Raw genomic sequence first — 105,302 nt, 5'->3', positions numbered from 1 at the left:
TATCGCATCACCACACTCCAAGTCATTATTTACATTGCAGGATGCTGATACATTTTTCCTATCCCTTTGGCACCACAGTGAGTTTTATCCAGCATATCTTTTATAAGAACTGTGGTTGGAACACAGGCTCCTGAGGTGGATACAAACACCAGCAGTGGCACAAACAGCTTAGAAGCTCTACAAAGCTTGGCACAGAACAGGGTCCTGCTGTCCTTAGCAGTGTTGGGACACGCCCCTACCTGAGACCTACAGATCACTAGAAAAGCTCTAACACTAGTTTTCAAATCAATCACACACAGGATATACACGTTATATATATATATATATATATATATATATGCTATACAAATTTATGTATACATACAACATTTGCAAAAATTATATATATATATATATTTATATATATATATATATAAAAGTATATACATCTATATAAATGTTATTATTATCCAGACACTTCTATTTTTGCTAAATGCTATTATAAAACCTTCTTGTTCGGCCAAAAGAATTCCTTTCAGGATCTGGTTCATAGTGTACTGGGTTTAGCTGGGAAAGAGTTTGTTTTGTGCACAGCAGCTGGTACAGTGCTATGCTCAGGCTGGTGAGGAGAACAGTGCTGGTCACACAGCCACACTTTCTTTAGCTGACCAGAGACGCCCCATGCCATCTGGCATCATGTTCCGCAAGTAAGCTGAGGAGGAGGTTTTTCCAAGGTAACCATGGTGATCATTGCCTGGGTCGACATCAGTCTGTTGATGGTTAGTGATTGCTTGTGCATTACTTGGTGGGATTTTTCCCTTCATTTTTGTTCCCTTTCACTTATTTATATGTCTGTATCTCAACCTATAACGCTTTGTGGGTTTTTTCCTCACTTTTGCCCTATTGCCCTTCCAATGCTCTTCCCCATCATACTGGGGGAAGTGAGTGAACAGGTGGGTGGGGGCTCACCTGCTCACAGTCTGCCCAGCACAGCTGGGTAAGGACATGGGTTGGCAGCATGAAGCATCCTCCTCACATAAGGCAATAACACTATTTCAGCATCCTCCACACCGGCAGTCCAAGGAAGGGCGAAGTCATAGGGCAGGGCAAAATAAAAACTTCTACATGGCAGCATAAGTGATGTCTAAAGCAACAGCATTTATAAATACAGACTTTGAGGATACCTTGTAGACTGACTTTTCATAAGTCAGATGCTCCTAAAATTATTCTTGAACTATTTTCAGTAGACTTGTTGTTGAAAAACTTTTGTTTAACATCACATTCCTACATTCCCAATGAATCTTTGATCCACTGACACAGGAATGGGAAGAAACTCCTGAGTTCCCAAATCCTGCTGCCAGCCGTGAAGCACAGACTGCCATGTCACAATCTTGCTCATGTATTTCCCAAGTTCTGTTTAAGACCAGGTAATGCACGGGCCTGCACAGGTGCCATTGAGGGGTTTGCCTTATTGATGGCTCTTTATGCCTCATTTGGCTAGGAAATACTCTTCAAATGGAAAGAGAAATATACTTACCCTTTCAATGATACATGGGCTTGGGGTGTTGGGTGTGTTGTTTTTCCTTGTCATTGGCCAAGACCCTGCTCCTGTGATAATGAGGAACCTCTAACACTTGGCTGGTTTCTATCAATCCGTTCATGCAATGCTCCCTCCTCCCTTCAGAGACTGCTCTTCCCCGTGTTTTATATAAGACACTTCCAGTAACACACCTCTAGAGATGCCTTTTCCCCCCAGAACATTGTATTTTGGACTCCTGACCAGTTTATGATGTATTACAAACCAGTTTCTTCTGTACTGTTCCTTTCATGTGGACAGTCTCATTCTTGTTATGAAATTCCCCCTCTCTGACCGAGGTCAGTTCCTCCAATTTATCTCGCTGTTTTGGCTTCTTTCTCCTCAGCGTCCCCCCAGCCCCTTCCTGCTGTGGCTCAGCCCTGGGGGAGGCCTCGCCCAGGCTCCTAGAGTGGGGTGGGCTAGGGCAGCGGTTCAGCCATGGCAGCAGCGGAGTGGGGCAAGCATGGAGGGTGGTGGGAGGCTCTGGGTCAGGCTGGGCCCCCCACACCCAAGGCCCAGCTGGGGCTTGGCAGGACCTGTGGGATGGCTGTGATGGGAGGGTGAGGAGGGTCCGCTCTGCCTCAGCCTCTTACAGGTTCATCACGCTGCTCTTCAGTTGCCTTCGCACCTTCAGCTCCTACTTCTGCTTCGACATCCCCAGCATCCTGCAGCAGCAGTTCCAGGGTGTGAGTGCTGGGGATCGGAGCCAGGGGTACCAGCTGGGCCCCTGTCCAGGCCATGCAAAAAGGGGCTGAACCAGCAAGACTGTTATATATCAATTATTGAGAGCTGGCTTTCGCCGTATGTTGCATGAATTATGGGTTATGAGTTATATTATGAGTTGTGATGTTGGATATTATGATATTTTCCCAGGGGAAATATCAAGGTGATAGGATATGTTGAAATGTTTAATGTTGCTGGGGTGGTTTGGTTGTTAGGGTTGGTTTTACGGGGCTGTATGATCTGTATGTTGTAATACCAGTTCCGTGGGGTTTGCAAAGGGCCGGGCTGTTGCCAGCCAGACTTAAAAGGCACCACCATAAAAGGAATAACCAAGGAAAAAGGACTCCAACCAATGAGGACCCTAAAGGCCACAGCAACAGAAAAGAGCGGGCTCCCAAAAGATTGACAAGGGGGCGGGGCTATGCAAAACTAAATAAATATGCATTAGGCTGATGCAATCACAGGGGTCTAAAAGGCAGGGTCGCCATTTTGTGGGCAAGCCTCTGGCATCCAGCCATGTTCCCAGGGATGTCCTCTTTTGCTTTGGCATTTTTATTGAGTTCTCAATAAATTTTAATAACTCATTTCCATATCAGATCTGGGTCGTTTATAACAAGATGGAGGTGTTGGTCACCAGTGGAGTTCCCAAACCTTTTCCTGTGGTGTCGCTACCAGAGTCATGCTCCAGGGTCTTGCCTCCCAGATGCTGGGGGTGAGCGGTTGTTACTGGCATATCCACTGTGGAGATGCAGAAGCTGGGGCAAGCCGTGAAGGGTTTGGACTTTCTCTTGAATCAGAGGAGGAGGGGGAAGCAGAGGTTAAATGATTTGCTAAGAAGCTGTTTGTTAAAAACAACACATACAGCTTGCTCAACACTTATTGTGCCTACCAAAGCAGGATGAGAAGATAGAAGAGTATTGATAAAGGGAAGGAATCTTGACCAAAGATCCTGTTTTCAACCTAAAACTAACTTAAACCAGCCTTGAAGTTTGGACTTGGGCCAGGGACATAAAGAGCATGTGCAGGGAAGCAAGGTGAAAAGTTCAGAAGGAGGAAGACCCTTTACTTCATCTCAGCGCCCCCTGCCCACGACCACCAGATGACACTGAGCAAGCTCAACGCGGATGTAAATGACTTTTGGGCTCATTGTAATACGAGGCAAGGCTAGGCAGGCCTAGGTAATGAATATGCATAGGTGTATTGGGAAACTTAATGAATATGGAACTTGAAACCCAATATACACCAAGCTGAATGGAGCTGTCAGCACGCATGACCTTGGAGGAATTATCCCCCATGCATCCCAGTGCTGGAATAAACATACCTACTTTACTACTTATTCCAGTAGTGGAGTCTTTTCCACATGTTACTCTGCTGCCGGGATAACTGGGAATGTAACGCTTGCCCTTGCTTGATGGTGTTGGCTCCCTGTCACCGCACTAATGAAGGCCGGTCAGGACTTCACACCCCTGCACGTAGGAGATCCATAGCACTGACCATCAGTTCCGGCCCTGGGCTGGGAGACAGCGGAAGTAGGGCACGAGGAAAGTTTTTCTCAGTCTCCAGATCCAAACCTTCTGGCACTGCAGGCATCACTTCACATGTTTGCTGGGCCAAAGACGGAACCGTGCAGGGGGGTCAGAGGAGGACTCTCTCTTCTAAAAACTAGTCACAGTCTCAGATTATGGAAAATGCTATTGTTCGGGGTTCAGACTGACATCCCAGCATATTGCTGGGATTTCTCCAGAGATGCCAGAGTGCCAAAGCTTAATTTCTGAACGCTTGACAAATTCTTACTTGACTCATTTTCCTGTCATGTCTGCATTTATTTCCATGTCTCCTGAGAGGATTTGCCTCGCATGTGCTGTCTGCTGGCAGGTCAGTGCGTGTACATGGAGAGTCACCGCCCTGTTCTCTGTGTGCCTCAGTAGCCAGGGAGGAATAACTAGAGCTTGCAAGTTGGTTGTTTTTTTTGGTTTTTTTAATTTGAATGCAGTCAGTCCCTAACATTCAGACAGTGAACTCTGGGCTAAATTGGGTGCAGTTTGTTATTGCAAACACGAGCATGCCCACCCCCAAAAAATAGGTCAGTATTATGTCACATTTTGTAACCTAGGTAAGTTTGTAAGGTAGTGAAAGTAAACCATATTTTTCTGTTATTTGTACTATGCAGAGTTTCTATCTGTTGACACTTTTGATATATTTTTACTCTAGTGAATTTAGCCTCTCCCTGTCTCACACCAGTGATACCAAAGTAGTTGGAGCAGCTGAGATGAGGGCTCGCAGTGAAACACTTCATTCTAGAGAGCTGCTTCCCTGCATCATCAGATATTTCTGCTGCAGCAGGTCTGAGGGGTTGTGACACTGTACAATGGCCATATAAAAATCATGTGATTAAAATCACATTTCTCTTGTGGTTATTCGAGGTGTTTAGCTTGTACCTGCTGATGTGAAGACCCAGGACTCATTTTCTAATGCAGATGGATTTTCAGAAGCTGGAAGATCCTAGCGGGGGTTTCCTGATCATATGGTGTTGAGGAGATGTTGCTTTTCAGTAGCTGTGCTGGTTTTGCATGGCTGGTTTTTGGTAGCGGGGGGGCCACAGAGGTGGCTTCTGTGAGAAGCTGCTGGAAGCTTCCACCATGTCCAGCAGTCAGTCCCTGATGGCTCTGAAGATGGACATGGCACTGGCCAAGGCTGGGCCGGGTAGAGATGATGGTAACGCCTCTGTGCTAACGAAGGAGGGGGAGGAGGTGCTCCAGCTGCTGAAGCTGAGATTCCTCTGCAGGCCGTGGTGAAGAACATGGGGAAGCAGCTGTGCCCCTGCAGCCCCTGGGGATCCCCGGGGGATGCAGAGATCCACCCGCAGCCCCTGGGGATCCACGGGGGATGCAGAGATCCACCCGCAGCCCCTGGGGATCCCCGGGGGATGCAGAGATCCACCCGCAGCCCCTGGGGATCCATGGGGGATGCAGAGATCCACCCGCAGCCCCTGGGGATGCAGAGATCCACCCGCAGCCCCTGGGGATCCATGGGGGATGCAGAGATCCACCCGCAGCCCCTGGGGATCCCCGGGGGATGCAGAGATCCACCCGCAGCCCCTGGGGACCCCCGGGGGATGCAGAGATCCACCCACAGCCCCTGGGGATCCCCGGGGGATGCAGAGATCCACCCGCAGCCACTAGGGATCCATGGGGGATGCAGAGATCCACCCGCAGCCCCTGGGGATTCCCGGGGGATGCAGAGATCCACCCGCAGCCCCTGGGGACCCCCGGGGGATGCAGAGATCCACCCGCAGCCCCTGGGGGAGGTGCCCACGCCGGAGCGGGTGGATGCCTGCAGGAGGCTGGGATCCAGGGGCAGAGCCGGTGCAGAGAGAGGGCCCTGCTCCCAGGCTGGAGCAGCCTGGCCTCGGAGGACTGCACCCCGTGGAAGAGTGACCCACCCACGGTGCAGCACTTCTGGAGGACTGTTTGCCCGTGGGAGGGACTCACGGTGCAGCAGGTCGCAGGGAGCTGCTGCTCGTGAGATGGCAACTCTCACGTTGGAGTTCACGGAGAACTGTCTCCCGTGGGAAGGGACCCCACGGTGCAGCAGGGGGAGGACTCCTCTCCCTGAGCAGCGGAACAAACCCTCGGGTGACGAACTGACCAAACCTCCCACCCGCTGTCAGTGGGAAGGAGGGAGGGGTTGGAGGGGGAAAAGGTGTTTTAAGGGCTTATTTCACTTCTCATTATCCTCCTCTGATTTTGTTAGTAATAAATATACTTTGTACCTCTAAGTTGAGCCTGTTTTGCCTTTGGAGTGTTCTTTCCCAGTCCTTATCTCAACTCATGAAGCCTTCGTTAAATTTTTCTCACCTCTGCCCAGCTGTGGCAGGGGAGGGCAACTGAGCAACTTTCATGGGTGCCTGGTATTTGGTCAGTGTCAAACCACGACAGTAGCAATGTTATTCAATCATGCCAGGTCTATCAGTTTTCTACTCTTCAACAAATGCCTTAGAACTATGAATTAATACAGACTAACACTAAGTTTCGTATTTACATGTTGCATAAGACTTCAGACTATGGAATGAGGAGTCAGATCAAGGTGAACTATAGCCAAGAAACTAAGGGATCAGATAAAGCTGATGGTGCAGTCTCCTGGCTTTTCTTCTGGACTGAAATGTGTATAAATGTGCTGAGCTCTTGCTGCTACTGCCACAGGAAGGGAAAGGGAAGCCGTGCTGTGCCAGTGGCCAGTCATTTCCCATTTGACAAGGGCTGTCTGTCTGGGAGAAGACATAAGTCCCCTAATGGCTGGCTGGTCATGGAATTGGGAACTGAGCAGAAGAAATAGAAACCATTTTTAAAGGCATGCATGAGTTTTTGTCTGTATCTGCACCTCACAAAGGCTCTGTGACTTGTACAGAACTTGACCTGCCCCAATGGAACTCACCATAACAGCACCAGGCATAACAGCACACCAGAGTGTGGGGAAGGCTTGGGAATGACTCCAGCTCAGTACAACCTGCTGTACGCAATCTATGCTTGGACGTGAGTCACTTTGCTCTAGCTTTGGGGATGGGGTGTTTTGGTAGTTGCTTCCAGGCAGTGAGACGCACATTTCTGTTCTAGTTTTCTCCCAGAAATGCAGTAGTGGTTATTCTGGCTAGATTCCTGATTGATAAACTGGGAAATTGCTGTAAGTTCTGGGGTTCAAAGAATTTATTCCTGTACTGAAGTGGAATTTCAGGCTGCGCTTTCAATGCAAAGGGATGATTAAAGGTCCCACTGTACTAACACCACAGAGTGGTGGAGAGTAGGGACAGCTCTGTGTGTGGGTGTGTGATGGTCAGCTGAGCAACTGAGACATTCATGCTTTGACCACTGACTTAACCTGAATTGACACAGCGCAGCAGTAAACACACTTTTCTCTGACATAGACATGACAGAGAATAGTATTACATGTTTTTGATGGGACAAAGTGATAAAGCAGGGTTCTGTTCCCAGCTCTGGCATTTGCTCTGGTGTGTGCTGAAAGCAGTCCTAGCAAATGCAGTCATGCTCTGTATCACAGAGGTAAATGTCTTAGAGAGGGGAGAGAGGCACAGAGAAGATCATGTCCTCTAGGTCATAGTCTGCAATGGAGCTCAGGGCAAGGTCAGAGATTATAGAGTTCAGAGTCCTCTTCAGAGTCCCCTGCCACTTGCTTTGCCTCTCTAACCTCCCACCATGATAATATCATAATTTTTTTGAGGATTGCCAAGTCATTTTATAGAGACCAGTCTTTACAAAATTGAAAATGGAGAGTAAACTGATAACATTTACTGGTGTGTTTTGAGGTTGTTCTTTAGCTTTTTGACACAGAATGCTTTTGTCCTGATTTCAGCATGTCTGTTGAGGTTTGTGCACTTTTTCTGTTTCTCCCTAGTTGGTGTTTTTGTTTTCTTTCTTCTCACTGTGCTGGGATCATCCATCTTTGCTTTAGGCTCACACTACAATGGCTCGCCATACCTCCTCCCAAAGATGACAGGAAGACTGCTCTTTGGTTCTGGGAATGGGTCACTGACTAATTCACATTTACATCTTTTCATATTCTCATATTTACATCTCACCAAAGGGTCATGATACATTTTTGCTGCCTAGACCCTTTTCCTACCAGTCAGCTTCACCTGCTCTTCCCCAGGGACTTGTGTTGCCAGCAGAACACTGTTCCTTGATTTAATGTGTGATGAAGTGTTTAAGAAGTCTTCCCCTCTAAAACACTGTCCTTCTCTCAAGGGTGGGGATTGACATGTGATTTCTCTGCTTTTGGAGTTGTTTTTCCTTGCCTTATAGGAGCGATAAGTTCACCTCCCATGCCCCTGCATGATTTAGTACATTCTAAAATGGACTATGAGGCTGGCACATACCTCCTCTGGCACAGGTATCCTCTTGGCTTGCGTAGAGCATCCCCCAGCCTGAGCTCTCTAGCTTGAGAGAGCTGTGGCTTCTGTGCCATGCTTTTGGTCAAGCCTGTCTGTTCAAGAGAGGATTTTTCTCTTCTCCAAGTTGTGCAGACTTGTATCACAGCCTTCAGGTTCAAGGGGAAGGAGCTGGCACTGGCATTTGGACTGACTCTTTCTCCCATCTTGGGAGTGTCCTCAATTTTTTCTTCACCCAATAGTTTGAGACAAAGTTTGGAATGCAGTGGACATTCTGGGGAGGTGAGTTTCTTTGGTGTTTTCTAGACCCAGGCCAGCCTGTTTTGTCCAATGATTAAAAGAATGTGAAAGAGGTAGTGAGGTAGCAAGAAGTGGCACATGATTTTCCAGTTTTTCCTGTTGCTTTCTGTGTGCAATGAGTGCTTCTGCACTGATGCCAAAAAACCCTCTCTAACTCCCTAGTGTCAGCCTGACAGTTTTGTTTTCTGGACATATTTTAACATCTGCAATCACAGTCAGTCAGTACTTCATATAGACATACTCCCATGGAATAGAAACTTCAGAGTGAAAGAGACAGGAATGAAAAGTGTTTGTTATTCTGTACTTTGGCCAGCAGAACATGCTGATTCTGCAGCAGTGTCTGTACTGGTCCCAGCAGAAGATGCCTTGCACGTGGCTGATTGAAAACATGGTTAAATTACTGTGAGAAGCAGAACCTGAACTGCACTTTTCTTAGTGTGAATCTATTCCAGGGCTTGTATTTTTAGAAGATTTGAGCTTCTCTCCTCTTTTTGGTGCAGTGAGATGAGATCTCTCTCTAGTGGAAGGAGGGGCTTAAATGGCACATGGGTACTCTGCTGGAATGGTGAGGTTAGGGAGACTTGCTTCAGAGCCCTCTGTGTACAAAGACTCAGTGATTATAGAAAAGTGTTATTTACCAAACAACAAGGCAGTATGGGCCATCACCCACTGAAAAGAGGATGCATGTGTGTGATAAATCTCTTGCAGAAATTGAAACCCACTAGTGTCCTCTGATTCCAGCTCTCAGAGAGAAAGCTGTGGTGGGCATGGGGTGTCACATCCTGTCTGACATTTAGTTTTGTGCTCAGGCAGCATTTGCAAGCACAGTACAGTGACTTGTGTAGCCCATGAAGGGGTCAATGCATCAGACAAAGTGTGCATGCATCTCAGAAGCTGTTTTGGCTCTTTGGAAAAACAAAATGGGTACAGAACTCTTTCTGAGAAGGATGTCTGCAGCAGATGTCCATTGCCAAACTTGCTTTGGCGTATGCAGCATAACCAGTCTCACTGCTCTGGAGCTGCCTGTGCTCACAGGTCAGATTGCTGTGGTAACTGGAGCAGGTCACACCAATGAAGTGGTACAGCCTCTTCATTGTTCAGCCCTGAAATGCCACCCCTGTTCTGGGGACCAGGGAAGTTTCCCAGTGTCTGCCTTGCTTTTACCTTGGGTGTATTGCAGAGGACTGCTGCAGGTCAGGAGCATTCTAGCCACAGGCCAGCTGAGCTCTGCCTGAGAGACTGAAGTGGCTTTAGCCTCACCGGCCTCAGGCAGTCCTGCAGCCATGGGAGCTCAGTGGGCAGAGCTCAGGGATTGTGACAGGGTGGTGCAAGGTGAAGGGTACTACTCTATGTTTTAAGAGAAGCCACACTTAGGAGTCATGGAGAATTAAGCATTTTACATGCAGTGGGTTTTGTCATTCAGTGCTCTCCACTCTAACACCTCTTGTTTTTCCCAGGGAGCCTGCTCTGTGTGCTGGGGTTTGTTTCAACCCTCACAGTCAGTGTACTTGATAAAGTGGGCACGAGGCAGCTGGGCTTGGATGGTATTATCCAGCAAGAATCAAAAAAAGTGGTACGTGGTGCTTGTCCATCCTGGAAATCCCAGGTGCAGGAACACTGTCTTCGGAGCGCAGGGAAGGCTGCAGCAACAGGAGCCAGTCCTGGCCAGGAGAGGGCATTCCCACCCCTCGGTTCAACACTGCAGAGCAGTGCTGAGCAGATCACATCTGTGAGCCACCAGCCCAGAGTTCCCTGCCTAGAGCCTTCCAGAGAGCCGAGGTAGCACTTGGAATAGCAGTAGCTTTCTGAGCCAGTTACTTCCTGACTGTAGGTGGCTCAGAGGAGCATTCTGTGCACAAAACTAGCTGGTAGACTCCCTCTGAACTGCTTTCAGGATCCAGGATAGCAAATAGCTTATCTGGGCAGTACTGAACTCTCTCTTGCCAGCCCTTATCTTCAATTCCTGCTTGCATTCTGCTGTCCAGGAACAAGCATTACAAGCAACTTTGGTCTGCAGTTTTTATGTCACTTTGATTAGATGGCTTCCTTCTCATGACAGTACTCTCAACCGGTTTCTGCAGCTGTGTTGTGACTCCTGTTTATAGTGTACCTTTCCGTTGTGTTTCACTTAAGGATGTGCAGTGGACTCTTAACAGAGCCTGCTCAAAACAATCTCTTGCAGCCAGAACCTTTATAAAAATAAGAAAGTTTTTTTTGTTTTCTTTACTGGATAGTGTTAAAGAAGGAATGTTTTAGAGTCAGCACATCCCATATTTCACTTAGAGGTGCATGAGCTGCCTTTCAGTTCCCTTTTACTTGCCATTACTTCTTAAATCTCTTGTGCCCTTCAGTGGCTTGCAGAAAGTGACTCTGGTGTGAAGCTGGGCTGTTTTCCTCAGGAGTGAGGGCACATCTTGTCTTTGCAGCAGATTCAGGACATCCAGCACCCTCCCCTTCGCTGCTGGCTCCTGGTCCTCACCATCATGTTCTTCTACAACGGAGTCTTCCCCTTTGTGGTAGACGCCAGGTGTTCTATGGCTGTGGCCTCCTGACCGACATGAGCCGACAAAGCCTTGCAGGCCTTGATTTTGGGCAGACTGGGAAATACAGGGGTAATGGGCTTGCTCCTTCCACTCATGAAATGTGGAGAAACATGCCTTTAACACCTAAAGGTTTGAGAGTTCTTTGACCTTTCTTTCCCTTCAAAGATGAGAGAAGCTTCTGGAAGACAGCAAAAATACCTTAAAGGAAAATGATTCATCCAATATTTAAAGCTTCAAACACTGCCAAAGTAGGATCAGAAGGATTTGGGAGAATGGGAAGAAATACTCCATTTAAAAAACAGCCCATAGACATTTCACCTTGTGATAGACCAGCAAAGTGGGTGTCTCCTGAGCTGGGTGGGGTGTCAGCTTCACAAGCCTGGGGCAGCTCTGTCCTGCAGCTGCTGCACTCTGCTGTGTCTGGAACATAACTAGGCTTACTCAGCCTGGGTTTGTATCTGGTGAAAGCCTTTGTATCTGGTGAAGGCTTCACACTTTTTAATGCCTGCCTTTGCTTAAAAGAAAGCAACCTAGCCATCTAATTTGAGACTCCTGCTTCTGTCTTGGGGCTCTACCACAGACTTGTTTTGCTGCTTTGTTCCCGTTTGTGGATGATGTGGCTTCTGTCACATAATGAGCATGAACTTTTATATTAGGTACGGCCTGCAGTAAAAGAAATAAAATTATTTTGGTAGTATTTCATTAGTGATGCGTAGGAAGCCACTGTGAAATCAGGAGGGAAGAAATGTCATCAACATGACAACTGATGGGAAGTAGCCATACATGTAGCCAAATCTAAGTAGCTACAAGATCTCTAAAAAAACCTTTGTGAAAGCTGTTACACTGAATGACTGTAAATTCTATAAAGAATTAGAGGAAGTTTAATGAAATTTCTGCATGTCCCTAACAAAGGTGAAAGGCTGGTTTTGACAATGGGTGTTTTTTGCTATAACCAGGTCTCCTTAAAAGAATTTCCCTGGGACAATTCCTAGTATTTCTCAAATGTAGATATTCAACATAAATGCTGATCTTTGCTGCTGGATTATTTTTAGACCATTGTCCTGCCCCTCAGCATTCACTCCCTTGAACTGATAAGGCTTTTTGCTTCTTAAAAGAGGATGTCAAAACTTCACCCATGTGGTTTGGACAGGTGACAGCACATTGCTGCTGTGAGCTATGTTGACGGAAGGAAACACATGTTCCACTTGAATCTGCAGTTTCACTCTGCACTTGCAAAAGTGTCTCGAAAGTGTCTGAAAATATCAGCTCCTCTGTGGTGTGCACCAATTAAAAAGAAAATAAACCACCAAAGGCTTGGCACTACAAACCAGATGGAATCAAGCTTGTTTACAAGTCCTCTCATTCAAACCCTTCCTGCCCATATGCTTGTGCTCAAACTTACTTTCTATCAAAATAACCAGATCAAGAATACTAATTATGGTTTTTTCTTGGCTTCATTTTATTTTTAGCAAGTTTATCCAGGATAAATATTCTGGTTACAATCAGCAGGCAGCCACTCATATTTCTGGGGCAGTGTACGACAACTCCCTCATTCTCTCCACAGCAGTTGGCATATTAATTGTGAATACCCAAAACACGGAAGCACTCTTGTTCCATAACTTGTTCCGAATTTTTTGAAATGTCTGCTACAGCCCCCTCAAACAGAATTTCACCTGTTGCGGCTGAATGAGGAGTCCTTCATATCCTTGCAAAGGTGAGATGCGCCTTACCCTGACTTAAATTACAAGAAGTAACATTCCCCCGTTTTTACCTCTGTCCTGTAATTGTGCTATGGTAGCATCAACCCATGGTACATGGCTGTGTGTTTTGGGAAGTCTGAGACTGGAACAGAAAGAACTGGGATAAGCTTTGCAAGTAGATGGGAAAGGACAATCTGCATGCAATCAGGCCCTGTTTTGTCTAACAGCTTCCATTCCTTATTTCCATAATTGTTGCGATACAATGATGTTTTCCCTCCTGTTTTGTAAAAGCCTGGGGTTTTGCCTGAGTACCAGACACCTAGTAACATTTCAGTCTCAGTTCAGAGTATGCAAGAGGTAGAACAGCTGGTCTGCTACACTGCCAACAGCCAGGAAATGCCATGTCACTGCCACTCCTGCCAGCCCACTTTGTGCAGCCCCATGTGCCACTAGGACCCATGGGAAGCAGGATACCCTGGAAGAGCCTTTCTGTTTGTTCCCTTCACCTGGACTACGCTGGACTGAGAGGTGTCCTTGCTGTTGGCTGTGCCATGCTGACTCTGCCAGTCTTCGCTCTCCTGGCATTCACATCTGTGCCTCCACTGGTCTCTACCATCTGGCTGGGGATCACTTACTCCTTCGCTGCTGTGAGTTCTCAATGGTAGCTGGGGGTATTGTGGCTACACTCCTACATCTAGATGGCGTATTACTGCTGCTCTGCTGAGCAGGTTTCACAGCCACAGGTTGAAGTCATTGGCTCTGCAAACCTGTAGTCTTTGCTTAGTAACAAATAACCCTAAAGAATCAACATGGAGCAGAAGGCAGAGCACAGCGAGGAAGCACTCAATACAGTGCAAAGCATTAACCTTGCTATGCTTGCTTGGTGCTCTTTTACCTTGATGGTAACACCTGGATCTCCTATGAGTCTCATCAGTTAAATCATCAGGTCTGACTCCCATTCTGAAATATGAATCAGGTTATTTCAGTTTCAGATAACCTGTGCTGTCTGTGCTGTCTGAAGCTGCTTGGAAAGGATGTCTAGAATCAGCCAATAGGCTGGAGGGACAGACACCAGATTTCTTGATGAGCAAGTATAAAGGTTTACTTAGTGGGAATAATTCCTTTTTGAATGAATGTCCATCTAGCATCTTTAAATAGGCTCTGAGTTTCTGTTCTCATTGCTCTCCCCAGGCTAGTATGTGGCCATCTATACCGCTTGTGGTCCCCCAAGTAACTTTAGGGACAGCGATGGGGCTGGCAACTTCTGTACAGATGGCTGGTGCTGGCCTTTCAAATCTGACTGTTGGACACATTCTGGGAACAAAGTCCAGGTAAGAATTCTTTATCTTTTTTTTTTTAAATAAGCAGAGAAGTCACCAGTGCTTTAGTGGAGCAGTGTGAACAGGAATCAGGGGGTTTGCAACCTGATGCTGCAGGCAACTAGAGAAATGCCTTAAGTATCTTTAAGTGACTGGTTGTTCTCTCCTGTTTTGGCTTTCTAGTGAATTAAAGATCCCTCTGTGGTGCCAGCAACAGATAATGATCTTTACGCTGGCTAATGCTGTCGCATGCATCATTGCCTCGGTTAGCCTCAGTGTTGTGGACAAGTATCAGGTATGTGTGATAAAAGGTGAAGAATAACTCTGTATCACTGAGCTCCTTTTAACAAAGTAATAGCTGTTGGGTGTGTATGTGAATGACTCTCAAAAAGGGACTGCATAAAAGGAGAACCCTCTGCTCTGTACCGATACATCACAGTTTTTCCTGCTACCAAGCCATTGGTGGCTGTATGTTTTCTGCAAGACAGTGAGGGCAAGGGCCAGGACCCAACTGTGGCAATGTGTATGTACAGGAAAAACAGTGTCCTTTTGTCACCAATTGCTGCCTTGATTTTCCAGGATGGGATCCTGGACAGAACCAGAAAGGGAGCACCTGTGGGGCAGGACAGAGACCCTGCAGATGCAGCACAGCTCCTTGATGATGACACAGGAACTGAAGACTCTGTCAGCTGAACCTTGGCAGGGAGAGAACGATTGCACTGCCAGACACACCACTGATCACTTCTGCCTGAAAGTGTTTTAGTCTGTGTACTTTAAACATCTTTAAAGGGAATCTTGAAGGCAATTGTCTGCAGACTGGGAATCTTTCTGCTTTCTTAGGCGTGGCACAGGGGTCTCCTCTGTGGTTCTTGGGCATTGTCCAACACCCACACACCTGCATGGGGCACTTTAAGGTCTGCACTGCAGTCAGTGAAGCTCACCTAGCTACCCTTGTTCATGAGCCGTTAGACAGCTGCTTGTCAACCTTGCAGCACAACTGCCTGTGAAGGTGTGCCTGGCCACTCTGCCACCAGAATCCTGCACAACAGCACTTGCTAGCACCCAGCAGGCCTGCTGTTTCACTCAGTGCTCTAGATAAGCCTCTTCCACAGATCTTGTGCCCATGCAAGTGACATCATCATTATTCTTTAGGCAGGAGTCTGAAACTGATGACCTTTTGCACACAAGCTAGCTTAACTGCTTATTACTTTACTAGAAATGCTTCTGTAAGCTGTGCATATTCATTGCCCTTCAAAAGCATAAAAGGTTTTGATCTGGAATTCTGTCCTTTATACCCCAGTGCTCTTAGTCAGGAAGGCTAGAGGCTTATTTTACTCAGCCAGATGCCCTCTGCACTGGGCAAATGTTCACAGGGTTTTCAAAAGCACAAAGGAGGCTTTAAGAATGAAGTAAACTCGAACAGCCAAGTATGAGAAATGCTGAAGTGAATGACACATGTAAATTACTACAGATTCTTAAGAGAAAGAGCAGTTGTGCTCAAGTTGCATTTAATACAAACAGTTCCAGATTGAACATGAGTTAGGCACTGATAGCATCCAGTAAAGTCATATTTTAAGACAAATCCACTCATCAATTCAAAGCTTGGCTGAACTGATTTACTGAAGATGATGAGCAGCTCAGACAGCAAGGTCTTCAAGTTTTAAGTTAAACAGTGAATTCATTTCAGACCATAATCTAAGAATTTCCCTTTTGGAGTTTGGTGCAGCAGAAATTTAAGGGGGGAGGTAAGTCACAAAACTACAAAAATCACAAACTCCTCTAGTTTAGCAATGACCTCCCAAGACTGAGTCCCACCCTTGTTCAGTCAAGGGCAGCTGGAGCAGGTTATCCAGGACCTGCTTAGAGTTTGAATATCTCCATGGATGGAGACTCTGCAGTCTCTCTGGCCCACCTGTCCCAGTGTCTGACCCCTTGCAGGAAAAACGCGCATCCTTGTGTTCAGATGGAATTCCATGTGGTTTCCCTTGTGCCCATTGCCTCTTGTCCAGAGCAGAATCTGACCCCCTCATCCTTGCTCCCTCCCAGCAGGTACTTGAGCACGCTGGTCAGATCTCCCAGAGCCTTCCTGAGCAGCCCCAGCTCTCTCAGCCCCTCCTCTCTTCTGCAAGATGATCCAGTCCCTTTACCACCTTTCTGGTCCATCACTGCACTCCCTAAATCACATCTCTCTTGTACTAGGGAGCCCAAAACTGCACATGGTGCTCCATGTGAGGCCTCATCAGTATTTTAACCCAGCTGGCAAATCAGATTCCTGCTAGACTGGCTTCAAAATACCCTTTGGCCTCCACTTGCTGCACTACTCCTCAGTGCTGAAATCCTGCACTTATATTTTTTCAGAGGAAAAATCCCATGATGAATTTCCAGCTGTCATTATGAAAAACCACATACTGCAGGGCTGTAAACTAACGTTGGAGACTTGCGTACAGAAGAAAATATGTGTTCAGAGCTGACTGGTGTGTTTATACCCTGGCTTAAAAGCAATGACTTCAGCCTGGTTTGCTGAAGCCATCAGCTTTCTTAGTTTATGCCATGTGATGCAGTAGCTAAACTCAAAGGGGGTTGGTGCTGTAACGAGTGCTGGGATAACCACTCGAAGTCCTGTAATTGCTCCTTCATAGAAGAAGCTCACTCAAAAACCAGCCATTCCTGTTTGACATCCCATAATCTACCTCCAAATTACTAGAAAAGAAACTTCACTCTTCTGTTTTGAAGAAGAGTTGTGACATACTTTCCTTAAAGTCTGCCAACAGTTAACAAGGTTCGCGTTGGTGTAGCACCAAAGCCTCACTGCCTGCTCTGCTGGGGGTCACTAGGAAGCATTCCTGCCCCTCTCCTGTGCTCACTGCCTATATGGAGAATTTCTGTTGGCTAGAGAGGGTTTTACAGAAACCATCGTACAAAGATCCTTGCACTTGCTTATAAAAGTCCTGTCATAGAATCTGAAGATGTGAGGACATTCTGATGACCTTTGGGTCTCTTGCACAAAGACCATCTTCAGGGTGGGAGGACTCTACTGGAGCCTCTCACAGGCAGAGTTCTTCTGAACAGGCTGCTCCTGTCTTTCAGCTCAGATGGATAAAAAAGCTCAAAGCTGACGTAACAGTAAGGAGGCAGATGATGTCCCTTCCTGGAACGGTACCTGCTCTCCTCCACTGGGCACATTGATAGCTTACTCTTACTCAGCATTTTCCAGTAATGACTCCCTGATGAACTTCGCTTTGCCTGTCTTCCCCATTCTTGCTGGACACCCACAGCTGGGATACCAGAGCTCAGCTCTGAGCTTTCAAAAAGGCAATTGCATGGCTCTCATACTATGGTTGAGGTTGTCATGAAAATGAAAGGGTGGCATTCACAGAGGTCAACATGCTGCAAGAAATGGAAGGAAACAATCAGGGTTTTTTTTTGTTTAACTTTTCTAGTGTCACACTGATCATGATAATGGGTAACTGAAATCCCCACCCCTCACCCTGTCCCCAGCCTCAGACAGCCTGGGCCTTAACATTTAAGCTGCAAAATATTCTCTGGCAGAACATTCCTCTTGCCAAAGACACAGTGGATTGAAACTCGTAAAATACAGATTGTGAAGCCTTAAAGTGGACATTAGTTCAGGCAGTTCACACTGAGGTGGACTTGTGTTGCTCTTCATGCCCCAGTGCATGCTCCCAGCAGCCAGAATGTTAAACACTGACACAGTAGAGCACACATTTATGTAAGCCTGTGGGAGGAGACAGTGGAGAAAAAGCCATCATCTTTATGATCTTTATGAAGGACCTGGCATAACCTTAAGTTCCCGTTACTTCAACAGGCCCCTGTGCTTCTGATCCACCTGGACACAGAGCACTCTGTGGTTTTGGCTTAAGTGGCACATAGCACACACCCAAGCAGCAGCAGAGGAGGGGTCATGGAGAGCCAAAGGCAGCACAGCTACTATTTAAAATATCTGTGTATGTAGGAGGGAGGAAAAAGCAGTGGGTAAGACACCACAATTAGAAGGCAGCTGGACCTAGAGAGGTTGATGTAAGTAAAGTGATGTGAATAAAGCAAATTCCCGCATTCTTGCTGGCTATGGCCAATACTTTGACCTGCTTGAGGAGGAAGAGGTTGTCCTGTTCGCAATATAAGGAGCTTGAAAGAAAGGCAAAGCCAATTCAAGATAAGACTGTCTTCATTCCCAGAAGATAACACCATAAAAATAATCAGGGCTGCTAATTTAGCCCAATAATTTAAATCTGCCTCTTCCTGCTCACTGACTGTGTTCAAAGGGAGGAGTGGTGAGTGGGCCCAGCTTGGGCAGCCAGTTTAGCCTGCTGGGAGACTTCTGGGCATCAGCTCTTGGCCAGCAATGAATTGTTACCCAGTGGTTCTTACATAGCTGATAACCAGTAATGACAGAAACAGCTTACATGTGACCAAGTCTCCCCACAGTCAGGATGCTGTGACCCAATTTTGTTCCTTAAGAAACAATGGAAAATTCCAGCCTCAATGACATTTAATCCATCACCTTTTCCAAAGGGAAGCGATACACGGTTTCAGCAGAGCTTCAAGCTGAAATTCAACAAGAGACACATCAGAGGGCTTGGACATATTGCTGGGTGGCCAGGCCACCACACAATCACCCAGGTAGCCAAGAGACTTGGACACCCACACACCAATGTGATCATATTGTACATAAGCAACTCTGAGAACCTTCCAGGGAACATACTACAGCAGTTACTCATTTAATACTTAAATAATTGTCTCCACACGACTACTTTACACATCTTCTCTCACTAGACAAGCCCCAAGAATGTACTTTGGATATTCCAAGTCTAATTAGCTTGTATAAATCATTCAAAAACCTCACAGTAATGCTGCTTAAAACACCAACAGAGAGGACATTAATCTTCCTCATTGAGAGTGCAGTGCGGGGTATTATGCAGTCATGCAACAGATGGACAGTATCAGACAGTGCTTGCTTAAAAGGTTTTGCACAGCAGCCAGCAGTCTTCACAGGGGTTGTGCATGATCTGGGTTATGGGAATCAGAAGGGATGACACACTGCAGCTGGGCTGTTCACTAGAGCAGTGAGGTCGTGTACAGGACAGACATGGTGACATGTTTAGGGACTAAGCAGCAGATATGCCTAGAACCACACACAACTCATGAAAGCATGCAAGTCCTCCTTTAACCACTTCCTTGGCTAAGCTCACTATGGACTATGGATACTATCATTTTCCTGCCCAGACTGAAACAGCAACCCAGATAACATTCTATCTGAAGTGTTTAGCTACAAACCGGCAGTTTTGGGGAAAGCAATGAGGTAACACACACAGTTGCAAAGTGGAGCTATACTGGCTGCAGCTCAAAGGAAAGACAATCCTTCATTGCTAATGTGCGATCTATCAAGGACATTGCCACATTCCCACACTACGCAGATCCCACCCAAAGCACTGTACATGCTTCAGAGGAGAGTTCTGAACTGTAAATGGCCAAACACAGAAGCCACTGTAGGAGTGAGGGCTGGCCAAGAGGCTCTGAGAGCATCACAGCCTGGAAGTTCAGGGATGAATGACACGGACACGCAACATCCTGGATGAGAGGCCACTGCATCCAGCTCACCCAGAACTGCAGTGTCAGTAGCTGCAGTTCCCTCCTCTGTCAGCCAAGGCAGTCTGGCACATGAAGGATGTTTTATGCACTCAACAGAAACACACAAGTGAGGGTATGACTTCTCCACATAAAGAATATCCCCTGCTCACAGGGAATTGCTACATTTTACTACAAATAGCCTTAAATATTTAAAATATTTGAATATTTAATTCTGTTTACAATATTGCTGAAGAACATAAAATCCCAGTGTGGTACAGAACATCATGGAATGTTGCCCACAAAAAGGCATTAAGCTGAGCTCTTGCTACCATCCTACCCCTAACCCAGGGATAAGAGGTGTCTGTCTTATGGGCAGCCTTGGGCAGGATGTCATAGCTTCTGAGTACAGTCCCCTGTACAGAAGGCCTGAAAATGTATGTGCAATTTTTTTCCCATTTCAGACAATAAAATTCACCAGTGTAGCTATAGTGAAATAAAGTACTGACCAATTTATAAAAGCAGGCATCTACAGCACACAATGAAGTAACAAAATACAGAGGTTTATTGATAACTGCATGTTCTGTCATTTGATTTCCAATCCCCTTCTGTCCCAGAGAAATGCTCAGATCAATCTTACTTGATGAGTTGAAAACATTGTTTAGATTCCAAAGAAAGAAATGCAAGAAAATTAACATAGTTTAACTAATTTAAGGCCTAGTTAGAAGTTTCTGCTTAAAAGACAGGCACTGAAGCCAATGCACATCAGGTACTAAAAGATGCCAAATGCTTGATATTGCAGATAGCACCAACTATATCAGAGCCTGCAGTGCAGGAAGCAGCCTCTGGTTGACTTTTCCACATGACAAGCTTCCTGTCAAGTACTGGAACAAGGAACTGAAACGGCTAATGTGTCTGAGACTCATCCAGAGGCTAGAGCACAGACTCAGGAAGAGCTGCTAGAAAATACATGTTTGGAAGTAACATAAGTTCATTCCAGGGTTGCAGTCTGAACTATTGCCTTGTTTTCCTGGGGGGGGAAAAATAACAGGCAGCTCCAAACCAATCTGAAAGGTACAAAGGCATTGAAATCCCTACTTTCCATGGCTGTTTCTATCCTAGCACTGCCCCATATATTTCACCATTTGAAAAGACAACTAAGTCTTAAAGCAGTCACCCACCGCTGCTGACACAAGGGAACTGCATGGCTTAGGAAGCATTACAATCACAGAGAGGTTTAGCACCTGGCCCAGCATCCCATCTCAATGGCAGCAGTTCCCAGGGAACATGGGCTAGAACAGCAGTGGATATACACAATAAGGCCACTTGGTCTTTGGCATACCTGACCAACTCCTGTTTTGATATGTCAGATTTAAAAGGTCAGTATTCAATATATTTAACAGTAAGCACCTAATGTTAACATTCATATACCAATGCTCTGGATATGATCATAAAATCCATTCAGAGAACAAACCCTCCCCCAAAAACATCTGTGCAAAACATGCACACCTTCCAAACATGATTTACAACAGACTTTAGCAATAGAAACCTTCTGTTTGTGCTGGCTTTGTTTTTCCAACTAAGGTAATCTACAGCAAAATCAACTACAGCTCTAGGTTGGGGAGAACTTACATAGTTCTCCCAACCTTACCAACAAAAATTTGAGACAGTCAAAGGCAAAGGTAAGGCTGATGAAAGACAAGAGACTTCACTAACAGGCTCGGCACAGGCAAAACCAACAGGAAATTCACTGTGGTGGAGACAGGAGAACAGTCCTGGTTTCCACAGGGAACCGAGTGAAAACATGGACTGAAGCTAAGCCCTTTCTACACAGGCTGGGTCAGAGTGACCTGGCTGACATCTCAGCATATTCCCCATGGTAACTGTAAACTTCCAAGTTGCCTCTGTTCAAAGAGTACCATAAAGCTATTGTTTGCACCCACATCTTTACCAGAAAACCTACAAGCACTCAACTAGAGGCACCTACATGAAACAGCATGTTGGACTGCCACACATGAAGAGCTAGTCACAGTAATCAGCAGATTACTAAAGGCATCCAAAAGACCTGAATATCTGGGCAGGGGCAGACCACAATCTTTACAAATATATGATGGTTTATGAGCATAAAAGAAACCTTCAGCATATTTTGTCCTTGTATCAGCAATCATGTGCTGCAAAGCAAGAAAGGAGAAAAAGAAGCAATGACTGAAGACACTCTTAACCTTGGCAGCACTACTTGTTCCAGTGGAACATATTTATATTCATGTGACTGCAAGTCAGCTCACACTGTGAAGCTGCATTCCATTGCCATGGGGAAAGCCCAGCCTACCTGCTGTGCTTCAGAATCTTCAGGTGTGACCTCCAGGCCCCCTCCCATTCACAATGTTTGACATGTTGACTGTGTGGATAAGCCTGACTCCACAAGAGTGTCCTGAGCCATGAGCTAGGTAAGAACCTAACAGTCTGAGGAACTCACCACTAAGTAGCACTGATTTTTCACAAAGTTACACTAATGTCCCACTCTGCCACCCACCCAGGCAGGCCAGTACTCACATCTTCCACAAGGCACCCATTCCCTCCCTAGCCCTCCCTCCCCAAATCACCAGGTTATCTTTCCTACACACTCTAACATAACCCTCATCCATCTGCCTAAGTACCTATTCACAAGCAATAGTGTATAAACTGACCTCGCCACCACAGACAAGAGTTTCTCCATTAGGGACAGTGACACAATGACCCTAATAGAATGCAATGCTGGATTTCCCCCCTGGCGGATTGAGGACTTTGTTGTGTGAGCGTGGCCTTGGCCCTAGTCGGGGTTCATGATTGTCTATCTTGGGTTCTGGCTCCTTGCATCGCTCCTCTTTGCCCAGAGCTTTTTTCTCGCCTCCATCTTCAGGTGTGGTTTGATATTTTCTGTAGCTGCATTAAAGAAAACAGATTAGATCATCAGATCAATTACTATTCTGTAGTACAGTAAGTGCCTCTTCTTCTGTGGGCCACATTATTTCCCACATCTCCCATCCACAGCACATCAAGGTTTCTCATTATCTGTTCATTTTTCCTGAAGCAAACAGGTGCTAAGAATTTCACTTTTCACAACAATTTCTCTCTTCCTTCAGCAATCTTTCTAAGAAGGATATAAAGACTGAGCAATACACCTTCAGAATTACTTTGGCAGTTGCAGGCAATTAAGAGATACAACATACCAATCAATCCTTTCACACTGAGCTTGAAAGCAGAGGTCCCATCATTCTTTAATAATTCTTTAATAATTAGCTGAGCAAGAATACATTTTGTCAGTCAGCTATTTATTATTTACAACTACAGAAGGCCAAAATTACCCATTTGAAGGAGATGGCAATATACAGATGCCATATATGGATTCCATACATATCTGTATGTAACACACATGGCATCAAGCAAAGTATAAATACACAGACACAGAGTATCATGACTCATGCCTGTGTTCACTTCAGTAAGAGGAAGAGAACCATTTCCCTGAGACAAGTGATTAGATTTCTGACTAAACTTTTCAGTCATATTATCCTAAAATCACAAGACTAAGGCTAGTGTTTAAGCAGAAGCACAAGAAACTTCCTCAGAGCTTATCTTTCCAAAGAGAACAGAGAAAATAATTTCTCTTGCTGACCTTCTAGCTTCTTTGGTGTTTCCTCTTCTTTCAAGACAATGTGATCCTGCAAAGAAATCAAAAACTATCTTAGTGTATTATTGCTCTCAAACAGCAAGTCTGTCACAAAGTCCTTCTGGAAGTTTTGCTTCATTTCTAATAGATCACTGATCAAGTAAAAGTAAGCAGTGTGCAGCCCTTCATCCCCTCCACTTCTACAGAAACCCAAAAGCAGGGGGACCAATCTTCTATGTTATGGCAAGGTGCACATCTCAGACAATTCACTGAAACATGGATGAAGAGGCTACTTTAGATCATCAAAACGGTAAGCACAGCAGTGGTGGGTTAATTGCCAGACTCGATTTTACAGGTCTTCTCCAACCTTAAGGATTCACTGATTTTAAGGTCAGGAATTACCATTCCTGTCAAGCACCTGCCATCACCCAGGAGAAGCTGGTGTACACAACTATAATACAACCAGCCCTTGAAGACCCTATTTGTATGCAGCAATTCCTGTCTTCAAGGACAGCAAGTATCCCAACAGTCAGGTAATAATCAAAACATTTTAAGACCGTTTTCCCAACAATCTCAATTGACTGTTGGAAAGACACAGCCACACTTCAGAGAAGTGTTTTCCCACCCATGAAACTCAACTTGCAGTAGTTTTTTGTAAATATCCTGTCTTCTTTCCATCCCAATATCTCCCACAATTTCAATGCTCTAATTAATGACATAAGAATTTCCAAAATGTTGTCCTCCATTTAGTCAGGAATTCATAGGAATTAAAGTTACATTTCTAAAAAAAGTAACTAAAAAGAAACAGCGACCATCCCAATAAAGGAGTACAGAGAAACAAAGCAAAACCCTCTCCTACACCAACAGCACTACTCCTGCCAAAACCTAGCTCCCAGTCTTATTTTTCCTCCTCCTTGCATATGGCCCCTACTCAGAATATGCATAAAAAGAAAGCACTCTACCAACACTTTAAATTTAAGGGGAAAATAAAGGCAAGAAAGTTAAATTGGACTGATCCTTTCTTCCTAAGCTTCCACAAAAAACTAGAGTCGTTTTCAGCACAATGACAATTTCTGTTCCAGTTCCAGCCACAACGGGGTTATTTTTGCAGTAGCCAGGGAGGGCATGGCCAGGACCTGGAGCTTATTCTTTACCACATCATGTGCACGGGGTGGGGGGAAGAGGTCCCTTCTGGCCTGCAGTGGTGGCTGAGTGGTTGGGGCAGTGCCTTGTTCACATGGTGAGCATTCAAGTGTGAATTGTTCATCTTTCTTGTACACTCCATTATAAATTTTGTGCTGTTACTGTTCTTTTCCTATCTCATTGCTGTTTCCAGTAAACTGTTGTTATTTCAACCCATGATTTTTACCTTTTGTGCCTCCAATTTCCCTCCCCAGCCACAGGGGGAAGGGGGAGGGGAGTGTGAGTGGTGCATGGTTTGGAGTGTTTTCAGTGGGAACACTAAACTAGGGAATACCATTCCTAAACCACATCAGTTTCATAGAATGTTAAATTTCTGTGCTATCTGACATGCCAAAGACATTATCAGCGTAATATCTACTCACTTATTAGTATTTACTTAGAGTAAGGCAGCAGGTTGTAAATCTGTATATAGGGCACTTAAATACAGTAACTGGTAATGTATCCTGCTTTTTCCAAACCCAGATGTGGTCATAACTACAAGCAACTATTACACATCCCAGCTTTAAGATCAAAAGTCAACTGTATAACCTATGTGTAACAACTGTAACACTATACCAAGAGACACTTTACACTTTTGTCTATCAGGAATCAAGTACCTGCTGGGCCTGACACCACTGATCCCAAGTGTAGAGGAATTCCTTGTGGAGTGGGGGCATAGGATACCCCAGGAGAGCTTGGGCAACCCAGGGCTGTTGCAGAAGTACCCCTGACGGGGCCTCAGGCTGAAGATAGGCTTGCAAGGCACCTGCTAGCCAGCAGCCTTGAACAGCCTTGGGTCAGCTCACCCACTGCTTAGAGGCTTTCTCATGGGAAAGGGGCGTGAACTTTGCAAAGTATAACTTGGAGAAGGTAAACAATAAAACTGGAGCACAATGCTCAAATCGTATCGGTGTTCGTGTCGTGACTCTGGCTGGTTCCCCTGCACCCGGGAACCTCCCCCTGCTAAACCTGGCGCCCGAACAGGGACCCGGTGAGTTTTGCTACATGCAGGTTCGCTTAAATGCAGTAAGACTGAATTTCATCGTATCGGTGCGGCGGAACCAGGGGAGCCAGAGCAGGTGGCCCCAAAGCCAAGTAAAGCCGGGGGCCCAGTCTCAAAGCTGAATAGAAAGCCGGAGGATAAGCCCCAAAGCCGAGTAAAGCAGGGGGCTAAACCTCAAAGCTGAGTGGCCAGAGACCGCAATTTCGCATGGCTAAGCGCGCACCTGCAGCAAAGCAGCTATGGATTATGAGGTGGGGACTCGACTCCTAGCCAGTATCCTCTCTAAGAGAGGCGATATCGTGAAAGACCGAGATCTCAATGCCCTCGTTACGTGGGCCCAGGAACACAGGTGTGTGAAACACACTTTGCTTTTGTTCTCAACCGAAGCGTGGGGGAAGTTGGAAACGAATTGTGGCTGTCCACGATTGAGGATGGAAAGGAAGCTAAAGAAGCTAAAGCTCTCGGCTTAACCTGGAGAGCAGTAACTGGCACTCTCGGAGAGATGAAAGCAGAGAGGACAGTGGCCGCAGCCGCCATGGAGGCTTTAGGGAGTGGCGGCTCCAGGAACAGAACAGACGGGGGTCTTATGAAGCAGGGGCCGGGGACCAGGGCGGAGTCCAGGGTTGCGCAGTTCTTCGGGCTGGCCGCGAAAAGACCGATTAAAGGCACAGCAGCACCCATCCGCTCACTGCGGGAGTTGCTGGACTCGGCAGGGAAGGAAGTTACCCCTCCGAAGTCTGAGGGAGAAACGGCTGCGAAGGTGGAAGCAGAGCCGCCCGACTCAGGGGGCGGGGCACAGGCGGACGAAGGAGAAACAGGCGGTCCTGGTGCCCGGCCGAAAGTGGCAGCGCAAACCAGCGGTCCTAATGCCCGGCTGAAAGCGGCGGCGCACAACCCCCCTCTGCCAGACAGCGGAGCAACGTCTGGCAGCGAAGCGGCTTCTGCGGTTTCGTTGCCTGCAGAGCCAGAGCCAGCCAGGGCTGCCGGGGGTAAGCCCCAAGAGGGGGAGAAGCACCGAGAGGTGATGCAAGAAGTAATCAAAAGGCTTGCTGAATTATCTACACGGCAGGACGCGCTGGAGTCCAAGACTTGTGATATTACACCATCAGCACTGTGGCGTCCCGTGGCCCCACCGGTCAAGTTACCACCCAGAGCTCCTACGTTCCCATCGTGAGAATCAGGCACAGTGCCTACAGCCCCTCCCTTCCCACAAGGGGAGGTGCAGCCATTGTTTCCATCAGCCCCGACAGGGAGGACTGACCCATTGCAAAGGAGATGGAATGGAGTTATCCATGATGCAATCATTAAGGATGATTGGCAAGCAGCGGATGCCCTCGCTTGCCCTGTACTGATACAAGGGGACACTGCAAAGTGGGAACCCCATGACTGGAAGATCTTGCAGCAAGCCAAGCAAACGGTCACCATACATGGCTCGTGGTCTGAAGCTGCACGAAGCATTCTGCAGTTTATCTTTACAGCAGATGTCCTGTGTCCTAATGATTGCATCAACATCGCACAATTGTTGTTAACCCCTTCACAGTTCCTGCTTTGGGAGCGAACATGGAAGCAGCTAGCACAAGAAGAAGCTAGCAAGCACCAAGGTGATACACAAGACCCACTTTATGCGCTCCAAGCTGACATGCTAACTGGGAGTGGGGCTTATGGAGTGACAGTGACACAGCTGACTATGCCCGTAGTCATTCATCAGTTGTCACAGACTCTTGCCCACAAAGCCTTGTTGTCAGTACCTGAAAAGAAGAAGTCCCCCCGTATGCAGGAGTCCGACAGGGGCTGTCAGAGCCATATGGTCAGTTCATCGACTGTTTGTCAGCAGCCTTAAAGGATGCAACTGAGTTCTCTGAAGAGCTCCAAGAGCAAATGTTCCGAACACTTGCCTTTGAAAATGCTAATAGCAGACTAAGACAATTCTTGCTACGCTGCCCCAGGGAGCAGGAGTAGACAAGATGCTCGTGCGCGCTAGCCGTGTGGAGCAGTCATCTCAAACAGCTGCTTTTACTGCAACGCTGCAGAATGTCCTGCAACAACAGGGACAAGTCATCGCCGCAGCACTGACCAGAGGGGTGCCCAGCAAGTGGTGCCGTGCTACAGGACCCTGAAGCGAGAAGGCACAGTCAGCATCAGCTCCTGAAGAAAGTGACGCCACTACCATAACAGCTGGAACTCTGGGACCTCCGTCCCGAGAAGCCTTGGGAGAGGCTGCACATGTGGCTGAGCGAGGGGGCTGAGAACTTGCCAGATCCACCACTCTCCGTAGCAGGAGAAGTAGCAAGACTCTGTGGCGAACGTAACAGCTGCCTTAGGTGGTTGCTACTGACTTGTGGTGGGTGTCGGGTAACCCTCTCCAAAGGCGAAACCAAGAGGGGGAGTTGCGTAAATTCTTGCACATAGCACCAGACACAGAGATAGAGTGGGGAATTGTTTTGACTGTCTTGAGACAAGGGCATTGGCAGACATCTTCGATCAGCTGTCTGCCCATTTAGATCAAGTGAAGGCAGTTAATTTGGCTAGCATCTATGTTTTTACCTGGTGCTTCAGCAGCCAGGGCTCACGCTACTTGGCATAAACTTGCTTGCTGGGTGAGGGATGAGTTAAACGTAACTTCGCAGATGCTTGACGAGCTAAGCACAGATGTTGCTAGTGTTAGACATGCAGTATTATAAAATAGGACAGCCATTGATTTTCTGCTACTAGCTCACGGCCACAGCTGTGAAGAGTTCCAGGTTATGTGCTGTATGAATCTTTCTGACCACTCTGTCTCAATTCACAAGCACCTCTCTGACCTCCAGAGGGGCCTACACAACCTTCGGGAGACAGACGACCCTATTGGAGATTGGCTTAAGGGTCTGGGTATCACCAGATGGCTGCGTACCTTGGTAGTAGAAGGCTGCTGATTGCTATTTGTAGTTATATTAAGCTTAATAATACTTGGGTGTATTTTTTCTTGCCTTAAAGCGGGGCTGCAGAAAATCATCAACCAGACCTGGGTTGCCCAAAAAGAAAACAGGGGATATGTAGAGGAATTCCTTGTGGACCGGGGGCATAGGATGCCCCAGGAGAGCTTGGGCATCCCAGGGCTGTTGCAGAAGTACCCCTGACGGGGCCTCAGGCTGAAGATAGGCTTGCAAGGCACCTGCTAGCCAGCAGCCTTGAACAGCCTTGGGAAAAGGTATACACTGGTCAGCTCACCCGCTGCTTAGAGGCTTTCTCATGGGAAAGGGGCGTGAACTTTGCGAAGTATAACTTGGTGAAGGTAAACAATAAAACTGGAGCCTGATGCTCAAATCGTATCGGTGTTCGTGTCGTGACTCCGGCTGGCTCTCCTGCACCTGGGACCACCCCCCCCCCGCTAAACCCAAGTTCACTTTTTCACTGTTGATCACTTAAGCCTAACCTCCTGCTGAAGTGCTTTCAAGGTGACTGTAGATACATGTATTTAAGAGAGGAGAGGTGAAGTGTGCAGCCAGTCCTCACAAAGGTTTATGACTTTAGCTCACCAACTCCCAAGTTTGCATCAAAATCACACCTGCCAAACTGCAGAATAAGGAGAAGTATCTCCTCCCTATCCAGTTTAAATGCCTCTTAGCTCTGTCAAGAACTCCAGCTGTACCTCACTCACAAGAAAGATCAAAAGCTTTTTTCTCTTCATTTTTTTTTTTTTTGAACGCACATCCACAGTCTAATTAATGCTTTTACAACAAACTGCAGAGATCTGATACACCCAAAATAGCAAGCTATCAAAGAGACTTTGGGAATAACTGTCTAACTCAAAGTCACTCCATGCACATTCAGTTCTGTTCTTAAGGAGAGCACAGGCACGTGACAGAGTGTGACAGGACCCCAGAGCTGCTGGCTTCTTGGTCTGACAGCAACAGAAGTACAAATACCTTGGGCTTGTTCGGGTGTGCTCGCACAATGCTGGGAGAGACAGGAGACCCAAAGATATCGCTTGTCTTCCCACCAGGTGGATTCATGCGTGGACGAGGCTGAGCAGAACTAGAGTCCTCAAAAATGCCACTTTCTTTTCCTCCTGCAAGGCAGTTGTTAAGACTTTTTTTCTAGATTAGTTTTATCACACTATAGTAAAAAAAAATCAAAACCAATATAATTCAAAGACTTCTACAACCCTGCTACCTAGGGTTGTAGAAGGGACTTCCTTTTATTTGCCTAGTTGAAATCCTTTGTTACAATTCACCTGTGGATCTCAAATTGAGCCAACTGCTCATACAGCTTTACAATAGAAGCTGTTTCCTTTCATCATTTCTTAGAACCTCAATTTGGAAAGAATTAAGACCTGGATGATGTGCTAAGAAGTCTGTGAACATGCAGATCACTGAAATATTCATATATTCAGAAGTCTGAAGAGATACATTGTTCAAACCCACTCAGTATATAAAAATGCAACAGAAGAAGACAGAACCCAATGTTCCAGTTTAGGAACACAAAACCATACTATGCTGCAATCCAGGGCCCAGTCACACGGAAAGAGGGAGCAGCTTTTACCTGGAGGGTTTGTTCTTTTTGGAATGTTCTGAGGTTGTTCTGATGCTCCAAAGATATTGGATGCCATCCGATGTGGTCTGCTTGAAGAAGACACCTCCTCTGTACTCCCAAAGAGATTACTAGAATCTCCTCCTGGGGGCTTCAATACCCTATATCACAGAATGAGGAACAAGATACAAAAACTCTTTTAAAATTTATAGCATTCAACATATCTGGTGTCCCCTTCCCATTCTCTCCTTGTATGTAACTATTCTGATTTTAATTTACATTAAGTAATTCTGCTATATCCATGAAGTATCTACTTTTCAAGAGCTGTTTTAATATTCTTAAGTTCAGCACAAATATTGCCAACGTCCTAGTTAGTCAACTTGATCATAAGCTATCTATGATTACTTGGAATGATCCTAACACTGCCACCTACACAAATGGCTACGCTATCTGCGGTGTTCCAGAAACAACAGAGATTAAGGGAAGCCATGACTGGTTAGGGTTTTAAAAATAACCATTACAGAATCAGACTTTCTGCTAAACTGCACATACCAACTTTGAATCTGTCATACAATTCAAACCCTTTTAAATAAAGGCAGACATTTCATAACTACTAAAAATTTTACTAGTCTCAATCATCAGTTATCACACTACCTGCTGTAGTTAAGAATGGAGAGAGAATACCAAAAAGCCAATTTTTTAGTGGTCGAGCTGCAAATCCATTAAAACTAAAGCTTTGCAACAGAGGATAGCAAATGATCTCCAGAAAAATTGGAGCTTAAAACAGAAATGATCTAACTTCTTGAAAACTTACCAAAAGTCATGCTTGTCCTTCAGTAGTAATTCCATAGTTAATGCCTATGTCTTGTTCAACAGACTACGAGTCCTGCCCCAAAAAGGAACCAGACCACTATGTGGGAGTAGAGTCAGTGGAATTAATTGGAAAATTAACAGAAAAAGCACAGGAAAGAGATGAATACCTAAATATGGCTGTAAAGAAGCTCAGCAAAGAAAAGGACCTGAGAGTGCTGGTTGACAGTGGCTGAACACGAGCTGGGTGTGCCCAGGTGGGCAAGAAGGCCAATGACATCCTGGCCTGTACCAGGACCAGTGTGGCCACCCAGACCAGGACAGAAACCTGTGCTGGACACTGGTGAGGCACCTCAAATTGTGGGGGCAGTTTTGGGCACCTCACAACAAGAAAGACTAAGGGGCTGGAGCATATCCAGTAAAGAGAATGGAGCAGGGCAAGGGTCTGGAGCACCAGGAGCAGCTGAAGGAGCTGGGGGGGCTAGGCTTGGAGAAAAGGAGGCTCAGGGGGCACCTTCTGGCTCTCCACAACTCCCTGACAGGACAGGGCTGCGGATAGGGCTCTGCTCCCAGGGAACAGGGACAAGACAAGAGGAAACAGCCTCAAGTTGTGGCAGGGGAGGGCAGACTGGACATCAGAAGGAATTTCGTCACAGGAAAGGTTGTTAAACATTGGAATGGGCTGCCCAGGGCAGTGGTGGAGTCACCATCCCTGGAGGTATTCACGAAATGACTGAATGTGGCACTTAATGCTCTGGTCTAGTTGACAAGCAGTCAAAGGTTGAACTCTGCCACCTCAGAGGGCTTTTCCAACCTTAATGATTCTGGGATTCTGTATCAAAAATAATCTTTACAGTTACATCTACCAATTTTCCACAGTCTCAGCAGCTGAACAAAGGTAGTAGCTCATTTATACTACTTCTAATCTGAACCCTTGATCTGGAACCTAAGGTAACCTTTACTTTTAAACCAAGAGAACAGTTACAAATTGCAAGACCTTGATCCCATGTACCTGAACACAATTCAAATGTCAGTGAATTATTACAACCTCTTCTCTCCCTAGCCCTGTGACAGCAGCATGCCATTCCAGGTGAGCTATGCCGAGCATAAAATGAGGTTCCTCTTGGTGCCAAGATCTACTCCAGTTTAAGATTTAATTTCACAAAAGTAGAGATATTTGGCTGCTCTGTCAGAAAATTAGCTTTGTGCACATTTCAGATCTCAAGATGCAGAAAGCAGTTTTACACTCTGGGAAGAAGGAGAAAAAAGTCCTCTTTTAGTCTGGGAATAGTTTATATAGATAGTACTAGACTCAGAGGGACTGTCTTTGCTGGCCAATTTCAATATTTTAATCCTTACTATGACTATGGATTTAATAAATGCCTTTAGCTTGAGGAGTAACTAGAATTTCAGCAGACAGGACAACTTCTTGTGCACAGATCATACAAAGCTTATTTATTTACAATTTAGTGTCCAACAGACTACAGATCCAACTAGCCTCTGTGCTCTCTATATATCTTAGAAGATTTAAACCCACTATTAAAGCAGACATTGTATAGGTAAATTATGAATTTCAATCATTCACAATGGTCCAGAAACTGAGGCAGTTTAAGTATTTGAAGTGGGGAGACTTAAGGAAAAGGGAACTCTACAAAAAAGTAGTTTGGGAAGGGGGTCTCTGTTAAAATGGAGTCCTCTCACTTAATTTAAATGATTTTTGACTTTACCTGTTCTTTTCAGCTATTTTTTTTTAACTGCATCTAGTCTTTCTTGCGTTCCAACTACACTAAGTATACCAGCAAAAAGACTAAAAGGAAGTAAAAAGCTGTTTATACAGCTGGAGTCTCTTACACCCCAGATTCACTCCATTTACCATGCTGTTTGCTTAACACATGCATACAAGCATAGGAGGGAATAATAAAATAACTACACTCAGAATTCTTTTTTGGTTTAAGAAAAATAGCCAGTCATAAGAATCAAATTACTTCTCATTCCTGCAATGGGTTTTAAGAGCTATTGCAGAAAAATTCTGGAGAAAACTCATTTTAAGATTAAAAGTCTTGATAATTCAGTAAAGAAACTTAGAAATAAATCCAACACTGATTAATCTTATACTGTCCTCCTATTTTCAGCTTAGTATCCACACTAAGAAAACCCTACTGTTCAACAAATTAGCCAGAGGGATCACTGGTGGTGTTTACAAGGTGGAAATCAGCAAAAGTACCTTTTCTGCCAGCATCACACAAAATAATCTTGACTACATACGCAAAGTGGATTTACCACCTCAATTTCAGGAACTTCTAAATGCTGGGAACCTTCCAAGCATTACATAAATGTTCAAATGGTGGTAATACCAGGTTAATAAAATTCAAACTAATACAAAGTCAGATAACTAAGTCATTCACAGGAATTACCAAAATAACCTTGAAGTACAGCAACGAAGTCTGTCAGCTGATGTCAGCAAAGAGGACAGGGCTTTGCACTCGCTCCCTCCAACCAAATATGTGGGAGACTACAAAGCTATTTTCTTTCTGTGTAGCCTCTAGAGCACTGCTGGCCTGCCTCCCTGTACTACCACGTACTCAGTTCTGGAGCAGAGCGAGACGTGCAGGTTCCCCCAGACCAAGTAAGAAAATCAGGTTTCACCTGTAAATCCTAACAAAGGAAAACAGCATGCTAAACTCAGTAAGTCAAGATGAGCTGCTTCAACAGAGTACACAGAAATTTAACATATACTGTATAGCAACTTTATATAGTCATTTTAGTTTACATCAGTATTATGTCAGTTTACACAGAGACATTTTTGTGTCTTGTAGCCAGGTATGTTTGATCTTTCTTCCTTTGGGAAGGTGTTTTATTCTTTCAAATCATGAAAAAAACACCCTTTGTCTTCTACAAAATCTAAATCTGCCTTTCTCTCCCTCCCCTCCAGACCAGAAGTTTGTGAATGCCTCTAAAACAGCTAAATCAAGAGCCCTATTCTGCAAGTTTAAAAGCCTCTACTAATTGCTTTGTTCTCTTCTGGCAGATTTGAAGAATTTTAATTAGCTCTTCTGATCTTCCCCCCCCCCATTCTAACACACGTGAATTTGAGTGCGCTTTCCTCATTAAGCCTTTCAGACAACCAATGGAAGGGGTGACAAGGCTTATCCATTACTTCAAGACACCCTCTACATAATTTTTTTTTTAATCCTGCCTAAAAGTTAAACACTGAAATTTTATCAGTTTTCAGACTGTTCTAATACAGTAGACAGAGCTGCATTATACATAAGAGACTCACTAAGGTGAGAGAAACTCGCAGGAAGCAGGTGTTGAGGTTTGGAACCGCAGGCTCTAAGGCAAGACCAGAGGTCCTGGGGTGCTCCTGCTGTGGGATCAATAGACTCATGGCTCATTAAACAGCTCACTCACATACAAACAGCAAGCTGTGTTATGCAGCCATGCTCTTGATCTGAAAGCTCCAAGATACTCTGCAGTGGCCCCGATGGGAGTAGAGGAATATAAGCATTCCGTTTCCAAGATGGTTAAATTTACCATTGTCAGCTCTTTGCAGAAGCTGTGAAACTGCTCGTACACAGGATGAATTGAGAGTATGTTAATACAATGCATCTTTATAGCGCAGAATAGCAGAATGATACAACTCTGTCCTGCTTTGCTTTTAGAAGCTCTTAGACATGCAATCCCATGTTTTATTTTGGAAAAGCAAAACTTCCTTAAAAATACAAAGTGTCATTGTTAAAGTTTAATAAAATAAAACTAGGCAGTTAATTCGATTCAGCCAACTAGTTGCTTGCCCTATCACTGTACATATTAACAGGGTCACTAGAAACACATTTCCCTGGACAATTAAGTGAAAGCTTTCACTTAAAATCTTCTTAGCATCATTTATTTCTAACTGTAATACACCTGTATTATGAAGTTCTCAAAATGCAGACACTTGTTTATCATTTCCTCGCAAAGATTTTCACTTTAGGAAGACTTATTTTTTCCTGCTTCCACAGCTGGTGGTGGTTGCTGCAGGGATTTGGAATTAGGCTCAGTTTAAATTACAGCAACTTCTACATACCAAGAACTGCAAAAAGGTTTGCATTCTCACTAAACAAAGTTTTGTTTAGGGAATGAACAGAATAAGCTGTGTCTTTAAACCAGGTACTTTTGCTCTTGATGGCACAGGCCATGAGTCAATAGTCAACGCCTCAGAGACCACGTTGCAAATCCACTGAAGGACGTGCCTGCGGTGCTGCCCCGGGCTCCGGTACAGAGCTGTGAGTGGCTCTAGCCTGCTCTCAGGCACCACAAACACACTCCGACACGGCAACGGGGAGCAAGCTGTAAGACCACCTTTGCTCGCTGTTAACTAACACGTTACAACGGTCTGCCCAGGAACCCAATTTATGCGTTAAACGTGGTTTCAAAATTACTATGAGAACAGACACTTCTGAGAGACTACACCAAGGACAGAGCATCCTCAAAAGTCTTCTAAAACCAGGTCACAGCTTGGAGCGACTGGAATGCAGGCAAACTTAAAGCATTCCTAGACAATTTCGAAACCCTTCCTCCTTCCTGCACGGGACAGCCTCGCAGATGGATTAATCACTGCACTCACGCCATGCGGTATTCAGGGTGTCTGCCCTCCTCCAAACAAAGCAATATATTTCAACTTCGCAGGGCGAAAACATGCAGACATCTGCTTCTGCAGGCGTTTGTGCTGAATCCTCCCCCTCACAGCTCCACAGAGAGTAGCCGGGGCCCCTCGCTCCCCGTGAGTAGAAACACGGCGGGAGAAGGTGCTCCCCGGCGCTGGGCCCCTGTCCCCAAGGGGGACTCCCTGCAGGAGTTCGGGGGTCGGGCCCCCGTGTGCCCCGAGCGTGGCCTCAGCCCGAGGCAGCACCGACGGGAGCGCAACGCGGCCACTCCCCGACCTGTAAACTGAGGCACGGCGAAGACACCGACCACGCGCTGGCGTCTACCCAGCGGTACGGGAGGGATGGGCCTGCGCTCCCGCCCGCCGCGGCGAAGAGGCCCCTCAGGCTGGACCCGATCTCCTCGGCCAGAGGCTACAACCCCGCCCTGCCCCGCCCCCCCCACCCCCCCGGCCCTCAGCCGGAGCTCGCACCTCCCGCGCCCGAACAAAGCCCCGCCGACGACCCCGCGCCACCACACGCCTCTTTCCCCCCATCCCGCCGAGCGTCCCCCACCGCCCCACCTGGAGCTAGGCTTGGCCGGCTCGGCCTCGGTGCCCTGGAACATGGTGGCGCTCAGCAGCTCCGCTCCACAGCCCCACTCCACCCGCGCTGCGGGGAGAGCCGGCCGCCCCGCCCCGCCATTGGCCGGCTTAGCTGCCCATCATAACGAGCAACCTATCGAACGCAGCTCACGCGCTCGAGATCCCACCTGTCCGGCCAGCCTCGCAGAGGGAGGGAAGCTTAAAACGACCCGCGTCGGCGCTCATCCTGGATGCCTTCCATTGGTTGCATTGCCCGTCCGTCGTAGGAAACTGCACAGCCATTGGCCAGAGGAAGGGCGGGGCGAGCAGCGGGAGGGCATTTAAAGGGACGGGACGGGGTGGGGTGTGTGGGCTAAGGGGTCTGAATATCAGTCTTACAGGTGGGATCTTGTGTGGGGGTTTTGGCTCGAAATGGCGATGCAAAGCAGTAATCAGGCGGAAGATCATCTTACAGAATAACCTAAGGGAGGGCTTCATAACCTGCTGCCCTCCACAGTGTTTCCGAGCTCGGGGATGTCCGAGCAGCAGCCCTGAGGCGCGGAGGGAGCGTTGCCCGGAGCAGCGCGGGAGATTTAAGCGGCTCCAGGGAGCGCGGGCGACCCGGGCGGGCGAACAGGGTGTGGAGAGGGAAGGGCGCTGCAGCACAGGCAGTTTGCTCAGTTTCTGGTCATTACAGTTGCTGAGGGAACTCAAATATATAATGTCCATTCAGCAGGGAACTGAGTCCTCTAAACTCACAAAAAAAGATGCGGCGAATCAGACTGAACTCCCAAAAAAACATGCAAAACATGCAAAAACCCCATGTAGCCACCCAGGCTTCGGGCTGTAGCTAATGCCTGAGCCTGTCAGTGGATTTTACCAGTGATGGGCAGCTGCATCAGATGTGACCAGGTAGATGACCTGCCCAGCCTGGCATCAGAGTTACAAGACAAACTAGAAAGGCTGAGAAGTGTTAGAAAATCAGAGGCTGGTGAGACTGTGCTCTGGCCTCCCTGAGACAGGAGCAGCCACCAGAAAGGAGATCCTCTATCCGTCCCCCAGCAAGGAGCAGGTACCAGCTGTGAAGTGAGAAGCAAGTGGAGGGGAGTCTATACTCGGGGAAGCAAGCATAATGCTTCTTTGCCCACCTTGCTTTTCCCTCACAATATCCTCATAGGCAAACTCAAGAAGTGTGGGTTGGATGAGTGGACGGTAGGATGGATTGAGAACTGCCTGAGTGGCAGATCCCAGGGGCTCGTGATCAGTAGTAGAGAGTAAGGTTGGAAACCTGTCACTAGTGATGTCTCCCAGGGTTCTCTATTGGGCTCAGTGTTGTATAACTTGTTCACCAATGATTGGATGAAAGAGCAGATGCCTCCTCAGCAAGTTCACTGCTGATACAAGACTGGGAGGAATGGCTGATACCTCAGAGGATTCAGAGGCACCTCAAAAGCTTGGGGAGATGGGCAGAGAAGAACCTTCTGAAATTCAACAAGGGGGAAATGCAGGTCCCGCACTTGTGGAGGAACAGCCCTGGGCACTGGTACAGGTTGGGAGCTGACCTCCTGGAGAGCAGTGCTGCAGAGTAGGACCTGGGTGTCCTGGTGTGTTGGGGTCCCTCCCCTGCCATGTTGTCCTGGGAGAGGGGCCCTGAGGGCACAGACACGGGGCTTCCCTGTCCCTGCTCAGCCTCGTTCCCATCGGTTGGTTTGTGTTCCCTGCGCGGGCAGAAGGACCCTTGGTCCTGTGACTGGAACAGTTCCGGGGCAGAGCTCCGGCCATGCGGCTGGAGAAATAAACATCTCTGAAACAGCTAGCAAGAATCTGTCTGTCCATATATATTTCCTTTCCACAGGACTCCTGGTTTGATATATGCGTGTTGCAGGATCCCCACTGCAACAAATGGTGGAGAATGCGGGCAGAACAATCCCTGATCCCTAAGCGACTGATTTGTGTGAGTAAACCCTGGAAACTTTGGATTCCTCTTCTTGGTTTTGCTTTGCTATTCCGTATCTAAACTATGGAGGAACGGTGGGAAGACTCTTGGCTCTCAGAGCCGCATATGGACATTTATCTTAAACTTAAAATGATTCTTGAACAACGATTTGTAAATTTTAGCTTGATTCAAGCTCAAAAAGAACTGAAACACTTCCTGGCATGGTTGTTTAAGAACTTTTTCTATGTTTCTTGGGATTTAATTCTTACCAAGGGCTTTTGGAAAACCGTTTGGACACAGTTAATACTGGAGTCAAAATATATGCCGATGGAAGAATATTTTCGTGAATATTATTTAGTTACCGAGACTGTTGAGCAATGTCAGCTGTGTCCTGGCGAAGGGAAGCCTGGCGCAGGGACCGTGCGGCCCAGGCCACGTGCACCGAGTGCTCTGCGAGCAGCAGTGAGGCAGTTCCCGCGTGCGGGAGGAGCCACGCGAGCCGCAGTGTCGGTGGCGGAGCGAGGAGCGGCGGGAGCGGCGGGACCCGGCGGTGCCCGCACGGCGCAGCACAGCGCGTGGTGGAGCGAGCCCCGTGAATGCCCGACCGAGAGGGGCGGCGCGCGGGCGGCGGCTGGCGGCAGCGGCGGTGGAATGGAGCCGCGCCCAGCCGAGACGCGCGCTGGAGCAGGGCACAGGGGGGTCATCGCTCGGGGGCCCGGCCGAGACGTGGGTGCAGCGCCTGGCATTGGCAGCGAAGGTGTGACCAGAGGAGGCGACGCACGGAGAACTGAGCGGCGCGGCCCGGCCCGGCCCGCGCAGCCCCAAACGCGACCCCGGGAAGAGCGCGCAGGCACGAGCAGCTCTGACAATTCCAACACGGGAGCGACCGAAAGAGAGAGCAAAGACGCAGCGAGACAGAAAACAGCAGCCACTCGGAAAAAGGAAAAGATCATAGTAACTAAGACTTTAGGGATAGTAAAATGGTATAATGTTAAGCAAAATTATGGTTTTATAACAAGGTGTGACAACCAGCAAGACATATTCGTGCATAGAACTGCTATTAAAAAGAATAACCCTGAAAAATGGATCCCAAGCTTGGGAGATGGACAGGTGGTGGAATTTAATATTGTACTAGGTAGAAAAGGGTTACAAGCATCGCAGGTCACTGGGCCTGATGGTGTTCCTGTAAAAGGCAGTATATATGCAAAAAATCGTAGTCATGTTAGACAATATCTCCATTGTAAGCCCCCCCTACAGTTTCCCTTTCCTAATCCCACCTTTCCCTTTTACCCTATGTCCTATTACCCCCAGTGTATTCCCAATCTGTTTTTTTCACCCATGGTTTCCCTCACAAAACCATGCCTTTGCCAATTGTTTCCCCAAAAATCCCTTTCCAATGCCGAGTGGGGGATGAAAAGGGGGAGGGAAGAAATTAAACCCTCTCCTGCCTCAGTTTCCCCACAAAGCATGCTCAGAGAGTTCTGTCTCCCTTCTGTCAGCCCTAAGATGTTCCACAGAATCTGTTTGGACATTTAAAGACTCAGGAGGGTGGCTTGTTTTGTCTTGAAACTGTTCTTGTTATGTTTATCCAGTTGTTTTCATTCTCCTTTTATTAAAATAAAACGGGTGAGGTGTTGGGGTCCCTCCCCCGCCGTGTAGCCCTGGGAGAGGGGCCCTGAGGGCACAGACACGGGGCTTCCCTGTCCCTGCTCAGCCTCGTTCCCATTGGTTGGTTTGTGTTCCCTGCGCGGGCAGAAGGACCCTTGGTCCCGTGACTGGAACAGTTCCGGGGCAGAGCTCCGGCCATGCGGCTGGAGAAATAAACATCTCTGAAACAGCTAGCAAGAATCTGTCTGTCCATATATATTTCCTTTCCACGGGACTCCTGGTTTGATATATGCGTGTTGCAGGATCCCCACTGCAACACTGGTGCACAGCTATCTGTCCCTGACCAGCTGCATGCCTTGGGGCCAATAAGGCCAATGTTGTCCTGGCCTTAGAAAGTATTGCCAGCAGGTCGAGGGAGATGACCCTGCCTCTCAACTCAGCCCTGGTGAAGCCACATTTGGAGCATTGTGTACAGATCTGGGCCCCAAGAGAGACATGGAGTTCCTGGAGCAGTTCTAGCAGACTGCTACTAAGTTGGGCAAGGGTCTGGGGAATCTCTCTTATGAGGAACGACTGAAGGAGCTGGACCTGTTCAACCTCAAGAAGAGACGGCTGAGAAGGGACCTCATTAATGTGTATAAATATCTAAAGGGTGGGTATCAAGAGAATGGACCAGGATATTCTTTCTGGTGTCAGCCAGTAGAACAAGGGGCAAAGGCAGAAACTGATGCCCAGGAAGTTCCACCCCAACATGAGGAAGAAATTCTTTACTGTGCAGTGACTGAGCACTGCCCAGAGAGGGTGTGGAGTCTCCCTCACTGGAGATACTCCAGAACCATGTAGACACAGTTCTGTACCATGTGCTCTGGAATGACCCTGCCTGGGGAGGGAAATGGGATCAGATAAGCCACTGTGGTGCCTTCCAACCTGATCGATTCTGTGATTGTTGTGTGTCAGGCCCCTATGCCTCACCTGGCCGTATTAGTGTGCAACAGGGGTTGGCCAGCGTGGTGTTGAGCAGTCTGTCTGCTGTGATCCACCCTGCTCCCTGGCATGTGTCCATGGTTTGCTCACAGTTCTGCAGCTGAAGCATGGGACAGCTGCCACATGAAAGCTGTTGGCTGCCTGGAGAACCTGCACTGAGAGGAGACGGTATAAGCTGCACCTGCAGACCCAGCATTTGCATGGCTTTTTAAACCATTTTTCATTGACTGTAACATTAGAAGGTAACATTTTCAGCTGAAGGTTTTACTTCACAGTGTTGGTGTGACCCAGCCCACTGCGGGGCTGGGGCTGTGTAATGCCAATCAATCCCAGCCCATCCCCTGGATCGAGTTTCCCAAAGAGGCAGACTCAGAGGGTGGGTCGACAGGCGGCTCAGAAGCCTAAGCCGCACCCCCTGGGCGGTGCCCGGGTACAAGCCACCTCCTCGGTTCGGGAAAGTTCTCGGTTACTCGGTTGTTCACTGGTTCTCTGTTATAACTCCCGCCTCTCGGTTTACCACAGTGGCTCTTGTTTCATTGTATCCTCCCCCTGGCTTGTAACTCATTGGTTGTTTTCCCCTTTCACCGGGGTTTTCAAATTCCCTATAAAACTGAGGAAAAAGCCTCAGGGGACCATCCCATCCCATCCCATCCCATCCCATCCCATCCCATCCCATCGGCTTCCAGCCTTCCGAGCTTGTTCAGGTTGTGAAACTTCTAACAATAAACCAAATAAGATAGATTAGAAGCCAGACCCGAACAGCCTCTCTCTTCCTATGTCTCCGAGCCAACGTGAGGCGACACCATCGGCTCCTGCTGTGTTCCCTCTGCTGAGGAGCCAGCTAGCTAGCCCAGCAAGCAGCTCTTTTCCTGATGCTGACGTTGCTTCAGCGACCCGCAAAAGTAGTGCAGCTGGACTGTCTCTGACCTGGGGCATGCCAGAGTTGGTGCCTTGAGCACCAAACACTGTGTTAGGTTGGCGCACCAAGCGTGGGGCTCACACGAGTGGATCCCTGCGATGTCGTCACTGCCGGTGGACAGCGAGAAAAAGCGACTTTGGACTGCCGACGCCTCTTGGAACAGTCTGCTCTGTTTTAGGAGCAGTGCCCTGAGAGAAGGCTGCTAACTCCCAGTGATTCTGCACTGAACTGACCTTGGAGAGCAGCTATGCCTAGGAGAACCCCACCTGTGCCTTTTACTTTGTGACCAGATGACTGTGTGCTGATTTCTGAAACTTGAGTTTCAGAAACGTGAGTATCCCCGGTCCCTTCTACTTTGTTTCTTTTTTCGTTTTGCAGGTGGCGGGTGGAAGAAGTGCTGAGAGAGAGATGGGATCAAAACTCTCTCAGCCCCAAAGAGAGGTTGTTCCCCAAGTTGTTGAAATCCCTTCAAGTTAGTGGTTTTAAATTTTCAAAAGTTTGTTCACTGGCTTTTCTTTTACCTTCCTCAAGTATCTCCCACAAATTTAAAATCTCCTGCCTTCTGGCAGGCTGTGGGGGATAAGATTGGTGATTTAAAGCGAAAGGGAGATTCCTCTGGAGAAAAATTTTTTCCCCTCATTCTAGTCCTTAGGGACTTGCATAAAATGGATCAGAAAGTAAAAGAAAAGCACAAATCCCCTCACAGTTCTTCCCATATCCCTCCTTCCTGCCCTCCTGCTCCTTATCCCACTTCCCGAATGGGGTGATATGCCAAGAGGCACAGAGTTGCTACCTTCTCTCTGACCGTTCTCGGTCTTTCCAGCCACCCTGTCGGGGTAGCCCTGGCCAGGCCACCTCAACCTCTTCCCAAACCCTGTATCCCTCGCCCTCTTCCCCAGCTGTAACTGTTCTAAATGCTGTTTGCCATTGTCCCCCCCCCCCCACTCCACGTGTCCGAACAATGGCGCCAACCGCATGGCACAGTTCACCCCTCCCCCCTCTTCTTCTTCCCACAATCCCTTTCGCCCTCCTGACCCCAACCCTTTCCTATCCCCGCCCCCAGATGTGACATCATTGGGCTCCTCCCACACATTGGGTACCGCCCCCTGCATCAGGAATCCCCGCCCATCCTGTGGCCGCTCCTCCTGGTCCTCCAACCCCGCCCCCTGTGGAGGACTTCCTGGTTCCCACACCGCCTCTTCTGGTTTCCATGGGGTAGAAACTGGAAGCGATGCCATCTTGAAATAGGGTCCGGGAGTTCCCTCAGCTCCCTCCTATCCCTTCGCTGCTCCTGTAACATATGATTGAACTGGCAATAATCCCACATAGAAACCTTTTGATTCTGCAGGGCTGAAAGAGCTTTGCAAAGCCCAGAAAGAATTTGGGAGGGAATCTGTCAGTATTTTAAGAACCTTCTTAAGATAACTCTCTCCAGTCCAGTTATTGTGCCACATGACCTCAAAAGCATTTCTTCTGCTTGCTTTCCCCATCCGAGTTTCAAATGTGGGAAGAAGGTTGGAGAAAGCAACTGGGAGAGGTCCTCCCGATTTTACTGCAGGATCCAAACAAGGTGGGGGTTTCTATTGATCACCTTACTGGTGAGGGGTTATGAGCCAAGCCTCAGAAACAGGCTCAAAATACACCAGAGCTGGTCCTGAATGCTGTAAAGCAAGCAGCTGAGCAAGTGTTCTTAATGATGCCCCCTAAATTAGCACCTCAATTGAATTACACTGAGATTCAGCAACTGCAAAATGAGCCATTTATTGATTTTTGTGGATAAACTGAGGCTCGTAGTAGAAAGACAAGTGGAAGATCCTAAAACAAGAGAGCATATTATAACGCAAATTGCAAAGACCAATGCCAATGATGCTTGTGAAAGACTGATTTTGGGTCTTCCATTCGAACCTTCACCAACCTTAAGTCAAATGATTCATGCTAGCACAACATTGGTGCCAATTAACAAGCCAAATTTATAAACGGGGGAAAACTTAATAGGAACGGTAGCCGCTGCAGATGCAACAGATTCTCAGGACAAAAGAAATGCTAACTGGGTCTGCCACAGGTGTGGCAAACCAGGGCACTTGGCCCGAAACTGCAGAGCTCCGGCTCCAATTAATCAGAGTTCCTGAGGTGTCTCGCCAGGGCAAATGTCATCGCCTGCCACTGATGGGATGCAGCCAAAAAACTGACAGGACCGCGTGGAGTGGCAGGGCCACACGGGGGAACAAATCAAGAAACTGCCACCAGGAAAATGGTTGCCACGACCTCTGCAACTCAAATGGACTTGGTGACACCCCAGAGAATCGTCGTGAGTTGTGAGAATCTGAGAGACTGTATATTATTTGTGTTAAAAGATGTTGTACATTCACCAGCTGACATCTGTGTTACACCAGAAATTGTTCAAGTGGGTCCACAAGGGTTCTTTACTGTCAATATCCAGTGTGTTAACCCTCCCTATTTTCTTGCTGCTAACCAGGTTGTGGCCCAAGCTATTCTCATGCCCAGTAGTCCACCACAGGACTACAACCCCTCTGTCTTCTGGGCTGAGGTAGTTGGGAACGACAAACCCATGCTTAATTGCAAACTGTCTTGCCAAGGCTCGGACATCAGCCTGGCAGAAATGATGGACACGGGAGCAGACATGACAGTCATTTCTTCCCACAATTGGCCATCACACTGGGAGCTGCAGCTGGCAGAAGGTATCGTGACGGGTGTGGGGGGATCTATATCTGCCCAGAGAAGCAAGGCAGTTGTCCCAATTGAGGGTCCAGAGGGACAGATAGCATCAGTCCATCCTTTTGTAATTGACTCTGGATTTACATTGTGGGGCAGGGATCTCATGTCCCAGTGGGGGGCTCGAGTCGAAATTCCATCTCAACCCCAAAATTTTTAGTAAAGGCCACTGCGGAGCACCCCTTCATGAAATTAAATTGGATCTCTGACGAACACATCTGGATTGATCAGTGGCCTTTGAAAAATGATAAATTAAAAGTGCTCACCGCACTCGTGGAGGAGCAATTGAAAAAAAGGAAATATCAAACCATCTAATAGTGCTTGGAATTCCCCGATATTTGTAATCAAAAAGCTGGGGAAAGACCAATGGCACCTCCTACAGGATTTACGGAAAATAAATGCAGTCATTGAGGACATGGGACCCCTGCAGCCCGGAATGCCTTCACCCTCCATGCTCCCCAGGCAGTGGAAGGTAGCAGTCATTGATATTAAAGACTGTTTCTTCCAGATCCCTCTGCACCCAGACGATGCACCCCGGTTTGCCTTCTCGGTCCCTTCCATCAACTGAAAGGCTCCCATGCAGCGCTACCAGTGGTGAGTTCTGCCACAAGGCATGAAAAGCTCATGCACCATCTACCAGTGGTATGTAGCTCGTATTCTGTCCCCCATCAGAAAGTTAGCAGCAAAGGCAATAGTGCTCCACTATATGGACAATGTTTTGGTGTGTGCTCCTAACCAATGCTATTTAGACTGGACATTGGGGAAGGTAATCGAGGCCTTAGAGGCAAATGGATTTGAAATCCAGGCTGAAGAGGTCCAGAAAACCTCTCAATTTAAATACCTTGGACTAAAAATCCATGAACAGACTGTGGTTCCCCAACAAGTGAAAATTAATGATAACCCTAAGACCTTGCAGGAACTCCACCAGCTCTGCGGGTCCATAAATTGGGTGAGGCCACTCCTAGGGCTGACGACAGAAGATCTCGCTCCTCTGTTCAAACTCCTGTGAGGGAAAGATGACCTCACATAACCCAGGCATCTGACAGAGGAGGCGAGACAGTCCATCTGTAAGGTACAGGAAGCGCTGTTGTCCCAGCAGGCACACCGCTGCGCCCCAGGTCTGCCTTTTCAATTTATTGTATTGGGGAAATGCCATACCTTCACGGGCTGATATTTCAATGGGACGAGGTGCAGAGTGATCCCCTGTTAATCATCGAGTGGGTTTTCCTCTTGCACCAGCCATCCAAAAGAGTCACAACGCCACAGGAGCTCATGGCTCAGTTGGTGATGAAAGCTAGATCCCGCCTCTGCACCCTTGTAGGGTGTGACTTTACATGCATCTACTTACCATTGGCAACCGATTCACTTGATAACCTCCTTCAAAACAATGAGCACCTCCAATTCACCCTAGACAGTTACACAGGCCAAATTTCTATATACCACCCACAACACAAACTGTTTATTTCAGTCTTCAAGCTGATTCCAAAAGAAATTCAAAGCAGAAAACCATTAAATGCCTTGACAATCTTTACAGATGGCTCTGGTCGTTCTCACAAATCTGTCATCACATGGAAGGATTCTCGCACTCAGAAGTGGGAGTCTGATGTGCAGGTAGTTGAAGGATCCCCACAAGTGGCAGAACTTGCAGCCGTGGTCAGAGCATTTGAGTGGGTCAGTGAACCATTTAATTTGATAACTGATTCGGCCTATGTAGCAGGTGTAGTTTCCAGGGTAGAGAGAGCCTTACTAAAGGAGATTGCAAACCCAAAAATTCATAACTTGCTTTCGAAATTGATTCAACTGATCTCCCACCGAAAGCACCCATTCTATGTCATGCATGTGAGATCACACACTGACCTGCCAGGATTTATTGCCGAAGGCAACAGGAGAGCAGATGCCCTAGCTATGCCTATCGAGTTAGCGAATCTGCCTAACAGATTCCAGCAAGCCCAGCTGAGCCATGCAATGTTCCATCAAAATGCTCCAGCTCTCGTCCGGATGTTCCACCTCACTAGAGACCAGGCGAAAGCCATTGTGGCGACTGCCAGAAACATCAGCTTCCATCATTAGGTCAAAGGGTTAACCCATGAGGCCTAGGCAGTTGTGAGGTATGGCAAACAGATGTCACCCATTTGCCCCAATTTGGCCACCAGAAATATATTCATGTTTCTGTGGATACCTTTTCTGGTGCAACCTTTGCCTCAGCCCACTGTGGGGAGAGGGCCAAAGATGTCATCAACCACCTAGTCCAGGCCTTTGCTGTGTTGGGGACACCAAATAAAATAAAAACTGACAATGGCCCAGCATACACCTCTGCAGAGTTAAACAGATTCATGAGTGAGTGGGGTGTGGATCACATCACTGGCATCCCTCACTCGCCCACAGGCCAAGCCATCGTGGAGAGGAAACATCAGACACTAAAAAGACTGCTAGAACAACAAAAGGGTGGCAATGAGATGGCTGCCCCCACCATAAGACTGTCCAAAGCGTTGTTCACTTTGAACTTTTTAAACTGTTCCTATGAGGAACCTGATCCTCCCATCTTGAGACACTTCACAAACTCTGCCAAACATAAACTGACTGAGAGACCTGAGGTCCTAATAAAAGACCCTGATACTTTACAAATACATGGCCCGTACCCCCTAGTCACCCAGGGTAGAGGATATGGATGTGTTTCCATCCCAGAGGGTCCAAGATGGATCCCTGGGAAGTGGATCAAACCTTTTTTGAGACCACCTGCGGATGCCAGGCAAAGGAAAGAAGCTGCCACAGCCTGGAAAAGAAGAAAAACCAAGCCACCTGGAAAAAAGACTCCTCTTCCAGGCCTGAAAAACAAACCCTCCACCTCCCAGTCTCCTTAAAATGTGTCTCCCTTCCCAAAATGACCCCTCAGTTTTGTTTTGAAAGAGGGGGAGTCGAAGGGAGCCAATTAAGTAATTGTATTTGTATTAATTTTATTTGTGTTACACTGTTCCTAAAGTTACCTGCCTTGACAGCGTGATGAAATCCTACCTGCTGCTGTCCCACTGCTGCTGCAGCTCCTCCTGTGCACCAGGAGCTCCAACGGCCGGATTCCTTCCATTATCAAGGACATTGTATGGGGTTTCTTTATAGTGTTGTTAATTTTATTAGCCCTTCCCATCGTTAAGTGTTTGGTTTTGAAATCCCTTAAGCCTTCCCCTCATTTCAAGGTAATAAAGAAGGGAGAGATGTTGGTGTGACCCAGCCCACTGCGGGTCTGGGGCTGCGTAATGCCAATCAATCCCAGCCCCTCCCCTGGATCGAGTTTCCCAAAGAGGCAGACTCAGAGGGTGGGTCGACAGGCAGCTCAGAAGCCTAAGCCGCACCCCCTGGGCGGTGCCCGGGTACAAGCCACCTCCTCGGTTCGGGAAAATTCTCGGTTACTCGGTCGTTCATTAGTTCTGTTATAATTCTCGCTTCTTGGTTTACCACAGTGGCTCTTGTTTCATTGTATCCTCCTCCTGGCTTGTAACTCATTGGTTGTTTTCCCCTTTCACCGGGGTTTTCAAATTCCCTTTAAAACTGAGGAAAAAGCCTCAGGGGACCATCCCATCCCATCCCATCCCATCCCATCCCATCCCATCGGATTCCAGCCCTCCGAGCTTGTTCAGGTTGTGAAACTTCTAACAATAAACCTGTTAGAAGCCAGACCCGAACAGCCTCTCTCTTCCTTTGTCTCTGAGCCAACGTGAGCCAATCCCATCGGCTCCTGCCGTGTTCCCTCTGCTGAGGAGCCAGCTAGCTAGCCCAGCAAGCAGCTCTTTTCCTGATGCCGAAGTCACTTCAGTGACCCGCAGAAGTAGTGCAGCTGGACTGTCTCTGACCTGGGGCATGCCAGAGTTGGTGCCTCAAGCACCAAACGCTGCGTTATCACAGCTCTACAGCTTTCCGTATGTCAAAAAGTAAATTTAGAGGCATAAATTTAGCAGCATACTGCTGCTTTTGTTTTGAAGGACTAAAAAAACCAAATCAAATAAAGCCAAAAAAACCCCACAAAAAATATGTACTATCACTGCAGTATCTTGTTTTGCTAATAATTTTTCAGACTCATTCCTTCTAGTTTTACTTAAATTTTGGTCTTAGTTTTGGTCATTAAGGGCAAAGTTAGCTAATTTGTGAGAGAAGATTCAGTACCAGCTTTGAATGAAGGTGGAAGAGATTTAAAGGTCTCTTATGCTGACAAAGGCTCGCAGCCAGTGGAGGGGAGAAGCTGCACAGAAGACCTCAAACTTGGTCATAGCCCAATTTTCTCAGTAAACAGGTGGGAGAGACAAGTACTCACTTTTTGGATGGGAAGGAAGTATCAAAATATTACTAATAAAACTTATGTTGAGCTTTTTGGAACAGTCTTCATTTCTTATCAAGTACACACTTGCACTTTCTCAGTGCAACATTAAAGTTGCCTTTTTGTATGCCATGGAGACCAAAATCCTAGAAGTGTACAAAAAGGAGTTAATTACTGACTGTAGTGGTTTTTGTTCGAAATATCCATTACTTACTTATTTTCCTTCTGTGAGATAAGGAGAAAGCAAAGCAGGCACAAAACTGAAAAGAATATAAAGAAGTTTATTAACAGAACTAAAAAAAAGTCAGAATCAGACTAAACCTTCAGAACACTTTCCTCCCCCCACCTTTCTCCCTTCTCCCACTGACAACGTAAAAAGACAACCCTTGAGATTTTTCAGTCAGTTTACCACCTCTATAATAATCTTTTTCAGTTCACTTAGAGAGAGGAGTCTCTTGCTCATGCTATGGAGACATCTCCACAAGAAACAGTTCTCTCGTGGCTTCAGTGTCACAGCGAGACAGCCGCTCGGGTTGGTTCTCTGCTCGCATGTGAGAGTCCCTTCCCTTGACTTACAGCTTTCCCCACAACTGCTTTTGAGGGTCCCATCTTTAGCTACTGGGGTACCATTTTAAGGATGAGCTGTTCAGAAGCAAAAGGTTCTCTTCATCTATCTCTGGGATCATTTTCATCTCTAGGAACAGAGTTCTTCTTCCCTGGGAGCAAGGGTCTTCATCACTTTCATCTCTCTCTGTTCAAGCTTCTCATCAAATCACAGCTACTTCAACATTTGCTTATTTCAGCACAAGTACTTTTGCTCATGATTGCAGTTTGAATACTCCATCCCCCATGCTTTCATGAAATTACAATGGGTACTCTTGAATCGCCCAAACCAGGCCAAGAGACACTTCAGAGACAGAGTTGGAGAAGCGAGTATTTGCTTTATTCGGTGCCGGGTGCGTAGGGGATTGCTCCTCCTAACACACACACACACACACGGCACTTCCTACAACACAATATTATGGGTAAAATTCATGAATAGTCATCACATTCCTTGGGATCGGAGTGGTTATACAAATTAGTTCTCGGAAGTCATTAATATCATTAGCATACGTGTCACACGTGTGGTGTGTCCTGGTGGTCTCACTGAGGAAGGCTCCTCTTCTTCCTCAGGGGTCTTTCTGATGAAGATCAGTAGTCTTCATCACAATGCACTTTTCACCTTTCTTTCTGGAGCATGTGCAGTCCTTTGTAGAATGATTCAGCAATCTCTGTGCTGGTTTCAAGTAAATTCTTGTTCCTCTTATCTTGACAAGATTAGGGTGAATCCTGCTTCTTAGGTTTTGTGATTAACATTTGCTGTCTCCCAATAGTTAACTGTGCTTGCATGAGTTAACTATTGATCAGTCTTATCACTCTGATGTATCATAGTTCATCACCATAGCTTTACAGCAGAATCTCAGCTTCTAGGTTTGAAGCATCTCCTCTTTCTCCTCTCTTGGGGTTTCAGCTCTTCCTTCTTCGCTGACTTTGGTGTCTTTATGGTGTTTTCTTCACGTACCTTCCCCTGACTCGGGAGAGGATTGATATTAGTAAGTTTCATCTGTTCTGAAGGCATCTTACAGCACTAAGAGAGTTAATCTCACCCGGACCTTGCAGCTGTAATTCGCTTATCACTGTTGGTAACATGGTCTTTGCCGGGCGGCGGCCTCAGATGAATTTTGGCCACACTAGGTGAGGGCCAGCCTGGCCTGGCCACGCCGTGGGGCCACCTGCACGGAGCAGGGCCGTGGATGGAACAGGGCTGTGTGGCTCTGGGGTGGCTGTCTCTGGCCAGCCCGGCCTGCACTGAGGGGCTGCGCCGGGTGTCCGGCGAGCAGAAGTGGCTGAGATCTCAGCCAAGATGTGCCAAGCAGGGCCTGGCCCGGCCTCGCTGGGCTGCGCCGCAGGCCCCCAGTTACCTGTGCAAAAGCCAGAAGCAAGAGAGCTTTCCCAGGCACTGTTCATTCTTGAATGTGGATCACAAAGGCGTGTCAAGCTTCTTAAGTGGCTTAAAAAAGTTGTCAACATTCAGACTAGCCAACTGATTGGTTCTGTCGGGTCTAGAGGAAGCTGTAAGCACCTCTTTGCAAGAGAATCATTTCCGTGGCTGATGGAGCCCTCTTTAACTAAAAACCTAAACTATGCTAAACCATGACACTGACCTAGATCACAGGAATTTCAGGCCTTGAGTCTAACTTGCCCAAAGCAGGGTGTGCTGTGTCAGCCCACCTTTCTCTGGGCGTTAGTTTTATCTTGGAAAGCTCTGAAGACAGATACCATGCAACCCTATCAGGGCTTCCTGTTCCCGAGTGTCCTGGGGTGAAAAGTTGTTTCTGGTAGTGGCTATATAAAACATGATGGCCTGAATACAACCTCCACAGCTGAGTTTCTGCTTATCTGAAGCTGTGAATGGGAAAAAACCCCACAAACTCCTAAGATATACACTACCATCTTTATCGTACCTTCTTTTTGGTGGTGGTTGGGATTTTTTTGGTGGTTCTCTTGTTTTTCTTTCTTTCTCCTGGTGCCCACAGCCCCAGACAGGCCATTCACAATAGCCAGCCTTCTGGTTTGACACATTTCTAAAACTCACCATGAGCAGACACTACTGAGAATGGAAGCTATAAAGCAAAAACAACCCTACCAAAATTTTCTCTGACCATGGGGAGAATCATCAAAATTCTGGGATGGGAGATGCCAATGGGAGTTAGGCAACTGCTTTCACTGCAACCAAATCACCTTGAAAGGCTTGGCCTTATGGACAAATTTTAACCCCCACCCCCACGAGGCCATGATCATGTAAATAAAGCTTAAATGGAAAAACCTGAGAGGACATGAACAGCAAGGAACACACTGGATGCAAGTTAGACCAAGTATTAGTATGTATTTATGCACAAGAATAAAAACAGCTTTACAAGTTGAATTGGAAATTTAAACAGAGGAAGTTTAACAGCTTTTGTATATTATATTAAATAACCAAAACACCTTTTTCCAAAATTGGTAAAGAATAAATAATATAATTTACAGTATGGTACAAAAAATAATCAGTAAGGACAGGCATTTTGCTTTATACATACACTATATAGGTATATTTATAATCTATAAAACAAATTCACATCTCAAACAAGCCAGAAACCTTAGATGATATGGCTTAGCTATTATTAAAAGAAACAGCATTAAATTCTGCTGCCAGAACCATAAGCTCTAAAGCAGTTATCATGTTTCAATAATTAATGATAACTTATTGCCGTAGTGCTTGCCAAGGTTTCACTTAGTTAACATTTACAAATTGCTGTGAAATTAACAGATTCAAAGGTTTGAAAAGGTTAAAAAAAAGTGCAGTACTTTCCTTATAAATGCATCTGAAGTCTGAGTGTAGAAAACAAAATGCAACTGAATTTCTACTGGGGATCTCCTGTCAGTAAATGAGATGTCTTTATAGGTTAGATTTGATTCAAGCCATTTAATTCAATTTAGAAATATAGAGGGTGTCAAAAAAAGGCTTAACAATGCTGTATGAAAAACAATTACTATTCCTATGCTTAGCAGATTTAGTGATACATGAGAAAATGGATTGTGTGGGTGATCAGGATGCAACACCGTGCAGAGATCTCTGTCAGTGTGTGTACACACACCGGGGTGGATCCAGCCTTGGGCTATGGTGCTGCTCTGCCCATGGTGATGAGACACTGAATCTCCTGCCATTTACCTGGTCAACTACTCAGACCTGGCTTATGGTAGATAAGTCACTGAGAGGGAAAAGCCTAGAGCAGTTAATCCTAGACCTGGAGGCTGTTAGTGTCCATTAGTCCTCTCCAACACCTCATAGTGCCCCAGGAAGGTACTAACCTAACGAAGTCATTTCTACCTCAGAAATGATATTGTGTGCATTTCAGTGTCACTTGCTTGGATGTCTGCTTAGCCTGACATTGTCCCTCATACAGATTTTGTTACTGCTGAAATAATGAAAATTGAAGAAGTTTTGAGTATTACAACCCCCCCACCCCCCCATGCACGTGTGCACATGCACATATGTGTGCGTGTGTGTATACACCACCTCCTTAGCAGTCTCAGGCACAAACTGATGATGACTACTATTGTAAAGCACATTCACCTAAAATCCAGAGCTGGTCTAATCAGAGATGTGTTTAAATGGCCTTTCACATAGTAAGGGTAACAAATACTGCATCAATTCAGAATTACCACAATGATCTTAATTATTCTTAAGTTCTTCCCTCATCCTCAAAGGGCTTTATTCTTAAAATGCAGTTTGCAAAGCATTACTGATTTCTGAAATAAAATTCTGCTTCATAATGCCAACTTTTAAGGGGCTGATGCCAAACACATTTCTAACCCCAACATTCTGAGTGCTGAACTGATTTCTGTCATTTATACTCTGTTATTACTGGGTGGTTCAAGCCCACTTGCAAAGGTTCAGCATATTAGAAGTTTTCTGATGTCACAGCATCATCAAAAACAGCCATTTGTGCTGCCTTTATTCTGCAATTGTGTCCTTCCCCTCTGGGAAGTGAGTGGGCTGAAGCAGGGTAGCTGACAGCTCCTTGTATCGCAGGCAAAAAGCCTTCACGGATTGGGATGAAGTGCTCTGCTTTCCACTTCTGCAGCAGGTGCAGCAACACTGGCCCTTTTTCAAGGCAACTTCAGAGCCAAACCCAGTGTCATATCCACTGTGTTACCAGCATCAGTAGGGAAGATGAAAAGTTTGTCAAGTTACAAATACACTGGAGACCCTCACATTACTCTTGCAATATTTAGAAGTTTAAGAATGAGAGTTCAGATTTCTTTTCATACAGTACTTGATTAGAATGTAACACATTTCCTCCCGCATGTTCCGTAACCCACAGCCATAGTAGGTACCTTCTACTTTTGTCCTGCAAATCTGAAGGATTTTTGGAGACATAGCATGTAGAATAATCAGCATTAGTAATGGAGGAACCCAAAACCAAGAGGGAACAATCTGGGAAAGTCCAAACCAAATTACAGCTAAATTCAAAGTAAAAATGAAAAGTTTTAGTGGGAATGACTCTTGAGATTAAGGGGTGTCCTCTCCATACCAAGAGGGAATGCTCAGAACAAAACAGGCCCCAGCATTCATTTCTGTGACAGCCTTCAACTTTTCCTATTCCAGGTTTATGTGATTTCCTGACAATTTTGTCAGAATTCTCAAACAAGGCTCTGTGTCCATCAGAAAACTTGTTCCATTTTCTCCTAATGACAGAAAACACAAGGCCAACTCCAGAGAAGCTAAAAGTCATCGACCTAAAGCAGCATGAAGGGACTGGACAAACAGCAAAGAGAGTCAGTGCATTGTGAGCAAGTTACAGGAGACTCCCAGTCAAAGAAATACCTTGTACAAGTAGCTAAAGGCAGCAGAACTACATCCACCAAGTCCAAGTGGGGAAATGAACCCATGATAACAGCCTAACAGATGGAGAAGGTTTGTTTATTTATTAATAATACCAAGTTGAGGTTTATATAGGAGCAGCCCCTGGGAAAAGTTCAGAGCTACTCAAACCAGCCAAGGGACACCCTCTAACTGGAGAAGCAGCCAAGTGCTTACAAAAGGGGCACAACATGGGTATTCTTGCTCAGGACAGGAAAAGAAAGGAAATAAAAAAGGAAAGTGAATAAGAAGTCTCCTGAGTTATAAAGCTAGAACTGACAGACAACCCCAAAATTAACTTGATATCCTGTTGAACCCACTGGAATCAGGATCTGGGTTTTTCCTACAGTAAAACACAACATTAAATGCACAGGGATTTCAGAGAGGGAGTGCCAGACCCACTCATGCCTGGGAGTGACTGTAATGAAGAATGATGCTGAGGTACTACAGAGCACCTGGAGTTCACAGAACAAAGAGGAAGTAAGGAAGGACTAAGGGATTAAGCTAGAACTTAACACTTCTCTTCATGACACAAAACCGATCTCAACCGCCGTAGCATTAACCTAGTATTTTTTCCTACATATTACAATATTCTTTCCTGTTTCCTCTCCCAGGTAAATCCTGAGTTTTTGTGAAGATGGCAATATTTACATGTTTCCAGCAAAGCCAAGACTAATTATGACACAGCTTTCCTAGTGTAAGCTCTTTTGCCATGTTTCCAGACCTAAAAAGCAACTGTTAGGGAGAGCAATAAAGCACTCCCCCACAGGGTGAACTGTGCAATGTGCTTAAGAATCTCAAAGGTTAAGAGTATGAGTGCAGTCAGGGTGATGATGATGGTGATGTGATGGGGTTTAAAAGATGGGGATCCAAGCAGCATGGAAGGAGGGAGGATCAGAGCTCCTCTACCAAACAAGCAAGCAGGTGTGAGCTCCGCTGGAATGGTCAAAGAGCCAAAGGAACAGAGTGGTCTCTAAGAACACAGCATTGGGGAGTGGCAGCGCCCTGGACAGAGTGCAAGAACTTCAGTTTGACTGAATGGTAAGAAGACTGCCAACTAGGACGTGCCAAGATACACAATGGTTCCCCTACCCACCACTACCCTTCATCCTCCACAACTTTCACGTGGATCCAACAGCATGGCATTTTGATCGCTACGCAAACAATGATTCGTGTACAGGAGCTTGTGGCAATCCCTTCCCCTGCTTGAGCTGCTTGCTTAGGCCATTCCAAAGTGCAAGTCCAGGACTGTCCCACAAACCTGCAATCTTAAATTGCTGATGCAGGGACACACTGCCTCCTGTAATGTTATTCCATGTTCTGTTGTTGCCAGCATATTGCACATTCCAGGACTAGCAAGTACTTCTTGAGACCTTTGAAACCAATTCTTCTCTGTTAGAAAGAAGCACACAGGACAGGGATAACTCAGCCTCAGCTGCTGCCCTCATCAAGTTCCAGCGCCGCAAGCTCCAACTTAGCTGAACAGTCTGCACCAGCCTGCTGGTCATTCCCTTACTGTGACAGATCCCCAGTCGGGGGACCACCACCTCCTCCATCAAACAGGATCTCCCTGCGAGTCGGCTCAGGTATAGACAGCTCCTGGGCAAGGTCATTAAACCGAGATATGTAATCTATGCTGTTCTCATTCATCATGCAAGCCAGCTGGGAATCCACCACCTGGAAGAGACAAGGAGAGAAGAGATGATACATGTCAGTGGCAATTTCGTGGAATTACTGAGGTTGGAAGGGACATCTTGAGAGCATTTTATGCAACCATCTCACTTGAGCAGGGTCAGCTAGAACAGACTGCCCTGGGCCTTGTTGGGCAGGTGCTGAATCAGCCCCATGCACAGACATTCCACAACTCTCTGGGTACCCTGTTTCCATGCCTGATTACCTCAAAATAGATCTCTTGTCTTCAGGTGGAATTAAATGTGTTTCAAATTTTGCTTGCAGCCTCTTGTCCTGAGAAGAATCTGGCTCCCTCAGCCTCTCCTCATATGAAAGAGACACTTTATCTCACTTGACCCAAGTTAGAGAACAGCTCTTCTCATCCACAACTAAATGGAAGCTGCTAAAAAACCTTACTACCTATAGTCTCAATGGGCCTTACCTGCTCCAATTTAGCATTAAGGTGCACAGGTAGATGATCTAAAGATATTACCTCTGCCACAAAAACTGCTCTGCTGTGCCTAACATGGAGGCTTACCCCATTTTCTTCTTAAGGCAGATGGTAATATTGAGGGCTGCAATGTCACTTCAAATCCATGCAAATAAATGATCATATATTCCTTTAATTAGAACACACCTTGACAGCTTCTCACCACCAAGCAAACAGAATCCTTGTATTTATGCCAGAAGTGGATCTGTGTTTCATGTCTGAAGCTGCCGAGGTCACACTAAATCAACATGAGCTTGGTGCAGCTCCTGGTTACAAGGTCTGTACAGAACCTCCTTATCCAAATCCAAAGGGCAATGAAGAAATGACACATTCCTTCCATAAGGGCAAGTCCCCAAGAAATTACAAGTTACGTGATATTGTACTGAGTTAATAACTGTAAACTGTGGGATAACTGAGACTGGAAGGGACCTGAAGAGGTCTCTAATTCAACTGCTTGCTCAAAACAGGTTCACCTATCAGGACAGACCAGCTCACTCGGAGCTTTACTGATGTGAGCCCTGGAAAGCTCTGAAGACAGCCACTGCATAACATCTCTGGGCAACCTGTTTCCTTGCCTGCCTATCCTCAGTGTGAAGTTTTTCTATAGATATACCAGAACCTTTCTCAGTTCAGCTTCTGCTTGTTTCTCCCACCGCCCATCACCATTCTGTAAAGAGCTTGGCTACTTCTTCTCAATGACCCTACTGGAGGTACTGGCAGGCAGCAGAGTCCCTCCCACCCTGAAGCCTTTTCTAGGCTGAACAAGCCTAGACATCACATCCTTTCTTCAGCGCCTGATCCTGCTGGTGACCCTCAGCTGACCTGCTCTGGTTAATTCCTCTCTCCTATATATTTGGTGCTCAAAACTGGTGACAATATTCTAGACATGGTCTCACAGCAGGCAGACTCTACTACTCTACAGAGTACAGCACATTAATCATCATTTTGTTCAATATCCTGGCCATACTCCTGTTAAAAACAGCTCATGACATCGTTGGTCACCTTTGGTTCCACAGACCATCCTGGATCATGCTCGGCTCATGTCTATTGCCATACCCAGGTACAGCAGAGCTGCTTCCCAGACAGCCAGTCCCCAGCTGATACTGCTGTAGGGTTATTCCTTCATTCCTTCCTAGGGCAGGACCTTGCATTTTCCTTACTAAGCTGCATGATGTTCCTGCAGCTCACTCTTCCTGTCTCTCTGAAAGGGCGCTCTGTCCTTAAGTGTGTCACAGCCTTAAAAACTGCTGAGCTTCATTCTACTCCTTCAAAAGTGTTCAGAACAAAGGGATTGCTCTGCCAACAGAGACTAACTCAGCAGCACAGGACCTTCTGCCATCCTCTCAGGTGACTTGGTATTAGCCATCTCCTACTTCTTCCTTCTGGACCTATTTATTTTTTCCTACCAGGCCTCCAACTGTATTGTAGCTGCATCGCTATTAACCTTTCTATTATCTTTAGCACTTTCAGTTCTTGCTCTGCAAAGAAGGACACACAAAACAGAAAGACTGAATCTCTCTCTGTCAAAACAAAGATATGTCCAACAGGTGAATACAACCTCCCTCAGCTGGGTTGAAGGAGTTCACAGCAGCTTCTCACACCAGCTCTGCTGCCAGGTAGCCTCAGATAATTTTACATCTTTCTGTTATGACTGTAACCCTGTCTACTGAGCTGAAGTGCAGGTGTCAAAGCACTGCCTTCCAAGTATCTCAGGAGGGTCTGATGGACAGTACCCAGTAACTGTAACTTCCAGCACTGCAAGAGGAAGAAGATTCTGAGTGTAATTTGCTGACATACCTCTGCCACGTCTGCCAGGGACCGCGACACAAAGGAGTCCCGTGAGTTTCCATCCAGCAGGCTAGGTCCCAGTAAGGAGGTGCCACTGGTGTTCCCAACTGGAGTTGGTAACATTTTTCGTCCCTTCTCTGGGGAGATAAAACTTGCTACAAAGAAAAGGCACATCAGTAAGTCACTGCACTGAGTGTTTTCAATTGGGAGGATAAAGAGGAGGACAAGGAAATTCAAAATGGAGGACAGATATCCATTTCTTCCATCTTTTAAAAATTATGGTTACCAGCATGAATACCATCACCACACTGCTAAGAGCAGGGAGACTCATTACACTGGCTACATGAATTATTAATTAAAAAAAAAATCTCTCAACAACTAAACCTCACCCAAACCCAATGCGTGACCTCATGTCTTTGAGACAGTGCTTATCAAGCACACAACGAAGTCTATTTTTCCACGAGCAGAGCCAAAGGCATCTGTTCATTTTGGCACAACAATCCAAATGTCTCACCCTAACTGATGAGTCAGGCTCCAAAGAGACTACAAAGAACTTCCAAGGAATTATTTGTCCCAAGCTACGGGCCCAAATCTAAGCAACGGGATCTTTTGAGGAACAGACTTGTAAAGAGAGAGAAAACAAGGCAACACTGTGGAAATGAAAGCAAGTATTTGGAATAATTCTAGAAATGTTCTTCTGGGTTTATAATTTTCCAAAGGATTCACTTCTGATAAACAATGTTGGTTTTGTTTTTTTAACAGGAAAGGACTTTTTGGTTGCACTTCTCTGCATCTGGACACTTACAGAACAAGCTGCTGAGGGAGGAGTCTGTGGAGTCATTGGGGTACCACTGGGGATCGTGGGGGGGAGATGCAATCCAGTTCTGCTGAGGACTACTGGATGGGGATGGAAGACTTTTGGAGCTGTCACTGCCATTCAGCTTTGCAGGAGAGAGAGAAACACCTTCACCTGTAAGCCAATGTTGGGGATCACTAATTCAGTCAATGTGGTAAAGTTACAGGACACTGCACCAATTTTTGTTTAGAAAGGAAAAAAACCCCAAACAACAACAATAACGCCCCTGCCCCGTATTTGCTAGAAAATAAAGGCCATAAAATAAAGAATTTTATTTCCAACAGATATTTAGAGAAAAGCAAACAAAAACAAACCCACAAAAACCTCATAACCTAAGAACTGCTTCCTGGAAAAGCTTCTGCTGCCATATAAGATGTCAGGGATTTTCTTTTAAGTTGATAGGCAGACTTCAGCTAATCTTAGACTTACTGTACTGGCCAGAGCTGATGGCTATTTCAATGATGGAATCACTGATCTGAGTGGCAGGTTCCCCTTGGGAAAGCACATCTTCAGGTGGTCCAGGAAGGGAAATATCCAAGAGAGCAGAAACATTGGGAGGAGAGAGCCGAGTACTGGAAGCTTCTGATGAGGGAAGTGGAGGAGTTGACAGACCATTCTGGAGAGAAGTCTTGGCCAGTTCTGGCAGAGAAAGGACCGATGTGCCCTGTTACAAGAAACAGAAGTAATTGTTTATAAATTTATTAAGAACTTGGAAAACTAAAAAACAACATTTCGGCTCTTGAGTATCAGATTAAAACCAGATTTTTAAGAGAAAAAAATCCAGTAGATAATATGCCTAAATTAGGGGAATATACTATTTATATAATAAATCTGTATTATTTTAATGGTAAGTACCTGTAAGCATAAATAAATATGCTGCAGGCCATATCCTGCCAAATCATCTGAAAAAATATGCATCTGTAACATTCCAAAGAATATTTAAAACAGCCTACATAACAGAACAAACATAATCTTAAAATTAACAATTTTAATAAATCTACAAGATAGTTCCAAATAGATATGTATTAATTTGCCTTTGTATGGGAAAAAACCCTTTAACTGATGGAAGAGTATACAGATATTTTAAACTGGTAACTCACATTTATTCACTTTTTACAGCCAGATTTCCCAAAATTCAAGTGATCTTTAAGGAGTGTCATTACCAGTACCTCATCGTAGAACTGTAACATTTTTTCAGATGTAGTGTATACACAGCTGTCCTAAGAGAAAGAACCAGAACCCCAGGCCCCATTACCACAATAAGTGCCTCATAGGTTCACGTCCTAACATCTGTCCCATAAAAAAATCTTAATCTCTTTTATGCTCTCCAATCAAACTAATTTGACCTTTCTCACATGCAGGTGTCACAGGGAGCATAGAAAGTGCTTCCACTCAAGAAAAGAAGAGCCTGTATTCTGAGGCTTAAGAATCCAACACTAGGTCCTGGATCCCACTGGAGAAAGACTTTGGGGACAGGATGGCAACAGCCCTACAATTTAGGTGCCATCACAGTTACTCTTAAGTATCTGTCTATGTCTTACTGGATCCAGCACAAAGAATAGTGAGTCTCTGGAAAGGATGCTGACATTACAATCACACTTTAAGTATTAATACTCCTTCTTTAGCGACATGGAGGCAGCAGGACTGCGAACTGCTGAAATCTCTCCTTGTGATGTCTAAAATACACACATAGATATAGCAGGGCACTTATAAACTCCTCCACTCTATTAAGAGATATGTAAAGGCTGTTTGTTCTTCACAGGTCACAGACTGTCAGCTTCACTTGATTTTAGGGAATGGCACATGCACATATTTAACCAGCATTCCTAAATTTCCTTAAATTTCTTCAGATGCTAGGGATTTAATTTCCACCAGACAGTACCAGTGGTGCACAATTACCTGGGAATATGGAGTTTTAACTAGCAATACCAGTGGTATTTTCACAGAACATTACCCATTCCAAGAGCACTGTTCCTTCAGCACACACTGTACCTGGAAGCCATCCTGCTCGGGCCGGGTCGGCAGGCTGATGTACGGTACCCGGCACCCCGGGCCTGAGCCCTGCAACCGCAACAGAAACCATGTGAGTGACCAGCCAAGGAGGGAAGAGATAAGGGCCTATCACCATCTATCCATGCTCTTCATACATCTCAAGTCCTTCAAAATTGTTGTCCTGGGTTGCAGTGTATTCTATTACCATCTTCATGAGCTGTTGGAACCAGGTGGGGCAGTGTTTCCTTGCCTCCTTGCTCTGGACCATCTTCTGTTAATGAGCCCATCAACACCTGGCCTCATGACTCATCATCCCATTGTGAGATGCTCCACCCAGAGGGAGGAACCAAGCATTCCATCCTGGATATAATCTGAGATTCCCAACACCACAGACACCCTTTCCACTGGATTCTCAGAGGACAGGAGCTACACAGCCACCACTGGACCTTCCAAGGAAGAGCAGCCCCTTTCTACAGGATCACTGCTTCGACAGAACCACATCCACCACTTCAGGAGGAAGAGCAGCCACCATCTTATCGGACTGCTGCCGCCACGCTGACTAACAGGGTGTCAGGTTGTATCCTGACTCTATCACTTTGAACCAGTGTTTTCTGCCTTTTTTTAAATTTCCCCATTAAACTGTTATTCTGACTTGGTGCCTCCCACTGGTTTGTTTTCAAACTAGTACATATTTTGGTGCCCAAGGTGGGGCTTGCTCTGAGAGAAAGTCAGAATTACAGTTTTGTATTAACAGAAACCTATTCACCAGGTGCTCAGCTTGTCTATATGGGTACACTGTATCTTGCTCTATATATTTTTCCTCACCTGGGGAACTGCCTGCCTGTTGTATTGCTCCTGTTAAAACCAGGGAATGGTATGAGAATTGGTTTATTATGCCTATAGCATAATAACTGCGAGGCGATGAATACCATTCGGAATATATACTCAATTTTGTTTGGCTGTCCTACTCTGGGCTCCTATGTCTGGGATCTCCTCAACAATCGCACCCAGCCCCTGGTGGGAAGAGTAGAGTGGTTTCTTCCAGCCTTTCAGGCCAGGCACAGCAGTTTTTGAAAATATTGCATTCCCTCTGGATGTTTAGGATGGTATAATCTTCTTGTCAGTTCTATTCTCTTTTTTCTCTATGGCTAGCATTGTGTACACCATGCTTAGAAACAAAACACTACCTGCTGTGGTGCAACATCTGCTTGAGGAGGGAAAAAGGAGCAAAGTCAAGGGACCTGCCCAAGAGATCCAGTTCCTGCGAGTAAAGTGGCAAGATGGATGGCATCAGATTCCCACTGAGGTCATCAATAAGATCACAGCAATGTCTCCACCAACCAACAAGAAGGAAACACAAGCTTTCCTAGGCACCATAGGTTTCTGGAGGATGCACATTCCCGAGTACAGCCAGATCGTGAGCCCTCTCTACCTGGTTACCCGCAAGAAGAACGATTTCCACTGGGGCCCTGAACAGCAGCAGGCCTTCACCCAGATCAAGCAGGAAATCGCTCACGCTGTAGCCCTTGGCCCAGTCAGGACAGGACCAGAGGTGAAGAATGTGCTCTACACTGCAGCCGGGACCAATGGTCTGTCCTGGAGCCTCTGGCAGAAGGTGCCTGGGGAGATTCGTGGCCGACCACTGGGATTCTGGAGCCGAAGCTACAGAGGGTCTGAAGCCAATTACACTCCCACAGAGAAGGAAATCCTGGCAGCTTATGAAGGAGTCCAAGCTGCCTCAGAAGTAATCGGCACTGAAGCACAGCTGCTTCTGGCACCCCGACTACCAGTGCTGGGTTGGATGTTAAAGGGAAAGGTTCCTTCCACGCATCATGCCACCGACACCACATGGAGTAAATGGATCGCCCTCATCACGCAGCGTGCCCGTATTGGAAACCCGAATCGCCCTGGGATTCTGGAAATTATAACAAACTGGCTAGAAGATGAGACTTTTGGATTATCTTCTGAAAAAGAGGAAGAGCAAGTGACTTGTGCTGAGGAAGCCCCACCATATAACAAGCTACCGGAGAGTGAAAGACATTATGCCCTCTCCACTGATGGTTCCTGCCAAATTATTGGCGCTAGCTGGAAGTGGAAAGCCGTAGTATGGAGTCCCATACACCGAGTTGCACAAGCTACCGAGGGACAAGGTGGATCGAGTCAGGTTGCAGAGCTTAAAGCCACCCAGCTGGCTTTGGATATTGCTGAACGAGAGAAGTGGCCGAGGCTCTATCTCTACACCAACTCGTGGATGGCAGCTCATGCTGTGTGGGGATGGCTGGTTCGCTGGAGAAAGGCCAACTGGCAGCGCAGAGGGAAACCCATCTGGGCCACTGAGATTTGGCAGGACATCGCCGCCCGAGTAGAGAAGCTGACCGTGAAGGTTCGACACGTGGATGCGCACGTACCCAAGAGTCGGGCTAATGAAGAGCATCACAACAACGAGCAGGTGGACCGAGCTGCCAAGGTGAAAGTATCTCAGGTGGATCTGGACTGGCAGCACAAGGGAGAATTATTCCTAGCTCGTTGGGCCCATGATGCCTCTGGTCATCAGGGGAGAGATGCAACATACCAATGGGCCCGTGACCAAGGGGTGGACCTTACCATGGGCAGCATCTCACAGGTCATCCACAGTTGTGAGACCTGTGCTGCAATCAAACAGGCCAAGCAGGTGAAGCCTCTGTGGTACGGTGGACGATGGTCAAAGTACAGGTATGGGGAAGCCTGGCAAATTGACTACATCACCCTTCCCCAAACCCACCAAGGCAAGCACTACGTGTTGACCATGGTTGAAGCAACCACTGGATGGCTGGAGACCTACCCTGTGCCTCATGCTACAGCCTGGAACACCATCCTGGGCCTGGAAAAGCAAGTCCTGTGGAGACACGGCACCCTTGAGAGGATCGAGTCAGACAACGGGACTCATTTTAAGAACAGCCTCATCAACACCTGGGCCAGAGAACTCCTTATCATGCACCAGCTGCTGGGAAAGTTGAACACTGCAATGGACTACTTAAAACCACCCTGAAGGCACTTGGTGGGGGGACCTTCAAAAATTGGGAAGTGAACTTAGCAAAGGCCACCTGGATGGTCAATACCCGAGGGTCCCATCAGTCGAGCTGGTCCCGCCAAGTCTGAACCCTTGCACACAGTGGATGGAGATAGAGTCCCTGTGGTACACCTGAGAGGTATTTTAGGAAAGACTGTTTGGATTAATCCCATCTCAGGCAAAGGCAAACCCATCCATGGGATTGTCTTTGCTCAAGGACCTGGTTACACTTGGTGGGTAATGCAGAAAGATGGGGAAACCCATTGTGTACCACAAGGAGACCTAATCTTAAGTGAGAACTGTGTGTAGGGTTTCACTGTATATATATATGTGTGTGTCTGTGTAGAGTTTAAGGAAGGTATTGATTTGGGATGATGTAGATGGTAATAGAATAAGGGGTGGATAATGTCCTGGGTTGCAGTGTATTCTATTACCATCCTCATGAGCTGTTGAAACCAGATGGGGCAGTGTTTCCTTGCCTCCTCCCTCTGGACTATCTTCTGTTAATGAGCCCATCAACACTTGGCCTCATGACTCATCATCCCATTGTGAGATGCTCCACCCAGAGGGAGGAACCAAACATTCCATCCTGGATATAATCTGAGATTCTGAAACCACAGACAGGCTTTCCACTGGATTCCCAGAGGACAGGAGCTACATAGCCACCTCTGGACCTTCCAAGGAACAGCAGCCCCTTCTACAGGATCACTGCTTCAACAGAACCACATCCACCACTTCAGGAGGACTGCAGCCCCCATCTTATCGGACTGCTACCACCACGCTGACTAACAAGGTGTCAGGTTGTATCCTGACTCTGTCACTTTGAACCAGTGTTTCCTTTTATTCTTTTCCTTTTCTTTAATTTCCCCATTAAATTGTTATTCTGACTTGGTGCCTCCCACTGGTTTGTTTTCAAACTAGTACAATTGTCCATTAACTCCCTGAAAACATGACATTGACTGAAATGGACTAACACGTATCTGGGTCTCAGTGAAAGAATAAGCAAGGAGAAATTACAGTTTCCATTCCAAATACAATCCCAGATCCTCTCCTGAATTTCTGAAATGCCATGATTTCTTTTCAAGCCAGATTTCAACACTATCAACTGCAAGCCATTTTACCGGATGGAAATTCATTCAAGAAGATGATGAATTGATCCCTCAACCCCAAATATACACTACACAACACGGACTAGGTCTGCCAAGACAGCAGCGTCTAACAGCAAGCCCCAGGAGAAAGCTTGCTGAGGAGTCATCATAATACAGGTTTTTTATACGATCAAAGACCAAGACAGTTAAGCACTTGAAAAAAGCTCATTTAAGAGCCTCTGACCTCCACAGTCGCGATGGAGCCTCCGTTCTGATGCGCGACTGCTGGCTCCTGCCCTGTCACCACTGTGGGCACTGCATCTGGTGACAATGGTGACACACCTGGCAAACCATCGGCATCCAGGACAGGCATGGGGCTACCAGGGATAATGCCAGCACTTTTAGCTGCCAAGTCGATAGCGCCTTGTGTGAAACAAAAAACCAAGAAACATATTACAAGCTTCTTCATTTTGTTTTGATTCTCCAAAAGATGATTTTTTTAAACTTACCCAGAGTCAGAACACAACCCACATGAAAAAGCAGCAATGGTAATGATCTGATCATCTGGGTGAGCTGCTTCTCTGCACCGAGGGTATGCTGCTTTCAGCTAAAATGTTTAACTTTTCTGCCCTGTTCCAGCCTGTTACCAAGTATATCAAAATAGTTGAGAAACATCCCAGCTCCCCTCCCCTCCTTTCCTTCTATTTTTTTTCTTTTTTGTCCTCCCAATTGGTAAGTATTTCATTATGCAATTTCTAGAAACTTCCTATGGGTTACTAGAGGAGCTCTACAAACAATAGAGCCTTATTTTGATATCTTGTCTCTGGCAGCCATGTAGACTCAATGTAAAAAACCTAAGTTGTTGCAAGGGTCAACCTCATCCAGATCTTTTAAAATCCACTTCAAACATCTGAATGTCTTCTCATTGCAAAAGAATCCTCTAGGTAAAACGTAAATGCAGTCACTGTTTACACCTCATTAATTGTTCTAATTATGGAACCCACTCTCTGTTGCAGGACAGTATCTGCCTGGAGGACACCAGCATGGCTTTTATTGTAGAATTCAGAATGACTTACTAGACAGATGGTTGGTGGCCTGTGTTGGAAGACCTTTGGGCACAATTGGACGAGAAACAGCAGCTTTAGTCAGTGAGGACTGGACTGGCCGAAATGAACCTCTCCCTGGGGGGAAGAATTTATACCTTTCAGGCAAATGAAATCTAATGCCTTGAAAGCAGAACACAACACAGTTGAATGGAAGCAAATAAATTCCAAGTGGCAGCAAGCTGCAGAATGCAAGCAGTGGAGATGATGGAATAGAGCTAAAATAGTGATGTGAGCTAAGCAGTGCCTTGCCACAGACAAACAACATCAAGTGCTGCTGTGCTATTGGAGCTGCTCTCATACTGTCAGTGAAGACAACCCTCCAGGTCTCATGCTGGCTTTGATGGGGGATCACCTGTACTACCACTGTACTCAAGGGTGTACCAGCAGAAAAGGACATATGGGCAGTGGATTGCTTATGCTGTATAAAATTTGGACTGTATTCCAGGTACTAGGGAAAGTCCAATATAAAATCTAGACAAGTTATACCCTACAGAACAAAAATTCCTATCTAAGTATTTTATTCCAAATTTTGTCTCCCTATTGGGAACTCCTTACTCTTCCCTGCTTTCAATCTTGGGAAACTGAAGAAAAAATTTTTATCACAAGCACGACTTGCTTAACAGTGATCCAGGAGAGCAATCCCATCATCTCACAGGCTGGTGACACTGTAATTTTGAAAGGGTATTTTCTTCTTTTTAGAAATTACTTCTTTATGCAGTTTTAAGGGACACTTTTTAGTTTATAGAAGTGCTACTCACCTGTAATGGATGAATTGGATAAAATAGAAAAGGAACAGACATGCTGGGACGGATTTCCAGACGGCCTGGGGAGCAGTGTTCTCTATGCGAGAGAAACAATAAACCAGAACAGATTTAAACACAGACAGAGGGTAACACTCATTGTATAAGTTGCAGGAGTTCACAAGACCTTCCAGAATAAGCAGAGTACTTCTGTGGTATTACTATCATGCACCAGACACAGCAATGAGATCAGTGTGCTCTTGAGAAAAAAGCTACAGAAAGGAATGATGTGTTTTCTCTGTAAACTACTAAAAGAAAGTATTTCCACATGGAAAATTCCCAGAGAAATGCTGATTAGAACTATATACCTCTCCGATTATACTTGCAGTGATTTTCAAATCTCTCTCAGAATTACAGCAGTGATCTTAAGGATGGGACTTAGTCTGTGTACAAACTGATCTGCCCTTAAAATTCAGCAAGTGTGGATGAGCGAGATAGCTGTGTGTACTTGGGAGCTCTTAAAACACATGGAATTTCCCAGATCTGAAGATCTCAGGATCAAAAAATAGTCCAAAGGTAATTTCTGTGTGTCCTACTCTCATATAAAACAGAAGAAGTAAAAAAGGTATATTGACACTTGAGAACTTTGTTTTCCCCAGTAGGTTACTATTATTTAGGTTTCAGATTTCTTTTTTCTCACCTGCCTCTGGTGGCATGTGCCTTTCCCTGGGTTATGAGAGCAGTCTGAAGGAGGGTAATGCCTGTTTGTCACCAAAACACCACAACAGGCCACCTCTTACATACATCTCTTCCCAAGCTCCATTTTTTCCCAGGAGTCATTGTTCTTTCAAAGTGTGTTACGGCTTATTTCACTACAGAGGCTTATATCCACTGCAGTTTAACAGTCACTACTGAACAGGAAGCAGGAAAAGGATCTAAAGCAAGATTTTGTTGTTAAGAGGGCTGCCAGCTCCAACACTGCCAGCACAGGGCAGCACAGGAACACACTGCCTATGCCTCAGTGCCAAAGGCCCAGGTAGCAGAACCCGCTTCCAGGTTCCAGAAGCCTCTTCCAGAGGCTTTTTTATTTTTCGAAACTACCTTAAGCACTGGACTTCTGCTGTTGTTGACATTCTTCATACAGGGAATGTATCATGGCTAGTTACCCCAGAGACTGAAGTGTTTCATCCTTCATAATTTCAGCTTCACATTTCCAGTGGATGCATGAAGGAAATAGCATTTTTTTTTTGTTATGTGCAAATCACTACAGCCTTACTGAAACTCAGGGAGCAAAACAGGCATTTAGACTTTGCTCTGACCTGTACAACCAGTGGCTTCCGCAAGTGCCTGTTCCGTAACTTCCTGGGCTTTGGCAGGAAGAAGTCCGACTGCATCTGGACAACAACAGGAAAGGCATTACAAGTATTTTAAGCATCCAGACGAAGAATAAATTATACCCCCCAAATTCTTGTTTTCAATAAAGCTGAATTAAGAGTTAACTAAAATACCATGTTTTGTTTCAGACAGCACAATATCCTTTCTGCTGAAGTCAGAGTATTTGCCACCAAGAATCTATTTTTTCTTCTTTTTTTATGGAGATAAAGTTTTGTCCCAAAAAAGCCATTTCACTACTTAACTACTGCAGCTTCCTACGAAATTCTTTCGGAGATTGTGTACATAAAAATTAGAATTTGACTTAAATACAGCAATGAAGCTGTGTTAAGATTAGCTACACATCAGAAGGGGGTCAGTTTTTGCTAAACCTGGCACATATATTTGCTGGAGCAGCTTAATTAGACAGCAAATCAGTTTCATTGGGCTGTGTAATGGCATTCAGATTTGAATTACCTGAATTACCTGAACAGGTAATGTCACTTCGAAGCACAGTTACACAGTCAAAATTTGACTCGTCTCAGTTAATACAATGTTAAACTTGAGCATCATAAGAAGCACTGCTTCACAGGGCAGCCCATACTTTCTCATGATTTCAGAATCCCTGTGATACCTCCTGGAAGCTGGCTCATGCACACCATGCTGCATTTTCTATGCAGTCATCTCACTTACACTGATGGTGTCCAGGTGCTGCCTGAAGGTCAGCTCTGCTTCCTTGCTGGGTAGGAACAACTTCCCATGACGACTGTTGGGGGGCAGGGTTGTAGGGACTGCAAACAGTCCACTGTCGGCCTCAGTGCTCCCAGAACTTGAAGGATTAGCCACCAGGAGAGGTCTAGGTAGGTTTCTCAAACCTAGAAGATTTTAACAGCAATTTAAATGAAATAAAGTGAAAACAAAAAGGAAATAACTCTTTAGTAACTGAAGGATCATAGAGAAAGCTGAGACTTAAAGATTCTGGCTCTGTCACCAGCTGTTTTCAAAATCAGGAATCTCTCCATATTTCAGTTGTCCCACCTGCAAACTGACCGTATTTACCTGCTATGGATACCATTAACATTCACTTGCTTTGAAATTCTTGGAAGTAGGGGACTAAATATAATTTTACACTACTTAAGAAACTAGAATTGAGGCCTTGTTTTCAGTCCCACATAGACCGTGACAATCAGTTTATCTGTTCAGCTTGTAGGCATACTTGAGGGCGTATCCCAGTAAACAAACTATATCCACCATTTCTTATGTAGGGGAAGATAATACAAACACAGAGCCATTTTACAGTGTCCTCACCCCTGCTTTCCCTATAGTAATTCAAAGTGCAACCCCAATAAAATGAATCTGGTGATGGAGCAGGGATCAATTTACCTTCCCAAAGACGGACTGTCTTCAAAATACATATAGCACAACGAAATAATGGTAGCTTGTCTGCGTAAAACTTCCCCATTTATGTTTAGGTTTAAAAATTACAGTAGGATTTCCCTGTGCTGTGCCCACCCTGCAGGCAGCCAGGAGGAAAGCCAGCATTGTTAGCCTGTCCCTCTTAGGTACCCAAGATGTGCCTCTCTCCACACAGGTGCTTTACAGCACCAGTTAACCTGCTCCTGGGTTCACTGCTTCTCAGAGCAGGGGTGTGAAAAGGACTGCCTAAGAATCACAACTGGTCTGAGTAACACCAACACCATCACAGACTTTCCCAAAGTCATAAACATTTGGTGGCAAATGCAACTGCGCTGAAGCAAAGAACCGAAATTCTTGACCTGTATGGCTGGGGCTCACAGGTTACAGCACCTATTAAAGAAATGGCAATTCATAATCATTCTCTATCTTATAATCATAAAATCACATGACTGGTTTGGATTGGAAGGGACCTTCAAGCTCATCTCATTCCACCCCCTGCCACGGGCAGGGACACCTTGCACTATCCCAGGCTGCTCTAAGCCCCATCCAACCTGGCCTTGGGCACTGCCAGGGATCCAGGGGCAGCCACAGCTGCTCTGGGCACCCTGTGCCAGGGCCTCCCCACCCTCACAGGGAAGAATTTCTTCCTAATATCCCATCCAAAGCTATAGTGGCAGGATGGCACAGAAAATTTTCAGTAATTATTTATCAACAGATTTTATACCGTGCATTTACTCGCCTCTTTTGTAAGCTGATACTCTCTTGAGATCTCATACCCTGTGCCAGTCAGCTTGTGCTGGTTCAGGCTGGGAAGGGGTTAATTTTCTTCAGTGGCTGGTATGCGGCAGTTTTGGATTTGTGTTGAAAACAATGTTCATAACTCAGGGAGGCTTTAGTTACTCCTAAGCAGGACTTACACAGGTCAAGGCCTTTGCTGCTCCTCACCTCACACTGCCAGTGAGGGGGCTGGGGATGCACGAGGAACTGGGAAGGGACACACCCAGGACAGCTGATCCCAGCTGACCACAGTGATATCCCAGACCATGGGGGATCATGCTTAGTGTACAGAGCTGGGGGAAGAAGAAGGAAGGGGTGGACATTCAGAGTGAGAGTGTTTGCCTTCCCAAGTTAGTTACATATGATGGAGCCCTGCTGTCTTGGGGATGGCTGAACACCTGCCTGCCAAGGGGAAGCAGGGAACAAATTCCTTGTTCTGCTTTGCATGCATGGCTTTTGTTTTCCCCAATAAAGTGTTTTTATTTCAACCCATGAGTTCTCTCACTTTTTCAGTTCTCCCCCATCCCACCAGAGAGGAATGATTGAGCAGCTGCATGGGGCTGAGTTGCTGGCTGGGGTTAAACCATGACACAGCTCCCAAAAAAACCAAGTGGCTTCTCTAAGAGCAACTCAGGAGAGTTTTGCTGGATTGTGAACTGCATTACTGATGTGCATTGTTATTCAGGATTCAAAGCAGCACTGGATTTAAGACAATTCTAAAGCAAGTTAACACACACCAATGTTCTCAGACAGTGAAGTTCCTAAGAGTAAGAGCACTCCTCCTTCCAGCGTTCTGTCACTGGGAAGTTCTTGTCATGGTGTGAGGTATTAAGAAGTTGATTTCATCAAGTGGAATTTTAGGAAAACTCACCTGAGGAGCTGGAAGCAGCACCAGGAGAAAAAGTCTTGTTGCGAAGGGCAGACTGATTCCGTGTGCAGCCTGGACTCCTGGTGTTGATGGCAATCACCTTTCCTGGGGGAGTCAGGGACTGCTCCTCCTGAGCAGGCTTTATGGGTGACGTGGCAATGGAGCTCACCTCGGGTGTCTGAAAATGCACATTAAATGAATGTTGTGTGCTGGCACAACAAATGTCTCGTGAAACTGTACTTAGGAAGTACACTGTACTTAGGAAGCCTTAAAATTAAAGTCTGACATTACCTTAAAGTACTCTAAGCAATACTTCCTAGTGGGGGTGAGGGGCTGCTGAAATTCCCTTCCTGCCCATTTAGCAGTGTTGGATGTCACCAATTCAATATATTAATTTATGTTACAATTGGGTTAACACTCAACAAGCTTCACGCAATGTGCTGGATCACCACAGGATAGAAAGCAAGAGGAAAAAAAAAGGTGTTGGTTTTAATTCAGTGCAAAACTATTTTGCATAAACTCCATCCCGAGGGCTGCTCTGGTGGGAAATACACCTGGAAAAAACATTTTAATTCTCTCTTAATTCTAATCAAGTAGAGTTTTGAATTTTTTCCTTTCCCTTCTCTTTCACACTGTAACACAGCACTAACAAGAGACACATGCACTTCATAATTTTCCAGGCCTATCCAGTTGTTTCATTAAATGTTTAAATTGTTTTCTAGACAACCCTCCCTTTTAAACAAATCTGTGTGCAATCACAGGCTTAAAATTACACCCCTGCTCAACTGCAGTGCCACTTGCCAGTTTGTTTTATGCTGATGATTTTCATTTAAGGAATGAACCACAGCACAGCTGGCTGCTTTAGCTGTTACAGATTATCTGGAGAAAACAGCAGGCGTGCACACAATCAGTCCTTCCTCCTAAAATACCCTGTGGCAAAAATATTATGGTTCCTGTCATTATTTGATGAAAGGCAACTTTCAGGATGTCCACAGTGCTTTCAGTGAGGCAGTAAATATCCTCCTGGCCTCTGAAATATCAGTGCCACAACATTCATGCTTCAAGGAGAGTATATGTTTTTCTGAAAAAGTGAGAATAAAGTGCTATTTGACAAATGAAAGGTTGTGTTCCTTCTTTTTGCTGGAATGTATAATAAGGTACATATCATTAAAGAGCTCCTTTATTCAGTAGTACTATGCTACTTTGATTAAGACAGCAAGAGTGTGAAAGTGACAGGAAAACACACGCAAATCCTAATTGCTGGTTTCTCGCCCTCTTTAATTCCTCTCCCCCCAAGTCTCAAGGATGTCCTTCATTATAGTTTGTGATTGTTTCATTATGTCATGCCTAGCTGTCACCTGTGTCACCAGAAGTAAAAGTAGATGCCAAAGAGGAGACAGTGTCCCAGATTCGTGAGATGTCAGACCAAAAGCCTTTGCAGTTTAAACAAAGTCTATATCTGGAGCTGCATCTGAACAAAGATGGGTTTAAATTTATAAAATCCTTCATTCTATGCCTGTAGAATCAGAATCAAAAGGAACTTTGAGGGGGGCTACATCACCAACAAAGAAGGATCAAAGAACTGTTTGGGAACAGTGATACATTTGCATCCTGGGTGGAACATAATCTTTAGCTCATAGTATCTACCACAGGCATTTGAGCAGATCTGCTGAACTCTGTGTCTTTTTAAAAGATGTTTTACTAAGTTTCAATTGGCTGCACTAGATGGAATTGGCTGCCCAGGTATCACTGGGGCAGATCTTAAATACAGGTTACAAAGCACAAGAAGGAAAGCAAGTTCATTCCCTAAGGTCTGCCTAAGGAGGAAGGTATTTTTCTGGGACTGGTAAACAGCTGTCCTGGAGTCTGGGATACACAAGTCAGCTGTGGCAGGCTATTGACTCTGCTATTCTTAAGAAATACATTCTTTTCACTCTCACACTTAGTGTAATTTGAACTACATAAACACTGAAAATCAATGCAGTTTTCATGTGGAATATTAATCTCATCCAGGCTTCATTTCCCATGAAAGGTTGGATCAGATGATCTTCCAAGGGCCCTTCCAACCTGGGCTGTTCTACAGTCCTGTGAATCAGAGAGAACAGAAGGCACTTCACCTCACAACTGATCTTTCCAGCAGTCACATTAAATGTTCACAGGAACACCAATGAGACTCACAGCAAACCAGAAGCTAAAAAGGCTGTGTAAAAAGCATATTGAAGCAAAGTCCACTCTGTAGCCAGCTGTCTTGTGTTGTGGTTTTTGTATTCTTTAAACACAGGAATCTCCAAAGATCTTGACATGGCTAGTTATTGATTTGTTGTGAATACATAACTGGGCAATTTTTCCCCACATCAAACTAGAGTTTACTATCTGGAGCATGAACAAGAGCTACTTACTGGTTTGGGATTGACTTCAGTAGAGATGAGTTTCAGAAGGCAGTTCAGGAGTCTCTGCTTGTGAAAGGTAGGACATGCAGGGACAGCACTTGACTCAGATGTTTGCTCTCTAGCATCCTGGGTTTCTGGCTCCAAGACAGCCAACCAGTCATATTCCAGCTGCAGCTTGTTCGGTTTGCCCATCATGAGGTAGACTTCAGCCAGCGTAAGGCTCTCAGAGGTTCGCAGACTCCATCCTTCTTCTCTAACCTGTTGGGAGAGCCGACTTGGGTCATCCTTGAGAGACTTTGTACTGGATTGTCCCTGAGGTGGAGGTGGAAACAAGGAGCCCAGCTTCTCTTGAGAATCCTCCATTACTGCATCCGTGATATCCTTGGTACAAGCATCGAGCTGCTGGCCCTGGCTGTGGCCGGCCTGAGTTTCACATCTGCTGCTGCCGGGGGAAGCCACACCACCTCTCAGTAGCTGGGAACAGGAGTCAGAGGTCTCTGCACTCCTCCTGCTTGGAAAAGCCACCAGAGAAGCATTACCAGCTGCTGAAGCAGAGTCTTTCCCATGCAGTTTGTCTGTGCAAGAACATTTATCTGGGACAATTAGGTCCTGGCAGGACTTCATGTACCGTGGGAATGGATCGAGCAGAGAGAGCTCCTCCACATCAGGGATCTTGCTGCAAGCACACGCTGTGCTGCACGACGGTAGCACAGCTGCCTGGTCACCAGCCAGGGCCTCCCTGCCCTCCATGCAGGGGCCCACTGAGCTCAGCTTTTCCTGGTGCCCTCCTGGATCCTGAAGTCCAGAAGGTGGTTTCTGGAGGGAATTAGTGATGCCAAGATTTGAGGCTGTTCCTTCCACCAGGACAGGCTCTGGGGCACCATCTTCAGTGCTTCCAGCAACTTCAGCTGTAGGCTGCAAGGTTCTGCTGGGCTCTGTAGTGCTCTCTGCCCTTCCCACACCCTTACCTTCCATTCCCCGCAGGTATTTCAGCTGTCCCCTTGCTGTCCCCTGACCACTCTGTATGCCGAGGATTTGGGCGGGGGGGAGTAAGTGAGAGTCTTTTGTATTCTGTTTGCATTTGCCTGTTTCCTGCCAATGCACAGTACAGAAAGCTTTGGAGTGGACCACTCTGGCTACCCCAGGCAGTGGAGTGAGGGTACAATTCTCCCCTGGAAAGAGATGGAGCATCACTTTCTCCTCTGAGAAGCTGCTTCTTGTTTCTGAGTCTCTGGAGTCCTGAAGTTGCTGTTCTTCTAGTGTTTTACGCTAAAAAAGATGTGTCAAAGAATGCAACAGTCATCTGCCCCTTCCAAAAAAGCACCTGGGAGCCTATTCTGCAAGTTTAAAAAGAAAAAAGTAAAAAAACCCCTAGCTGATCAAAGACATGTTCTCTATTCAGCACAGATTATAGTGGAGACACTATAATCAGAAATTAGGTCCTTTGTGGTGATAAAGACTACAGTGAAGACCTGCTACAAGCCCAAAATAAATACCTATTCCAAACAAAATTACTTCTCTCTCTTCACACACCACTGTAATTGAAAAAAAAAGTCCCAGTCAACAAACCCCAACAAAACCAAGCAAAACCTCCAACACTGCACAGCAAAGCAGCCTCTCACAAGTGCAGCAAACTCCACCTTACACAGTCTGACATCCTTCAGAATTTCAAGTGCTACGCTGCTGCTTCTTCCAGGCTCACAAATTAAACAGAAAAGCCTGAATGAAAGGCCCAAGAAGAGGATAAAACCTACAAGTCAGAAGGACTGGGTTCAGAACAGAACAGCCTTTAACTAACAAATCCTTCTAATGCACGAATCAAAGTTCAGAGGCAGGGACACCGTGCATGCTGTATGGCTCAGACAGTGCAAAGATACATTGCAGGTAGCAGCAGCTACCTCCACAAGAAACTTAAGCCTCCATTGGTGAAACTGCACAAAGTGCAAAGATCTTAAAGTGCCTTAATCTCTTTGCTGAAACTGGAAACAGAATTGTCAGTTATTATCCATGCTGTATGGGGGACACCCATTGATAATGAACCAGACTAGGATCACTGTTTGAGGAAATGAAATAAAGGCAGGAGCTTAATTTATTCCTAACTAGCTTTCATAGGATCGTAACAGAGAAGAGTTGAGGTAAAAGTAGAACATTATGGGATCTCCCATGAAAGCTTCCATTAGTGTTGCTGAGGCTTTACCTCTACCTTTACTAAGCAGGGACTGGTACATTTATGGAGTAGATTCACTTTTCCGATGCAAAACTGAACTTGGAATAGGAAGGGAATTGCTCCCAGGACACAGCACATGGAAAAGACAGAGTAGGAAAAGGATACAACCCGCACTTCATGGAGAGCCCACTTCTGCTTCAGGAATTCAAGGAGGCTGGAGACCTTCCGATGTAGCTCCACGATCATCCTGTACGCAAGAGAAACAAAGCAAGGGAACAGAGAACAACTGTCAGCAGGAGCTCCAAGTCCTAGCCTCGATGCTAGAAGGGGAATTAAGGAATAAACTGGCATTCTGTAATGCCACCAGAAAGTACACTCCCAAGCTCTAAGAAACAAAACCAAAACAAAATCCAAAACATATGTTATCCCACAACTTTAAAATCTAGGTTAACTCACAACTGTGACAACTCACATATTCTAAAAGCCTGTCAGATACACCTGACTGCCATGATTCAAGAAACTAGTTTTTTCCAGATGGAAGAAGATAGGAAAAGATGGCAGGACTTAGCTGAACTGCAAAAGCACAGGCAAGGCACAAAGCTACCACATAAAGTATAGAAAGAAAGAGAAAAAGAGGCACAAAAGACTCTTAAACATTTACTTTTTGAAAGCATTTTACTAAATAAACCTAATGCAGAGGAGAGAATGGGTATTTTTATCATGATCTTTGGTCACTACACTGAAGTGCTGCATTTAAGACAACACTCAACATCACAGAGGCATTGTGTTTGCTGCCCCATGTAAGTACCAGGATGAACAGCCACTGATGACACTGAGCAGCTACACCAACGATGTTTTGCAAGGGAGAAGCTACCAACACCTTCCATGCTGCTTTAATCATTGGGTGCAGGTGAAATGTTCAGAGCCTTGGTGCAGGCACCTCTGACCACCGTCTGTCTTCCCTCCTCTCTATGGTACACTCAGTACAAATTCTAGTAGAACCAATGCTACTATCTCCATTTTACTTGCACTCTGCTCTGACATTAAGTGGCACAAAGTATACTCATCTCCAAAGCTAGTGGCTCCTTCATTACTCAAAAGTTACAAAGGACAATGGTAATCTAATTTTCCCATGTGATAACTCATGTCTACAAACCATGCACTCTGGATGGGCAAAGGCTTCAGACTAAGTACACTTAGGCCAACTGCATTATCAAAGACGAACTGCCCAACTGGCAAAGAGAACCATGAAGAAAGAGGAAGGGGCTAGGATGCTGCTCATCTATTTCCCAATTCTGAGCACCACAATCAGTTCTCCATTACCTAAGCCGTGGGTTCTGGGCAAGACTCTGTACTCGAGCCCATGCATGGTTATTCCGTGGCTGCAGCTCCACAGGGACCTTGAGAGGAAGTCGTACTGGCTTTTGGTCCTCTTCATCACTCACACCTGAAGGAAGATGAAGCACAAAGGGTCAAAGCAAGGACAACTCAAGTCACAACACTGTATGCTCAGTTACACAATACAAAAGATCAGACACCAGCATCACCTACAGACAACTCGGGCAGCTCAGCTTCACCAGTGGAGCCTGCTTCCTTAATTACCTTTTGTTCCGATATGTTCTTATCCTTGGACACTGCAGTGGTACTGGGGATTCCAGTTGAGCAAGCAGTGTCAAAAATCAGATGTCTGGAAACTATGAGCAAGTGCAGTATTTCAGACCTTTGAACAGCCTGATTCTACTTACTTGGGAACAAGGAAGAGGAAGAAAAAAAAAACCCAAATGAAATCACACATAGCTGAATGGGAGAAGGTAAAAAAGTTGAAAATGTTTAAATGCTAAACACTATACTGCTGCTCATTCACTGGCACAAGGGACTAACCTTCACATACAGTGAAAGCACAAGGTATAAAGCAGCAACCGGTCTCGTGTGGGTATTTCCTTTTCATCTTAGCTAGTAAGAAAACTGGGTGGGTCCTGAAGTTACTGGGGTTCCATAAGCAATCAGGCCAAGACAGACAATACTGTGCCCAGGACAAACATGCAACCACCCAAACTTCCCTGCCAGTGATGGACACACCAGAACAAGCCTGCTCACTTTCTACACTTCTAGCTATCTTCTAGAACACCCTCATGTTCCAGCATCTTCTACTCACCATCTGGATCACAGAGTTTCTTTAAAGCCCTGCACATGGGAGCTTTGATACGCAGGTTTCTGCCTTTGTAACGAACAGTCGTAGCCCTGGATACATGGAAAGAGAAGGAACCAGTAACAACAGTGTGTGAATATAGACCTATCCCTCTTAGGCCCTGTGCTCTTCAACATCTTCATATATGACTTGGATGCAGGACTGGAAGGGATACTAAACAAGTCTGCAGATGATACAAAACTGGGAGAAGCTGCTGACTCCCTCGAAGGCAGGGAGGCCCTGCAGAGAGAGCTTGACAAATGAGAGGACTGGGCAATCACCAATGAAGTACAAGGGAAACTGCCAGATTCTGCACCTGGGATAGGGCAACCTTGGATGTATGGACAGACTGGGGAATGAGATGCTGGAGAGAAGCTGCAGGAAGGGACCTGGGGGTCCTGGTCGATGGCCAGCTGGATCTGAGTCAGCAGTGCCCTGGAGCCAGGAGGGACATCCCTGTCCTGGGGGCACCAGGCCCAGCATCGCTGGGCAGGCCAGGGAGGGGATTGCCCCACTCTGCTCTGCACTGGAGTGGCCTCACCTTGAGTACTGTGTGCAGTTCTGGTCATCACAATGTAAGAAAAATTTTAAACTATTAGAGTGTCCAAAGGAGGGCAATGAAAATGGTGAAAGGCCTCAAGGGAAAGTTGTATGAAAAGCAGTTAAGGGCACTTGGTTGGTTCAGCCTGGAGAAAAGGAGAGTGAGGGGAGACCTCCTTGCAGTTGCGATTTCCTTGTGAAAGGGAGAGAAGGAGCAGACACTGATTTCTTCTCTGTGATGGTGACCAGTGACAGGACCCAAGGGAATGGCCTGAAGTTTTGTCAGGCCAGGTTTAGGTCAGATATTAGAAAAAGCTTCTTCCCCCAGAGTGCTTGGGCACTGGAACAGGCTCCCCAGGGAAGTGGTCACAGCACCCAGTCTGACAGAGATCAAGAAGCATTAGGACAATGCTCTCAGGCACAGCGTGACTCTCGGGGATGGTGCCATGGCAGGGCCAGGAGTCGGACTTGATGATCCTTTTCCCTTCCAACTCAGCTTATTCTGTGATTCTGTGATCAGAGGCACAGAGCCAAACACCATCATAGCTACAGGAACGAACACAGAAATATAATGGTCTGCAGTGCAGGTTCACAGAGCATTCAGTCTTTCCTACCACCTTACTTTTCATTGTGGAAGTGCTACTCTTGTAACTCTCCTCTTCCAGACTTTCATTAAACACTTGGTTGTCCACTCAGGGAGGGACTTCTGTTTTATAAGTGGACCAGGATTATGTTACTTTGGTTGAAGAGTACGCTCACAGACAGCTTCATAAAAGACAACTGGTTTTGCTTTAGTCTTCCCTTTATACTCACGACTCTTAATGAGTAAGAGAAAGAGTCTGAAGTTTTTGCAGAGTCTTGCATCTGGAAATATGATCACCTTATCTGGTGAGGTCTAAGAGCTTGTGCAGAAACCTGAACAAAGTAACTTTTTACAGTATGATTTCACTGGTTTAGCTTCAGTGTCACTTTAGCAGTTTCAAAGATCCGTAAAAGTAATTTTTGTTTTCACCCAGTGAAACTACTTCACCCCATCAGTCCTGTTTTGATTTTAGGGACTCAAAAGCCAGGCATTGAGCCCAATCAAATTACCAGTGGCAGTACTACTACCTAATACTTGAAGCATTAAGGATCAGCTAGCACAGAAGCAGCAGGATTGAACACAAGTCCTTGTAGTAAAATGAAATAAATTATAGAAAATATTCTTATGCCTTAAATAAAACATCATGCAGGAAGAGCAGTTGTCTACAGTGCTAAGAGGAAAATTTGCAAAAAGGCAGCAGAAGTGAAGCGAGACCTGAGAAGATGGAGCTGGTGGGGTGAGCAACTCAAAGTTTAGTTACTCAACTGTGAACTTATATAGATTTGGAATATCCCTGGGCTGGAAGGGCAGATTTCCTTTCAACTTAATTCTTGGAAACAATTGCTTGAAGACAGTTGGTCCCACCAAGTCCAACAGTGTAAAGTCTCTGTCAGTCTCTGCCAGTGTAAAGACTCTTAGAGAAGGACACAGAAACCCCTGTGGGTATCTAAGCAATAGGTTAAGGTAAGGACAAAAGGTAAAACGTCCTCCTGGGCACCTCAGCCTTAGCCTAAGACTCCATATCCTCTTGTATGTATCCTTATATTAAAGTATAGATATGATTTTATCAGAAAATCAGCATTTTGTACAATGATCCTCTTCCCTATTTGTAATTTGTTTTAATACAGCAAATTCTTTTGACTACTTATGCAAGCTGAGACTCTCCTCCTTGATTTTAGCTGATGCAATTCTTTATTATCCAATGTGCCCTTGAAGCATGTGAGTGAAGAGTCAGAAATAGCATTATTATTATCATCATCATAATTATTACCTTGACAGTACAACAGTGCAAGTAAGAAGGGGTTTGGGGAAAGAAACATATTTTTTATATTAACTGATATGACTATATAAACCAATAAAGTTTTGTGGAAATTGTTTCCTCACATGAGTGGAAGCTGACTGAAACAAGGGCCTGGCTGCTCAGAAGTCCCAGAACGTTTGATCTGCCTAAAACAGCTGAGCTAATTGATCTAAGTAAAAGAAGAAAGGTGCTGTTGTTCATTTTTCGTATTTCCTATTTCTGCTCAAGAGCCCAGCTAGTTGGTCATAAAGCATTTATTGTTGAGTCAGGCTTCCTGGTAGTTGTTCCTGCTCAATTTGTCTGCCACCTGTGCAGGTGGACCTTGGGCTGCAGGTACCCACCATCTGTTACTGTAGAGCAGCTTATAAATGAACATGGATCAGCATTACAAACTCCTGACTGCATGTCTATCTATATTTAAAGGACAGAAAGATGAGAAAAAAAACCCCCACCCAACCAAACCCTAAGCCAATAGCCAGAAAAGAAGTGTGAAAAATATAAGTATATTATGGAAAAGATATTATTTGAAAAAACAAACAAAACACTAGGAGGAAAATCACATTGGAGGAAACCGAACAACTGCAAACCCTGCTGATATCTATAAGGAGAAGCAGGGACTACTGCATTCCCTGAGCATGATGGGAAATGGCACAGCTCAGAAGTCAGCAAGCCAAGTACACCATTCAGTAAATGAAGAAACACAGAGCACACATAAATGCAACAAAACATTAAAGACTTTCCACGCAAGTTTTCACCCTGCCACTACAGCACTCTTCCACAACTACAGCAATCAATGCTATTTTCATGGTTCCCTCACGCACGCTTTAGAATATCCCAGCTCCCCCCATTCAGGTGTTCTGCTTCCCCTAATTCCCTCTTCCATTAAGTATGATTAGCTTCAAGCAATCTAGGACAGAGTCTAAAGAATAACTTATTATCAAACTAATATAAAAGTAGATCTATTTAGACACTGTAATTTTCTAATTGAGATCCACAGCTGGGAGGCTAGAAAAAAACTATTTCTACAAATTTAAGGAGGAAGCACAGTAAAGGAGTCAGTCCACAACAGAACTACTCTTAGCTTCAAAATACCTATTTTCTTCTGCTACCTAGATCCTGGATGTCTCCAAATGCAGAAAAGAATAAGTCTTAAAAACAGTCACTCTACTGACTATGCATTCAGAATTACCAGTCTGACTTGACACCAAGAGCATAACCTGCCTACTTAAAATGCTTTGCTTTATACATTATTTTTTTCAGTATGAACTGCTATTTTATGATCAAGACTTTAGAGAGTTACAGATTCCCCCTCAGCATGCCAAAGAGCTTTCCCAAGGAACTGCAAGGCAGCGAAGAATCACTTCTATCCCACATAAAGTACATTCAGAACCTGAACCAGACAGAGCATTTAATGCCTGTTAATGGTTTCTGTCTTTCTTAACTCGTGCTATAAAGAGCCCCTCAGGCTGGGGGGTAAAACCACATACACTACCAGACAACGAAGAGTGCTCTGCTTAACTGGTGCATAGCCACAATATTTCTTGAATTAGGTGTTTCTTGTGGTTTGGGTTTTTTTTTTAATCTTACCCAAAATTCCTACATATTTACAAAGAGATCAATAAAATATTTGTATTCATTCATATGTAGTTTTTTATTAAATGTAAAGAGTGTTGCAAAACCTAAGTTAAATAAAAATGTTTCCCTCCTAAAAATGAAACAAAACAAAAAAGCTTCAGTTTAAGTTTATTTAAATTAGTTATTGAGCAGTTCTGCTATACCACCATAAACCTTTTTTTCTCGTTATACATCCTAATCACAGAATACAATTACATAATAAATGTGTAGTAAAATTAAAATGCTGTAATAAAAACCTTAGCACAAAGGACTGGACAGAGAGTGGTCCTATCTTTCAGCAGCTGGAGCAGGCCAGTGTTGACCTGAATATGCTGAACTGCTCGGAACAGTTACAGAAGCTGACAGAGTAATTCTTAGCTCCCCCTTGCATTTATAAAGATGCAAACTTTGATCTATTTTCTGCAAGATTCCCCAACTCCTGTACCACTGGCTGTTGTCTAGTCTGATTTGCCTGTTAATGACATTCTGAAGACAAGTACATGGATGTGTAACAGCGAACAGCCTTAACTCCAACCGCCAAACAGGGATATGTCACACAGAGACTTTGCCAGTACTTGCCAGAGCCACCTGATTGGAGATCTCAGGCACTCCTTAGTATCCATGACCTGGGTTATAAGCTCAACTAGGAAGTTTTTAATTATGGTTTTCTTATGAGTCCCTCACAGGGTCATTTGTTTTTCCATACTCCATGAAATTAGTACAGAAACCAGAGATGCAAAACAACCACTGAATTAGAGCATGTAACTCCAGGGTCTGGAGTGGTGCTGCAAATAAATTGCCAGGTAGCTCCTCACAACCTTATCCTTTCTTGACTTTTCTTAACAATTAAATGAGGAGAATGTTTACCTAAGGAGCAGATCATCAGAATAACACACGATCACATTCCCCATTTTTAATCACTTTGGATTCACTTTCTTTCATAGCTTTCCTCAGTGACAAGCCTTACAAAGTGCACTGCATTCAGAAGCGGAGAGTCACACTTGAAAGCAACACGTTAGGAACCGGAGAAAGAACTGATTACAAATAGGGAAGAGGATCATGGAATTGTACCATCACTGAGCAAGATGGGAAGTTGAACCAACCAAGGTATATGCAATGTGCTTGCTTCTGGGAGCTATGAGGCTGCCCTGCATGTGCAGGTGGTGCAGACATCCAGGTGGAAACGAAGACACAGTTTGCTCTTCTTCAACTGATGAGGTTCACCACCAAATGGGGTAAAGGATGGAGGAGAAAAAGGGAAGCAAAGATGGGTCTCCCATATGTAGACAAAAAGCCTATGCAAAAACAACTAATTCTGAACTGGTTAAAGTTATGTACACTCTAATTTTAGTGTAGAAGATTAGCATTAATACTTTCAAATGCAAAGACTCCTGTTCCCAAAATGGTTGGTTACAAGACTGGCTTTTATGGAGTAAATACCTAGACTTCACAGAAATCACTAACCCTCATTAACAATTAATTAGAAGAACAAAGGCCTGAATCATGCAAAGTGATAGACTGATGCTACAGCTCACTAAACGTCATCAGGCTCATTTGTTATGCTTTAGGTTGTTTGGATGACACGTTATTAGATAGGCTCTCTAGTCTAGCACAGAGTGACTAAACCAATTGCCGATATTCTGAACTATAGAGATATTCAGGAAACTACAGATGAAGGCTCATCCCAGGCTCACTTTAACTGGTAACTCAAATTTAAAGAAGTAATTTGCTTTAAGAATAATTCTGTTAAACATACTGGTCATATTTTCCTAATTGTACAAAACCCAAACCAAATGGGAATTTCTCTTCCAATTTAAAACCTTGCAGTTAACAGAAGAATGAACAAGTGATTCAAGCATCACATTCAAGACCAGCAACACAAGCACACCATACAAACAGCATCTCTCAGGAGAGGAAAGGTTGTTCAGCTCCTAAGAAACTGATCTGGAAACTCCATTTGAGAACACAAGAAAGGTACAACACCAAGTATCCATATTATGCAAGGTAAAGTCAAAAGACTGCAGTCACTGAGGGGGCAAACTCCTGGTCCTGTCTACAGTCAAGTTTACTTCATCAATAACATGTCTGCTATGGTGAACACCCTAAAAGCAAGAATGCAAAAGGTAAAAATGGACCTGTACCAGACAGAAAAGATGCTTTTTCAAATCACTTCTAAAGAAGGGACTAAGGACAAATCAATGCCTCCTAAGTAATCACATGCCTTTTCCTTTGAAAGAGATTTCACTTTAAAACACATAAATTCTAAAAGCTGAACTACTTTGGAAGAATTTATGCATAAATACATCAGGTATGCCCTCATTTATAGTAATATGCAACTTCTAACCCCTCCTGCATTCTAGGAGTACCTCGACTCATAGACTGAACCCGCAAATCCCACAACACTCTCTTGAAGTGAAAGAGAACACTCGTTCTTAATGTCAAGGAGATGCAGAAGTGTCTGGAGGGCTGAAGCCTCCAGCGTGCTGAAGGGTCATTTCACATCTGAAAGTCAGGACACGTGAGCCCTGCTGAGGCAGGATGGTTTGGAGATGAACCCTCACTGCAGGAAGGACACTGAGGGGCTGGAGTGCATCCAGAGAACAGAATGGAGCTGGGGAAAGGTTTGGAGCACAAGTCTGATGAAGAGCAGGTGAGGGAGCTGGGAAAGGGGCTCAGCCTGGAGCAAAGGAGGCTCAGGGGGGACCTTGTGGCTCTGCACAACTCCCTGACAGGAGAGGGAAGCCAGGGGGGTCGGGCTCTGCTCCCAGGGAACAAGGGACAGGACAAGAGGAAACAGGCTCAAGTTGCATCAGGGGAGGTTTAGATTGGATATTCGGAAAATTTCTGCACTGAAGTGTGGTCAGGAAGTGGAATAGGCTGCCCAGGCAGTGGTGGAGTGACCATCCTGGAAGAGATTTAAAAGACCTATGGATGTGGCGCTTGGGGACAGGAGTTAGCAGTGGCAGGGCTGAGGTAATGGTTGGACTTGATGATCTTGGATTCCAAACTAAATAATTCTATGATTTCCATGAGTGAATCCACATAGCTAAGTGCTGTAGCTTCTGTAAAGAATTCTCATTTAATTATTTTATTAAACTTCACCCATCATTTCTTACTATTAATTAATGGCTTCATGGAAAAGGGGAGAAAAATCCTAATATAAAACAAAGAATGGAAAACATCAAACTTCAGCTCTCAAAACTTTAGAAATGACCCAGACTTTGGATGATCAATACAATAGTCAAGTGGCTGAACAACGCAGCTGTGTGAGTTTCAGGAGTAAGTTCTTACTTACCCAGCTTGAATGAGCTCATTGAGTTTAGCAGCGTTCTTGTCATCCATACCTTTTCGGGAAATGAGATAACACAGTGAATTAGGATTTACAGTGCTAAACCCATGGCCTTTTCTGTGTCCTGCTGGGCTTTCAAATCTATTACATTTTATTCTCACATAGGATTAACATGCATAAATGTGCTATAACATACCTCCTCTGGGAAGTTTGTGTTTTCATAACATGCAAGCTTTACATGATCCTTGCCACAAAAATTACTTTATACATGTGGATTAAATGACCCTAGTTTAGGTACTACAGCCATCTTCGATGGCTTTTAATCTGACACTGAGGTATTAAAAAGTAAAGCTTCTTCTTCCTGCTCAATCTCTGTTGCTAAGGCAGCAAGGCAGAATGAACAGCATCCTAGTGCTTAACACAACAAAAAAGTAAATAAAAATGATAAAAATGCACATGCAGCCTTCACTTTTTTCTATGCATTATAGAGCACATTTTTAAATGGACATTTGGTAACTTGATTTATATGACAGTTAGGCCCAGATCTATTTACTGAACAAGTAACCTCCCTGTGGCAATGCTAAAAGTATTTCTGGAGTGCTCTTGTGTCTCAATAGCTCTTAGTAAGTCTTCTCCATTTCTGTGACTGTGAATACCACAAGACAAAAAAAGGGGGTGGGGGGGAAGGGAGGAAGAAACTGCTTTCCACAGCTAAAGAGCAGACCTGTCATAAATGGGTGTAGAGTCTTGCACCTTGAGTACATTTAATCTTGAAGACAAGAATTTTCCAAGTGACAGTGGGTAAAGGACGTAACCAAGTCCCAAAGTTGTAAAAAGACAGAATACAGAGGCTGCAGGCATTGCCATGGTGACTGTGTGAAACCTTACTCCCAGTCATAGCAAGAAGGGTCTGCTTGTAAAACAAGATGTGGGTACAGGAAAGAAACACTAATACTGATTTCTGATGACAGGGCAATGTGCCTTGCTTCTGCACCTGCTTTGTCATCAAACACTTCAAAATTGCTTCTCCAAGCTGAGCACTGCTTCTCCAATTAACACACTGGAGATCTTTAAACAAATAGAATAAAGTCAGTATGAGCATTCACAAGAGTCTCATTCATTACCTGTTACAACAGCAACCCCAGGTAAGGGAACAACATAGCAAAAACACCCTTCCAAAATTCCACAATCCTTTTAAGAATTGTACATGTTCACTCACGAATGCTTTTGTGTCCATTTCACTTTACCACTACTATGACTTCACAAAGAAGTGAAAGTATTTTGATGGTTTTCCATGTCTCACAAATTAAACAAAACAGGTAGAAGATGCACTATGGTGTAATACTGACTGTACAAAAAGTCTGGGGACAAATGAAAAATACATGGATAAAAAGGTGTAGGTACACAGACTGGCACATGCAGGGCATGTTCCTCTGCCCACTCCCCAAGCCAGTCATGTCAGAGCTCCCTCTGGTCTGGAAGTCATGAAGACCATGGGAACCATGTCCTGGGGTTCCATCCCCTCAGCGTGGACAGTAGGGTAAGGCAGGGATCCTCTCTCTACTCAGGTGAGACTCCACCTGCAGCTCTGGGGGTCCCAGAATATGAAGTACTTAAAGAAGGCTTAAAAGAAAGACAAGGACAGACTTTTCAGCAGGGCCTGGAGGGACAGGACAAGGGGTGATGGTTCTAAACCACAGGAGGGGAGATTTAAGCTACATATAATAAAAACATTTTTTATTACAAGTGTGGGGAAGCCCTGGCCAGAGAAGCTGTGGCTGCCCCATCCCTGGAAGTATTCAAGGCCAGGCTGGATGGGGGTCAGAGCTACCTGGTCTAGTGGAAAGTATCCCTGCCCATGGCAGGGCCTTGGGACAAGATGGTCTTTAAGGTCCCTTCCAACCCAAGCCATTCTGTAGTTCTGTGAGCCTAAGCTCAGGTATGCTGCTAATGCAATTAATCAACTGCCAGCAAACAGCACAGCACTGTTGTGGCACATACTCCTCCACCTACACTCACTGATACAGACAAAACTGGACTCTGATGCTGACAAGGTCAGAACCCACCTTGCTTAGCCAGTGAAGTTATTTCCAGTTATGATTTGTGCTTTTTCATCTTCAGGGTGCAGTGAGAACAACTTAGAGAAAGACACCACCCCAGATTTTGACTGCATAGGTACAAATAATTGTGGGTGTAAAGGGTATCATTTACACACTTAATTGCTTAGGTTTCAATAGCAACAAAATAGATCATCTAAGCTTTGTGTATGTTTACCTATTTATTGTTTACCTATATTTACCTATCACCTGTGGGATATACATGCATTGCATTCTGCAGACAGATAAAACTAAAGAAATCTATCAAAGTGGACTAATGCAACAGACTAAGGAGGTCTGTAAAAATAAAAATACATTTAATGAAGAAATAACACCATAGATTACAGCAGTAGTCAAGAACTCAAAAGTGCAACTGAACTACACACTGCAAACTTCAAGGGTAGTAACTTCTGATTCCATCATGTAAAAATAATCTGGAGTCATTCATACTCACATCCCCCGATCTTTTTCCTTAGTTCCCCATAGCAGATTAAGCCATACAGCTCCAGGGAAGATTTTTTCAGCCCTTGAGAAAACACTAGAAAGCAGAAAAGGTTCCAGTGAGATGCAGGTTGCAGATACTCACATGCAGCTACACTGCATATACTCATTTCAACACTGAAAAGGAGAGGATTTGTATTTTCCATGATGAGACAAATCAGATTGAAAGCAAAACTAAGTTCTGGTTCAACACTATAATGGGATTGGTTCACCAACTTCCTTTTCATGGCATTTTTTATATTACAGGAAAACAAAGCAGCTTCCATAGAATTTACACAAATATGCAACTGCTCAATATGGAAAATAAAGCTAATTCATAATAAAGCTATCTCTAGTATCAACTGTTTACAAATTCTAAGGGAAATTTCCAGATGCCCCCAAGCAAATGCATACAGAACTCCTTTATATGAAAATTCAGAGGTAGGCCTGGATTTTCCAGAAGACAGAGAACATTTTCTGTGCACACAAATACACTGTAAGAGATCGGATGCAAATTCTAGATTCTAAATTTTTACACAAAGAATTGCTGATATTTTATTCAACTTTGCAAGGGGTTTTTTTGTCCTTTCTCATCAACACACATGACACGGACATTACTGCTAATAGATCTAAAGATCTATGACAGCAAGGAGAGTCTTGTGATTCACTAATCAGGTGAAAATATTTATTCTTGTCTATTCATCAAAACTCTAGTTTTCTTTGATCTCAAAACCCAAGCACACATATTTCTACCAATACTAAAGCTAATCAAACTACTACACTGATTGTTAAATTCCATCAGACAATGAGATTCTAGACCACACATATATAGATACGTAACTTTTTGTTATCCAAAAAACACATTTAACTTCTTCTGTGACATCTTTTTATTTTAAAAATTCTTCCATAAAATGTGTTTGCTGCAACACTGGTTTTTAAATAGAATACTAATGGCTTCAGCTTAAAGTGCTGCCTTGTTTTGAAAAAACGAACTCACAAATACACCTTATGCAGGTGGTTTAGATACTCAAGTCCTCCTTTAGGTAACCTAAGCTCAGGAACAGACAAGTTCATAAAGAGATTGTATCATACAGTAGCTTTGCATTCCTTCAGCTTCTTTCTAGCCATACCCATTTCCCCTTAATGAGTTACTCTTAATAACTCATTATTTTTAATTTTTAATGAGGTTTAACAAGACCAAGTGCTGGGTCCTGCACTTTGGTCACAACACCCTGCAGCACTACAGGCTGGGGACAGAGTGGCTGAGCAGTGGCCAAGCAGAAAGGAAGCTGGGGGTGCTGGTTGACAGCTGACTAAACATGAGCCAGCAGTGTGTCCACATGGCCAAGAAGGCCAATGGCAACTAGCCTGGAGCAGGAATAGCGTGGCCAACAGGACCAGGACAGTGACTCTTCCCCTGTACTCGGCACTGGTTGGGCCACACCTCAAGTGCTGTGTCCAGTTCTGGGCCCCTCAATTTAGGAAGGACGTTGAGATGTTCAAATGTGTTCAGAAAAGGGCAACAAGGCTGATGAAGGGTCTGGAGCACAAGTCCTGTGAGGAGAAGCTGAGGGAGCTGGCTGGGATTGTTTAGCCTGGAGAGAAGGAGGCTCTGGGGAGACCATATCACTCTCTAAACTCCCTGACAGGAGGGTGCAGCCAGGCAGGGGTCAATCTCTTCTCTGAGGCAACCAGGCACAGAATGAGATGACACAGCCCTACTGCTGGGTCGGGGAGGTCTAGGATGGACATTAGGAAGAAGTTCTTCACAGAAAGAGTAATTGAGCATTGGAATGGGCTGCCCAGGGAGGTGGAGGAGTCACCATCCCTGGAGGTGTTCAAGAAAAGACGGGATGTGGCACTGGGTGCCATGGTCTAGTTGACAAAGGTGGTGATAGGTTGGACTCTATGATCTCAAAGGTCTTTTCCATCCTAGTTGATTTCTGTGATAAAGAGACTGTATTGTGCACTAGCTTCGCATTCCTTTAACTTCTTTCCACATCCATTTCTCCCTGATGAGTTATTTTTAACTTGAGAGGCCACAAACTGTGTAGATGAATTTACTATTCAAACTCTTGCTGATATTTTAGAGTTCTTCAGAAAACCAAAAAATTCAACCACCACAAACTGCCATGATTTATGCATCTTAGAATACACCATCAGAAGGACCAGAAAACTCTGGAGACTATGAATCAGCAAGCTAATGTGAGAACTGACATTTTTGACACCTTAAAATCAAAAGAACTGAATCTTAGTAAATTCTGGTCACTCTGAAATACGTTTCTTTAGCCTGTTATTCAGATTAGGCCACCCACAGACTAACTTGAAGCCTCTCTCCCCATTCCTAATTAGTATGGATTTGATAAAAATCCATTTTCAATTCTCATATGTTACTATTACTGTTACAAGACACCACCAGCAGTTATCTGACTTCCCAATTTCTTTTTCATTAAACCAGTTGCAGAAGGAGGGAAAAGAATGGGAAGGGGAATATGACACTGGGAAAGCTAAGTTATTGAACCAATGGTACAAATTCAAACTTCTTTAAAGTGGGAGCAAATATGTCACCATTTACACTTGTATTGCACTGTTTATTTATTTCTGCCTTCCCCCAAGAATTGCCAGGTGGTGCTGGGTCACTTGAAGTTTGCTTGATGAAGCCATGCCTGACTAATGTTTAGGCTGTTCTCCTTGAAGGTGTGTTCCCGAGAACACAAAAACATTTCCTTGAACCTGGCTTTTCCCCAGTAGTAACAGCAGGACCTACATTTATTATGGTGTGGTGAATTCACAGAATAGTAGTGATAGAAATACCAGGTTTTGAAAAGTATTTTTCATGAAACACAAACCTTGGTAGGGCCATGCTAACAAAACTAAGAAGTGAGACATGGTGGACTCCCCACTCCTGAAGGTCTCCACAGCCAGGCTGGACAGGGCATTAAGCAACCTGGTCTAGTGAAAGGTGTCCTTGCCTATAGCAGGGGATGGACTGGGATGGTCTTTGAGGTCCCTTGTAACCCAAACCATCCTGTGGTTCTACGACTACGTTCAGTATTTACTTCCTCCTCAGTATTTATTTCCTCACCTCTAAAAGGCAGGACTCCAACCCTTGCACCAAGCCCACTTTGGTGCATACTAACCATTGTCAAAGTCAATGTACTTGGAGATCTTGTGCCAGGTGCGGTAGTAGAAGTGCCGGACCTGCTCCTTGTTCTTCACCATGCTTGCTGGTTTGCCTTTTTTCTTGTATTTCAGGGCAATGTTGTTCTGGATAGCTTCAAAGTCCTTCCCATGCTGAAGAAAAAATAAAGCAAATTGAAATACTCAAACCCAAACTTGGATCTTGTCATAATTCAAGTCAAACAATGTCAGAGACTTTGGAATTCTTTGTGGGAAATTGGATTTCAGTGGCCATAAACAGAACACTGGTTTCCTTTGCTTTATATAAAATGCAATATAGATGCCAAATTAATTACTTTCCAATTTCTTTACCTGTTTCAAAATAAAAACAGTAAGTTGCTAGCAAATCAGAAAAAATCACCCATCTGTACTTACAACTGTGTTAAGTAGCAGAACTAAAAACACTGATTTTCTCCCTCAGCATTCTTTACTTTTCTCTGCATTTCCCCCACCATTTCTCACTAGAGTGAATGAAAAACATATTATATTTACCAGCTGCACTTTTATTTACAGTGCATTTCATATTACTGTTACTAGGAGTACAAAATTTGAGTTTCAAAGGATTTGATTTTATACACATTAACTCCTGCTATCACAAAATTTTTGTATTCAGAAAAGGTTGGGACTGATTTAAATACAAAGTAGGAAAACCTCTTCTGAAAGGCAGTGCCACAAAATGGATGGAAGGAGGGACTAAACAAACTGAGTTTCAGATCCACCTTAAAGCAAATTTTTAAAATTTTTCCTCAGTATTCAAAAAAAAAAAAAATCAGTGAAGTGACTTAAAAATTACTTGATTCCCAGGAATATTACTGCAATTCAGAGGAATTTAAAAAAGAAAACACTGTTTAAGTATTCATTTTGTCCACAAAATATATGTATGTGATACCATGCCTATGATGAAAAAACAGTTATTCAAAAAGATGCATGTATGCAGAGAAAACTCCCCATCACTGCTTTTGTTTTTACCTTTGGCATGCATTTTCTAAACAGAAATGCTGTTGAAATAATCACAGGAACAGGACAAGCAGGAATCCATCATATACTTCGTAAGAGGCAGAAGATAAGATGATGTACCTTTTCTTGTCTCTCAGCCCTAGGACTGAACTGACTCTAACCTCTTCATGGCCGAAGACTAAACACAATTGTCATTAGAACAGAGCAGCTTTTCTTTGGTATTACTACAGAGCAAGTGTGTTGCTTTTGAAAGTTCAGATGGGGACATTATTTAATTATTCTGCATTTGAAACAGAACCGTAATTCAATAACAACTGAAATGATTATAAACATTCATTAATAGAACTCAGAAATATTTCCTGTGTATTTAGAGAAAAAAACCCAACAAACTTGACACTTTTGACACGTGGCTTTGACTGACAGCTGTTTTACAGTGTATGGCCCCACAAATGCTCATGTGTAAGTGGCCTTCTGCTCCTGCCAGTCTCACCTGAATCAACCTTCTTTAGGAATATCCAGACTCTAACCAAAGCCATCTATGTCTGTTATTTTCTTCTACATGTACCTCATACAGTCCTTCAAAGAAGGTATTCTTGTCCTCCGTGCTCCATGACTCCCACTGCCGTCGGACCTTCTTCCCTTCCTCCTTCTCTCCTGTTGAGGAGCCCAGGTTCCTTGCTGCTGACTTGGAATTCCCAGCAGGATTACTGGGAGGAATTCCTGATGTGCCACCAGGTGCAGTCCCTCCATTATCTGCTGCTGTAAAAAACCATGACCAGAGTGAATATTAAACCAACAGGAGGATTCATGGATAGAGCTAAGGGAGTAACTCAGAATTTTCTCCTTTTTCACTTGAAATACAATGGGCAAATAATGAGGTTTGTTTTATAGAAATAAAATCTCAAAGCACAAAAAACAAGGGGAAGGTTTCAACGGCTTAATTTTGTATTTCCAGAAGTAACACAGACAAGCAGGAATGTACCACAGCAGCCTCTACCAGACAACCCTCTCTGATGGTTATATACTAGTGAGCTCTGCAGTCACTGCCCTGCAGCCAGGGGGAACTCCAGAGCAGTGCTGAACAGGGAGCTGACCAATGGACCAAAGTGATGTCTTTGGGGAAAATAGAACGCCACATCCTTGTCTTTGGTCCTGATCCTACTGCCTCCAGAATAACTGTGGAAAGGGAAGGATTGAGAGATGTCGACTTCAGTTCATCACACAACAGTGGATGAGCATCCAGAATCTCATCTGCAGTGTATGATCCTCAGAGCACCACCTCTGATATGGCCCATCTAGGAAAGCTCTAGTTATCCAAAGGCCAGCAAGTCTCAACCCATTCTCCTTTCCCAAACCCTGCTGCAGCTTTCAGAAAAAGACACAGAAGTGTAATTTTGATTGTCCCTTTGTCAGTTATCAGCATCCAAAGAACACGGAAAAAGATATGAAGATTGGAAATACTAAAATGAGAATAATGCCAGATAAAACTGAGAGAATTCGCTGTTTACTCAAGTAGGGACCCAGGAAGAAAACAGGATGGAAAATCCACAAACAAAACATCATGCTTGGTATGACGCTGTGTATCAGAGCGCTAATCCAGAAACCGAGGTCAACTCCCCAAAATGCGTTCATTTTTTTCCATAAAAATGTAACCATTCCCATTAACTTATATTTCCAAAATAAATTATCTTGAACTTTATTTAAAAATATTATTTACAATTTGACTGTCCTTATTGATGCAGACATATACTTAATAAAACAGAAGTCTTTCAACACTGAACATTCATTGCTCGTTATAAAGAATGCTCAGTACACTTTCCTTTTCTCCAGGCCTTTATGTCTTGTGTTTTACCTCATGATATACTGGCTTGCCGTAGTTTATTTGCTTATACACCCAGCTTCTACACTACAGCAGTTCCAACCAGTTTCCCTAATTTTTATACATATCAGCATAACTCTGTCTTTCATATTTAGGCTTAAAAAGTTCCGTTATCTTTACAAATTCAACTACATGAAGCAGGTTTTTTTACCTGACAAAGCCAGTATTTTATATATATGTACATATATATCTAACTCAAGAACCCAGATATCCCACTTTGATAATTCTAATAGTATTTTTTAAAAAGCGTATCAGAAGAATCTGCTGTTACAGGTCCACTATGCTTTACAGATTTGAAAGACTTGTATGTAAATCTTAACAAGTCAGTTGCAATTTGAAGGTAATTCCTTCGGGCAACAAAACCGTATTTCTCCAAATCCTATAGAAACTGGTTTGTTCAAGTAATGGAGAATATTTGAAATCAAACCTGGAAGAGAGCAAGGTGCATGAAAGTACATTTTTTTCCTGCATACAATAAATAGTTACTTGATATAAAATATGATATTGTGACCATTTTGGAGTTAATGTTTCTTATCTTTCTAGGGATGACTATTTGACTCTTGAAGAAAATTACTGTCACCACAGGGAAGCATGTAAGGAAAGACATGAAAAAACATTAGACATCTAGAAGAAAATGCACTTATAAACAACTTCTCAAATAAACAGCTTCTTTACTTCCTAAAGTCTTCATCAGCCACTGATAAAATAATTGAGACTTAGGCCATTTAATTCTGGCACTGTTGAGGTAAATCCTTTAAAAAAAGGTAACCACAAGAAAAAACCTGAGCACTTCAACAGAAGTTACCCAACACACAGAACTGACACTTCTTTATTCTGCAAATGTGAGACTGGAATATCACAGTTTGCACAGTAATGAAATACACATCTTTGGTCAAGAAGGGGAAAGTCAAACACATCAAACCCCAAACTCAATCTCCAATCTCCTGTTGCTACCAGCTCCCAACACAACAGATGTCCTTTATCAGAAGACAGGTACAGGATTTCAGTCCAGAGTCACTATTCTGATCACAGATCCCTAACTGCTGAGAAATCCTTCAGAGGAACAACGAATGCAGGATTTGGGGGTTTCACTTGTGTGTTGGGTGGTTGGGTTTTGTTTGGGGTTTCTGTGGGGTTTGTTTTCTTTTTTTTTTTAATACTTACACAAGTAAGTAAAATCCTAAGTCAACTGCCAGACGAACAGATCTTATCAAGGATTTTCTAAAGATTGTTCAGTACACTTGGAACACATAAAGCTTTCATTATTAAAAAGCAGAAGAAACTAAAGTGTCAGTGAAGATTTTATGGTCTTATTACAATTTAAAGTTCAGTACACTTTCATTTACATTTTAGTTGCAGGCAAAAGACGGACTAAAGAGTTCTATTTGATGTGCTGAGGGCTCCATGGACTCAACTTCTACACAGGACATGTAGCTCATAATTGATCTTTTGTTCCTTTATGCACACAAACTGTAGTCCTGGGAAGTTTATCAAAATCTTTTTTGTTTTAAACTCTTTTATAAATTACCATCCAGACAATTGTTCAGAATATTGTATATGAAGATCTAAAAATCTAAATATCCTGTCACCTCTACAGAACTCTTACATGCCATCCAATTCTTCCAGGAACAAAAGGGTTTGCTCATTCCTTTGCATAAATTTTCTTACTACTGTGCATGGTAATATTTATCATTGGGTTATCTCAATCCAATCTAGAGTATACTGAACCTTGGTATGGCAATGGAATGTACTGTATTCTAAAACATAGGACTATAAACCAGAATAAAAGGGAAAAATAGTCATACATCATTAAATTACCCCCCGTAAATTCATTACCTCAATCTTACTGTATGAGATTCTTGTTACATACCGAACAGTTAACGAGCTTTCATCCCCTCACTAATGATTGACGACTCTATGATTAATTCCCAATAATGGATGATTTAAAACTTCATCAATGCATTAAAACAAGAAGCTCCCCTGAGGCCAGCTATACCATTACTGCTGCAGAATGCTGGGGCTCACTCTAACAACCTGCTCAGGCGCTTGTAAAATGATGTAAAGTCATTTATAGAAAAGACAAGACAAAGACAAGCTGGACATTCTCCCACTGTCTACTCATTTTGCACCACCCAGCCAGTGACCTGGACATCCACACCATTACAGCTATGGCAACTCCTTCCCTTTGCTCCAGGTGTGCCAGAGCACCAGCACCTGTGTACAAGGTACAAGGCAGTCATTTGGATATGCAAGTTCCCAGCATATCCCCTCAGCTTTCAATACACAGTTTGCAAAGACTTCACGTTTTTGTACTCAGTATTTGAACTGCAACCCCCAACAAAATCATGGGTCAGAACACCAGTGCTCCAGGGAAACTTATTCAGTCCTTTTATCCAGTGTTCTCCACCCATGTATATGCACCACATTAAAACTTCATTTATCTGTGTCTGGCATAATATCATCTCAAACTACATTCCCATGGAAAAAACTGTCTCTGTAGTTTTAAGCAAAACATAAAACATTTGCAAAAATTTATATAAAGAGATTTAAAGACTGCAGTTTAAGAATCTGATATGAAAATTACAAACAATGGAACACACGTATAAAATAACTGAGACACTGATAGTATTGGGCTCTCACCATGGCTACAGCCACAAATTCTTCCTTCTAGGTAGCATCTCAGAGTTTGCCTTTCAGACTTCCACTGACAGCTCTTACAGGCCAGCTGATTCATATCTTCTGTGACAGATTACACACACACGGAAGCTGGAATCCCCAGAGTAAATTCTCACTACACCCATGTATCCCAACACACAGGCTGGGTTACAGGCTTAGCTCACAACATCTCAACTTCTGGAGTTACCAGTAACCGTAGGTGGAACATTCATTTGGAAATACCTTTATAAACAAGATGGTGCATTCACACTCTTGCATGCCACAGCTCAAATGCCGAGTGTTAGGACTAACTCACTCCCCAAATTGTGGGATACAAATGCCAACTTGTAAAAGACAAATTCCCTGCAAGTCAACACTTCATTTTGAGTGCTAACTTTATAACTGGAAAGGAAGCTTCTACTCTGTATGCCTCCACAGGACACAGCATGGACTCCTGCAAATGGCAAGTTTAGAACAGCTTATGTCTTATTGCATGGTTATGCCACACAGTGTTCTTGCTGTGAATTAACATCCAAAGTTTGAAACAGAAACACAGAATATTCTGAGTTGGAAGGGACCCACAAGGATTATGGAGTCCAACTCTTACCTGACTGGCCGATATAGGAACTGAACCTGCGACCTTGGCATTCTTAGCATCATGCTCTGACCAACTCAGCTAATCTCAGGCTCAGCTGGTAACTATCCTACATGGACAATGACAGCCTACCTTCTTCTCTTACTAGTTAGAAAATTAGAGGTAGCTGAATGTGTTTAAAGCATACACAGTGTCAATTATCAACCAGAGCCTCCTAACAAACCTATGCTGAAGGCTTGCTTCTCTATGGACAGGATATGTTTATTATACAATGTATCAAAGGCAGCACCAGCTGAGCTAACCAAGAAGAGCTATAGAAACCCCCCATGGTTTCTTACACATTTGGTCACGTCTCCCATAAATCACTATTCTCATGCTCTTCCCTAAGAAAACACCCATAAAGTTCATGCTGAAGTTCCACTTAACCCTGCCTGCAGCCTTGCAGGCAGGTCCCTGTCAGAGTTCAGCACCTACTGCACAGGAGGAGAAAATCCTCCTCTTGCAGTATGGGATGAGATATTGTGGAGTCCTGGTCCTCAGCGACTTCCAAAGGGAGGGAGGGAGAACTGAGGTAAGCGGGACAGCAAAGAATGAATGAAAGCATGTCAGGGTAGGATGGAAGGAGAGGTACCAAGTGCAAGTGAGATGGATAAAATTAAGGATAATGTCAGAACAAGGGACTGTGCCAGTAGTTAGTGAACAGTGGTTCATGTCCTAGAGAAATAATGTTGCAGGAGTAACATCTCAAATGAAGGTTGTATACAATATATTCTGCAACATATGAACTCAGGAAGATACAATAAAACACACTGTAAGTACATACATCAAGTGTATTGGTATCTACCTCCTCTCTATAGGAGGAGACAGTAGCTCATTTAACCTGTATGTTACCAAACATGAAACTTTGACACGCTGAAACAAACTAGACTGCTTTTTAGCAAGTTCTATACCATGCCAAAAGATGGAACGCTTTAATTCAACTAAGCTTTCAGCTGAATAAATCCTTTTTCAAAAAAGAACTTCTTATTACTGCAAAAGAAACCCAAATACTTGTTTGAGCCATTCTACACATTTTAGGAATAAATCCAGAACAACAACATGAAAGACATCTTCAAGCTTCAGCTCATCACCATTAGGCTATTCCTCCTGACTTCATTCTGCATTCAGAAAGTGGATAAAAACACGGAAATGGCAATACTCTACTCTAGTTTAAGCTACATCTACAGCATATGATGGCAATGTATTCCACACTGCCTTTTACCAACGTGGTCCCAACATACACGTACATACATATTCCATCCACTCTGGCTTCACGGACCAAAGCCCCAAAACACATCTTAACACCCGTGCTCAGCAACCATGTGGCATGTTGGTGTTTGAGACACAAACTCTCAGAAATCCCTCTTTTTCAGCAACCTTAACTTGGTCTGCATCTCCTCCCTCAACAAACCTCCCTGCATATAAACTCCCAAAATAAACTGTCTCCACACCACTAGTTCTTCAAGCTCCTGCTATGGTTTCATGCAAGTTACTTAAAGACTTCCTTTCAAGCCTTCATGCTTCAAAAGTCATGCACCAGTTGAAGCGTAGATTACAACCTTGAAAACATAATTAAAAGATGATCAACAGCTGAAAAGAATACGATAATAATTCTTTAAAAATGCAGAGATTTAGATATTTGTGCAGGAAATTTGAGAAACTTTCCTGCAATTCCAAATGGATTGGCTACTGAACTGAAATAGTTTCCAAACTTTATTTTGCTGTACTACTTCCTTGTAATTCCTATGTAATTTTTGCCTTAAACTCAAAAGTGCACCTCAGTACACAAAAGGAAAGAGACAGGATTCAAAGGTGCAATTAAAAAGTACGTCAAGGCAATCTGACTATTAGCAACATGTTTACACACTCTACAAGGCAGAACTTGGAAATTATTATGAGCAAGCTTTTGTGAGCCTCAATAAGATAAAGTTGAAAAGTCACCAGCTGCTGAGTGGGCAAACTCTTTTTATAGTTTACAGCCAAGTTTATCAATTATTTATCTGCTAAAATTAAGGACCCTAAAAGCATGAATGCCAAAAGTAAAAAGGTAACCACAAGAAAAAAATACAGAAACACACAGAAAAAAAAATACTATTTTCAAAACTTTTTTGAAGACAAACCAATGCCTGCTGAGCAACTACAATTTGAAAGAAAGTATGTGCATTGATCACACTCCTTAAAAATTAGCAAGTGTTTTCCCTTCAGAATACAGAGGTTCTAGAAGTAGAATCACTTCAATAAAATGTTAACGGTTACACAACATTATTGAATGCCTATGACAAAAACAAGTTTCTGGTTTCACTGGACCAAGCATAAGCATGGTCTGGTCACTCCAGCTGGCCACTGTCAGAGTTACTTCTACAGCCATCACCTTGACTTTGACATAAACAATGCAAAAACTTCCAGGTTTCAGAGCTGATGTAAAGTACATGCACTCCAGCTTTTCATCATTTTTATACTTACAGAGGGAGGAGAAAGGTAGCGGGACAGCTGATGAAAGGATTTAAGTCCAATCTTTATTAGCCATCTCCACCCTTCCATTCATTCCCTATCAGAAGCTGGCTCTGTGAGACATTTCGCTCAGAACACAGAGTACTATGAATTCTGATCACAAGGCATTCCACTGGGGAGAATTTAGACAAGCCTGGAAAACCTCTCATTATGCATCTCTGAACATAAAGAACTCAAATTAGAAAGGATCCTGCTCCATGGCTCTTTCTCCAAAATCTGACAATTATAATCTCAACCATATCAGAGAATTCAATCAGTCGGACACATTCACACCAAATCTGGTCAGGCAGAGCTGTGGCTGGTCTTAAAATTGAAAAAGTGAAAGCACAGTCATAATTCTACCACTGTCACTGCCAATGAATTTAAGAAGTTCTCCCAAATCTGACAACATGGTACAGTGACTGCAAACATTATCCATGACTGGTTACTGAGATAATATTTTCTGTTCTGTATGTAATTTTCTTAAGGTTGTTTTGGAATCTGAATTGCAAAAATGAATGAAATTTCTTTTCCTATTTTGTTGATACTCTTAGTTAAAAATCATTCTGCTGTTCTAGAATTGGAAATAAATGTTTATGTACAAATACACCAACATGAATATACGCTTGCACAAACGTATGTATTTGTTCACACGTGTATCCATTTCCAAATCAATGGAATAATTTCAAATGGACATACTCAACTTGCAAATCACGTACAAGACGTATTTCAAAGAAACACCTCCTCGCATCTAATACTATTTACAATCCTGGAATTAATTATACGTAGCTAAACACTCCTGGGTATTTCATTTGTTTGTTTATTTGGTTTCATGCAACTGGAAGAGAAATTAGGTAGGCCTTTCTGTTCTGTCCTCTACCACCACACAGAGTTTCCATTTAACATTCAAGATATTAAAGAGGGCTTACTAAAGTATTTAGAAATACTTTGTCAATTATACCAACTGCCAAGCAACTGAGTTCAAGAACTTTTTTCTGATATGACAATAACTAAAACATCCCAGTTTGCACTCCTTTATTACTGCAACACAAAACTATCATAACTACAGTGTTTACTTAATGCCCAGCACGTGCACACCCCTGTGACGGACAAGAGTGTGGTAACCTCCAAGACACATTCATGCTACATGGAACTATAGTTCAATTTAGCAGACGAGAGTAAATTTTATCATTTTAAAAGTTGATGCAATCTTTTCAGTGCTGTTTTTCTGAAAAATTCATAGAAAATAACACTTGAGTACTTTAGCACATGATATCCAAAATTAGGCTCAAGTACAGCTCAAATGCAGTGCTAAGATGTCATCTAGTCACTGCTGAGCACACACAATGGCACCAAAATATTCAAATATCCCTGCTGCCTTCCAGCCATTCAAGGTAGAAACAGCTCAAAAAAAAAAAAAAAAACCCAACTAATTCTTGTCTCCAATGCTAAAGTGAAAAAGCAGGTGTGTGTATGTCTGCACCTACAGACTTTCAGATAAAAACTAATCTTAATAAAAACTCAAATCACACAGAAATGCCCAAACTGGTCCGAAACAGTAAAACAGGGCTTGTGAAACCTTAGAAACAAATACGTCAATATGTGTATTTCATTGCTGTTTCCAAAACAGTTATTTGGATCATAGAAATAATTGGGGGAAATCACCAATGTCTTGTGGGTTGTTTTTTTTTTTTTCCTTTGCTAACTAGCACCCAGTCAGTATCTTGTTATTATCCAAGAACAGAATTCAGAGTGCAGCCCCCTGATTACACAGCTAGCTAGAGTATGATTTCCTAATCAAAATACAGGAATTTCCCAAAACTCGAGAGAGATGAAATAAAGACATTAAAGATTTGCCTCATAATGTAGAATTTTTCCTTCTCCACATAAACATCCAGACCCCCCATTTCTGGAAGTGCAGAGAGGACAGTGGGCAGCAGAGAAGCTGAAGCCTTGGGACACAAAGAAGATTTCAGCCATGAGAAACAAGCCCCAAAACACCACCCCAAAACCAAACAAAAGATGGCATCTACAGAAGGAGAATGACAACCCACAGCCCCACAGGTGCCTCCCCTCTTTGCCATCCCCCTTGTCTGCATGTTTTTAGGGTGTCAAAACACAGTACCTTTGCCTTTTCCGGCAGTGCTGCTGCCAACAGAGGAGGATGCCTGGGAATCCTTCTTCAGTCTCTTGCTCTGAGGTCTGACGCTGGACCTGAGAAAATGATGCTGGTCCTGGCTCTGGGAGGGCTGGAGAGAGGCCGGGGCCGGTGACAAGTTGGGGTTCGGTGTAGGGCTGCTGGTAGTGTTGCTGTTAATGATCTTCTCTTCTTTCTTTGTGCTGCTGCTGCCTGGAGCTGCCTCTCCTCCTCCTCCTGCCCCTTCTTCTTCCAGGGACTCCTCATCTCCTCCTGCTCTCTTGCCCAGCTTTTTCACCCCTTCCTCCCCGCTGCTCTCTCCCAGTTTCACTGTCATCCTGCGGGGGAGGAGAGGGAGAAAAGAGCGGGCACACAGTCAGGCCGGGGAGCCCCCCGGGGAGGCAGAGAAACCCCTGGGCTGAGAGGGGAGAAGTTTAGCTGCAGAAATTCCTCTCAACATGGCCGCCGTTGTTTGTTACTAAATCCCCTTTCGTTTGCTGTCCCGACCCAACAACCTGTGCCGAGGGCGGGAGGGGGAAAGCCCCGCCACAACCCCCCCCAAACCGGCCCAAACGGCAGCCGGGGCCCCCCGGTAGCCCCCCGTCTCCGTCCCGAAGGGCTCCGAGCCGCCTTTGGCCGAGAAATCGCCCGGCCAAACTCGGGCGTGTGGCAGCGCTCGCCAGCGCCGGAGGAGCGGCAGCCGCTGGGCCGGCGGAGCAGAACGGAGCGGGGAAGCGCTGCTCCCCCATCCCATCCCATCCCACCCCTCCGCGGGTCCCGGGCCCGGGGCTCTCCTCTCTCCTCACCGCGGAGCCGCGGCCCGGCCCGCCGCGGGGGGGGGATCCATGCTCCTGGATGCGGCGGCGGCTTCTCCTCCTCTGTGTGTGTGTCTGGGGCTGGGACTGGCCGAGGCTCCCGAGGTTCCCGCTCCCCTCCGCCCCCACCCCGCACCTCCCCGCGCTCCTTCCCGCCGGGCAGCCCCGACCCCGCCGACGGCACCACCGTGGGCCGGGTCTGGGCTGCCACCGGGAACGGGCAGGGACCGGCTCCCCAAGCCGGCACCCCTGGCCGCCGCCTCTGCTGGGGGAGAATTAATGCCACCCCATTTTTTTTTTCTTTTCGCTCTCTCTCTCTCTTTTTTTTTTTTTTTTTTTTTTTAATTTGGAGGGCAGTAAACTCCGGAGGCACCTGCAGCGGTTGTGAACCATCGGTTCGTTGCTCCCGGCCATGCAGAGACCTTGGCCAAGCAGGGCAGCCCTGAACCCCTGTGTGCCAAGGGAGCATCCCCGGGCTTTCGAAGGCATCTGTCAACTTTTGAACCTGACATTGATGACCACTTCCTGTGCTGACTTCACAAATCCTCTCAATTCTGAAGGTTTTTTTCAAATACTTGGAACAAAATGCCAGATATGAACACAAGCTTAAGGCATCAAATCACATTACCTGTTAAAACCCAACAACTGTTTTAGTTTTTCTTAAAGAGTGTAAAAATATTACTGACAGCACATCTAAAAGAAGTCAACTTCCAAGAAAGAACCAGTTAGAGCACCCAGCAAGGAGCAGCACTTGGGATGCAGCTGCCTTGTCAGCATGGCAGGAGCCATCATCCAACTTCCATCTAGGGAAAAGATAACCAACAAGAGGAGGAAATTCTGAATATCACAAACATTGGAATGACTATAGATTAGGCTGACACCAGGATAATGAGGTTCAAAATAAAGGAGATGCATCAACATGATAAGGCATACAAACTCATGAGGTTACTGCTTATGTGTTCTATTCCCACTATTAAAATTATATTTTTCCCTCTAATTTTCACCTAAACCCCTGAACCCATCCAGAATTGTGTTGGGGAATGTTTCAGTCTTTGAAAATGCTCAATAAACTGACCTGAACTGTGGATCTAAACGCACATTGAAATTAGTTATTTATTCACCTGACAGGTCCTTAGTTACAGACTGGTTCTTCACACACCAAACCCTACAGTTTCTAGTTATTTCGAGGACAGAAATCTTCAAATTCTGACAGTGTGTGCTCAAAAACTTCGTGTAAGCAAAGCTTAAATAATTTCAAGCTTGGTTTTATTACTCCAAATTAAATGATGCACCCACCCACTGACATCCCCCAACAATTAGCGAGGGGGAAACAAAGAGACACTCCTTGGGGAAAGCTCCTTACAGGAGCCGAGTAGCACACCCCAGGATCTGCTCCACTTCTCAACTGCTGGCTCCTTCTAGCATTCTGCCTAAGTCCTACGTGCAGTTTCCCCGTTACAGCTGCTTTTGCCTTTCGTTTTCACCATGTTCTTCCTTTCCCTTTTTCTCCCAAAGTGAAAATCTCTTCAGCCTCGCTGCTTTGGTCGTGCACACCCTCATGGCCGTCCCTCCGCTGCCTTCCGTAAGAGCCGCAGAGACGCGTTCCCCAAGTGCGGCCGGCCCGGACGGGAGAGCGGGGCCGAGCCAGTCTCCCCGGGGCCAGGTGCGTCCCGCCTCGCAGGCTCCATCCCCCACCCCTGCCTCACCTGCTGCATCAATGCCGTCACGCAGCCTCCGCGTTCCGGCTCCCTCGCCGGCGGCTGCCTCGGCTGCTCCGGCACCCGCAGCCCCAGGCACCCCCGGGCTGTGCCCAGACCCGCCAGCTCGGGAAGCGGCCGGCGCGGAGCCCAGCGGCCCTCCCAGTTTTGCTGGCGGCGGCAGCCCCGCTCCCGGCAGTGGGGCCGACCTCTTCCCCGGGCTGCTCCGAAACCCAGCCGCGGTCCCAGCGCCGCCAGGCTCGGCTGGGCTCGGGCCGGGGCTGGGGCCGCGGCGGTTCCGGTTCCTCCTCGCCCTGCCCGGGCCGGGGGCGGGGCCGGCGCGCGCGGGCCCAGCTGAGAGCGCCGGCGATCCCCGCCCCCCAAACAACGCGCCCCATTGGCCGGCGGCGAGCGGGAGCGAGGCGGGGGCGGGGCCGCAGCCCAGCGCGAGCCAAACAAAGCGCGGCGCGGGGCGCGTGACGAAAGCTCCGCGCAGAGGAAGAGGCGGCAGCGCGTGTCCGCCGGGGGCGGGGCGAGCCCCCGAGATCTGGCTGTTGATTGGCTGAAAGAAACACCAATTGAGAGCCCACTAGCCGAGCCCTTCGGCCGGGGTCCGGGATGCCATTGGTCAGGGGGCGGGTGATTGGCATGTGGCGCAGTATTTGTGGCCGCCGGGCGGGGGCGCTGTGGCCGCGGCTCCGCCATGCTCGGGGTTCCCCGGCTCGGGGCTCTGCCCGCTGAGCGCAGAGCGGGGCCGCTGGGCCGGGCTCGCTGCCTGGCGGCACCGTATCGGAGCTGTAGTACTGCTGGCTCTCGCTCCCTTCGCCGGGAACCCGGGGAAAGCCGTGGGGCCGCTTTCTGTGGAGCATTTGGGGCTATTCCTAGGCTGCATTTGGGAACAGGCGTCCCCCGTGAGGCCCTTTGCTGGACTAGGGTTTGCTGCCGGGCGTCCTTCTTTTCACAGCGGGCGCTCCTTGATGTTGACTGGTACTTTTACGTGGTGACTTCACGTTAACTGCTAAGCAAGATAATTTGTAAAAATCTTACAACTGAGACCGTGTGAGATACTTTTTCCTTTGTAAC

The 105,302-nt window shown here is 45.2% G+C and overlaps 3 protein-coding genes across 5 annotated transcripts; 1 reads left to right on the top strand and 2 right to left on the bottom strand.

The window, feature by feature from the left end:
• Positions 1 to 660: 660 nt before the first annotated feature.
• Positions 661 to 14,735, top strand: LOC116452175 (major facilitator superfamily domain-containing protein 1-like). Its single transcript, XM_032126369.1, is given in 14 exon segments — positions 661 to 686; positions 2,151 to 2,241; positions 6,686 to 6,810; positions 6,903 to 6,958; positions 7,688 to 7,828; positions 8,308 to 8,373; positions 8,376 to 8,462; positions 9,938 to 10,053; positions 10,907 to 11,007; positions 12,493 to 12,601; positions 13,230 to 13,370; positions 13,915 to 14,054; positions 14,226 to 14,337; positions 14,622 to 14,735. Coding segments are annotated over 14 exon segments (1,425 nt in total).
• Positions 14,736 to 15,351: 616 nt separating this feature from the next.
• JPT2 (Jupiter microtubule associated homolog 2) lies at positions 15,352 to 36,109 on the bottom strand. Its single transcript, XM_032125485.1, is given in 6 exon segments — positions 15,352 to 22,527; positions 22,530 to 22,550; positions 23,281 to 23,326; positions 29,365 to 29,507; positions 29,981 to 30,129; positions 35,985 to 36,109. Coding segments are annotated over 6 exon segments (564 nt in total). The 5' UTR covers positions 36,029 to 36,109; the 3' UTR covers positions 15,352 to 22,366.
• Positions 36,110 to 51,370: 15,261 nt separating this feature from the next.
• On the bottom strand, positions 51,371 to 104,314 carry CRAMP1 (cramped chromatin regulator homolog 1). Of its 3 annotated transcripts, none has more exons than XM_032125605.1 (21): positions 104,229 to 104,314; positions 101,696 to 102,045; positions 92,478 to 92,671; positions 90,916 to 91,069; positions 87,750 to 87,833; positions 85,206 to 85,254; positions 77,841 to 77,926; positions 77,009 to 77,132; positions 75,851 to 75,932; positions 73,528 to 74,787; positions 71,132 to 71,306; positions 68,761 to 68,942; positions 68,016 to 68,090; positions 66,715 to 66,796; positions 65,927 to 66,031; positions 65,095 to 65,273; positions 60,714 to 60,782; positions 59,151 to 59,385; positions 58,671 to 58,835; positions 57,875 to 58,020; positions 51,371 to 55,593 (listed from the first exon to the last, which is right to left on the bottom strand). In XM_032125605.1, exons 2-21 carry the CDS (start codon positions 102,042 to 102,044, stop codon positions 55,429 to 55,431), a joined length of 3,960 nt encoding a protein of 1,319 aa, XP_031981496.1. In that variant the 5' UTR covers position 102,045; positions 104,229 to 104,314; the 3' UTR covers positions 51,371 to 55,428. The 3 variants fall into 3 exon arrangements, with proteins under 3 accessions (XP_031981496.1, XP_031981494.1, XP_031981495.1); XM_032125603.1 differs by lacking the exon at positions 104,229 to 104,314 and adding an exon at positions 102,514 to 102,604; XM_032125604.1 differs by lacking the exon at positions 104,229 to 104,314 and adding an exon at positions 102,514 to 102,604 and having other exon boundaries at positions 92,478 to 92,668.
• Positions 104,315 to 105,302: the final 988 nt, after the last annotated feature.

This window comes from Corvus moneduloides, chromosome 16 (assembly GCF_009650955.1).
Source record: "Corvus moneduloides isolate bCorMon1 chromosome 16, bCorMon1.pri, whole genome shotgun sequence".
Lineage (NCBI taxonomy): Eukaryota > Metazoa > Chordata > Aves > Passeriformes > Corvidae > Corvus > Corvus moneduloides.
Note: the sequence above shows the minus strand (reverse complement) of the source record. Positions and strands in the feature narration are given on the sequence as shown.

Coding starts and splice junctions, on each gene's coding strand:
- CRAMP1 (XM_032125603.1), bottom strand. CDS start 102,554: ATGGATCCCCCCCCCGCGGCGGGCCGGGCCGCGGCTCCGCG. Junction 66,797..68,015: donor GGAAGCCACTGGTTGTACAG/GTCAGAGCAAAG, acceptor TCTCTCGCATAG/AGAACACTGCTCCCCAGGCC. Junction 55,594..57,874: donor CCCTGGCAGACGTGGCAGAG/GTATGTCAGCAA, acceptor TGTCTCTTCCAG/GTGGTGGATTCCCAGCTGGC.